This window comes from Xiphophorus hellerii, chromosome 16, assembly GCF_003331165.1.
Source record: "Xiphophorus hellerii strain 12219 chromosome 16, Xiphophorus_hellerii-4.1, whole genome shotgun sequence".
Taxonomy (NCBI): domain Eukaryota; kingdom Metazoa; phylum Chordata; class Actinopteri; order Cyprinodontiformes; family Poeciliidae; genus Xiphophorus; species Xiphophorus hellerii.
This window is the reverse complement of record NC_045687.1, coordinates 9004151-9131289: the sequence shown is the minus strand read 5'-3', so window position 1 is coordinate 9131289 and position 127139 is coordinate 9004151. Positions and strand designations below refer to the sequence as shown.

Here is a 127139-nt window from a genome sequence, read left to right as displayed (position 1 = left end):
TGCAATCAGAAGTTTTGCTTTTCTACTTGTATCCGCATTTTATTGTATAATTGAAGCCTCCCTGAGGCCGTTTGGTACTTTGGCGCTCTCCAAGGTGCTGCTCCTCCTGTCGTTTGTTTACTGAATTTCAGCCAGCAACCAGAAGAGCTCCAGAGCGCACGGTGTTAAATGACTACCAATGTAAAAGTCTTTCAACTGGCTCATGTGTGTCTCGTTTTTCTTTTCACAGCCATGAAAAAGATTAAATGTATCTTTAGATTTTTATCCTACTTATCATGAAAATGCTTGTTTGAAACAGAGGAAGTAAAGCCTGCAAAATCTCTTTATAATCCGTGTAAAATGTTTTGATTATTTCCGTCATGTTTATTACCACCGCATGTACTCAGCAGCAAGTTTTAGACGTGGAGCATTTCAACCAATTCATGTGTAGCATTAAGATCCAATCCAGCGTCGTTTTAATATTTCCAGCAGAGGGCGCCCTAGCATCATTCAACTTAACTAGTAGGATTCTGGTTTTAACCTCTGCGACGGGTTTCTAACCTGCTGGGTCCCGTCTCTCACCCAATGGCTCCTGGAAATAAGCACTAGGAAGGAAAAGTAGATTTAGATAACGAATGGAATGGATGTATTCTTATTTTTAATCAAAAAAAATCAGCTAAGAGTAAGAAAAGGGTTAAAAGAAAAGCCTCAATTAGACACAACTTTGTTGCTACTTGTTCACTATTCAATAGGTTCAAAATTTGAAAGACAGATTCTACTTGTTTCTTTCTTGTTTTTAAATGTAATCCCCTTTACCTTTGCTCCTTTACTTCTCTGTAAAGCACTTTCAATATCCCTTGCTCACAAATGGCCTGTATTGTGCTCAGGTCCCGTATTTGAGTGATTGCAAAATTATACAACTTAAATTATTGAGTCAAAAAAAAAAGGTAATCAACAAAGCAGAAAAGTTAAGCAGTTTTGAAGAATGAATAGGGGATTATATGATAATATTTTTGTCTAAAATACACACTTACTGGCACCATGAAGAAGATCCTCACTCAGTTTAATTCAAAAACTGAAAAAGTAATGGATGGCCTGAAATGCCACTACATTTTTGTCTGTATTTACTCTATATTTTTACACATAAACAAAGCAAAACCGTTATGTATTGACTTTTAAGCTGCAAAATGACAGAAAAACAACATTTATGTGTGTGTTTAGGACCTATCGTATAACTGGCAATGAAACTGACTGGAATAGCCTGTTTGCTTGTTTGTTTATTTAAGGATTCCCAATAGTCTCTACCTTAGTAAAGACTCTTCTAGCCTGTAGCCAAACTAAATTAACTGAACACAGTTAAGAGGACAGAGAAAACACCATCCACACAAATCTAAGAAGAATTTAACATTAAATAGCAGATTTTGACTTGTTTAGTAAGTTTGTCTGAAATACAGAGGCATCAAACAAAAATGGAAGTGTGCCACGTTATGTAAACCTATGTAGTAATCGCACATTAATTAAATAATAATAAACGGAGATGTTAGCATGAAGGTGGGGATGTTTTTCTCTGGCAGGAGCTTAGAAATGGAAATAGATAAACATAGATTGGTTCTTCTGTTTTTGTCCTGTACAGAAACAGTATATTTTTTTTCTATCATTTATTTACATTTTAGCAATTAAAGATCCAGGTTCACTTCTGAAACAGATTCTTCTTGCTAAGGAACTATTTGTTTGTGTCAGTGGTGTCCAGACATTTTACCATGGGGGTAGAAAATATCATGTTGAAAATATTCAGGAGCCACAAAATTGTAATTCTAATTTGCTTTTAATGAAAATTGAAGAAGATATTTAAATCTATGCTGAACATAATTAGAGTTAATAGGGGAAAAATATAAAAACAGGATATGGCTCATACAGACTTTATCTCACGAGCTTGGCAAATTGGCACATCCAGTTTGCTCTTTAGTAAAAGTCTGTGGGTGTTTGTAGTCATATTTAATAAAAATAAAAGCATTAGCATCACTGATAAAAGAGCAATGCTTTGTGTTGTGCCTTACATCTTCAAAATATTAAATTTTTTCTGTATTCTTTTTTTAAAGACCTCACATCGATTAAAATGGCACTCTAACATATTTCATTTAAATGTGTATCTGCATCTACCGCCTTTCTGGCAAACCAAGCAAAGGTTTTGAATTGTGATGGAGGCAGAAATTGTTTGGCAGACCCCCACACTGGACACCACTGGAAATAAATGTTTGTTCAAAGCTTAAATTATTCCCAACGTCTGAAAACTCCTCGTGCTGCTTGAGTATTTATTTATTTATTTATTTATTTTTAAATGAATAGAAAATGAAATTATTTAAAATGTCTGCCTTTATTTATTACTAAAGTCATTCGAACTATGATGCGCTTTTCCCCATGTGCATTTCAGTGCAGTTTGCACTTTGCCTTTTCCAACAAAGTTTGTGCAAATACCTTGAACTCTGCAGTTGCAGACCCAACCAATTTTACTATGACAAAAAAAAAAAATCACACAAATCGGAAAGAACAGCAGAAAACAAAAACTGAGAATTTGACATCCTCGGATGTATTTTTTTTATTGAACGTGTCTCCACATGTCTGAAAGAATGTTGAGGATGTGGGAGGGTAAAACTCCTTGTTCACACAATCAGTGCGTCTTTAGCGGTACTTCTCAGACAGAGCCAAGGCCACGTTCTGCAGGAACTTTTCCACGGAAAGGTGAACCTCAGGAGTGAAGTCACCAGGGAAGTACATGGCCAAGACCACAACGATGCTGTGGCCCAGGATCTGAAGATTACGCACACCCAAAAAAAATGATTTAATATAATTGAGCAGAAACTAAATGCACACATGATCATGATTATGTGAGTAAAATTCAGAAGAGATTTGAAGTATACCTTGAAATTGGCAGGATCCACCCGGAGTTTGAAGGCATGAAGCTCACTGAGGGCGGCCAGAGTGCCAGGGAGATCGTCGATGCCCTTCACAGCTTTTCCCAAGGCTCCCATGATGACGGCACCATGCTTCTTCACTTTGGGGGACTGGGGGCTCAGATCTCCCCAGTGAGAGAAGTAGGTCTTAGTTTGTGGGTAGGCAACAAGCATCCTATAAGTAACATAGAAATAGGATTAAAACAAACAGCAACGACACATTTTGAAAGGGTTTTGTATAACTTGATGTTTACCTGCCCAATGCTTCACCTCCCAATTCGCCGGCCTTCCCTTCGGCTTTGGCCCAGAGGGCCTTCACCCTGGACTTGTCTTTGTCGGAAAGACTCATTGCTGCCTTTAGTTTCTCAGCGAGAAAATATGAAGATCAAAAAAGCTGCTTTGATCAATTTGTCACTGCGTCTTTATATCAAGCCTAAATGCACCACGCCTCAGAATCAATCCATGCCAAAACCTTGATAACAAAACTGCCAAATAACCCCCTGCCAATGTGGCTCGATAAAAGCTACCACTCCTCAAATTTCACGTAATCCCTACGTAAATGCTGGCTGGTTACAGGAATTACACCAAGGCGCTGCTCTGGATAACGCTTCTGTTTTTTCTACTTATCTAACTGACTTCTTGAGTTAATGCACAAAATTCACTTAACAAAATGTTAAAATCTTTGTACTTGTTTTCTTTATTATTCACCAACGTGCATTTTTTTTTCCAAGTAGAGCTTTTTGCAAAAATAAAAAAATGAAAAAAAAATATTGAACCAATATTAAATATTACACACTCCCGATTTTAAGTATATTGAACTTGATTCTACAAACTGGTCATGAGTTTGTAGAACTCATGACTCAAGAAATCATGTTAACTCAAGAAACGGTAACGGTCTCTGGTAACGTTTCAGTGTTAAAACAATCTTAACAAAAGAAAGGATTGACGATAAAGTAAGAAAATGCATATCATTTTAGATAGATGACGCAGCATTTATTGACATTAATTGGTGCCAAACATGACGGACGTCATTTTATTGGCAAGTGCACCTCGTCCAATCACAGCCCGTCTTGTCTGGGGGACGGATCATTGGGCTGTGAATAAATGCAGGGCTCGTAAACATATTCACACAGTCTTACACCTTTGATCACCAAACTCGTTTTTTTTGCGAAAAGTCAGAGGAGGCTTTCACATCGTCATCATGGTCGAGTGGACAGACGCCGAGCGCACCGCCATCTCCACCCTGTGGTCAAACATTGATGTGGGTGAAATTGGTCCCCAGGCCCTGTCCAGGTAACCTTGAGAACAAATTTCATTCCGCGGAATGATGATCTCTTACATCCTGAGGATCGGGATTTCTCATTGTCACTTTTGTGTTTTCAGGCTTCTGGTCGTGTTCCCATGGACCCAGAGGTACTTCCCTACCTTCGGTGACCTTTCCACCCCCGCAGCCATCGCCGCAAATCCCAAAGTGGCTCAGCACGGAAAAACTGTGATGGGCGGCCTTGAAACTGCTGTGAAGAACATGGACAACATCAAGAACGCCTACGCCAAACTGAGCGTCATGCACTCCGAGAAGCTCCATGTGGATCCCGACAACTTCAGGGTATGTCATCCCTCACACCGAGACGCAATTACTTGTTTTTGATTCGTGTCAGTTTATTCATTCTTGTTGTATTCTGTCTTACGGTTGCAGGTGCTTGCTGAGTGCATCACTGTGGTCGTGGCCGCCAAGTTTGGACCCAGCGTCTTTACCGCTGGTTTCCAAGAGGCCTGGCAGAAGTTCCTGGCCGTGGTGGTCTCCGCCCTGGGCAGACAGTACCACTAAGCGTCTGAAGTGGCCGACCACTGAAGAGGTGCAGCGAAACATCAGTTTCTGAGCAATTAAATGCTGCCAAAAATACATCAATAAAAAAACTCAAATCATATGCAAGTGTCCTCTGTAATTATTCACCCTGTTTTTAAATAAGATATCAAATGGATATATATATATATATATCTTTGGTTTCCATTACAGTGAAATAAATAATGACCAGTGGGGGAAAAAAATGTTGAATAAAGTGAATTCCCATCCGAATGTTGCGTCTGTAAATTACCCGAAACAGAGAAACAGAATTAAAACAACAAAACAATAATAGTATTTTTATTTTAAAAAGTTCTCTGAAAAAGACTGCAAACTGCAACGCTAAAAAATATACAATTACACAACAATATTCATGTTCAGATTTTAACTTTACACCCGTCTTTCTTCTCTTTAACTTGATCAAAAATAATTTGCTCATCGTCATCTTTTTAAAATGTAATTTAAAAATTAGATCTGACCAGCTATGACTGAACATATTAACCAAGCATATAAACTCCTCTTCATAACACCGGCATCATTTTTATTTGGGCGTGGCTGGCCTGATTATAAAGATTATTAACGTATATGGTTTAATCTGCTGAGAGCAGCTTGTGAAAACTTGCTACGACCATCAGAGGCGGACAGAAGAGAGAATTTATGCTTGCAAACATTTTAGTGTTGGTGTCAGGTCATCCATCATGTCATGAAATCTTTTGCCAAACTGACAGTTTATTGATTGCATGGCGTCATGGTGAAATGGACGGAAGAGGAGCGCCGCATCGTCAGAGGAGTTTGGGAAAAAGTTGATATTGATGAGATCGGAGCAGAGCTTTGGGCAAGGTAGAGTTAGATTTTAGTTCAAACTGAGGCTTAGCAAGTCTTGTTTGGGTAAAGCTAAATATATACATATATGTATATATTCCCTGTAAGGTCCATATTTAGTGTGATGATGTAAAATCTCCCTCGAATAGAAAAGATTATTGTTTTGGTTGAGAGGCAATACAGAAATTGAGGTGACTTTTTTGCATGTTGGTTCATCTGCATGCTATATTTCAGCACCAGTCGCTGTCCGTCTATTGCTGTTGACTCTTGTTTTTGAAAATTACTTCCAGGTTGAGGATATTCTTAGAAATGACATGTCAAAAATTGTTTTCAGCTTTCCATGTGACGGTTCACCCATTTGTATAAAATCGAAAATAGTGTGCATAACCGGCATCATGTTTCTCACATCGACAGAGCTTTGATTGTTTACCCCTGGATCGAGCGGTATTTCGGCTCTTTTGGCGACATCTTCACCACCACAGCAATTTTAAACAACCCCAAATTGGCCGCCCTGGGAAAGGTCGTGCTATCGGCTCTGGACACAGCCGTGAAGAACATAGACAACTTCAAAGCGATGTACGCTTCCCTGAGCAGGCAGCACTACGAGAAAATCAAAGTGGATCCGGATAACTTCAGAGTAAGCTACTATCCTGACGTTTAAGCCACAAATAATTCATGCTGGGAAAGCGGTTTGAAAAGTTTATTAGATATAAAGAACGGTTCGCCGTTTTTGTGAAGTTTGAGATCAGCTCGTGATACTTCAGTGTCTTGAGGTTTGGTTCAGTGGTCCATTTGTAAATAAATAAATCAAATACAAAAATTCAGCCAATGACAAGTGACACCAAAGGTACAAGCAGGGGTGTTTGTTCTAGTGACTCGATACGTTTTACTAATGTAGAGAAATGCATCTCGGTTATTGTTCCCGAAATTTATGATTGCTTTTTCCCCTCCAGCTTTTGGCCGAATGCATCACAATTACCATCGCCTGCAAACTCAGAGCTGAGCTGAACCCTCAGGTCCAGGCCACCTGGCAGAAGTTTCTGTCTGCTGTGGTGGAGGCTATGAGCAGTCAGTACAAATAAAAAAAAAGCAGACCCAATCAAGCATGGAGAAACATTTTCCATTGAATAAAACTCGCTTTTTCAAAAGCTCTTATGTGCTTGTCAACACGTGGGAAAACAGAGCAAGTGCATGAAGATTTGCAGAAGCTGTGTACCATGGTAGTGTCGTGTGTGTAAGTTGAATTTTTACGACCCCTGGAGGCAATAAAGTATATAACATCACTATGAAATTAGTGTTGATTTTTTAAATGTTTACGGCTGGAGAAATCAACAAAGGTGGATAGAGTGCCCAAAATTTGCACTCAAGTAAGAGTAGCATTACTTCAACATATTTTTTTTATTTTTTTATTATTTATTTTGATCATAATGTATGATTTAATATTAAAAAACAATGTTATTCGGCAGGCAGAACAAAATAGTGATAAACAAATTCTCACATTTTGAATATACACACGCACACACACGCCCATATATATATATATATATATATATATATATATATATATATATATATATATATATATATATATATATATATATATATATATATATATATATATATACTAGTCTTGTTTTCCTTAGTCAGCGTGAACAAGAAAATAAAATAGGTTTTTTGTGTGAAAATGCAACAATCAGTTAGTGACAACAATAGGTTATATAGGAAAGGACAGTAGGAACAAACAAAAATAAATAACTAACATAAATGAACTAAGATGTTCGTAATTGCTCTTCATCTTTAAAATCTTTATTAATTTTTCCACTTTTTTGGTTGTTGAAAGTCTATTTAAGCTTCTAAGTGAAAAACTTCTCATGACAGGAGTCACCAAAAAAAATCAGCTATCAAATTTCTAAATTTTTTTATGTTCGCTGGTTTTTCCCACAAGAGGGCGCTAAAACGCCGTTGCAGAATTTTAAAAATGTCTCACAGACGGAGTTTTGAATATACATTTTTGCTCCAAAACTATCTGTATGCAAAATATCTGTTGCCATGGCGTTATTAAAAATGTCTTATATTAATATTTTAAAATAAATATATTTTGTACTTATTCACTGGCCACAAACTGCAATTCCTAAAAAAAATTTAAAAAATAGTACGGAAACAATAATCTAGTTAATTTAACTTTATTTAATTTAATTTAATTCAAATTTTAACATATATGGATGATAACTATTAAAGAAGTTGGTAAAATAACGTTTGACCTCCAAATATCATTATCTAATTGATATCAACCATTTTTCGTTGTTTTATTATAATACATAATTGTAATAATAGTAGTAATAATAATTACTACTATTACTAATACTACTAGTAATAAATATAATTATAATAATAACTTTTGTATTTACAATCACTACTACTGGTAGTAGTATTAGTAGTAGTATTTTTAAATGAAGTTCCAAATAAGACAAACTGGGGACTAAGCAGTTAGACATTGTGAAATACCATCAACAAGCAGCAGAAAATCTGCCTTCACCAAAAAGTCATTACAACTCTGCCTGTATGCATTAGACAGGCAGAGTTTGATAAAAAGCCTGAGATTGATAAAAAAAAAAGAAAAAAAAACCTTGATGTAATTAAATGAAACAGGCGGGAAGTGAAATGTTTAACTGAAGCTTGAGCAGCAGTCAGTGAGGCCTCTGCTTCCCTATCTGCCTCCTTTCTGCGGCTCCGCCCCTTTAAAGTTCAGATAAGCAAAGAAGCATATTTGGTGGTAGCAACTTATACCGCATCAGAAAATATATTGCAACCCACTGATAACCAGGAATGAATTAAAAAATGGTCAAGATTTTAAATCAGTACCACAGGACTGTCCTTGATAAGAGACTATAGATTTATCATCTATCATTTATGAACCAAATCCCATTAATATGTCCAGGCTCTGTGGTTTTGTGTGTTTGGGTTTTCTGTTGTCATTAGTTTATTTTGACCTTGTAAAAATGTATTTATGACCCTTCAAACTAGATTACATAACTTGTGATGTCTATGATTTTTTCTTTTTAGTTGTATGTATTTTCCAAAGTACTAAAAACCATGTGTATTTAAAGTCAACAACATGCATAAAAGACACACTTAACTAAATGATGATACCATTTTAAAACCATCATTTAACTTGTTTAAATTTTCAACTTGATCACAGTGAAGAAAAAAAAGAAGTACTCTTTCACATTTAATGAAAAGTTCAAAGTGAAGTCTCTGTATTTTCTAGAGGTTACAGTGAGCTGCTCCTCAGAGCCCCGTCTCTCGATCTTGTTTACAGCTTATCTCATCTAAGCTGCAACACTTTGCTTGGAAGGCGTCCAATCAGAGATAACTCGGAGGTGTCCCTGCCATGCCCAAGCCCCGTTTGTTTCCTATAAATACCCCCACCACTTGCCTCTGATCGCGGCATTCAACCCAAACAATCAACCAAGAAGATGAGTCTCACTGCCAAGGACAAGGACACAGTCAAAGCCTTCTGGGCTAAAGTGGCCCCCAAGGCTGAAGACATTGGCCAGGATGCTCTGTCCAGGTAACAAAGACCTCTATGTCACTGATGTTACCTGAACTGTATTTTTCTGGGTTTATTTATACACTCACATTCCTTTAGGATGCTGGTGGTTTACCCACAGACCAAGACCTACTTCTCCCACTGGAAGGACATGAGTGCTGGCTCTGCTCCAGTGAAGAAGCACGGAGCTACGGTGATGGGTGGAGTAGCTGATGCTGTGACCAAAATCGATGATCTGACCTCTGGTCTCCTGAGCCTGAGCGAGTTGCATGCTTTCACTCTTAGAGTGGACCCTGCCAACTTTAAGGTACAACTAGTGATCAACAGTTGGGACTGTAAAGACACCCTGCGAGCTATTTTGATGAATTTAACGCAGCGACTTTGGAATAAAATGATAAAGTTCCTGATATACTAAACTTTAGATTTAATTTTAAAAAAAGTGACCTCAGTGGTGTTTTAAGACTCCACTGATACTTACATTTGTGGGTCCAATAAAATATTAAAATAACTTACATGAACAGAAATCAATTGAATTTTAGCACGATCTATTAAATTTTCATGCGAAATTTCAATTAATTTGCAGTTTTCTCAAATTTTTCCTTTTCATGATTCTCTGTAATGATCATTACTTGAACATTTAGTTTATTTTGAAATGAATAAATATGTGCTAAATCTTTATGTGTTATTATTTGAATTTTATTTCACTTTTTTTAATTTTGATATTCGTTTATTTTAAAATGAAAACTAGAATAGTTACTATTTTTTATACTAAACTTATAGTACTGTATTTCAAGATAGACTCCATAGTTGTTTAATTTAATTTAATTTAATTTAATTTAATTTAATTTATGTTATGCTTTTTAAGATTTATTTTAAGTTTTTTTATTCCATTCATGCAATACGTATGTAGGAATGTAAAATATTCCTTCTCTACTCCTTTCTTTATTTGTGCTTTCTTTCCTTCTTTCTCTGTTTCTTTATTTTTTGCTTTCTTTGTTTCTTTTTTTTTGCAACACAAAATTGCAATTATTTTTAAATAATCAACTTTTCACAGATCCTGGCACACAACATCCTTGTGGTCTTCGCCATCAAGTTTCCCTCCGACTTCACCCCTGAGGTCCATGTGTCTGTGGACAAGTTCTTGGCTGCTCTGGCCCGAGCCCTCTCCGAGAAGTACAGATAAACTGCACACCTGGAGAAGATAAAAGACATGATACTACAGCTTCTAACAGTCTGAATATGAATAAAAGACCAAAAGCATTTAAAGTGTCATTTATTTCTGGGTTTTGTGTGAGTTTGTGTGTCTCAGTATATCTCTAGTTTTTTTTGCTGGAGCTTAAGTTCTTTTAGTACATCTACATTTTTTTTTTTTTTCAAATCAAACAGATGATACACATGGGATACTCTAAACCAGAGGTTCCCAAATCTTTCTGCTTCCAATCTAAACAAAAATAATTGTTGTGGTGTTTATGTTTTGATGTAGAGTGAAAAACTGATGGAGGAGCCTTAATCAGCCAGTACAACGCTAAAACTTTTGCTGCAGATCTGCATGAAGTTTATATGCGTTTCAGGAAAGATTTCTAGCTGTTGCTTCTTTATTGAAAGACTTGGTGTCTTTAAGTTTCTTTTTTTATACTTAAACCTATAAATGTGCTTTCTGTATAAAGGCCCCCATGCTCATTTGATATTTCTTCCATTTTCCAGTAATTGCTTACATGAACAGCAGGGAGATTTAAGGTGTATTAATGTAGTTCAATTATTAAAAGCTATCATAAGAAAATGCTCACTTGTATTGTTTGCAATTAAATTGAATACAAATTACTTCCAATTGCAATTTGAATCAAAACCAACAAAGACATTTACAAAACAGTGCTGATATTTTACTGGTGAGGGTCAACGGTTCAGAGAAAAAAAAAAAACTCTTCTTTGCTTCTCTCTGAGTTAATGTTGGGACTTTCAAATGAAAGAAGTTGAATATTATTTTCTTTGATGAAATACTGTATCTTACTCAGTGTGCCCATGGAATGAAACCACACTTTCTTGAAATCTAATTCTTTGAGTGACGTAAGTATTCAGATCTGACTCTCTATTAACAGACTGACCTAAATTCAGCAAAGGGCCTGATTATGATACTTTCCACTTTCATATTTTGCTGTCTGTCTTACCAAGTAGGTCACCTCCTCAGGCCACTAGTGACTTCTGAGCATAGCTTGTTCGGAGTTCTTCTGATAGCGAACTTACAAGTAATCCTGTTTGTCATTGTCATATTTAATCATAATGTGTCAAATTTTTTATTCAAGTTCAGTGATATTGTCTCAACTTTAGTGCCTCATGTCCTACTCTCTCTTTGGCAACCCCTTAATTTATTATTATTTTATTATTATGCATTATTAATATTTTTTACACCACTAAAAATATTCAGCTTTGTTTAGAACAAAGCAGACGGGACTTGACTGACAAGAACTCACATTTTTTCCGATACTGCAACGCAAGTCAACTGCCATTTTTTTTCCTTTTTTTATTTGTTTTTCAGTTCCTGAAAGAAACTAAGCATTTATGTTTCGGTTTATTGAGGAATTATTTCCAGCTTTTTCTTCTTTTTTTTGTTGTAATTTTACTAATCAACATAAATGTTTAATCTGTTTTCGTCAACTTAAATAAGTCTTACTGATTGGGATTTATCCATGTAGACAAAGTCAGACAAGTCTATATTTTAATGAGTGAAGATCATGGAGCAGTCTTTCTGTTTTGAGAACAATTAGCTTAATCAGATATAAATTACCCAATTATATATTTACCATTTAAATAAGGAAGCAATTTATTGAACGTCAAAATATTAGCGTAGGATTTTTCAGTATTCAGTATTACTGATTTAGATTTCATTTACGTACTACATAAGAAAGTTATAAACATGATAATGAGGAATAAAGACAGAGACAACAAAATCATTTGTTAAATGTGCTAATTTATTTATCTAATCATTCATAGCCTCCTTTTTCTAAAAATGAGGAGAAACAGATCTTGAGAGCATCCTGGCTGAGGCTCTCTAGTGGTACTGCTTCCTCAGAGAGGCCACCACCACGGCCAGGAACTTCTGGAAAGCTCCATGGACTTCAGGGGTGAAGGCTGCCCCCATCTGACCAGCTACAACAATGGTCATGCAGTCTGCCAGGAGCTGCAACAGAACACAACATGGGTCAGAAAGCAGCAACAGCATTAATACCCGTGGTGTAATGACAAAAAGAACACAGCTTTACGTTGAAGTTGTCGGGGTCCACTTGCAGTTTCTCAGAGTGCAGCACGCTCAGGTCTTTGTATGTGGTCTTAATGTCGTCCATGTTCTTCACAGCTTTCTCCAGACCTGCCATGATGACCTTTCCGTGAGCCGCCACTTTGGGGTTTGATGTTATGGCCGCAGCATTGTAGAGGTTTCCAAAGCCGCCAAAGTATCTCTGAGTCCAGGGGTAGACAATCAGACACCTGAAGAGACAAAAAGATCATTAAAGAGAATAAAACCTCAAATTAATACATTTTTGGGTAAAGAAAATAGATTTTTTTTTTACCTGGAGAGAGCTGCACAGCCAACAACATCATAATCGATCTTGGAGAAGATGTCCTGGATGGTGGCACGCTCGAAGTCTGACCATTTGACCATTTTGGAGTTTTGGTTTGGTTGTTTCCTTTGTCCGGTGTGAGTCTTCAGGCCCAAGAGATCCAACTTATAGACAGCCAAGTTCTGCTCCTCCCAGAATTATCAGATGGGTGGAGCTGAGCAGAGAGCTGATTTATTGATCTTCTAAAATTATAGAGATTAAATAAACTGTGGGGTAAATTCTGCTTGGTGCCTGAGAAAAGCTCACTGGATTGATGGAATGTTGTTGGCTGGTGTGCTTAAAAAGAAAAATCTGGGGAAATAACAACATACTGGTGTCATGAAATGTATATAATGTTTAAAATTACACATCAGTTTGTATTCAAAATAGCAATTTTGATAGATTTTATTTAACCAAATTCAATTCAGTTGAAACCTATTCTATTTTTAAGTAAATTAAAAATGAACTAAAAGAACCAAACTTAAATTGATATTTAACTTTAGCTTTATGTTGTTTGTAAAAGCCTTATTGTTTCTGAGAGTGAAGCTCTGCAACATGTTAACAATGTAATATAAACAAAATTAACTAAGCTGGTAATGAGCAGATTCAACCCTATAATTAACTGAGAGTGTTGCAAATTAAGTTCAGAGTAAAACTTTCTTGTTTCATGAACATGATAGATTAAGCTCCATTGTGGGTTACTTACTTTTAAAGAATAAATGTTTTCCAATTTCTTTAAGCTTGACTAGAATAATATGGCTTACTTTCATTCATATTTGTGAAGGATTACATTATTTGATTCTCTTAAATTAAAACCAGAGAGCTATATCTCTCTCTGGGCGTTTTCTGCATTGAGATTGAAACGTTTTTCCTGCCCTGCTGTTCGAATCTGATAAAGACATCAGGTGGGGGGAAAAGGTAACAGACAGTTTGGGTTTGTCTAACTTCTTCTGGATAGTAAAAAGGAGGAGGGGGAGACTGGACCAAATTCAAGAGAATGCAGGTTTCCTTCCACACACAGCAAAATAAACGCAAATAATTAAAGACCCGCAACTGCTTTTAATAAATGAAAATGCAAATTTTATGGAAATAATTATGGGAATTGCTTTTTTTCCCCCTGTGAAATAAATAATTTCCTGTAGAACAGTTAGAACATTGATGGTTTCTAAAGTTTTTGTCAACATCATCACCAAAATAAATCTATATGTGTTTACAAACTAAAATTACAAAATGTATATTGGGTATTTTATTTATTTGTTCAACAATAAATGAATCATACTATGTGTTACTTCAATAAAGTATACCAGCTTTTTATAAGAAGGAGGTGCGGAAATCCTGATAGTCAAAATATTAAAAGGGTTTTGCACATTTATCTTGGTAAAACAAAGGAGTCCCGTTTGCAAATTCTTTAAGGCTCAATTGGAAATAAATAAGCAAATTAATATAATGTATTCTTTACAAAAATAAAAGAAAAATCAGCAGCTGTTTCTTTAAAAACACTTGTTTAATTTGGCTGATTTAAACAAAGATTTGAGTGCCCAAAGATCTGCTGAAAGTCATTAGATAGATGTGGCCCTTTTTACTATGAAATTATAGAGATGGCAAGAAGAGTTGTTATTAAAAGACGAATTGTAAGAAGATTCAAATAAGCAGCAATTACCACTGATGGTGGGCAGAGTTTGTGTTAAATTTTGGAATCACAGTTGGGGACACACAAGGCAGCCTAAGGGCCACAAATGGCTCTGAGTTACACTTTGTTCCTCTACACATCATCCCCATACTTCTATTTTACAGTTTCTAATTCTTTTTCCCCAACTTGACATTCTAATAAATAAATTTAACCTTTCAATTTCATTTCCTTTAATCCAATAACAATAACAATGATGTTAACAACATATTTATAACATACATTTGACACGAATAGTACATTTTATTTTGGAGATTTATATTTACCGCCTTTCAAAACACAATGAGACATGTTCAATCAGGTGAACATCTCTACATAAGTAAGCTAAATAGCATATACTTTTATTTATTTCTATTCACAGATATTCTTATTAAAAATCTACAATAAAGGCCAACCGTTAAGATTCATTATCACTCCCTTGTCACTGTTACGTCAATGTGCTCTCCAGCGCCTGTGTGACAAAACTGATTTTTGTTTTATCTAGTTTGGGAGACGTCAAACACAGATATCTCCTAGGTGTGTCCATGTCCATGTGTCATAAAACCCTTCACGTTCCTGCAGAACGTTCAGACTAAAAAAAATTTAAAAAACAAGCAAAAAGTCATTCACTACAAAGATGAACCTCACAGCTAAGGACAAGGACACAGTCAGGACTTTCTGGGCCAAAATAGCAACCAATGCTGAAGACATCGACACAGATGCTCTTTCCAGGTAAATACCCTAAAAACATAGATTTTAAAGTTTTGTCTAAAGATTAAAAGTTTTTTTTTTCCCCTTTTTTTAGGATGCTGGTGTTTTACCCACAGACCAAGACCTACTTCTCCCACTGGAAGGACCTGAGCCCCGGCTCTGCTCTGGTGAAGAAACACGGGGCCACGGTGATGGCTGGAGTTGCTGACGCTGTGGCTAAAATTGATGATCTGAGAGCAGGTCTGCTTAGCCTCGGTGAGCTGCATGCCTTCACTCTGAGAGTGGATCCGGCAAACTTCAAGGTACGGCCTGGTCCGACTTCAACAGAGCTCTTGAAACGCATTTTTGATCGGCTATATTCACGTACGTTGCAGCCGGACTTATATTTATCTGCTCTGTCCAGGTCCTCTCCCACAACATCCTTGTGGTTTTGGCCATCATGTTCCCCAACGACTTCACCCCTGAGGTCCATGTGGCCATGGACAAGTTCCTGTCTGCTGTGGCTTTGGCTCTGTCCGAGAAGTACAGATGAACTTCACCCTGGAGCAAAATGGTTGAACAGAAGACATGTTTATGTTCTTTATGTTCTCTGGCCTTCAGTTTGAATAAAGTATTTAATACTATTTTAAGTGGTTGTTTTAATGAATCTGTCTTTCTCAAGTCACATATGAGTTTCACTTAAGCCTCATGTCAACTTAGAAGTTAACATATCTGTCTGCACCTTCAGTATGTGTATAAACCACTGAGAAACGCAACAAAAACTCAAAAAAATCTTTCCTTTATTACTTGAACAAAAGGATCTGTGTAATTACTCTTAGAAACCGTTTTCAGAGTATTGTAATTTCAAAGTAACTTATTCTATTGTTTTCTTTTTTTCAATGTCTAAAAGCTGAAATATGATTAAATGACCTGATAAGAGCTTTACTATGAAAATATTCTTTATTACCCCTAAAAGTATTTTTAGGAATTAAAAGTAAACTTCAAAACCCCGTGAGCACACGCTTAATGAAATATGACTTTAAGTTAACTTCATATTCTGGCTTTAAGATATTTTCCCCAGATTTTCTCATTTAAACTTGTCATCTTTGTGACCTTTTTGGTGGATTTTTAATGTTTTTACAATGTTTTATTCAGCTGAAATTTTACAATCATGAATGATTTCATTTGTCAAATTTATGTTTTTGTTTTAATGTTCGCATCTTCCTTTAACAAAGGAATCATTTATATCCAAATCAGCAGTTCATAGTCATATTTAATAAAAAATGTGTAATGCCTTACATGACTTCTTTTCACCACTTTTCTTTTTTTTTGCATTTTATAACTTGAGATTGTGCTTCTGCAAGTAGCATTTACCAACATTTTACTCTTCTCTATGAAATAAGTGATGGCTAAGTCATTTCATTTTATTTTATTTTATTTTTTGGATTATTACTTCTTTTTTAGAACATTTCAATTGCAAAAGGCAGCATTCTGTTTTCATCCAACATCCACTAGCTCAGCAAATTACAGCAAGGAGGCAATAACAACAGACTGAACTTTGCACAATAGAGTGCTTGACTTTCAGTGTTTTGTCTCTGCTAACGGTTTGAAGCTAGATGGAGCCTAAATGACTGATTTCTTTCATTGAACAGAAAAAAATGATTGAAAATCAACTCTAGGTGCGAACACAACACAATTAACAGAGATAATGAAAATAAATCCAATTTACTTTTGTTACAACCAAGTTCCATATTGAGTAAATATACATTTACTGTTGACTGGCATGTTTGAAAACAGTATTGGTATTTTTTTTTTCCAGGCAGGAGTGTTTCTTGTGACTGAGAAAATGCTGATCAACAACCTGATAAGTGATATTAATATTGCATATTTGACCTATGCAGAGTTCATGTTACTGACCACAAATTAATCCTTCTAATCTTTAGGAGCCAGAGTATTTTTTAATGTTATTATTTCACCTTATTACTCACATGAAGTTAATTACAATGTTAAAGGAAATAGTTATTCAGTTCAATTCAGTTCAGTACAAATAACTTTATTTATTCCCCGGGGGTAATTTCAAAGCAAATCATTAGTACAAGTAAACTCAAAGGTAATAGCTCAGATAATAGAATGAATAAAATTCGCACAATGTGTATACAAATTTTGATGTATGATTTTACTTAGTCACTGGCCAGCTAAGCCCATTTTTGATATTTTGTTCAGGATCCAGCAATTAGTTCAAATGAAGGTAATATTTTGAAAAACTAACTTATTCTGTAAATGAATAAATTCATGAAATCATCTTTGGTGACCATAACTGTTGTTTTTTTCCCACAACTTCAAAACTCCTGCATGCTAACTGTTTGTGCAGTGTCCAACTACTCATTTCCAAGATTTTACTACCTTGACCGGATTTGGAAAAGGGTTATTGGTACAAAAAGTAAAGCTTCCTAAATCCTCAACTCACAGTTTCATTTGCACACACAGTGCCATAGGTCGTGTGGAACGCCTAGGATAAAATCTCACTATTTTGTATTTTCTATATTGGTGAAGTAATCAGGATATGCGACGTTTCGACCACTTTGATTTTTTTCTCTCTCTGTGCCCAGAGTGCAGCTGTTAAAGTTTGCCTTCAAAGTCACCCTGATTTACTGATTAAATGAGAGGATAACTTGAAACTTGTCATTCTGAGCTCATATCAGCTTTTCTTTTGACAATAAGGGTTTTCTTGTTTATTCATTGGGCATTTTTGCCTTACTCTCACTGAGCCTGAAAACAGACATTCTGACTTTTTATGCCCCGACTTTCAAGTGCCAAAATTAACGAGCAGACTCATTAGTGTCAGTAAAGCTTGACTTGCCTATTCAGTCACGTAATTTCTCAAAACATGACCAAGGATTTTTCAAAAGCGTTTTATGACTTTAACACAGTTGACCACAGTGGATAGTACATTTGCCAAACTGTATCCACTGAAAGTTTTTGCAGGTGAACCTAAATAGCTGCTGAGCTTCTGTCCATTATGTCTTTAGACTTTTACCTTTTTTCACCATGGACTTGACATGTAATATCCAAGTATAACCCTATTATTTTACCAAATTTGACTGAAGATGAAGATCAGTGTGTATTAAAATATGTAAAGAAATATAAACAAATAAAAAAATATATAATAGGTTCATTAGAATACATTATTTTCTGAATCACTTTTTAGTTATTGTACAAAGATGCTGCACAGCACAGCGTGGAAACATATGGCTACATATGTTAGACTTTCTATCACATAAACCATATTTTGAAGTTTTTGTACATTTTTTCCCCTTTTGGAAATAACTGAATGTGCAAAACAAACATCACCACACAAACTACAACCGACAATTTAACTCAGATTTTTACTTATTTATTTATTTTATTAAGGTTGAAAACAGACAAAACAAGGGGTCCATGTTGTCCGTCGCTTCCTGCTTTATTTGCTGTTCATCTGTACTTCTCGGACAGTGCACGGGCCACAGCAGCCAGGAACTTGTCCATGGCCACATGGACCTCAGGAGTGAAGTCGGTGGGGAACATGATGGCCAAAACCACAAGGATGTTGTGGGAGAGAATCTAAGGAGAAAAACCAAATGTAAAAATCTTGCTGTTTGTGTAAAGTTTGAAGAGCAGTAAACAACCTTCTTCTTACTTTGAAGTTTGAGGGGTCCACTCTCAGAGTGAAGGCATGCAGCTCACTGAGGCTAAGGAGCCCTGATGTCAGGTCGTCGATTTTGGCCACAGCGTCACCAACTCCAGCCATCACTGTGGCCCCGTGCTTCACCACCGGGGCCGAGCCGGGGCTCAGGTCCTTCCAGTGGGAGAAGTAGGTCTTGGTCTGTGGGTAAACCACCAGCATCCTGTACAAAAACAAACACTTTGAACACATGCAATAGATATAGCTGCTGTTTCTTCCTTCAGAGCCATCTTTACCTGGACAGAGCATCGGTGCCGATTTCCTCGCCACTGGAAGAGATCTTGGCCCAGAAGGTCTTCACTGTTGCCTTGTCCTTTGCAGAGAGACTCATCTTGTCTGATGATTAAGTTTGAATGTGAAGTTTCAGCACGAGAATAGGAGGTTTTATAGATGGAAGAGGACAGGGACACACCCTGGTCACCTCTGAGGTTATCTGCACTCAGAGGTGTTCCAGCTGAGAAATGAGATAAGGATAAAACCGAACAGTAACGGTCACTCTGAGGACCCATGCAAGAATCAAACACCACAAGTTACAAATGGGTGACTATGCAAATAACAAGAAAAGTTACATTTATCAACATAAAGCAGTAATGTAGTTTTATATAACTTTTATTCTTATGAGTTGTTCACAAAGAGTTTCAGCAAAACAAAATACAAATAATTAAGATATTTAAGAATATGTCTACATATATACTTTATAAATTTGCTCTGGTAGATGTCAGCTAATTATTTATTTTATTCATTATTCCTCCATAAATGAAAAGAGTGTAATGTCTCTGAACAAGGCAATAAAATGTGGGCAATAAAGTCTGCAAATAATGAATATTTGCAGATTTTATATACATATTAATTACCCTGTCTGGGCATAGTTAGATCTGGGCTTCCAAAGCTTTAGGATCAGATTCTTTGCTACATTTTAAAAAAAGTACTCAAACTCAGTTGCATATCCCTTGGTCCGACATTCATATTTCTATTTTATTAAGTTAGACTCATACAATGAAACAATAACTGATCTGATGTCTTCAGTCCCAGACATTGTTTCATTGATAAAACAGTGTTGAATCAGTCATAAAATAATTATCATGCTCAAAGACCTTTTGCTGATCATCATGCACTATTGGCTTCATAGATATTCAGTGTTTTCCATCAGTTATTAAAATCGATGTATCAAGAAGGGAAGATGTGAGTTTCCCTCAACTCCACCCATCTGATAACTATGGGAGGAGCACAGCTGGATGTTTATAAAGTGGATCTCCTGGGCCTGCTGACCCACACCAGACAAAGGGAGCGAGCAAACAAAAACTCCAAAATGGTCAAATGGTCAGACTTCGAGTGTGCCGCCATCCAGGACATCTTCTCCAAGATTGATTATGATGTTGTTGGCTGTGCAGCTCTCTCCAGGTAAAAAAAAATTAAAAATCTATTTTCTTTACCCAAAAATTTATTCATTTGAGGTTTTATTCTCTTTAATGATCTTTTTGTCTCTTCAGGTGTCTGATTGTCTACCCCTGGACTCAGAGATACTTTGGCGGCTTTGGAAACCTCTACAACGCTGCAGCCATAACATCAAACCCCAAAGTGGCGGCTCACGGAAAGGTCATCATGGCAGGTCTGGAGAAAGCTGTGAAGAACATGGACGACATTAAGACCACATACAAAGACCTGAGCGTGCTGCACTCTGAGAAACTGCAAGTGGACCCCGACAACTTCAACGTAAAGCTGTGTTCTTTTTGTCATTACACCAAAGGTATTAATGCTGTTGCTGCTTTCTGACCCATGTTGTGTTCTGTTGCAGCTCCTGGCAGACTGCCTGACCATTGTTGTAGCTGGTCAGATGGGGGCAGCCTTCACCCCTGAAGTCCATGGAGCTTTCCAGAAGTTCCTGGCCGTGGTGGTGGCCTCTCTGAGGAAGCAGTACTACTAGAGAGCCTCAGCCAGGATGCTCTCAAGATCTGTTTCTCCTCATTTTTAGAAGGAGGAGGCTATGAATGATTAGATAAATAAATTAGCACATTTAACAAATGATTTTGTTGTCTCTGTCTTTATTCCTCATTATCATGTTTATAACTTTCTTATGTAGCATGTAAATGAAATCTAAATAAGATGTAGCTGGTCAGATGGGGGCAGCCTTCGCCCCTGAAGTCCATGGAGTTTTCCAGAAGTTCCTGGCCATGGTGGTGGCCTCTCTGAGGAAGCAGTACCACTAGAGACTTGTGTCTTACAAAACTGAATGAATAAATAAAAGAGTAATTTTTAAGAAAAAAAACATCTGTCTCTTAATTTTTTTCTCACTGACATTAGTAGTAAAATAAACTTTATCCTAATTTAAGGTATTCGAATACATTTATGAACTACCTAAATGTCTTAAAGAATTGCCACATACAAATGAAAGTATCTGAGAATCCATCAAAGAAAAGTAGTGCGATTTTTCTCTGTTCCCATGTGTGTTAGAAAGATTCAAATTGTCAACATCTCTTTCTGTAAATGTTTAAGTATTTGCACTGGTCTGCTAATGCAGGCTGTGCCTGTCTGCACACAATTCTTGTGAATATTAAGTAAAAGGCAAAGATTGTTTAAACTATAGGAACGTTGGTGATCATGATAAGTTTTCACACATTCAAATTTGTCTTTCCATCTTGAATAACAACTGCTTTTGACTACAATGTAAACTTAAAAAAAGCTCTGAATATATTTAAAAAGAAAAGTTGTGTATTTTACACTGAATTACTTTCACATGTAATGCCACACTTCTTAAAAATCTCATCATCCAATCTAACTGGATGACAAGTTCAACTCAAGTTTGGATATATAAAACAAAGTTTTTATTTGTTTATTTATTTTAAACATGATCGAGACTGTGTAATAAAAAAGATTTTATGTCCAGGTTTGCCTGTTCTCTAGACCAGACTCTTTTTTTTATCGCCTAGAAAAAGCTCCCCATAACATCCATAATTATCCTCAGTCTTCACATTGCATACTGCAAGAGCACAATTTAATTAACTTTTAGAAAGAGTTTAGTCACTTAGTTCTATTAAGCTGTTTTAAAGAATTAACTCTCTTTTTTTCCTTAACTTTATTTTTAAGTTATTCTTTAAGTTTTGATGAATTAAAAAAGTTATTCTGACTGATTTGCTTTGGATTGACAAGCGTACTTCTAAAGGCAAGTTCAGTTTTTTTAGTTAATGAGCTGTGGTAGATTCATAATCAGTCTTGGAGGAGAGGTCCTGGATGACATGCTCAAAGTCTGTACACTTAATCATTTTGTTGTGTTATTTATTTATTTTGTGGTATTTAGATTTGCTCCTTTTGTCCGGTGTGTCTCCACTCCTCCCATAGTTATCAGACAAGTGGAGTTTGACAGGGTGTCAAATAAAAGTTGATTTATGGATTTGCAAACCCTGAGATTGGGGCAAGAAGTGCACATTTTAAGTTATCTCTGCAGCTAGAATCTTGTCTATCTGTGCTGCTACTTGTAAAGCGCTGCCTATGGACACTTGATGCTTGTGGAAAATATAGTTCAAAGCTTTAGGTTAGGTTTTCTTTGTCCAACAGCACAGTTTCTGGATTTTCTATCTTGTTGCATATTTTAATTTTAAAGCTACGACCACATTGTATTTAATTAAACCAATGTATTATTTGTCTACTTATTAGAAGCATTTTTTTTCAGTGGCTTTGCATCAGAAATGGAATTCATAATCATTTTAGGAAATGTTAACATTTAAGTTAAAATATCTTTTATAGGTTGAGGACTGAATGCAAGAACATGTTTGTTCATTAGATATAGATATATGCATAATGTCCATACAAAACAAGTACATTCATAACACAAAGAGAAGAAGAAGAGAGTCAAAGAAAGCCGAGCGCTTAAAAGACAAAGTAACTTAAGCAACGTTAGTACAACATCTGGTAGTGTTTTTGTAATTCCTCAAAGAGTTTCCAGTTGTGAATGTTGATGCTGTCTTAAGTTTTTAGCAAAAAAATGCACCTTTGGATTCACAATATTTTAAAATTAGACATGCACAACTAGGTTTAAGCTGCATCACTTTGCATGATTTAGATTTTTTTTAATTCTTTGACATGCAGTTGTCACTAGACATGACATCCAAAGAATGTTTTTTTTTATATATATATATATATATATATATATATACTGTATATATACGTATGTAGTTAATTTTCAGGCTGAAAATGAGCTATCTAATGTTATTTGTTTTTGTCTACCACCAATTCTTCTGTCATGAAAATAAAACAATTTAAAATACTAAGTTAATATGACGTTGGATTGTGTCCATGTTTATTGTAAAATGATAATAAGCGCTGTAGCGGGTGCTTCTGCCAAGTCGATTACAGATAAGGATCACTAAACAACTTGCATTGCTGTTGGCAGCTGGCTGTCATTCAGCAAGCTGCATGGTAAAACCGTACAAAAACGTTTGTGTGGTTCAAGATTAAGACCTATAAGTACACACTACACAGTCTTTCTTTTCTTTTCTTTTTTCTTCTTGATATTGATGTTGACCATCTTTACAGTAATGTTAACACAAATCGGACGAGTTCTGGCTTCCACATGTAGTTGCTACTTCTCTAACACTTTCCTTTTCATGGCGCCTTGTGCTGCTTATCTGTTTATTACGCACCACAGAGTCAGTCAGTGAAACTCTGGGGCTGTCCAAGTTCTCCCAAACATCAAAAGTTCTAATTATATAATTAGAGCTTTATATATATATATACTGTATATATATTATTATTATTTTTGTTATATGTATGTATTCATATATATAAAAATATATATATAGTTTCACTAGCTCTTGACTTTATTCAATTTGCTGTGTTTAATTTCTAAGTTCTACAACCTGAAATAATTACTATTTTACTCTTTTGTGTGAAGATTAAGAAACCATTTGTTTTAGAAGTGAGGCGCAAAAGACAAAAAAATAAGACAGCTTTTATGGACAATTATTATATCTTTAATTTATTCAGCCAACCTTTTGATTTCAAAGGTGTTGTTGAATTTTTCTTTTGGATGACATGCAGTTTGTTTGTGCAGTCGTTCCCCCTGAGAGGCTGGATCTTAGCGGTACTTCTCAGACAGAGCCAAGGCCAGGTTCTGCAGGAACTTGTCAATGGAGACATGGACCTCAGGGGTGAAGTCAGCAGGGTAGTACAAGGCCAGCACCAGGATGATGTTGTGAGCGAGAATCTATTGCATGAGAAACAAACAATGAGTTAAAGTGAGCATGTTATGATTGTCCATGAAGCTTTTTAAATGTTGATGTTGCTTTAACTTTTAACTCAACAACTTCTACCCACCCTGAAGTTAGCGGGGTCCACTCGGAGCTTGAAGGCATGCAGCTCGCTGAGCTTGGACAAGGCACCAGGCATGTCATCAATCTTTGCGACGGCGTCTCCAATAGCTGACATGATGGTGGCACCGTGCTTCTTCACCTGTGCAGACTCTGGGCTCAGATCAGACCAGTGTGAGAAGTAGGTCTTGGTTTGCGGGTATGAAGTCAGCATCCTAGAAAATACACACAAGATTAAGTTAACCCGGATTAAAGAATAAAACATTTAACAATTCATGGTTGAAAACTAAAACAAAAACAACAATAAGAGAGAAAACCCACCTGCCGAGAGCCTCGCCCCCGATCTCAGCAGCTTTAGGGGCCACTTTGTCCCAGAAAGACTTCACCACAGTCTTGTCCTTTCCTGAGAGACTCATTTCTGCCTTTTTTTCTCCAAGTTGAAAGAAAAGAAACTCTGCTACGAAATTGCTGGTAGTGAAGACTTATAACTGTCTTTGTTTTATATCAAGCCAAAATGCACCACGCCCTCTATCAAACGTAGACCCCACCTCTTTGGCAGAAATTACTAGAAGTTTCTATAATTCTTGAGATAAAAGATAACCACTCCCTGTCTTTGACCAAATGTCTGTCAATATTTTATTTCAGTTAAAAAAGTGTATTTTTAATAAAAAAATTTCAAATTCATATCCAAGGAAAAATACAAGTCCACATAGGTGAAATGTTGCATAGTGTGAGGACTGTTCCAATAGACATTACTCATATAATTTGAAGGTATTCTAAAGATATTTAGAGAAGCAATTGAGGAAACGTAAGACAGGCGTAACTGCATTTAATTACATCTGCCATTCAACCATGTTAAATGTGTTTGATCAACACCAAGAAATGGTATTACTCACTCTAGATAAATCATATACTTTGTATATTACACAAACAGCAGATGAAGGTTTTACTTATCTTTATAGTGACTGGTGAAGTGTCCAACTTTTTTAACAACCAATATCAGTATGAAATAACAATTCTGTCATCTATTCTAGAAACTTTGCAATTTTCAATCTAGATTTCAGGTACCAGCATTCTTTTCTAGCTGCTCTTCTTTTATCTACGCAAAGTAAAAACATATATATACGTATATGGAGAGAAAGTGAATGTGACAGCTTCCAAGCCCTTTGTGGGAACAATTTCTGAGCTTTTGTCAACCACCTGTCTACTTGTCTTTTGTCAAGTTTAGTAGAAACGCAATTCAGTTAAATTCCAAAATCAGTGATGGATTGACAAAGAAATGCAAGGAAGAATATGGTCTATGTCAATCATTTCTGTCCAATAATAGAAATAACTTATATGTATGTGTATGAAAAGAAGGTTCATACAGCTGAAAGATATAACTTTACAGGTTACTTTTACCTTTCGACATTAAGGGCTCTACAGTTTACTGGGTAGTGATAAGTTATTTAGTCAGTGACATCCCTACAAGTGTCAGAAACGCTATTGCTGATTAATATGGCTTCTCTAAAAGTGCATGGTTTGATATAAATGGGTGCGGTCATCTGAATTTAATGATAACCAACCCATCAAAACTACTGAACCCTCAGAGCGGCGGTGTAGAGACCATCTTATCACATTCATTGGAGCAAGTTGTTTCATTGATAAACTTTTGATGTCTCATTCTTTCTGTTCTGCACATAAATGATGAAGAAAACATACTTTTTGTTATTGGCATTTCTTTTTCCATGTAACCACTGACATAATTCCCAAAATATTATAGTTAGAATAATATTTTGACCCTTTTCTCATATCGTTGCACTTAGGCTGTTGAAATAATCAGAACATACACACTGTCAAGCTTCTTAAGCTAAAATATTGCTCTGTACAGTTGCAGAACATACAGAAACCAAAAAACAGTAATGGAATCTATACTCTTCCACTAAATTTGGTTATTTTTCTTGCTTGGATGTCATTAAAAGAGCTGCAAAAAACAAAGTTGCATAAAATGTCACCCTTGATTATATAAAACATTTATAGTTATTTTCTTCTTATCAACCTTTTCCAGGAAGCCCCCCCAGTGATCATATCGACATTGTTAAGGGTATAACCCAACATGGCACTGACATTTGTCCAATCAGATGCCTCCTAAACAGAGAGGAGTGGCACTGGGAAATTAATAAAAAGCTCTAAGATTATCATCCTCAAAAGGGTTGTGTCCTGAGGCATTTAAATTATTTTCTGTGGCGTAAAGACAAATTTAGTTCATCACCATGGTCGAGTGGACAGATGAAGAGCGCAAGGCCATCACAACTCTGTGGGGACAAATTGATGTGGGTGAGATTGGACCCCAAGCTCTGACCAGGTGACTCTTCATAAAATTTTCATTCATTTATCCATTTCCTTCTTCAGGTTTAGCACATTCTTGGAATCAGCTGGTAGCATGCCCAGACCCCTGAATTCAGTTTCACATGTTTTAATTTAGTATTAACCTTTAACATGTGTCCCTTGAACCAGGCTTCTGATTGTGTATCCCTGGACTCAGAGACATTTTGGAGCCTTCGGAAACCTGTCCACCTATGCTGCAATTGTCGGAAATGCCAAAGTGGCTCAGCATGGAAAAACTGTGATGAGTGGACTGGAAACTGCAGTGAAGAACATGGACAACATCAAGAATGCCTATGCCAAGCTGAGCGTCATGCACTCTGACAAGCTGCATGTGGATCCCGATAACTTCAGGGTACGTTGTTATAAACTCACTCGTCATTGAGTTTTTCATCAAAGCTCCCTTGGTGAAAAACAACTTTTAAAGTTTTTATTTAATCAGTAATAACATGCTTGCTTTACTTTTTTCCATTTCAGACTCTTGCTGAATGCATCTCAGTGGTTGTGGCCGCCAAATTTGGCCCCACTGTCTTCACAGCTAGTTTCCAGGAGGCCTGGCAGAAGTTCCTGGCTGTGGTGGTCTCCGCCCTGGGAAGACAATACCACTAAGCAAAAATAAAGCACACAACAGTCTTTCACATGAAACAGTTTTTGTAAAGTTTCTAAAATGAGCCATTTGCTGGTTGGAAGCTGTTGCAAACCCCAAATAAAAACTGAAAATCATAGTCTATGGTTCTGTTCAATATTGCTTGTTAAAGTAGCTTTCAATTTTACTTAGTTGCTTTGCAGGCTGTTGATTTAATATTTTTTCAGTTAAAGTATATATGCAGATTCAATAGAAAATAATTATCTTCGGAAGTCCGCCCCAATTAATTGACCACACATTTTATGAAAGAAATATGAAGGAATATGCCTGTGCCACTTAAGTTACTTGCTAAAACACATATCAGTCTGAGAAAGTGTAATGGGTTAAATATATTTAGATAATTTCTTCACATGATCAAGGAAATATATTTTACTCAATGATAATTTAACATTTTTAGTAAACTGGGCTATGAAAACTACAGATCACAGACTCGGTATTTTGATGTAAAAGGGTGTGGCAAACTGAAATTAATGATAATTTTCCAAAAATACTGCAGGTCAACCTGAGTGCTAATTAACCACAAAACAAAGCCTTACACACGTCACATAAAAAATATCAAAATGTCAAAGTACATTTTCAAAATATTATATGGCTCTTGACCTATTTCGCAGATACAGTATAATTAATCTTTCCGTTGGAGTAATAATTTTCTATTTAGTCTTTCTTTACTCATAGACAATTTCTACAACAAGTTGGAGAAGTTAGAAATAAACGATATGGGGAAAGCGCCATCTAGAAGAAACACTGATCCCGCCATTACGTGTTAAAATCCAGATAAAATTGAATGAATTGGAATATTATTGAAAATGTTATTGTCTAAACTAATTAAATTGAGAAAGGTGAACAGCTAACCTTTATACCAATGAAGGTGACTTGCTCTTCATGTAAAAGGTTCCAACTGTCAAGTCAGCAGTATTTGCTATATTGTACCGGTAAAAACATAACACCTCTGTATTAAAATTCTTCTTCATTTATTTTTTGTATTGGGTATTATTCGCTGAGTAACTGAGTTGGGGATTTTGTCTCTCAAATAATGTTTTTTTTTTCATTTTCTTTTAAAGAATTTCGTCAGCAGACATAAGAAGTATGTATTTGCAATCTATTGCTGTATTCGTAGAAGCAGGTTGGTACGGAGCCCTCCAGGGGACATGGGATTTTTTTTCCTCTTCTTTAACTCGGTTTTAAGTTCCATAAACTATAGATATTTCACAAAGAGATATTAACATTCATGGGAAAAACCTCACATAACCTTATATTAAAGCAGAAAGTACGGTGGTCACCGTAAGAGAGGCTTACATTGTTCAATTATGCAACATGAACTGATCAGTACAATATTGCGAGGGAACGCAAAATCTTTTGCGAGGGAACGCAAAATATTTTCTTTCCCCATGTCCCCTCGATGGCTCCGTAGGTTGGAACTTAAAACCGAGTTAATGTTTCCAGCCGGGCATTTCTCAAGGCAACACACAACAATGTCAACAACAGCTTTCGAAGATACTTGCTCAATTTTATATAGGCTTCTAAGTTAATTGTAAAGTGTCCCCGTTATTGTTACCTTTATCTCTTTATTGAACGCATTAACGGTGATAGGAGCTGTAGCTAAATCAAGCTAGCGGACACTTTTAGAATGCTAACATGATGCTAAGCCCGTCGGCCGAGTCACCAGATGACAGAAACTCCCTATACAGTCAGTCACGGAACAACAGACATAAAAGCGGGGATAAAACTAGTCCTATAAGCGTCATCCTGGTTAGTTCTGGGAGTAGAGGGAACAAACTTCTATTTCGGTATCCTTTTCAAAGAACAGCTGATTGTCCGTCTTCTCTCTCAGGTAGGTTTCTGCATTGACATGAACTCAAACAATGACTGTCATGTTTATCGATTTACAGCTGTACACTACTGGTAGTGTATTTATGTTGTAGTTGAACCCACGACACTTCTGCTGTAAAGCAACAGTGCTTCAAACTGCACCACTGTGCAGTCTAGCTTGTCAAATGTTTAATTCAACTCAGATGTCTTTGATTCAACCATTACTCCTTTGCATGTGGTACAGTCAGATGTGAGTCAATCTGACAACTTCACTCACAGGACAATAATCTCAAATACAAAAGGAAACCTGAACCTGAATGTTGTGATTGTCCAGACCTGGAAGAGATTGAATTGTAGTGGTGTGTTAATAACATAAGACCGGTGCAGAATGAAACATCTCCACAAAATATAATAAATAAAGAATAGAACATCAAAATTCCCCCAGATAAAATCATACAGACATTGAAAAAAGATGATTATGCAAGTCATTGAATCGTGAGGTGTGTGTAGGTTTTTCTATGACAGGGCAGCATCCTGATACAATCACTCTGTGTTATTTTAATGAGCCATTTTAGTTGGAGATGTTGCTAAAAATCTTTATTTAAATTTTTGTATCACATTTATAGCAACAGTCTGGGATTTGGTCAAATATTCGTAAAGCTTATTTGACAGATTTCTAGGCTCTAAATTCTACATTAGTTAATTCACTGGTCTGCAATTATCTTTTAGCTTATAAAAAGGGAAAAATGTTTAGTTTTTTTTACCTTTATACTTTAATCTGTCTTCAGCAAAACAGCGTAATCCATATGCACTGAACACAACTGGGGATGTTCTGGAAGATCCGGATGGTGATTCAAGGTAAATAGTTTTTTTTTTTTTCATCTTCTTTCTTCTTCAAAAAAACTATTAAAAGACAAGTAAATGTACATTCTGTGCATGTTTATCTGAAAATGTACTGTTGAAAATGTAATTTCATCACTTCATGAGTCTAAATGTTACATTTTCAGCTGTTGTTTGACTGTGCCTGCTAATCACAGGACCCAACCCATGAATCTTCATAGTGTCTGTTTTATTCATTTTTATTGTGCTGTCACCTTACAGATGATGAAATCAACTTGTCATTTTTGTTGGTTTGAACACCTTAATAAATATCAAACAGCTCAGTCTGTGGAGATATAGTCATAGACTACTTATTTTTTAGTAGGTAACTAATATCTGTACTTGAGTCTTTCAACAGATAGTAGATGATTAGATAAGAGACTCTTTATTGACCAGGAAGATGAATATCTTCATTTTTGTCCTTCAGTTCAAAGCTGAACAATATATCTAATCATAGTTTATATTGAAGTGTCAGTGTGTGCAATTTCACAATTGCAAAGGTTTGGTTAGATGCAATATTTGATTTGCTGTTCTATTTCAAGTGCAAGACATTCAGACTTTGCATGTCGATAATGTATTTGGACATTGGGGGGATACTTCACTGCTATTGATGCCCTAAAACAATGGAGATTTTATGGATCCCAGATGGGCACAACATGATGATGGAAAAGATTGAAGATGAGTGAGAAACATATTGATATGGCAAAAAATTCAACAGTAATTGCAATAGCATAAACTTGATTATCATTTGATATTGTAAACTCACCATATCACGTGCAATGTCCACTACTGGTATACCTATATATGCAAGTGAGATGTACATGCAGAGCAGCATGTTTACATCACTGTGTCACATGTTTTTTGGGTTTGTTTTAATGTCCATTTTCTGCATTTAGCCCAACTGTGTGTTGCATCTTTCCTTTTGTTTGCTTTTTTTTGTTCTTCTTTTTTTGGTGCCCAAATCCCATTTCAGGGAGCAATGTCCGCTAACTGACGAACAGTTGGTAGCAGGGTAAGACCGAAACATTCTGAACCACCTCTCCTTCCCCTAGATCACTCCCCTGTCCTGTTATTTCACTCCATCTTTCCTGTTTTTGTGCCCTGTATCAATCTCCAATCCCAATCTCTGTGCCGTTCCTTTTTAATGATGTACAGAAGATGAATCATGCTTGCACTAAAATCATCGGTTTAAATGTACGCTCATAATTCAGAGCATGTAGACTTGGCAAATAAGAATGAAATTCAAATCAGTTACAGCAGTTTGAGTAATACTTTTCATTGCTTTTTAAAATGATGGTGGTGGAAAAGGTCCATATTATGTTTAATTTTTTTCTAGTAGATAACACCTTAATTTGTATCCCCTTTGACTGCAGCATGAGTTACATCAGTCAAACCAGCATGAGTTTGTCACATTTCTCATTCATGTATCATTCACTATTTTCTGCTGGGAAACCTCTTCTTTTCCTTACCTCACAGTTGCCAAATTAGATTTTCTTGTTATTATTGAATTATTTTAAGTCAAATCCATCCTATAAGCAGGAATAAGAGCATTATAGCCAGATAATCTGAACCTTTTTCACTCATCTCAGCTGCTCCCAGTTTGCAAGGTTTTTCATTGAGTTTGTGCTTCCTTCCTCGAGGTTTTCTGATAGCATCCTGGCCACCATCCTGGCCACCAAGAACGATATGTGTGGAAAGAAGTTTGAACTCAAGATAGACAATGTTCGATTTGTGGGTCACCCGACTCTTCTGCAGCATTCTCCCCTCATCCAGGTAGGAAAAAATAGTCAGTGAAGCAAAGAATTAAGGTTTTCTCACTTACATTGAGAAACTGAATTAGGGTTTTCTCAATTAAAGGAAATTTTAATTGAGAAATTTTACGTTTTCATAGTTTTACCCATCTTCATTACCACTATTAACATTTAATTTATGTGCTAATTTCAAGGTCCATGTTTCACAGAGCTTTTGTCTAAACATCTCCTTTCTTTCTTTAGCTGCATCTCTAATAAGCCATTCTTGTCTTGCCCTAAGTATGATTTTGACGTTTTCAGGACATGTTTGTGTTGATTATTTTTTCTGACACTGATTTACATTGATGATCTGGCACTGATAATGTTTCAGAAGTTACATTTTACATTTTTAGTTCCAAGTCTGTTTATAGCTATTCACATCTTAAAAATACAATAAATAAACACAACTCTATGCCACTGCAGTTTAAAACTGTTTATTTTTCAATTAAAATTTTACCAGAAAATTTATGTTTCTGTGATACATTGACATTAAAGTGAAGAAGGTTAGCTTTCAAGTATGTCAATATATGTACAAAATGCTGAATATAAATGGTCACGCAGGCCTACTAATGAAATCTTACTACATTTGAATAAATCCACAACTTCTGCTCTTGCTAATACATCCTTTGACCCATCAGTGCTTGTAATTGCTGTAATTATTGTTGTCTTAAGTATACTCTTCCTAAATTAAATCCATTGTGATTTTCACTTGTTACTTAGTAGCTCCATGCTTTCTAGGGTAAATTTAATGACCTCACATGGTGCAACATTTCCATATGAAATACTAATAAACAAAACAAAACTGAAGAAATACTAATTCAGTTTTTTTCATAGTTCTCTGTCATATCTGCAAAATTGCTTCCTTTGCTTTCTCCAGTACTTGACCATAAGACATTTGTTAATGTCTTGCTGAAGACATTTGTTAGTTGAAGCAGAGTTGAAAATTCTGCTTCAACTCTCATACCACCGAGTGGTTTTTTTTCTAATGCCCAGAGATCAGCTCCCCCTACTGTACTTTTTTGAACAGCCTGTGTTGTTGAGATCGTTACTGTTTTACTGGCAATGATGACGAGGCAAAAGCAAACTGAGCAGCACAAAGCTCTCCTATATGCAGAAATGATCATGATTTCTCTGTGTTTGATACATTTAGAACTCTTGATAGCGTTTTGTAGACTTTGGCATCTGGAAATAACTGGAAGAGCTTTCGATGCACTTTAATGTGATAAAATAATCCCTTGAATTGAACTAGGGTTTTAGTTCACATTTTTTTAAACATCTGATGCGGGCTTTTTTCAGTTATGTTTTGTTGACAGAAAGAAAATGTTTTCACTATTTAAAAAATCCGGCCATTTTTTTCACAAATGTTTCAGTTTTTTCACAAATGTTTCTGTTTGACTATACCCGTCTTTGTATATTTGAAAACTGGGTTTCTACTTATTCTTCTTTGTTTGAAAAAAAAAAAAAAAATTTGATATTATAGAGTTTTTATTGCATCTTTTTCTATTTTATTTAATTTTTTTTTCTTTTTTGAGACGAGTTATTCAATAAATGTAAACATAAATTTGTTTTAAAATTTTTTTATTTATTTGTAATGCAATATTTAAAAGTTGCTCTTATTTGCTTAGATAAAATTTTTAGTTAAATTTTAACTAAAAAATAGATGAATTTTTTTTGGAAAAGCTTAATTTTATGGACTTTATAGAGACGTGGCTTTTTGTCATTTCAGGTTTCCAAAACAGATCCTTCGCCTAAGAGAGAAATGCCTACGATGATCTTGTTTAATGTGGTTTTTGCACTAAGAGTAAGGAAATCTTTAATAAAATATTTCGATTTTAAATATATTGTGTTGAAAATTGAAAATAATAATATGGCTTTTCATGTTGTTCATTTTTATTTTTATTTTTTTTACCAAGTCTTTTTAAAATATTTTAGCTGACTGTGGGTGGGACGCTTAAAGTTAGTTTTCTGTTAATCTGTATTCCTTGGATGGGAGGGGTGTGTGTGTTTGATAACGCTCAGTTATCAGTGACAGCATGAGAACTCTGGGAGGAGAGGGCGGTTTATTCTGCTTAATCATGCTGCTCAGCAAGGCCCAGCCCGGTTCCAGCCCATGCTGAGTCATGGTTCTCTGCAAGTCCCAGGAAGGCTCAGAAGATGCGAAAAGTTGCTCTGTCATGCTTTGTCCATAATATCTGCTCTGCAGCTTCAATTACTGTGCTGTAAACACACTTAAAAAAGAAGCAGAAGTACTTTATAATTCTAGAAATGCTTTTTTAAAATTTTTTTTTTAATGTGCGTTGTTTTTCTATTTTTAGTGGCCTTTCAGTCTGAAAATGTTTTTTAGTCAGATAAGCAACACAAAAGAGAAATTGGATGTAATTAGTTAAAACTTCAAACATAAAAATTATATATTCTGCTTGTCCATTTGCATCTCCAGGCAAATGCCCACCCGTCAGTGATCAGCTGCATGCACAACCTGTCTCGGCGCATCGCCATAGCCCTTCAGCATGAGGAGCGCCGCTGCCAGTACCTGACCAGAGAAGCCAAGCTGATGCTTTCCATGCAAGACGAGATCACCACTACGACTGAGAGTGCGATATTCTCTCACTATTCACACCTTCTCTAAAGCTCTGTCTCAGTCAAACTTTCCAATTTTGAATTATAATCATGTCCTTTTTTTTATTCCATGTCTCATTGTTATAACTGTGCTTCCTCTCTGCCGATGTTAGCAGATGGAACCCCGCAATCTCCATTTAGACAAATTCTTCCAAAATGTAAACTAGCCAGAGACTTAAAGGCGGCCTACGACAGGTGGGAAGCTGAATAAATTCACCTGCTTTGTTACCTTTCTCAAAGCTTTGAACAAATCCACGCTTTCATTAAGTTAATTGTGATATTTGTGATTTTTCAGCCTCTGTACAACAGGTGTGGTACGATTACATATCAACAACTGGCTGGAGGTCAGCTTCTGCTTGCCTCATAAGATCCACAGGGTCGGTGGGAACTACATTCCCCCAGAGGCACTAGAGCGCAGTCTGAAGGCCATAAGGTAAATTCAATATGTTACACACTCTGTTCTGTATTAGAAACAATATTTAATGTTACTATCAGTGTACACGAACAAACTTAATTTGTTATAAATTACAGAGGAAAACTGCTCTGTCAAATAAAGCAAAAAATTATTTTGATGCTTTAATTACTACACATTTCAAAAATATTTTTAAAGTTATTATGAGAAGTTAATCTTTTTCAAGTATAGTCAACTTTTGTGACCTATCTATTAAGCTCCATCTATTCATTGAAATATTTCCTGTGGGCCACACTGCCACCTATAGGTAGCTTTGAAAATTGCTGTTTTTAATAACGTCTCATTTTAATGCCTTTTTAAAGCTAAAATAGAAGTAAGGTACAAAGTGAAGATTTTGTAAAGAGTTTTGAAAAGTAATTTGGTTTTGGCCCTGTAGGCCCTATCATGCCCTGCTGCTGCTAGAAAGTGAGAAGGCGCTGTTGGATCAACTTCCTCTGGACTGCTCACCTGCAATGGTGCGCCTGATAAAGACCTGCTCAGCAGTGAAAAACCTGCAGCAGCTCGCCCAGGACGCTGACCTGGCCTTACTTCAGGTGCACAGCATCGCTCTGATATCATGCTTTTTCAAGGCATGACTTTAATAGGGACTACAATTCTTTTGCATTTCTCATAATGTGCCTTCAGTTGCACACATAGCGTGCATACAATAGAATAAAATAAAAAATAAAAACAAGTCACAACTGAAACTTAAAGAAATACTTTGGGCTTAGAAGCTTCTTCGCGTGTTTAGTGTGAGTTGCCACTAAAATGCATTTCATGAAAAATCCACCCAGTGTGTCTTGTATATTTAGCTACTTACTGCCATCTAGTGGTGAATATACGGAATGCAAAAACATTCATGCAAACATTTTTTCTCTCTTTTCACACCACTTTTTCAGGGTTTCTAATCAGACCTTGTAGTTTATCATTATTTTTTTTCTCACTCAGATCTTCCAAATTGCTGCTCACTTGGTTTACTGGGGCAAGGCGATCATCATCTTTCCTCTTTGTGAGAATAACGTCTACATGCTGTCTCCTCATGCCAACATCTCTCTGTAAGTGTGTGAAATCTTCTCTTAAGATTTGATCAAACATATTAAAGCCAGACAGGGACTGTGTTAAGTTGCAGTGTTTGTTCTTCCTCCCTGACCAGATACTCCACTTTGGCTAAGCAATTTGCTCAGCAGTTCTCTGGCCACGATCTGCCCTCCATGTTGGCCAAGTTCTCTCTACCGGTCTCATTGGCCGAATTCAGAAACCCCCTGGAAGCCCCTGCACAGGAGGTAAAATAATCCCTGAAATTGCTAAAATATTGTTCATTTTATGTGGAAATTTAAATATATGACATAGATGCAAAAATTTGTTAGCAATATTTTTGATTATTTAGGGGGAAGAAAGGCCAGGCAAGATCTCTGAACTAAACTAAGCACCCATACCCTGAAGGCAGACTAATAAAACTAATAAATAGACATGACTTTAGTGACATGGACTACTTGTTTGTTGGCTCATGATGTTCGTGTTATTTTTGACACTCTTCTGCTTGTTTTAGACTTCCTTCCTGCTCCAACACACGAGATTGAGACTGATGAGTCATTTCACGATTTTTAAACCTGTACTGTAACGTTTTCCTCCACGAAGCGCGCCCCCTGCTGGCCATTATGTAGATTGCAGGTTCAAAACTCAGTATCGATCGTTTGAGATATGTGCAGATGGACAGCTGATACAAAACATATTTTACTGTTGGCATAATCAGTTTTCTACATAAAAATAAATAAACACTTGAGAAATACATATCAATATATTTGCAGAAATATTCTTCTAATGGAAGCAGTTTTATAGTTTTTATCCAAATTCGAAGGCAAATGGTAAGTTGAATCAGAGGTCTTTTGGATTTTACTGTAAGTTAAGACTGGATTGTAATCACTAGAATACTTTCTCATTGGCTGTTGAGGATGTGTTATCATTTTCTGAAGCACATTATCTGTGACCGACTGCACCATTTATTCAAATTTCCTCAATAACTTGGTGTCTTGTTTTTCCTCTATTGCGTCTCTACAGGCCCAGCTCATCCAGATGGTGGTGTGGATGCTCCAGCGCCGCCTGCTCATCCAGTTGCACACTTATGTTTGCCTTTTAATATCACCCAGTGAAGATGAGCCTACACCCAAGGATGAAGAACTTCCACTGGCTGCGCGGGTTGGAGGCCGCAGTCTCAGCACCCCGAGCGCTCTCAGTTTTGGTTCTCCAAGTAAGACCCAACCATCAACATCACTGCTCCCTTCTCTGCTCTCACGGCTAAATAAGAGGTCAAACAGATCATTGACCACTTCCTTCACATCCTTCATGCTTGCAGCCAGCAGTGACGACATGACCCTAACCAGTCCCAGTATGGAGAATTCCAGCGCTGAGCTGCTGCCTGGCGGAGACTCTCCTTTGAATAAAAGGATGACAGAAACACTCCTGGCAAGCCTGTCAGAGCATGAGAGGCAGGTTATACTGAACATCCCGGCTGCGCAAAATCCTGAGGATCTGCGGATGTTTGCCAGGTAATCAGGCTTTTAAAAAAGTTTTTTCTTTTTTAAATTTATAAGCATTTCCTTTTTTAGCTACACAGCAGAAACACAAGTTCTTACCAAGTATGTTTGGTCTAGGTTCTAGTGCAAATATCTTAGTATACTTGAAAAAAGAGAAAACTAACTTACATGTATTTTTTCTGTAAGAAATATGAGCTTATTTTAGGTCAATAACTCCTTAATATTGACTAGTTCTACCGGCAGACTATTTCACTTCACTTAAGTGAAGTGACTTTTTTAAATCAAGGTTCACAAATTATTTACTTAAAATAAGCTCTTGTATTTTGCTGTAAAGTTACTTGTCAGTTTTATCTTTGTAGCACCTTAAACCACTCTATGAGAAAAAACTAAAATGGTGGGTGCTTGGGTTCGACATCAATGAGGTACCCCATTATGTAAGTAATACCACGGACCTGGTTTGTAACAAATATGACCCAGAGAAATAGAAATTCAGGCCAAATTACTCAGCTTCACTTTATTAACTACGGTGACAGGGAACCCTCACTGTTAATCACCATTGAACTGTAAGCTGTGAATACTTTTAAGTTTTAGGAAAACAACACAAAAAAAAATGGAAAACAACATATACTTTTCACATAAGGCAACACATAAGGCGGGCCCACTAAACACTTAATGTTCACAAGCAATGTCCAAGCTAATATATCGTCCTGAACAGTCAGTTCTACTCACGACCTTCAAATGGTGGTGGAGAAATGGGAAAAACCCGAGAAAACCCAACGGTGCAGGCCTGTGACCAACGAGGAGTAGACGTTGAAATCCCAGAGGGAGGATGAATGAAAGAAACAATTTGAGAGCGGTGCAATTCGGGGAAAACATAGGAAACGCTGAGATGCCTCCCTCCTCTCAACTCCGCCGCGGCTCAACGGCTGCCGCAGGACCGTGGCGCTAAAGCGTTAGCCCACTTAGCTTAGCCCGAAGTCCGTCGCGACCACTTGCTCCGGCCCCCTCCTGGCTCGTCCCTCCAGCGTCAACTGAACTCCTTCAACTTCTCCCGACTTCCGTGCTCTTTCGTCCTGTTGTCCCTTTGTCTCTCCTTCTCGTCTCTCTTCTCTTTCTTATTTATTCCTCTTTTGTTATTGTTTTTTTTTTTTCTCGTCCGCCTCCGTTCTCCACCCTTACCCCTCTCTCCCTTGCTCCCGCCCTCTCCTCCTCTCCACCAATCCCCATCCCGCACCGGACAAACTGTCCCCACTGCCAATGAAAATGGTGAGATCAGAGAATGCGCAGTGCAGCTTACGTCACACTGCTTCTTTCAGTTACAATATTTACACAATAGCTCACTAACAAACAATAGTTTTCATCATCAAATAAGATAATTACTCAATAGTGACCTTTATATTATTCAACTATTAAGGTGAAGGAAAATACCAATGTATTTCTTTCAGAAAGAAGAATACTAAACACTTAGTTGTTCACCAATGCATGTTTGAGTAAACAGTAATTTACTTTTAATATACTTGTATCTTATTTTGAACTATGTAAAATTAACCTTAACAAATAGTAACTACCATAACCTCAGTTTATCACTGGGCTACATCTTGAAGTAGAAACTAGACCAAAAATACTTGATTAGATTTTGTGTTTTTGCAGTGAGGACCGTCTTTTACATTGCTTTGTTTGCATATTAGTATATTCACTGAAAACGCTTACTTTGCCTTAGTGCGTAATGTAAAGATTGTATCTATTCTGATCTTGCACATGAAATGTAGACATCAGAGTTGTTGTCATTTAGTTGTTAAAAATTCACCGTTGGGATAACTTCAGCTGTGGATTTAAACTCTCATGATCAAAGTTAATACTTTGTACCTTTTTGCAAGAGTCTACAAACTGCAGCTGACTGAGAAAAAGTTCCTGCTATTAAAATCATTTCATCGTATGTCAAACTGCTTTTTAGGCTGCTGCACTATTTTCGGGGACATCACCACCTGGAAGAAATCATGTACAACGAGAACATGAGGCGATCGCAGCTCAAGACGCTGTTCGACAAGTTCCGCAGCGTCCTCATTGTGACGAACCACGAAGATCCTATTATTTCTATCTTTCAGTCTCCCATGGAGTACACAGCATGACTGCCCACCCACTGGTTCATCTGCAACGTGCTCAGGACCAAGGAGGCTCTGCGACTGACATGACGGCATTAGTGTGTGAAGAGTTACAAAATATAGAGTATTTTTTATCTTTGAGCCAAACCTTTGTTTACAATAGTAAATTATTTTATATATGCCAGACATGCCTTATGGGTTCACTGTGAAAAGTGGAAGCACTGGCGCACTGGCAGACTGACACAATCGCCCGTGCCGGCTTTAGAAGTGCACATCAAGCACTGATCGTTCCAGGCCTCCAGCTACCTCTCTTTAGGCGTCCCAAAGGTGGAGATGGAAGCACTGCAGAGCAAAAAAAAAAGATGAAGAGTCTTAGCAGCAAACAGCTTGTTTTTGCACAGGCTCAGGTTGGATGGAAAGGGGCTTTCAAAACATCTGTAAAAATCACTGAGAAGAACATTTCCCCCGAGTGAATGCTTATTGGAAAACAGATGGAATTATATGAGACAGACTACTGTATGTAGAAAAATGATTTTCTTTTTCAAATAAACTCAGTCAGGTCTAATCTTTTACCTTACTGTACAACTTTGCTTCAATAAACTGCAGTTCAAAATAAACTTACAAAGTGGGAAATAAAGTTTTTTTAATTTAAAAATGAGCTTGGAATTGTTAAATTAGTTTTGATTGTCCCAGAACTGCTAATACTTTAAAGATGAGGTTCAGAAAAGTATTTTAATAAGTATGCGGGGAAAAAAGTATTTCCAGACTTTATTCCCTTTTCCTATTCTCTTAAAGTTTTTTTTTCTCCTAATGTATTATGTAGCTTACCTCCACAAGACAAAATGGACAAGACTTTATTTTATTTTCAAGTTTAAAAAAGGGAACACATAGAAAAGCAGCTTAAAACACTTCAGTCTTTTTTTTTCAAGTTGATTTTGTTCTTTTTTTGCACATTTCATGCATCTACATTGTCTGTTTCATTTCCAGACAGAGACCGTCTCTCTGCCTCTTTATTCACCACACTAACACAGGGATGCCCCCACAGATAAAAGCGCCACGGTTTCTTAGCCCACTCCCCGTGGGACTCGATACCGACACGTGGAGCTGAAACTATATCCTGGGGTTTTGGGGGACTTGTGTTTTGATCGTCCTCGAGCCACACCTCGGGGTCAGAAGCCAAGTCTCTTCGGTCAAAACAGCGAGGTATATTTAGAGCCTGGCACAGCTTCGAGGGCCCGTTGCAGAGCTCTTTGTCCTTCAGTTGCCGGGCTCCCTCTTTGCGTCGAGCCGCTCTCAGCTCCCTCATCGCAGGCTGGCCCAGCAGGGGCTCCAGAGAGCGTAGCAGCACGGCAGCACCCTCCCCTGAATAAACACAGCACACAATCTGCATCAGTCAGCAAGGCTCTGCTTTGTTTCCTTCCTTTGCTCTGTACTAACCAGTACCGAAGAGCAAAAACCGCTGACTTGCTTTAATGTTAGATAAATACTGAGTGGACCTAAACACAATGAAACGGAAAAAGGCTCTCTGAAATTTTTTTCACAGCATATTTGCATATGCAAACATTGTGAAATGCGGATAGGGCACATGGCGCCGTTGGTGGGTAGTGAATGTACCTTCACTGGACACATTCATGCAGAGGTAGATCCCGTAGATCGGATACACGTAGATTGTGCCGGGCTTCATGAACATGGCTGTGTTCCTCTCAGTGCGTTTGCCCCCTGCTGAGTGAGAGGCTTTGTCCTCCCCTCCAAGATATGCTTCAGTTTCCACTATTCTCCCTCGAAGCTCAGAGCCATCGGCACGCCTGCGGACCAGCACCTGCACGGAAAAGTCTAATTTTATAATAGCAACTGAAATTTTAGCTTTTAAAGCTAAAGAGTTAATAAAAAACACTGAACTGATCTGGTCGCACGACAAGATATATTCTAGCAAATGTCATAGATAACACTAGTTATGATAACAATGCAGGTGTAAAAGAAGTTTAGGAGGCTGTGTAAAAGTAAGTTGAAATATGTATTTTAAAATATTTCGGGATTGCTTTACACAACTTCCATTAAGTGGGGCTTTTTTCCAAGTAATTTTTCCCCTTGATGCACAAACTGCATAAAGTATTTCTTGCTCAACCCCTTATGTTTCAGCGTGTTCACTGTAAACCTTCTGGGTGCCACGCTTACATGCTTTCAGGTTCCACCTTGGGCCCACCTTACAATTAGGTTGTAAATTAGCACTAAGATAATGGAGTTTTGATTTTTCTCCATGCTTATCATTTTTGTGTATTTATAATAATCAGGTCTGTTATATTTGTTGCCTGAACCAGATTAGCTTTACTTTAATAAAATATTCTGTTCTCCCTCTTTTATAGAGCAAATCTGCCCCCACACTGTAAGGCAACCCAACCCACCATGCTGTTTAGCTGTCAGGACAGTTGAGCCTAGTGATGTTGTAGAATGAGGGTATTGCCAATAACAAATTAAAGAAGACTGGGACAGTTAACACGTTTATTAGAAAGTAATGAAATGTGGTTTTTACTTCCTATTTAGACCAATACTGCGGCCTCTAAAAATTGCTGAGCTACTCTAGAAAGGTTGATGTAACAACACCCCTTAAATAAATAAATCCATGTAAATTTAAAGACAGATTTCAAGGGTACCTTGCCGAGGAATGCTTTGGCCAAACTGATGCAGGGCTGATTGAAAAAGTCCTGCCCCAGTCTGCGCTGAGGCTCGTTGTAGTTGAAATAATGGCTTCGCTCCGGCTCAAGACTTTGAACAGATTCACACAGAACTGGTTGGCTCTTCAGCTTGGCAGGAGAAGCTCTACAGTTCAGTTCAGTCTGGTTTCTACGCAACAGCAAGCCCGACTCTGTATGTGTAGCAGCAGCAGCCACTGCCAAGTCTTGGACCTTTCTTTTTCTTCCTGCCATCATGTTACAGCGAGCTTTGAGTTTAAATATCTCTACGACACGTTTTTTATATACTCAATATCTTTCCGTATTTCAAAGCATTCATTTTTACCACCGGTTGTTATGAAGGCTACATTTGCTGTGGCGTTCAGGAAGTAAATATGCTTCTTAAAGGGACCGCTCACGAATTTAGGTCAACATCTGATGGGAATCGCAGCTCTTTTTTTGGGATCTGAATCATTTGGCTGGGTTTGGAAGCCAATAGGTTAAAAGCTATTGTACTAGCTTTTAAAAAATGGTTGGAAAAAATGTCAATAAGTATTTACATACAGTTTTACTATTAATCAATGCGTGTTTTTTCATACTTCACTGCATACCACAACACATATATTAAAAAAAGACAAAGTATAAAGCACAAAAAGGCTAAGTACATGTCTGTGCAGTCCTCTTTTAAATTTCTGTTCTTTGTTATGCTTTTCAACTGGTTGGTGTGAGCCTATTTTGACACTATTTACAAAACAAACCCATTTAGAGAAGAATTGACTCCTATCATATGTAATAATTCCAGCACAATTACTACCTAAAATAGAATTGTCTCCATTAGTTCGCATTTCTGACACACACACACACAAAAAAAATACATATATTTCGGAAAGCACTGCGATTTCTTCTTGCTGAGCAGTCCTTTTCTATCTTCATTTAACTAATGATGAGATAGATATCGTGTTCTCCGCTGCCTGTTCCTAGGAAATGGATGGTGCCTATTTGGCCCCAAGCAGTGTGGATCCATGTGATTTTCAGGAACACTAATTGTGTGTGACATGGCTGTGCCACAGAGTGCTGTTTCACTTGCAAAGTGGTGGCAGTAGAGAGCTCAAGAGCATTAATCAGCAAGAAATAAAAAAATATATTTTTAAAAGCTAATTTTAGATAGATACTGAATTCCACGCACCACTGAAATTTAATTGGGGTTAAATAAGGAAACAAATCTCATTACCCTATATACTATAAACACATCCATAACTCTTTGATTAAGTATTTTTTGAGCTGCCCAAGATTGGTGAAGCATTTCACAGCAGCAAAATTATTAATAGAAGCTCAAACTCTCATACCCTGTGTAGACTGCCAGTTTGAATGTGAGAAATATTTTTCATTTATACCACCTCTTTTGGAGTCTGTAGCAGAAGCTTTGCACCACAGATACATTCTTCCAGCCTCCCTGTGGTTCTGATATTCCTCTGCCTGCTGTGCTAAATGTTGGCAGCGCCCTGCTGCAGCTCCTTCTGCACATCATTTGTTCATATTCCCAAGTCTTTTCCTGATCTCTTGAGCTCAAAAATAGTTACACACATTCAGCTTTCATCTGTTTTCTAATATGCCATAACAGCTCAAAATATTTTGCTGGGAATTATTCTTATAAATTTTTACCAAGCACATACCTTTGCATAATGTTATATGTAATAATGTATATTGTAAGTTGAAAATAATTATATTTTTGAACTGATCACAAAATTCTATTCAAAAATGACAAATAATACTATTAAATGAATTACCAGACAAAGCACTTCAGATTAATGAAGCTTAATGACATGCACTGAGTTTTTAAGGATACATTCCAGAAAGAAAAACGCTGAGCGTGTCATGTCCAAGTCTTTTCACATGGATTGTTGACTTTGTTCAGGCTGGTAGACGAGGGAAGGCCGTCGTCTGGGAAGCTGCCGCTGATAATCTTAGCAGAAACATTTTGGCAATGCTTTAGGCATTCTGGTTTGCTTTCATCTCCTGCAGGCTCCTCATTGGCTGTGACGCCAAGCAGAAACTCCAGAAACACGTCTGATTGTGCAGACGGAAGAGCAGAATGCTGCCTGACTAAAATTATCTCACTAAAACATGAGTCAGAGACACGAATCACAAAAAAAGGTCGTATCTAGAAAGTTTTGGGGGTTTTCTTTCAAATATATTTTTTTATATTTTTCAGTCTTTCTTTAATTTTAAAGAAATTAAATATTTGATTTGCTTCAGCTAATATTATTAATAAAATTATGATATTAACTGTATCTTATACTATATAGATTATATATTTGATTATATAACATAAAATATCTTAAGTGACAGAATGTTAAAGAATGTTACTTGTAAAATTCAACATTTTGATATTGTTGAAGATATATGTATATATATAATGTTTTATAGCAATAATTTCTTGTAGTATGTATGGTTCTTATTGAGCCCTTACTGCAGACTTCTCTTAAATAAAGAACTAATAAAGAAGAAAGCTAACAAATAAAATAATAACCAATAATTTTCTATATACCTGTTATGTATTGGATGTTTTCATAAGTTGTCTTCAAGTGGCTGGCTGTATTGAATTCTTTGTTACTAAGAACATGTTAGAGCCTAGAGGCCAATTATATGCGATGAGATTAATAATTGATGATAATTAATGATTCAAGACTCCCCTTCGTTGTTTACTGCAGCCATTTGGTGTGTGGTGCACAACTGGTTGAAGTCTCTCTGGGAGATGGAAATATGACTTCATTTGTGATCCATTTCACAGACCTACTTAACAAAGACATGTCTATAAGGAAACAGACTTGTCTTTGCCCACATCTTGAATGTTGTCCCCACAACCTTTAACTATACCACATAATTTGGACCACATGTAGACTGTTAATCTGGAGTGCATAGATAAATTACATACAATTATAGATGTATTTATTTAGCTTGAGAGTCTGGAAGTTTGTTTTTTTCAGTTAGAGAGACATTTCTGCAGAATCATGTTTATTGTAAACTTACACAGTGCATTAATAAATATTTATTAATGCACTGTGTAAGTTTCTTTTCAAAGTGAAAGGCCTTTTAAGACTGCTTTAGTAGATCATTTAATAATAAAAAAAACGTTGAGCAGCTTGTTTTATTGTTTTAACCTGCTCCAGTCCAGTAACCCATCAACCATCGCTGATAACAGTTTCATGTCTCAAGTCACACCTGTGGTTTTCATAAATAACAACCGCTGAGCCAGGTTGAGGTTTCTCTGCTCTTATCAATGAAACAAGGGAGAATAAATCTGCACAACCATGAACTTTATTTAACCTCCTTATTTTTTTCCTATCAGAATAAATTTGCCACATTTTCCAAAATATATAATGTTTTGTTCTTCATGACACATGGATGTTATGATCTATGCTAACAACTTAGAGTTGTGTCTCTTTTTGGTGTTTCACGCTGATCAAAGGGGTAATCTATACATGTTGTCAACACAATTTAACCTCTATATACCATGTCACACTTAGATGAGCAGAAAAAAAAATCTCTGTTCTTATTCCAGAAAGGCTTGTGTTTCTTGTGTCTCTTTCTGCAAAAGGAAGCATTTTATGGACCGTCTGACATGGCTCTTTTGGTTAAACATTATCCTTTCACTCAGCTCTTTTATCTGCGACTGACTGATGGGCCTTCAGGGGGACGTGGGAGCTCTGACAGGTCCTTCATAGCTTCCGTAATGTTGCCTTTGACCCAGCTTTAACCCTCTGCAGTCTCATGGGAAACTTCACCATTAATTACTCGCGTCATGGTTTATCAATCAGGAACTCCCTGGCGGCCACTAAGTATTCCTTACACAGATGAGTGCATGTAGCACAGTTAAAAAATCTGACATATTCATTTAATTTATGATATTAGTTTTGCTTAGAATAATTTGAATAGCGAGTAAACTCGGGTTTCAAATAGTTAGCAGTAAAAAAAAAAAGCTTCTTGTACCAGATTGTTCTTCTGGGAAGAGAGCTGTGGAGCAAAAGTTACAAAATCTAAACCACACAGTTAATTCCTGTAAAAGGAATGTACTATACCAGAAAGAATGATAATGTCCTACATAATAGAGTTACATCATAGATTTAGCATAATTGAAAGCAAACAAATGCAATCTAGCATTGTTCCAGTGCAGTGAAGGAAATCCTTCTATGTTTTAACACATCTTTCACTCATAAGTGTCTTTCTGTTGACAGAATAAAATAATGTACATTAACATATAAACGTTAGAAACTTACAAAAGAAAGAAAGTCCTTCTATTTAAATCACTTCCATTCAAACTGTGCAAAAAAGTGTGGATCAATATCTACAATCTGTGGTTGAGCTGAGAAAAAAAATACTTAATCTCTTCTTCCTGGGTTGCTCCCCTGCTCCCTCCACTCCTTCTCTTGGTACTTAATTTAGATGGTTAAACTATCCCACATAAAAATTGCAATCTCCTTTAAAAAGCTAGTACATTATCAGTTCTTGCCAAATGCTACGATGTAAACACATGATGCCCGCATGCGTCACATAAACGGTTAACAATCATGCAGCAGATGTTACATTTTTTTATTAAGAAACAGCAAAAATGTAATCTTAAATGTACTAATGTAATAAAAAATATCTACTTCTAATGTGAAATGTATTCGATTTTTTTATGTATTGCCAAAATACCAACAATAATATATATTGTGTCTTACATACTTTCTGCAGATTATTCCAAATATATTAATTTATTAACTACTTGTCCAGATAGTACATCTAAATACAGTGAACTACATAACAGTGGTGGGTTTTTCTTTTTCAATTTAATGCTTGTGAAAACTTAACTAAAACAAATAGCAAGTAAAACTGAACCAATCAAACATCACATTATAATTGTTGCTGTGATGGTAATATATTTTGAATTAAGAAATATGTATCTTTATCTGTATCTTTGCAACTCCTATGGAGATTAATGATAATTTTCAGTCGTACTGAATGAAATGTATTGGAGAACTTGGTTAAGCTTACTTTAATGTGTTATATTTACATTTAAGAGTGTATTTCTAATTACTTGAAATCCATGTCTTTCTGCTCTCTCCTTGCGCTACAGAGTGATCTGGGGAAACACTTATCCCATAAAAACTTTGAATTAGGGGCTGATAATGAAGACCAAATGGAACAAACAGCATTTGTGAAACAGTTTGCTGATGAATAATTTGTCCTTGAAATTTCTCAACAATTGCCACGGTTATTTCATTCTTTATAAACAACAAAGAAAAGAATACGCTGAAGTGTCTAGCTTGACAGATTGAATTTGCATCAGTGTAACAAAAAACCTCCAGAATATTGTTACAATTTGTGTGAAATGAAGATAAAATGTATTCTTTATGCTGCTAAATAGGAATAACATACCAAATTAACTGTAATCTAAAGTTTTCTTTTATTCTATTATAATTTGTCTAATTATATGAGAAAGAGTTTAACTAATGTAACCAAATTCCATGTAAATTGTCACGTTTAGAGCCCCTTGTCAACACCTCAAGGCTCTCTGCTTCTTAGCATCCGCCTCCCGCCTGAAGACTATTCCCAGGTGAATCTGAGCTTTCACTAATGGAATGTACTGAAATGGGCTTTTTATTAAATGGAGCAGCAGGGTGTGTTACTGGTGCTGCAGAGGAATCTTGTTCTCCTAAGTCAAATATTTGCTTTCAAAGAGACTTAAATTCAGCACACGGCTACAACTGGCTTTTTGCTCCTACAACAGAGCATTGAAATCAAATTGCGCTAAAGTCCAGTTTTGCACTTAGCAACCACTGCATGAACAAATACTCAAGGGTCATGTGGTATTAGGGTAATAAGCAGAATGTGGATTCTCCGTTGTTGTTTTCCTTACTGGATTCTGTGTAATTCTGCTGTCTAATCTTTGCTAAAATGCAGCACTGAGCAAAATCCATGGGCATGTGATGTTATACTCATCATCATTGAGTCATGTGGACAGATTCCATTAAGAGGCCTGAACCATAAAAATGTTTTTAGTAATAAATCTCTCATAGTGTTTTAAGTTGTTTGAATTAGTAACAAATAATAATTCATATTAAACCCAGATACTCAATTGCATACCTGCCGAAATATAGTTTTTTTTTATTAGTTTTAAGAGGCATTTGAGAGCATATGTGATTTGTGCCCTTAAGCTATTTTGCATACATGGGAGAGTTTCCTCTAAATAATTAAAATGAAACTGAAACAATGAGGATTGTGAAGATCCAGCCAGGTCTAAGACAATACATAGAGCTATGCTCTAAACTTAATACTATATATTAAATAAGGAGATAAACAGTTTTATGTTTTTCCAGTTTGAAGTCAATATTAAGCAATTATGCATCTTCCATTCATGTCTTGAAGATATTAAGTTCCAAACATTAAAGTAATTTATTGCAGTCACATACAAATTGGTGGAAAACTTTTAAAGGTGACATAGTGTGGAAAAAAATAACAGTTTTAACTATGCTGCACTTATACTAGCTCAAAAAAATATGACATTTGAATCTACCTTTTAGCGTGAGTTAATTCAAAGAGCCATTAATGAGCAGATTTCTACATTGAAGTTACAAAAGTTATATAATTTGATGTGACATATGGAGGTTAAAGTAGAAAGAACTATCCATAGATTCACCCCCCCCCCCCCCCCCCCCTGATCTCAAGGGCGTGAAGCGTTTGCATGGGAAATGTTGCTGTAGTCAGCTGTACGGGGCAGCCTGTTTTCAAACATCAAACCCCACACTCAGAGGATATGACAGCCCTGCATACATGACTGCATATGAAGAAATTATTTCACCATCAAACAAAAGATTGTTTGGGTGTAGCAGGCCTGTGTGGAGTAGGACAGAGTGAGAGATGGAGTGAATATACTCCTCCCCCACCTTACATTGTTTGCTCTGCCGAATGTTGTTTAGATCATGAGGAAAAGGCAGCTGCTCTGTACAAGTCAAACTATGTCACTGATATTTACATCCTGCCTAGGAAACATGTCAAATTAAGATAATACATATTCTTTAAGATAATATTAACAGAACTTTTTTTTTTGTTCAAGCCAACAGCCTAAGCATAAATCATTTTCACAAATGATTTATGCATATTCTTTAAGCTTTAACTTTTCCAATTCTTGTCCCTGTAACCTGCAGGTGTTGCAAAAGTGTTTATTCTTTCACATAAACAAAATACTTTTAATGTTTCATTAGGATGTTATGGAGTTAAAGACTTGTGACCATTATGGTGTGGTATGTCTCAAACAGTTCTGCCCATTCTCTTTTTTCTAATAGTTCTGGCATTGTCACTGATTCAGGAATGGTTTACCTCAATAAGTACAACAGTATAGGTCATGTCCTGAATACAGTGGTGTGATCCTTGATTGACTCAAGCCACAATTCTCTAAATTCTGGAGCTTTTTGTTTCTGAAACACTTTTTCCTTCCACCAAACTTTCCCTAAATATGTTTGGATACAGCACTATGTTTTGGACCGTTTTTTTTTTAAAGCCAACAAAAGGTTTACTCTCCCAGTTGTCAGCTGGACAACTGCAGTTTTTTCCCATGATATTACCAAGCAATAACATCACATCACTCTCCCTTTTTGTTTTTCTCCAGCAATATTTAAATTAAATTTCAAGGTGATTTTAGGGCTTTCGTTGGCTGTAACGCTTGACACATATTTCTTTGTGTGCAATTAATTCCTTGCCTAAATTAACTTTGAGATGATATTCTAACTGACTGGGACGCATCTGTGTGGCTCACATAAATCGCTGCGGAGTTTTGTTGTTGTTGTTGTTGTTGTTGTTGTTGTTTCCCCAACAGAAGCAGTGGACCTGCATGGAAAGGGTTAAATGTTTTTCGCTCCCATGACCCAAACGGACCGAAGATAACGCTTAGTCACCCCGATAGTTAACCGGGAGAAGCAGCGCCTCCCCGTGTACTCACCGATTGGTTAACGCACTTCTCGGGCTCGCCTTTCCGTCAGACCGTCTTCAGCCCAGGGCGGGGCTGAGTCTCCACGAAACTGAATTAGGCTACAACCGGCGGCAGAGAGGGAACTTCGGTCGCTCGCTTCATGGAGCGGCGTGGAAATGCTCCGTACGTAGGAGAGAAGGGGAGCGGACAGCAGCCACATCCCTGTTACACCCTTCTATTTCCCCGGTTGTGCCGCAGCTGAGACCAACACTGAAGCGATTGGATTTTACGCACGGCACCAGGACTGGTATTTAAAAAAAAAAAAAAAAGAAGAAAATCACACATCTGTTTGGTGGGGGGGAAAACCCCGTTTGTTGCCGCGCCGCTCTTAGGATAATGTAACAACCGGAGATCTGCTGCCTGTGAAAGAATCTCAGAATAAGGATATCGTTTATACCGCTGGACATTTTAAGGGTGAGTTGTGTCATTTTTATCGTGACTGTCTGCTGCTGTGGTCGCCCCATACGGAAGGTAGGCAGGCAGCAGTCGGAAGAAGCGCTCAGCGTCGTGATTATTAAGAAGGAAACGAGCTCGTTCAAAGTCGATTGAATTTACCTGCCAATTAACTGGTCAGCGTGGGAACCCTTAAGATCCAGGTGGCAGGTCACACTTTGGGACACTGTGTTCTGTGCCATTTGCTGCTGTTTGTAGCGGAGTTGTCATTGTGAAAGTGGAGAATTTAAAGTGCTCCAGCTCTATAGCATATAACTGGGTTCGCTCCAATAGGCCCAACCGGCTTTCTGAAGATACGTACTGCTGTGTGTGTCCCAGTGGAATGAATGGGCTGACATGTGCAGGGTTAGTAAATAACGTTTTCTACTTGAGCTTATACTTGAACAGAAATGGTGAGATTATTTTAATAAAACCCTCATGATGTCTAATTCGACATTATTATGTTTGAGAAAAACTTAAGTTTGTGGTATGATTTTCGATTTTATTTGGAAAGATGGACTTGATTGTGAGTAATTGGTGAATGACCAAGCCACTGACACCATGCAGTTTCACCATGACCTCATTCATATTTGTCTTCCTCCCACTCTACCTCTTCTTCCTGGTCACCATCAGCATCCTTCTCCCCATGCAAACTGGCTCACACATTTCCTTTCACACCACTGCGGATGGCTTAATAAATAAATATTTGTGTAAGTTTACCAGAAAAGAGAATCAAGAGCCAGAGTTTTGCTGTGCTTTGTCCCAAGATTGTTGCCTTTGTGTTGCACTCAACTGTGTCCTAAAATGACTCACAGTTGAGAGCCATGATATTCAAATAGTTGCAGCACCCCCCCTCACCCCCCAAAAAAATTTTTTTAAAATGACTCTGTGTTCTAGGGCAGCATCACAAGCAGCCTACATATTAACAATCTGCGGTCTTGTTGACAAGTTACGCTCATCACTGTCCTACAATACCTGGCCAGGATGAAGTGAAACTGTAGCCACACTGTATTAGAAAGTGCTGACTTATTTTGGCAGCGAGGACGTAGAAGCACATGGCCAAGTTTGTGTGCCCAGTGTTCCTGAAACATTATCACATGGAGCAAGAGGGGTGGGTGATGTAATCCGACCAATAAAGCAGACCCCTGGTGTGTGATAGTGGCAGTCATGCTCATCCTCTGTCTCTGCTCCAACTGGATCCCAGAGAGAATATTCCCAAAGTGTCCTGTTGTTGTGTTGTGGTCCATTTATATTCCAGTGTTGCTTCTAAGCAGCTCTGCTGAAGCAGATCCATCATCCAGTGGGGCCTTTTATCGACAGGCCGGTATGAGAGTTTTTCAGGCGTCTATTGACGGGGCCACACCATAATTATGCCAGCATGACTCATGGCACAGTTTCTGTCTGTCATTCCGGCCAAGTGCACAGTCCTGAAGAAACTCTTCATGGTGTTGACTTCAAATACAGAGCAGGATTTCATGCTCGCTGCTCATGCTGTCAACTTTCATTCATTGCCATTCTTCCAAAGGTATTTTTTCCATGCATCTAAATACAGGGGTGCCCAAAGTCGGTCCTTGAGGGCCGGCATCCTGCATGTGTTAGTTCTCTCCCTGGTTTAATTCACCTGGATCAAATGATGGCTCGTTAGAAGTCCTAAGAAGAACACTGACATGCTGAAAAGGTTGTTGGTACTACCAGGGAGAGAACTAACACATGCAGGATGCCGGCCCTCGAGGACTGACTTTGGGCACCCGTGATCTAAAACTATTCAGCGCCAAGAAAACACTCCTCCTCGAGTTTATTTTCCATTACTGACCTACTATCAGTTAAAGATGATACATGTAAAAGGACAACACTGTTATTTTGTTGACATTTGTTTCTTAATTTTTCATTCTCAATGTTTAACTGGACTTCATGGAAACTTTCCTGTTCCCAAACCTGGGTGTACCCTCTGGGATTGCTGGTCATTTTCTTCATTTTGTCTGGCCGGAGCTCTCTCTGAGTTGAATGAAATGAGCGTCAATAGGCTGAACAGTTCCATGTGTGTGAAGCACATGATTCTCTAAGTGACCTTAGGCTGTTGAAACCCACAAAACGCATCTGAATCACATGCAAAAAGCATCCTGAGGCAATGTAGAGTCTACAGCAACAAAATGTTGACATTTTCATTATTTTGTGTGACATCTCTTTGATTTTAAAGTATCACGTGCTTTCTTGGTGTATACAGGATAATCCTGGAAGAAATCCTGGCAGAAGCAACAAACGATTTTAAACTGGGGTGTAAATTCACCTATCAGTGCGAAGTTCTTAAATATGCCACAAGATCTATAACTGAGAAGAATCTTCATGAGTTAAAATGGCCCAGCCAAAGTTTAGACCCTAATCTAGACATCCATCCAATATAACTGAGCATGAGCTGTTTTTCAGAGATTAGAGTTCATTATAGATGTGCAGAGCTGCAGAGACTTGCCACAGAACATTTCCAGCTTCAGTTACACGGTTCTACAAAAAGTATTGACTTAGGAGAGTTGAACCCAAATGCACACCATATTTCAACGTATTCATATTTCAACATTTTTGAAAACCGTGCATCATTTTCCTTCCACTGTACTGTTACACAGGGCTTTGTGTTGGCCACACTAAATATTAATGAGCTTCATGTTTATAGTTGTGATGTGGGAAAATATGAAAAGGTTCACAGGTCACTGTGTGCTTTGTGTTGAGTCTGCTACTGTTAATATTTGCATCCTGTTAACAGCAGACATGGAAACAATACTTGGACCTGTTAAACACGTAGACTAACTTGTTCTTCCGCTTGGGAAACAAGAAGCATGCATTCCTGCTAAGTAAAGTGTTACAACTGATCCCACAATTGAGCTCAAATGAAGCATAGTTTTAAAAACTTGTTTGCCATGTTCGATTACTAGGCATTTAGAAAAGCAGCATTTGAACAATTTCTCCATCACACTGGCTCAGTGCCTAGCTGCCTGACTTTGATGTGGTTGTGGTTTTGAGTAAATTGTCAAAAAAAAAAAAAAAAGACGTGTTTTCCTCTTTATTTTTGTTGCATGAGTTACACTGTGATGTCTGTGAAATGCATCTGAAATATAACATTCAAGCAGACACATTTTGTTGTCATATTAGCGGAGTAATAAAAAACAACATATTGCGTCGGATGTGGACAATTATTGCACAAGCGACAATTATTGACGCTTGTGCAGCTTATTGTTCTTTTTGGAAGTGAGGTATGCAGTCGATTTCTTGAGAGAGTTCAACCATTGCAGCAGCTGTACCTATCCTCGTGACACCTTTGGTGGTTGCATGATGCAGCGGCCGGCATGACGATGAAGTCAGTTGTGATGTAATGTAGCAGCAGGGCTATTTCAGGTTTACCTCTAAGCCTCCAAGGCTTCCATCTGCCAGCATACCACCCTGCCTTTCTCTCAGTCAGCACCTCATCTGTCATGAGCTGAACATGAACTGGCATTCGCAGAACATACTGGAAACCTTTGACACACAAGGAAAGCTGCAGATAATCTGACATGGAGCATCCAAGTCACAACGGATGGTTTTATTTAACTCAAGGTAACATTAGGCTGTTAAATGGCTGAACACATCTGATTTAGGATTGGCGTTTTTATCGTGATTGAGGGTCTTCACCCTGAGGGCAAAGCTCATTTTCCAGAGAGATGAGAGTACAGTGTGTGTGTTTTTTTGTGTTTTTTTTTTCCCCTCAAGGCTCAGTAAAACTGCAGCAGCACCTTTTTGAACTTCGGTCTTCCTCTTTGAGTGTGAAGAACTCTCAGAGGTCGGGTTGATCAAATAACTTAAGAAATTCTCACCTTTACATGATACTCTGACAATGAAATGGATACCCCAGGTGTGAATTGTTTACTTGGAAGATTTCACACCTTAAACACGTTGGTTTAGTTACTGAAACGCAACTAGTCTACCAACTAATTTAATTTAAGTGCATATATTCTGAATAGATTGATTTTCTTTTTAATTACATTTCATTTTTGTACATGACTGTAATAAAAGATCAAATTCTTGTGTTTAACAATTTGACATTCAAATTCTTTAATTTCCAAAAAGAGGCTGTTCTTTTTAACATACATCTGCGAGCAATTAGCTGACTAGAAGTAATGAAGTGCCTGCACTCCTCCAGACTGCGAATACTCACTTTGAGTAGAAAAAAAAAAGGGGGGGAAAGCCTTCCTCAAAGACACATTAGCCATTAATATAGTGTAAGGAATAATCCATTTGATCCAGGTGTGGCAGCTATAACTTGACAGTGACAAAATGCAGGTGAAATTATGAAGTGGTGGGTAAATGTGATCAAACAGTTTGGCCGGTTTGGGATTTGAACAGCTGACCTGCTGGGTCAGCAATGCTCCAGAGCTGGTGGTCTGTCAGACAGGGATGTAAGGACTGCAGACAGAATGCAATGTGGCGAAATGACAGAAGCATTGACAGTGTGTGAGTGTCCACAGAGCAGAGGCAGAGGTTGATAACCCAGAGCCCATCTGAACTGAAAAATACCCTGATCAGCAGAATCGAATGCAGACAATAACATGTTGAGGAGGATGGTATAAAAGGGTTTGTTGGAGGCCAAAAGCTGTTTTGCCTGTTTTTTTTTTTTTACATTCATTCATTTATTTATTTGGTCACAATCCCTGTTTATGCACATAAAAATGTTCAGCACACGTTTAACTTTATGCAACATCACCAAAATGCATGCAACTGTTAATTATATGAAAAGCACAACTGTAGATCCATAGAACAGCATTATAAAATTGTTTGTAGCAACATGATGTTAATTTATCACCTTCCTGCAGATTTAAAATGTTTACACAGAAAAAAAACCCAAATGGACAATCAATTACTCTAATCCCGCTTTGACTGCTACTATTAATCATGCCCGACTTTCCAAGTGCACTCGCAGCAAAGCATTACATATAGGGTGGATTTATGATTTATTCATTGTAAAATAAATGAATGAAAATTAAACAAGTCTTTAAACAGTTTCATCTTGTGGTCAACATCTATTCCTTACTTCCAAACCTCCAGGGGCTTCTGACAAACTTTTTTTCTTCTTCTTCCCAGATAGGAGAAATATTTTCATGGATATGGATCTCCTCCAATTCCAAATACAGAGCCTGATGTTGTCCTGCTGTTTTTACATGACTGCGTCTTTCATTTTCAATGACTTCAGGTGTGGCAAAAAATAACAGGGGAACTGAGAGTGTGAGAGCAGATGCTGTTCACTTGAGATATCTGATGCTTTATTATGTGGAAATAAATAAAAATGTCAGGAAAAGGGACACCTCACATGTGACTGAGTGAATTGAATGAATCTCCTTAAAGCCCTAATGCCTAATTCATTACATCTTAATCATACAGATTTTATAGGACTCTAAAGTACAGAAAGTTCTTTCAAGATGTTTGTTTTTGCAAAATTTCAAATGCTTAAATAAACACATTTAACTTGATTGTATTTTTCTATAACAAACATATTACAAATGTGTCTTTGAAACAAATAGTGGCTTTTCTGACCTTAAGATGGGGAAACGCAACACATGATTAAAATAAAAACCTTACTGAATTGTTGCTACTACTATTAGTTCTGAGGAACCCTCATTTTAAATACTGGTAAATTTAGAACATGTTCTGCTTTTATAGTTGCTGTTTGGTAGCTGGAGTGTGCTTACTTTCCCTTAGCTCATTGTTGGTTCAGACTTCAAACTTCAAGGAACACCCAAACCGATAGAGTATCCCAACCCTGACACAACGGCGACGAGAGAGTGAGGTTTTAAATAGGGTACCTCCCGCCCAGGCCCACTCCTGCTTTGCTCCCAGCTCCTCTATCTTTGGAACGGTCAGTTTTCATGCCCAGCGGCTGTGAATCCTCATTGTGTACCAGTCTGCTAAACTTAAACTGACTGTTCCTTGAATGGAAGCTCACACACAGATTTGTATCTGGAGAGTTTCAGCAGTCTCAACAGCATCACATCCACCAAACTCACTCCAGCTGCTTTCCCAGAAATGAAAAGGGCGTGTTTTGGACCACTGTCACATTTCTTATTTTGACTTTTTTTTTTCTTTTCCTGCTGATGTTTAACTTGGTTTGAGTTTGATTTTTTTTTTTTTTTTTACTAAAATTGAACCTTTTTAAAAATGAACATTTCAAATGATTAATGTGTTCTTTAAACCTCTGGATACTAGCTTTTTTGACATAAGTAGATTGGAATTTATTTTTAGCTGTGGTAGAAAGCCAGGCGCATTTTACGTCTTGGAGCATACCTCATAATGCAACTCTCAACTTGCTCGGTCTACATTCACATACCGCTTATCCAATATGCCAACGTTCCTGCAAGTTTCCCTAGCTGGCCCAGCTTGTAATGTTGTGCATGGAAAAATTTTTTAAAAAATAACCTATGTAAAACCCCTCATTTCTGTTGTGCAAATGAACATGCCCAGGGTTTTTTTTGGAGAAGGCTTCTTTATAGAAGCCCAATGTGCTGTTTATGTGTCCTCTTAAAATGACGAGGAAAAAAACTGGTGTAAAAGTGATAAATTCTTTAAACCTTCCAGAGTTAAAACAAGACATTATGTCTAACCACCCACACATTTAGCGATGATTTCATTATTTGAATTTGGAAACATTGCTAATTGAGTATGCTCTGACTTGAGGGGGAAAAACTGACTTTAGTTCCTTTCTAAAAGACTCTGTGTGTGTTTTCCCTTGTTCCATCAGTTGTAAAAGGGCCTTCCTCTTTCTGGGCTTTGGGACCGTCCCAAAGGACCTGCCCCTGTCTTCCCTGTTTTCCTGTGCTTTTGTCAGAGGTTTTCCGCATATCTTTCATCCCTGGTGTATGGCTTCGGTCTCCCCACTTCCTTAACATTCATCCTTAGTTTTTACAAGTCTCTCAACCCTTCCCCCCCTCTAAGATTTAGCTTTGCTTTCTTTGACAATCGGGGTGTTCTTTAAACGAATTAATTTTAGTGAGCTGCAGCAATCCGTTAGTCTCTGTTAAATGTCTTTCCTATCCATAACTCTCTCACCTTCCATTACTTATCAATAAAATTTTATCCGAAACAATCTCACATTTTCTATGAACGTTTTAACATTTACACTGAGGAATAAGATGGGTTAAAAGATACTACTGAGAATTTTACGTTTATCTAAAAATTACACACAGTCTACTAAAATTGTTGTGGATTGTAGTGTAGTGAACTAATGCTGCAAAAAATTTATGAGCAAGTCTAATCAACTAAAATCCAAGAAACTGATATTGAAGCCTATTAAAACCTTTATGCCTAGCTCGCCCCTCCTAGTTTGCTCCAATGTCCATTCTACAGCAAAGCTGTCTCGATGCAACCTTCGTCATAGCCTACTAGAGTCTGCTATGGGTCTCTGCAGATGTACATTTGCTTCACAAGGTTTTGTGATCATGTTGACTTTGTGCACTGGCAGATGGAGAATTTGGTCAGAGGGTGGCACTAAACAGAAAGCCAATAAAGAAAACAACAGGTCAGATTGTGAGCAAAAGAAAAACAACAAAGTTTATTTTAAAGAAATAAACTTTCTTTAAAGTGAGAAGTCTGCTCGTTTCCAAGGGTGTATAATTTAGTTGGCTAAAAAAAATATTCTGTCTTGGCGCTTCTTTTCTTCTCCTCTACTGAGTGATGGTGCACAAACTAACACATTATTGCCCCTTACATGCTACAGTAAAAAACGGTAGCTCTCCAATTGGAATGTGGTTATTCAGCTGAACTATAAATAGTATGAATAGGAGCATGTGCTCGTCCACGAGGTCCAAGCAGCTTGTGTACACAGACATGCAGAGTTATGTCCAGCCCTTATGAGTTCGCAAAAGTCTATTTGCGTCCAAGCTGCAGATCGAAAGATTCATGTTGATGATCTAAGTACAGATTTTCTGACCCCATGGTCATTTTGCAGATGGTTTGGGGAGAGGCAGAAGTTTATATCGAACAAAAGAAACCCCAAGAAAACTCAACTTGCATCTATCTACATCATCACCCACTCAGGACATTTATTGAAGGCACCAGTTGGGCTGTAGCATCAACTGGTCATGAGACCGCAGAAGTATTAATGGATTTCTCAACCATTTCTTTGGTTAAGAGAGACATCTGGACACAAAACATGCGTCTTTTAGTCACCACGGAGGTCAAGAAAGTGATGATGGTCCCTTGTTTTTCTCTGGGTTTTGATTTCTGGAGAATCTTCACCTTGGATTCAACACTATGCTGAGATAAGTAAATAGAAGCAGAGCATCCTTCAAACATTGACCCTACATTGATGTAAAACAAACTGAAGCAATCTGCTAAGGGTAACTTTGCACAAGCAATTTTATACAAACGCACGATGTCACAAGAAGGAAAAACGTGCAATACTTTTTTTTTTTTTTTTTTCCATAACAAACTTTTAGGTATTATTCTAATAAAATGGTCAACCCATGTGAGTTTTTGTTTTGTCTTGTAGAAGGCTGCAATGCAGCTGTAGGTTCTATATAAACGAAACAGTACAAAACAGTTTGGAGCAGGGGTCAGCAACATTTTTGAAACTGGGAGCTACTTCATGGGTACAGAGCAACATGAAGGCCTACTTGTTCGATACAGACATAAATTTTCTTGGCTCAGCCTTTATAACAATAATACATATATGTATATATTATTACATGCGATCTAATCATATTTATGTTAGGGGCTACTGACAACAGTTAGTAATAATTTACCAGCTATGGTTAATTGCTATTATGTGGTCAGAAGTTCTTAGTTCAGATTTTGAAGTTTGATTCCCTTTTGGAGCTTTTTTGTGTGATTCTAAATTGCCCCCAAGTGACTGACAGTATGGATTATTGCAGTAACACCTGCAGCTGTACGCAATGAGATTTTCCTTTAGATAAAAAAAAGAAAAGTTATTGTATTTTTTTATTATCCAACCCTCTTTACTATTAACAAAATTGTAGAGAGAAGAAAAATATCTTTTGTGCCAAAACATCTCGTATGTAGCGCATATCAGTGCGAGTCTGTGGGGGTCAAAGGGCACGCCAAAGCCTAAATCGTATTGGTCAGTTCGCTTTTTCTATGAGCTAAAAATGAATGAGTGGAGTTTGAACCTCCCGTTGTTCTAAGATCCCGCCTGAGCTTTTTACAGTGTGTGCGGTTCTGGAGGGTCGCCGGTTTATTAGCTTTTTTTGTGGTTTTGCGAACTTAAAAGCTGACGGGTCACCTATTGGCTGACACCAGCAGATGTCGGGAAAAAAAAAATTCGACATATCGGAAGGTACGCACAAAACTATCACTGCACCTGACCTGCAGGAGCACACCTCTCCAATGCGCATCATGTGCGCGTCTCACAAAACCAGCACAAACCTAAACCACTAAAGCAGCGCACCGTTTTCTTTTTCTTTTACACAAACGACGCTAAATAATAAAAGACATGGAAGCAAAGTCTACTCGTCCACGGAAAGAGGAGGACGTTGATTCCCAGGTTCAGGTGGTATCAGACGTTCAAAGGAGGAGAAGGTGAAGCAACAATGTTTGCTTAATTTTTACTCTTTTGGGGAACGTTAAGACTAGATTAAATTGTTTAACCTGCAGTCTGAGACGGCAGATGTCAGCTAGCGGGTGACCCATCAGCTCTCCAGATCGGGAAACATCAAACAAGTTAATAAACCCGCGACCCGCCAGAACCGAACACGGTAAAAAGCTCCGCCGGGATCCAAACCTCTCTTAGAACTACGGGAGGTTCAAACTCTGCTCATTCAGTTTTAGCTTACAGAAAAAGCGCCAAGCCGCCAAATAAACGAAAGCAAACTGACCAATAAGATTTAAGTCTTGGCGTGCCCTTTGACCTCCACAGACTCAGATGTGTGCTAAGTACAAGATGTTTTGATACATAAGGTCTTTTTTTTCTCTCCACAATTTTGTTAATTGTAAAGAGGGTTCGGTAATAAAAATTTCAGAAATTATTATTCTTTTTTACTTTAAAGAAAATCTTAAGGTAGGCAGAGTGGGTGCAGCCGTACAGCTGCAGGCGCTGCTGCCCTCCGATAATATCCTGCAGGCGTCTGCGCATAGTTCTGAACTTTAACCATAGAAAAGAGTTTTATTTTAAACAATTTTTATAATTTACTTTTTTTTTTAATTCTAAATATAAACAAATGTTATTACCTCAATGTAAAAACATTAAATTAAATCATTTCTTTGGCAGTGCTCCCTAATGACAATGGCTATTTTTAAAACTTGCTCCAGGGGCACCTCGTTGGTGACCCCTGGTTTGGAGTGATACAAAGGAAGAAATTAATTTGTGTGTGACAAAAGCTGCTGTGGGTTGGGTTTCCTGAGATGATTTTATCAATATGATCAAATCTAGCTGATTAGGTAAGTGTGCAGAGCAAAAAGTCTTTGGAAATGAAAATTCACTGTAAATATTTTATATTTGTTTTTGAGATTATCAGAAATAATACCGTAACAAGATTTTCCCCTGTTTTGTCACCCAAATCTCCTCTCACATTTATCACTTCTCCCAGTCAACACTGTTCATGTAATCCACCAAAATGTCTGGTTGGACTTGTTCTCCTGTGAGGCCCAAAGACAATTTTTTTTTCTGTGGATTGAAAATGTTGGCATCTGAAGCTCTCTACATTATCAGGTTTATTCTCATTTCACGGTTAAAGCAGAGGACAGAGGATTCATTTACATGTAACTGATTTGTGAGATTTCATTGTGTGCAGCCGTCGGAAAATTCTCACACATGCTTTGAATGTAGCCACATAATGCTCCACCATACTAACATCGCTTGGCTTTTTATAATGATGCCTCCCAGCTTTTCTTCCTTCCCGGCCATATTTGTCTGTTGAGCACATGAAAGAGATTCAAATTTGGGAGCTTATTAGAATTACCTAGCTGCTGTGGGGGGAAGTAGAATGATTTTCCCTCCCTCTAATCCAAAGAGAGGTCTAAAGATTAAACAGGTCTCTGCTCCTGTTATCACTACAAAAATAAAAATATATATAATCCTCCCGCCTATAGAGAACCAGGTTTAAACATTTAGCACTGTATTGAAGTCTCCATATTTCAGTGTGAGAAGAAATGTCTGACTCAGTATTCTCCGTGAGCTTTGCATACATCTAAAATACAAGTCGATACAAAAGTGTCCATTTGCATGTGTTGGGCAAAACAAGTCATGTAATGTTTTGTTTTTTTGTTTTGTTTTTTACAGTAAAATCCTTAGTTTATCATGACTGAATGATAGAGTGATTCAGTATCTTCTTTAACTCTCATATGACTCAGTGGCTCCCAGACGACATTTCTAAGTCAAGTTCAAAGTCTTTGTTTTGCAACTTAAAAAATATTCTGTGTTCATATTTGACTTTGAAGTTTGATTGAGATTAAACATCTGCTCTCAGCTTTGATCCTTGCTAATGTGGATAGTGACCATTCATACAGTACAAGCCACACTGAAATCTCTTTCTGATTTCTGTCCAGCAGGCTTTCTTCTCGCAGAAGACCCGTTTTTTTAAAATTTATTTATTTATTTATTTTTATTACATTACAGTCACGTACGCCTTGTCAGGGCCAGGGATGGGATGTGTAAGTTTACACGTGCCGTGTGGATCTGTTCCTGTACTTGTGAGCAATCGTATGTTGTTTCCTTGGTTGTGTTGACCGGACACTAAGAATGCACCCGGTCTGCAGCTTGTTTCCTGCCTTCATTTATACATTGCCCCTCCCCTGTTCTGCATTTCCTTCCTTCCAGGGCTCCCCAGTAAAACAAGCAGTAACCATAGCTCCTCAAGCTGGTGGTCAACCACAGAGGATGTGACATCACCTCTACGCTCCATCCTTTGTCAAGTATTTTTATTCCTGCTGATTGATTACTTTGCTCTGGGGGCTTTAAAAAAAGGATCTCCACATTAGTAAGTCTTGAACTGAGCGCTGTGCACTACACACACCTACATGATGACACTGCTGAACCTTGATTAACTTAGCTTGCTGTGTGCCTCATGTCGATAAATTCTTCTCAGCTGGGAATTTGCTTAGTCTGCCATTTCCAGTGATGCGAGAATGAAAACTTGAGCCGGCTCTTGCTTTTTTTTTTTTTTTTTTTTGACTATCAGCCTGCACAATGACCCTTGTTCAGCCCAGTCCACACCAGTCCATACAATGAAGCCTTTTGTGGTCTTAAATCAGGCTGATATCATGCTGGAAACTATGTAGATGAGGATCACATGTTGTCAAGACATGCTTTTCAGAGATTCTCCTCTTACTCACCTAAACAGACTTTTAGACTTTTTGTAGACAATAATTTGCTTGTATGAAGTCCCTGGACACATTTTGGAGAACCAAAAAGACTTGACCTTAATCTCTTGCTCAAAACAGCAGCTCTTTTGAGCTTTGCATGATGGTGCATCAGACATGATCTTGTAATCATGATGTGAAGTGCAAATTAGATCGCTGACATTCTTTTCCATGAATTTGATCTGGTTGACAGCTGAAGTTTTCCCATGAGGCATTTTTGAAATGTGATGACAATATCTTATCGATGGATACCATGGATAAGAGAATGTCGCATAGCGTTATGTGAATTTACAAAACTACTTTTATTTTTTTGAGAATATTAAAAAGCGTATGCATACATTTACAAGATACATATCTTTAGGTCTTCATCAGCATTGGACACATATTAAATTTCTTTGGTGACTCCAGTACATAATTGATCTGTACTTTATAGCATAGATTAAGAAGGTACTGAATTTTTCCTTTTCTTAAAAGTTACAGTTGGAGATTAATTTAGCTAAATGAGAACCTTTTTGTGGGAGACAGTATGAGCTGCGTAGACACCGCACAATTCAAAGATTGTAGTTTTTCTATGCATGGGTATAACAGGAATGGGCAGGATGGTGTAAGTGGGTTTAAATGTTGTGTTGTTTTAAAACCCCCATATCTTGTTATCTAGACCTGTGAAGTATATATAGCTCCTGGTGAGGGAGTCTTTTCTGTCAGCTGCTTCCTGAAGATTAGAGGCACAAGCAGAGCCCTGCACTGAGACATTTCACAACTTTCCTTGGTGAGCCTCATTTTTCCACTGAAAGCTTTTGTTGTCTCCTGAAGGGACCTAAAATGGCTTGTGAGGAAAGTGCAAGTACCATGTACTGTTACCTGCATGTGCACAGGCACTCCACTGAGATCCGAGCTGTAAATAATTAATTGTGCACAATGATTAAAAATTCATGTGCTGTATTAGCTGCACGTGTAAGATTTTATTATTATTTTTTTTATCCAATAAGGACCGAATCTTACAGGGGACAGCTTAGAGATATCTACTGGTAAACACACTGAAATCTGTGTGATTACATGTGTGTATATGTTTCTGTGTGGCGTAACATTCCTCCTTCAAACTGATTTCCTGCATAGGATATTACTGCACTATGAAAAGTCAGGTCTTTTGCTGATAATATAGTAGAGCACAATTTTCTAGGCTCTGTATTTGCCTGGGAGTGTCTCAAGGCTTTGTAGAGGAAGCGAAGGGGTGGGATGCGATGGCAAATACAGATGGTGTTTATTTCTTTCACAGAGATCAGTGAAAGCATCCAGGTTTATAACGGTGGCTTCACAAGCACAGTATTCAAGAGCTGTAGTCTTATTTTTGTCAGAAAACAGTTCCCCACACAAAGACGCGCATGTGGATTCTTTATTTAAGTCGGGTTCACTTTTATCTAATTGCACATGAGCAGCCCAGTTTTATAAATAGACCACTTGCACACAGGCTGCTGTTAAGAGGCCATTTATAATTTTACAAGCTATTTATATTTCTGGCTTGCAGTTATGATTGTGAGGGAGTGTGGTACTTAACTGGATACAAATCTGTCACTTCACACGTAACTGATATAGTTAAGTTTGCGTTGTTAAAATGATCAGACTGAAAGCTCAGTGGCTGAATTTAAGATCTTTAAAATCCTGACATGGGAAAATGCATTAGCAGCTCCACCATTCGTCGGTGTGCACGTCGTCTATGCCCACCATCTAACTCCCCAGCCACAGCAGGTTTACCCCCACCAAACCACTATGCGTCCTCCTCAACTAGCTGTGACACTTGATCTTCGGGTCAGCTGCGGTGGATATTTCTGCTGTCTCGGTGTGTATTTTTTTTAATGTCGTAAGGGCCGGTTTGGTGTGACAGACTGTCACATGTCACTAGGGTCAATTCAGATGACTGCTGCTCTTGCTGGTGCTCAGTTGCACTGTAGCTTATGGCTTGTGGCTGTGTTTTGTCATTGTATTTGTAATAAACGGAATGGGAGAGGGTGATGTAGAAGTAAACCACTTGATTTTTTTTTCAATGTGGAAGAGCTAGAGATGCACCAAAAAGACTTTTGTGGCTAGTTTTCCATTATTGGTTTTTGTAACATGTTGACCTACCAATATTTCTACTGATTTTGGTCTATTCTTGTTTCTCTTTTAGAAGAACATATTAAAGCAGCACACAAAACATATATTTTTAGACTTCCTTCGTGTGAACTACAGTATATTAGGAGCAGAGACATCACCTATTTCTTAAAGACAACATGATTGATGTATTAAACATGAAATATTAGTGATTGACAAAGGTAGCATTTCTAGAAAAGCAGCCTCTGTGTGTACTTCTTGAGGATGTAGACTCTTACAAAAAGGCATCCGGCATTTCAAGATCCAAAAGTTTCCATAACACATTGTTAGATAAAAACGATGAAACGGAGCAGCTTTGCTGTGCTCTGTTCAGCCTTACCACTATCAACTGAAGGTATTGCTCTGTCTCACACTCTTGCAGCCTTAATGAACTTTTCTCAATAAGCAATTGGCAGTGCAATTTTGAAAATGGGCCGATTCTGGTAACGAGGTGATTTCTTCCTGCATCTCTATGAAGTGTCTTGCAAATTTCTGTTTATGTATCTAGAAATGAAATGGCAACAAGTTTTATTTATTTATTTTTATATCATCGTTGTTATTCTGCTTTCAAATCAGCGGTTTTTCAGCTGGTTCTGGTGTTTGCAACATTCCATAGTAATATTACTTCTTGTTGCAGTCCTATTATCCTCATTCGAATAAGACATTTTCCTTGATGTTCCCAAACTGGAGAGTAACAACATGATGTGCTCTCTGAAACTAAAGATTTCTGCAATACTGTGCAGGTGAGCCTCAGATGGAAGTAAAAACGACACATGTAGCAATGCCTTTGTAATTAAAAATGTAAAATTTTCGTTCACCATGTGAAAGTAAAACTTTTAGCAGAAATGTTTTCTTATGTAAAACAGAATGGATGGTATGTGCTAGAAAAACGTGGAGTGACCCTGTCTGTGCCACTTAGTTTCATGTCTAAATCAATCATTAGTCTTGCCCTTGTGTGTCCTTTTGCACTGAACTGGTGTCCCGTACACCGAGAGCGTGATTTTTAACAGGTCACAGAAGGGCACAAATGAAAAAGTTGCTGTGAAGTGGACAAGGAAACGGAAAAAGTAGCAGCAGAAACAGGAAAAAAAAGAAATGAAAGAAGGAACTAAAGGTCAGAAAGCTGGGCAGCTGTCAAAAATGAGGTATTATCATTAGCAAGATTGTCCATACTGTATTGTTACACTAGATTGGCCCTCCTTTCTTACTGATATTTTTTTAATGACTGCTGGCTCTGTCAGCGGCAGAGATGCAGCTCTCTGAGCCACCCAAAGTGTGACTGCCTCCTGTGGTGAAACACACAGCACACAGTGGCTGGAAACCAGTCAGCTCCTGTCCGTAGTGGTTAGGCTGCATGTGGTTTCAAGGCAACTACTGCTGCCATTTTAGCTTAGAATTGCCAGAGATTTTATGGAATGTGGGTATGGCACGCACAAAGCCTGAGATCATTATGTCCTTGGGTGGAGAAGATGTAAAGAATGTAAAAATATTTTTCACGACTTACTCAGATAAGAATTCATGAAAAATGTTTGCTGCCTTAAATGTCTTATATGGACGAGGCTCGATCCTCTATTGTTTTCCCATGTATTTCAGAACTAGAAAGCATTTACAGGGCATTCATGTGAAGTAAAGTCATGGAAAACTATACTGGCATGTTGTGTAATAAACGGAGAGCGCTGGTTATGCCTGTCAGCTCTGTTCATTACGGCCTGCTGGGTGTCCCCACATCTGCAAAGATGTCAGCATGTCCTCTGTGTTTAGTTTGCTTGCTTGTCCTCTGCTGGTTAATGTGGGTTCTGGAGAAGCACTGAATCACCCCAGAATGAAAAGTCTTGCACACTGAGCAGTCCATGGTCTTGTGATTGAGTGGGAGGTCCTGGTTTTTTACAAAGTGCAGGAAGTTGGTCTTTCCAAGCTCTGTGCTAAGTTGTGGATGTGGGTGTTTTCCTTCTGTTAGATGTGAATCTTGAAGTCAAAACAATTCTTTTTGATTAAGTCATGGTGGTCACAAGAATGTGAGTCTCCAATCAGCTCTGGGAATGTAAACAATGTGGGGCACTATGAGGCATCTGAAATTAAGAAATGAACAAATTAAACAGATTAAATATTATGCGCTCCTCATTTTTCAAACTTACAGCTAGATAACATTCTCCATCCGGGAAGAGCTAATCCTTCAGCCTGGATATTTGCCAACAATTGAGTTGTGCCTTTCCCCCCCCAAGGATATATGCTGCTGAAGGACTTCCTGACTGTAATATCAGATTTTTCTCAGACGGAGAGCAGCCTTGAATTCATCCTTCTCCCGGCTTCCATTTTTAATTTTTAACAGGACAAAAAAAAAAAAAAGCAAGGACAGCTCTCTTAGCCACGCTCACATTTAAGCAATGTCTACGCCAACTGTTCCAGCTAAACTCCTCCTCAGACACGAGCTGCAGGCCAATGCCAGTTTTACGGCCATGTTGACTTTGGAAGATGACGAGAGAAAAAGACAGAGACAGACTTCCAAGGCTTTTGGCTTTACTACTTGGAGAATGTTGGAGGGTTTACCTTGGGCTGTGACCAAATGTTCCTAGTGGTCAGCAGACTTCTGGAAGAACAAAACAATAGCTGCTTGTTTATAGTAATGTTTCAGCAACTAGGTTTTCTGGCATGTTTCATAATATCTTTTTCCAGTTATTTTATTTTATTTTTTTGCTTCTGTATGAAAACAGTGCTGCAACTTATATGGTGGATGTTGAGCAACTTAGAGGCTTTTTGTGCTGTCAAGATTTTTCAGCTGGCTTCTTACTTTTTGTATTTAGTGTCGGATATGTAGCGTGTAAGATTGCAGAAAAAGCCAAGTAACCTTCATAGTGTCATTACCTCTAAATGTTTAAGTATGCACAATATAGGAGATGCAAGAGTTGGATGAAAAAGGGTTAAAGCAGTTCTTTTAGGTTCCTTCATTCTCTGGATGGGAAAAAAAATGTCATGAACACACCATCATCTGCAAACGGATGGAGACCAAGACAACTGGCTTGCTTGTAAATTAATTCCCAGCCTGTTTATTTCTCTAACCTTCAAGTAGAGATGCTCCCTCTGACCTGCTTCACATCAGGGGTCCTGTTGTTTATACCAATGGCATAAGTAATTAAATTCCAGTTAAATTTGCCTGGAGCAAGATGGGGGCTGTTGTCCTAACAGCAAGTCTGTTGAGGCTCAGATAATGGTATCATATTTGCATTTCCCTAATGTTGGTACCCTGATGGATTTTAAAGATAAAGTGTTTGATGCATCTTTACTGGATTCACACATTTACTGGATTTTTTTTTTTCTACATTCTTCATCTTGTGGCATTTAGCGATAGACTCTGCTGGTATGAGATTTTCACGGTATGATAACCTTTAGTTAAATAAGTTCACAGAAAAAAAATGTGTGACATGATGTAATTGCTTTGATTGACTGCTGCAAACAATGTTGACTAATACAGGTCTAATACTGGTACATCTATAATACTTATTTATGTTATTTTTGATTTATGTACTTGTTCTTAATAAAAAATGGAGAATAAATCCCCACTAAATCTATCACTTTTTAAATGCCAATTTTTCTTTTGTGTTTTGCTTTTTGCATATTTATAACAAACTAATACTAGCTGATTAAGTAGTCGGGTCTCTGCAAACCCTTGCAAAAAATTTAACTGCTAATTGCAGCGTGTGTGCCCAAAGTATGAGCGTTCATTCTTCAGATGCATCTACTTGCCCCTGAGCCACATGTGAGAACACTGTATGGGTTTCTGGATAATTTGCTAAAGAGGGGAAAAAATGCATGTAAGCGGTACCAAATGTGTATCCTGTAGGAAGGTGCATTGCCGCCACATCATCCACTGCTATTGCCAAAAATAATTACCACAATGATAGAATATTTTCAGTCAAACCAGAGGAAACATAATCTAAAGTACAACAATAATTAAAGCACAAAAAGCCAGGCTTGTTTCGTGAGGTCATGGCCGAACATTTGGAACACAGTGCCCAATTCACTTGCGTCACAAAATTGAGTCCTTCGTTTTATTTATGCACTTTGTGAAGTCTTTCATGCCGAGAACAGTGGATTAGTGTGACTGCTGGTCTGGTATGTGCCATAACTAAGTGAGATTATACTACTGGAAGACGAAATTAGTGCCCATTTCTGCTCCCGGATCAACAATCAAATTCTGTCTTAAACATAGCAGGTTGAGCCTCTTCTTCTGTCAGATCTTCATTGTATTTAATTAAATAATCCTTAAATTAAACTGCTTGATGGTTGTTTTCCCTATTCACCAGACCGCTTTCCTAACCCTGGTGGTAGTTTTCCACTTTTCTTCAGTCAGCTTTTGGAGAAAGATACCAGATTAGCAGAACAGAGCGCAAAGCCACTGAGGGTCATTCATCATTTAGGATAAAATTCTAATACCTGCGCGAGGTTAAGCATTCCAGTGACACCAGAAAAAGATTAATTTGCAGAATAGCTTAATCTTTGCTTTGTTCTTTTAATGACTTTGTTGCATTTAGAACTTTTTGTCTGCCGGAATATTGTAATAATAGACTTTGTACAGTTATTTTTGTTCTATAAGCTTGAAATTGAATTTTGGTTGCAATTACTCGGACCGCGGTTTACTTTCACATGCTGGTTTTGACCCCTGCTGACCTGTGTGAGGTTTTCCTTCCGCCGCTGCTGAGAGTCACAGACAACATTTCCCATCATGACATGGACTAAAACAGAAGCCTGTGGTGCAGTAAAATGCCAATCTGAAACAGATGTTGTTTCAAAATGCCATGGAAGTGGGGGTTTTTTTCTTCTTCTTTTTCCAAAGAGTAACAATGCAAGTAAGAGGGTGATCTGGTGTAGGGAGTGAAAAACACTGTTACCATGGCTCTGTCAGTGTCCCAGTAATTAATAATCATTTAGGATTTTCACATTCATTTGGTTTCAGCTACGTAACTGCGATTTTAGGCATTTGCAACAAATAGAAAAAAAGGATGTTTTAGCAGGAATGCAAACCAGATCAGAATGAGAAAAATGCGAATGCAGGAAATGACAGGGAGAGGTGAGGCTAGATGGTGGGGTGGTAAAATTACAAAGCTGCAGCCGCTAGCAGACGGCCTGATGCTGACGTTTGTTGCGCGCCTTCTGGTCTTTGGGCCTCATCATGAGAATGCGTACACAGTCATTAGGCTCTGATAGATGTGTGCTGATATGCTTTAAACCACTAAAAGGGATTAAGATTGATGTGAAGTGAGAATTAAAGGATTATATTTAAGGCTGCAAGTTTCCTTCTCCTTCAACAACAACAAAAACATAATAATAATATTATTTTTGTACTTCTCTATTAGGTTTTGAGGAAGCAGCAATCAACTATAGGATATCAGTTTGCTCACCGGTCAGAGGAAAAATGTGATTATTAAAATAGAGCATTCTGCTAGGATCCTATATTTTAATGGTAACATTTCACTGTGAATTTAGTGTTTTTACTCACCTTTCCATCTGTCTTTTTTTCTTTTTTTTAAATCCCAATAGCTGGCAGGTCTGGAGCGGGATAGCAAGCATGGCTGAACCACGGCGGGAAAGCACCAGCAGTCTGCAAAGGAAGAAACCTCCCTGGCTCCGACTGGACATTCCCACGGCTCAGATGTCACTAGACGAGCCTCCGACTTTTGTTCAGGTTCTCCCTCTCTCTCTCTGTCTCTCTCTTTTCCAGTCGCTAAATGCCTCTCTCAGTATTTATCACACTTGTCATTTGCTGTACGGCATGATTTGTGTTTGCGCTTCTATGATGTATCTTTTCCTTGTGTAGCCGGTGAGGCGGCAGGGGTTCCTTCGCAGTATCAGCATGCCGGTGGAGACTTCTCACCTCCAGTCTCCGCCGCGCGACATCTTTGACACCCGGCGGCCAGTATTACAACGCCAGTCATCCATTACTCAGACCATAAAGAGGTAGGAGAAGGCGATAAGATGGATCTAGATATATTTTATCATACCTCATTGGTATGAATACAAAAAACAATATCTTTGCCTTAATATTACAAAATTTTGCATGGATGTCGTGCAGAGTATTAGACTCCAGAGTATGTTTTTGCTTTATATCATTATCAAATGCAATATTTATGAGCAAATATTTATTATAAGATACAGTAGAGGTATTATTTCCCTTTTGCCCTGTAGACTTGTAATACAGCAAATTTTCATAACTTTTGCAGTGTTTCTACTTTCTCTTTTTTCTAATTTTCCAAACACTTGGTGATTAACATCTTAATGCAATCTGACTTATAATATCTCACTAATACTGCAAACCTAAGCAATAAACATCTTGACCGCACTTCTTGCTTTGCTCTCTTTGCATGAAGATGGGCTATAGCACTCCCAAGGTGCATTTGTTTGTTTGTTTGTTTTTTTCCTTTGTCACTTTTATCTTCTCTCCACCTTTCCTCTGTCCCCTCCTGCCATCTTGCCGTCACCTTCCCGCCCTGTCCTGGCTGGTCACAGCAGCAGGAGAGTGCACTTTGAGCGGATTAACACTGTCCCCGTTAAGGGGCAGCGGGCTGCACGCCACAGCGTCAGGAAACACCACTCTCTCTCCAGAACTCTGCTCAGGTACGACGAGAACGGCCTCACGCAGGCTTCACTAGGATGAATCTGTGTGCTGACGATGGGTAAATGAGAAGGCGGACTATTTCTTTTGTTTTTTTTAAGTCATGAGATGTTGCATGCCCTCTTTGTAGAAAATCTACATCACAAGATGGAATTGTTTTTCTTTCAGTCAGTCAGAGCTCCCTCTTAGTCAGGTTTTTTTTGTTTTTTGAATGAGTCACATAGTGAAACCAAAAGCTGTTCCTCTTCCTCTTCCAGGAGCCACAGTAATGACTCGTGCCGGTAGTTGGAATGGTCCCTGATTTCCCTACAGATATGCTTCAGAAGAATCCACTCTGTTTTAGCTTTGTAATGATGGTTGTTGATGAACCAGAGCTTGATAATTGGGGTGCCAACTCATAATGGGCCCTTCAGAGTTTCTCTGTTAGATAAGACGTTTTCGTTGCCAAGCCTTATCATTCGCAAAGAAAAGACGCTTTTCGACTGTTGTTCTCCTAGAACTGAGGGTTAAACAATAGATAAAAGCTTGAGTGACGTAACATTTACTGTGCAGCTTGTAATCATTGAAGAGGGATGGCTAGCTCTGCCCTGCTTTCCTTTGAAGAATGTTTTAACTTCCACTTCCTGGCCTCGGGGAGCAGTAACTTTGTTTGTTCTGGTGCTTATTAGGCCTCTGCAGCAACAGACTGAATGTGTGTGTCTAATTTTAATGTGTGAATGTCCATAATGGAAAAATGCACTCCGATATTAGGTTTAAACTCTAATTGGATTGGTGGCATTTAAGCATAGGTGTGTCGGTATTTAATCACTTTTTTTGTTATCCATATGCGCGGGGGTGAGAGAGTGTGTGTAACTGTACAAGCAACATGCCTAGACTTGTTCCCTCTACTCTGCCCACTACTTGTACTATCCAGTGCACCTTTTCTACACTCTGGGAAGTGTTATTTTCCTAGGGTGTTGCATGCTCTCCTGACTCACTTCCACATGTGCAAGCCTCCTACGAGGATCATCAGCAATTTGCTCTGAATGTCTCTGACGTGAGTTTGAAGATCTCACCTGAAAAGCTTCTGCTTTCTGGGGTTAGGGGAACAGCAGACTGGTTTGGAGTTAGTAAAGACGGCGACGCCACACAGAAATGGCAGAGGAAAAGTCTTCGGCACTGCAGCCTCCGCTATGGGAAGCTAAAACCGCAGGTGATCCGGGAGATGGACCTGCCGAGCCAGGACAACATCTCCTTGACCAGCACTGAGACCCCACCTCCCCTCTACGTGCCGTCCTCGCAGCATGGAATGCAAAAGGTGTTTTTTGGCTTTTTCTAAAATCTGCTTCATTAATTAAATGAAAAGTGGAGGACAGCTTTAGCAATTCTGTATTTCAACATGACAATTTTCTGTTTTATTTTTAATCTGTCAAAATTGCTCATATGTACAACACATTGCAACAGAAAGTTCTCATTTTCAATTCTTACCTTTTTTACAATTTATAACTCGAAGGTTTTTGTTAGTTCATGTTTTTTGATATTTGACAGCTGCAATTTATTGAACGTAATCACCACTCTTAGATGATTTTCAACCAGCTAAGAGTGGTAAAAATTCACAAAACTATTTTATTCACATGAACATTCTGACTTTGTAAAACATATCTCAATAAAAACCATCTATTTTAGAGAAGAATATTCTGGAACCACTCAATCATTAGCATTTTTAAAACTAATACGTGCACAACTCTGTTCATTTAAATGAGTCTGATTTTTTTTAAAAACTGCACTTTCCAAGCTGTTTAAAATATGGACCCAACAAGAGAGCTGCCATTTGAAATAATGTAACAATTTAAAACAAAAATGTGGATAATAACACATTCCTGACTGGATCAGCGGAGTATTAAATCCTAATCATGTATTGACAAAAAACTCATGGTGGTAAAAAACAATGCAGGAAACAAAATTACATTCGTACCAGGTTGAAGAATATGTTGCTTTTTTATTAATAAAGTCCTCAACGAATTCAAGCTGCTGTCTTCAAAGAATGCAGCTTGAAAAGTAATTAAATAATTTCTATTTTTTGGTCATTCCTGCACATTTTGTTTGAAGTATTTGTTTGTCTCCATTTCTTTTTTTCCTTTGTCTCATCTGGAAAAAGAACCCACGTTTTTTTTTAACTGATAAATTTAAGATTTTGAATCATACCTCTTTCTTTTTACGATTGTTTTCTACAAAAACAAACAAACAAAAAAAAACATGTGACTAAGTAGACTCCTTTTTTTAATATTCCATAACCAAACCTTTGGTTGGTTTTGCAGATCGTGGACCCATTGGCACGTGGAAGAGCCTTTCGAATGGTGGAGGAGGTTGATGGCTACAGCGTGCCTCCAACCCCAATCACGCCCGGAGCCGCTTCACTTTGCTCTTTCACCAGCTCCCGCTCGGGTCTCAACCGGCTACCTCGGCGGCGCAAGAGGGAATCGGTGGCCAAGATGAGCTTCAGGGCTGCAGCTGCACTGGTCAAGGTGAAAGAGCAAACAGAGCAGGATGAAATTAAACCACTAAATTCAGCTTTTTTTTTATTGTATTGATTTTGTTGCAAATACATAGGGGTGCACCCATTGCAGTTTTCTGGCCGATCACCGATTACCGATTCTTTAAAAGACCTAACTTACCGATTTTGATTTAGGCCTATACAATTTTTTTGCCTGAAATGTTGCTAAATATAGCAAGAAAGTTGCTGAATTGGCAACAATGGGGTGACTATTATTAACTGTAAATGTGCAGACATGACCTGGTCGGCCGGTTTGTCAGTCACACCTCTCTCACGGGAGAAAAGAAAAGCACAATGGTTGATTTTTATACCTTTGCCGAGGTTGATAACATCGGTGGATAAGATCGGCTTCACATGTAAAACTTGGCCAATCACTTATCTCCCAAAATTAAGGAAATCGGCACCGATAAATCAGTGCACCCCTAAATATGCATGTTGAACTTTGTGTCTTAATCTTTGTAGGGGCGTTCGTTAAGAGAGAGCACTCTAAAACGGGCGCAAAGGCGAAGCTTCACTCCCGCCAGTTTCATGGAGGAAGACGTGGTCGACTTTCCTGATGAACTGGACACCTCCTTCTTTGCTAGAGTGAGCATAATTTGAATTAATTTCTTTCCAGCACTGAATATAGACCTAATTCTAAAAATATAATTTCTTCTAAAATTCTATGCCGCTTTTCACCTCAACGTTTGTTTTTAGGACATCCTGATGCACGAAGAGTTGTCCACATATGCAGATGAGGTCTTTGAGTCTCCATCTGAGATGGCCATCAAAGAGGCAGAGCCCGGCACCAAGAAGGATGAAATGGAGCTGACAGGCAGTGCCTTGGATAAGACTGAGCTTGAGAGAAGTCACCTCATGCTGTGAGTGAAGATGTCATTAGTATAGTCAGTTTTAGCGATTAATTTTGTGTAAAAATGATCTGACTCCAAGGGGTTTTCAGTAAGAACTAGTTGGAACCGCAATTTTAACAAAAATACATATAACATGAAATACAGCTGTGTTCAAAATAACTTCTTAAAGACATCACTTGCTATGTGCTGACACGCATGCTGCTCATTTTGAGTAATTGAAACATTCAAAATAATAGCAGTTCTGATTAAAATGCGTCACCGTGAAAATCTGAACAAAATAGGTCACTGGAGAAGTGAAAACACTGAAGAACTGACTGATGTTGAGTTATGCCTAATATTGTTTATTACTTTCTGGAAAGTAATAACACATTAGATAAATATTTATTCATGGTTTGTCTTTATAACAGAATGTGCTCCCAGTGCATTCAAGTATATGGATGTAAAAAATGTTATAAAGATTTTCAACTTCATTCCTTTTTTTTAGACAAACTGCTATTTTAAACTGTATATAGATTGTGTTTTAATAAGGTAGTTTAATAGGTTATTTTAATTAACTGCCAATGAATAGGAAGCAGATAAAGGCTTTAATTGTATTAATCCCTAATCCCATACCACTTGCTGTTTTTTAATAATCTCATTTCTTCTCCTCCAGGCCTCTGGAAAGAGGATGGCGTAAAGCCAAAGAAGGAACCCCAGGACCACCAAAGGTGCCCTTGCGTCAGGAGGTGGTGAGCGTTCACGGACAGCGGCGTGGACAGCGCATCGTCGTGCCGGTCAAGAAGCTTTTTGCTCGTGAAAAGAGGCCATATGGGCTGGGCATGGTGGGAAAGCTGACAAACCGCACTTACCGCAAACGCATTGACAGCTACGTGAAGAGACAGATCGAGGATATGGACGACCACAGGTGCAGCGCCTCCGTCCCACCTTTTTGCTGCTTCCCTCAGTGGGTGACGGTTTTGGATAAACTCCACCCTGTCTTTACACATGCTTTGTGTCTCTTTCAGGCCTTTTTTCACATACTGGATCACCTTTGTTCATTTACTCATCACTATATTGGCTGTATGTATATATGGTATTGCACCAGTGGGCTTCTCTCAGCATGAAACTGTTGATTCTGTGAGTCCTGCTCATGACCTCAATAAGCATTTTTACTCACACAGTTTCACCCCAATGCTGATCCTGTTCTGTTTAATTTTGATTTAGGTTTTAAGAAACAAAGGAGTCTATGAAAATGTCAAGTTTGTACAGCAGGAGAACTTCTGGATCGGGCCTGGTTCTGTAAGTAACCCTTCCTTCTTCCTAATGTTTTTGTTAAACTGACACATTTCTGCATGCAGGTGTTGGATGTTTTATTTTTTATCTTCATGTGATCCACGTTTAGGAATCCCTGATCCATTTAGGGGCCAAATATTCTCCATGCATGCGACAAGATGAGCAGGTGCACAATCTTATCAGGGAAAAGAAAGCTGTTGAACGCAACTCCGCGTGCTGCGTTCGGAACGATCGCTCTGGCTGTGTTCAGACTTCAGAGGAGGAATGCTCGGTCCGTTTAAAAACATTAAACCTACCCATCTGCTAAGAAACGCTGTGGACGGTTCTGATCCTGTGTTTGCGTCTGTGCAGAGTACTCTAGCTGAGTGGGTGAAGTGGCCGAATCCAATATTCAGCACTCCACAGTTCAATGGTAAAGACAGGCAGTATGGCTCAGTGTGTCATCAGGATCCCGGGTAGGAAACTCGATGAGCCCTTGTTTCATAGCGACATCGTGTGCTTATAGTAGATGAAGCATTTTATGCATCTGTTGTATACGATTTCTCTTTGACTGCAGGATATGTCTGGAGCCGGCCTCGGTGTCTCCACATGAATGGCCCGATGACATAACAAAGTGGCCTGTGAGTAATTTGAAGCCTCCATCCCAATGTGATTTTGATCCTTATTACAATAAACCTTCACTTTTTAAAGTGGCACTTAATTCACAGTAAAAACAAATCATTAATCAAGGCCGGACTTAGGAGGGCGTGGGCCCCTGGGCTTGAGCCAAGGTGCGGGCCCTACTTAATCATCATTATACAGTTATATATATATATATATATATATATATATATATATATATATATATATATATATATATATATATATATATATATATATCCAGTTTTGCCAGAACAAATCAGACATTTTTTCAACAATACCGCCAAAATCCTCTTAGCCAGTGATAAAATTAAGGCATTCTAACCTTATTCATTCACAAAAATACAACGCATCTTTTGGGGCCCCTGAAGTGCCGAGGCCCCGGGCTGCAGCCCCGGTAAGCCCATGATAAAATCCAGGCTTGTCATTAATTAAATATTAATTATTTGCATATATTGTCTTTATTCATTTGAGGCTACATTACTGATGGGGGAAAAAATCAAGTATTTGAAATCCTGCAAAAAATAAATAAATAAATTGTCCAAATTAATTGGAGACATTATTTCTCACCATCCAATTAAACAGCTTTTTTTTAAAAATTTATTTCTCTTATTACCCTCAAGGTAATAAGTATATTTTGATGAAATGTGCTGCAGTCTCATAGATTCAAATCCAAAAGAAAATGAAATTATTGCAAGAATTTGCTTCAATAAATCTCCCTAACCTTTTTCTCCTTTTTGTTCAACTCAAAACAAAGTTCATTAAAGGACACACTGTTTGAGATGTATACAAACCAAAATAAAAGTAACAATTTTTCATTTTGATGCATTCAGTGGAGAGGGAAAAACCATTAAATCTTTGACCAGATCTAATCAAACAAATATTTTAACTAGAGGTCCAGTTTGGAATAACCCAACTCATTTCTCAGTGGTTGTTCTGTTCTGTTTTTGTTAGATTTGTACCAGGTACAACACAGGGAACCATACCAACCTGCCTCACATAGACTGCACCATCACAGGCCGACCCTGCTGCATCGGAACCAAAGGGAGGTGAGAAACATTCGGACCAATAACACAAACCAGAGGAACTTTTTCACTTACTGACCGCTGCGGTTTTGCTTCAAGGTGTGAAATCACATCCAGGGAATATTGTGACTTCATGAAGGGCTACTTCCACGAGGAGGCTACTCTTTGCTCGCAAGTAAGCAGCTGTGCACATCACATGTTTCAAATCCATGTTTTTTATTAATCACTGGGGGATTCTATTGAACATGCTATCCTTTTTTCAGGTGCATTGCATGGATGATGTCTGTGGATTGTTGCCTTTCCTCAACCCAGAGATTCCAGATCAGTTTTATAGGCTCTGGCTTTCTCTTTTCCTGCATGCTGGGTGAGTCACACATGTTGGCGCAATCTTTCAAAAATATTCCGGGATTTTCCTGGCGTGAAACATTACCTGGGAATGGATTTAACTGGACTGTGTAAAGGCACATTTCAAGCTTTTATGTTGTTTTTCTTAATGTTTGATCGTAGCAGTGGGGTATCAAAGATTAAAATAATTGTAAAATGTGCAGAATATAATAGAATGTCTTTCCTATCTTTGTTAAAGTGAAAGTGTTGCTCTGGCAGTGTATTAAAGACAAAAACAAATTAAAATAGTTTGCACCCACATGAAGGATATTAATGCACGTAATGTGTTCAAGGAGCTCAACTCAGGCGTAAGCCGTCGCAGTTTAGTTAAATTAAAATCACAACAGAATATCTGCTTCTACCTGTTGTATAACATTTGTTCACACATGTGGTGAGGAGGAATTTTATTAAAAGATGATAATCTGATTTCATATTCTGCACGAGGAAATTGACTCTGTCTCTTTCCTTAGGTGGAGCATAAACAAGGCATAGCCATATCAAAAGGCAGGAGAGATTATTAGTGGATGTACTAGTTTCTTCCATACCGTTGCTTGTATAATCACCCATACTCCATGAATTTTTTTTTACATGTTATAACTGTAAACTATTTAAATGTATTAACTGAATTTTTCTGGTTGATCCACACAAAGCATGACGTAATTGTGATGGTTTTCAAAATGTTTTACGAAAAACAAAAGCTCTAACTGATTTTCTTCCAGGATTTTTCTGCATTTAGCTTAATCAAGTATCATGTGTCCCTGCTGAGTAAAAGCATTCCCGCAGCATAATACTGCCGCCATCATTCCAGGTTTGATGCTAGGTTTCCTTTTTGCATAAAGTTAGATTTTGGTCTTATTTGAACCAAACAATTTCTTCCCAACATGATTTCTTATTGTGTTTTTTACTAAAACAATAGCTTACTTTTTGCCACTCTGCCATATTTTTTTAATGTACAGCTGATGACTGGCATGTTTCCCCTGAGCTTTTTTCCTCAGTCTTCATGATGCCGTTTATTCACTGTTGTTATCTAACGAACCTCTGAGGCCTTCCCAGAACAGCTTTCGACTAAGTGACAGACCAGTACCAAGTAGTGCTCGTCTGTGAATTGGAAAGAAAATCAGTTGACAATAAAATTTCCAATAAAAGTCATTACAGTTTGTGGTTGAAATGTGACATTTGGCGAAGTTCGAACCATATGAATACTTGTGCTAGAAGAACTGATACCCTAAATAAATAATCTTTCAGTATAATAGATCTGGTTTCTGAACTGAAGGGAACAACATAAGGGAAGGAAACTTGTTGTAAACTAAAACGGCTGTTGTTGAGATTCCTCTGTTTATATGTTACACTCCATCTGTTTGCCATATGCCAAAAATATGTGGTTTGATCCAACTGCTCGCTCGCAATAGTATTCTGTTTTGGCATTATCGTGCTAGCTGCAGTCTAAAGCTGTCAGTCAGGCAGAGCAAAGACCTCCCACTTACAGACACCCCACAGTTAAGAAGCTTAGCATCTTCTGTTATTTCTCTCCTGGATAATTAACAAAGTGGCCTCGCTGCGTGAACTCATTAAGCTTCCCTGAGATGGAGAGTGATTTTTGCAGCAGCACTTCTTCTAGCGCTAAAGGATTATCTTCTCAACACGTGCGGCTTTGTGGAATTTCCATCCCTCACGCGCTTTACTTTTGTCTGCGTCTGTCCTCCCAGAATCCTCCATTGCATGGTGTCGGTGGCTTTCCAGATGACCATCCTGAGAGACCTGGAGAAACTGGCTGGCTGGCTGCGCATCTCAATCATTTACATCCTCAGTGGGATCACCGGGAACCTGGCCTCGGCTATCTTCTTACCCTATAGAGCAGAGGTAGCAAAGCTTCTAGTTTGTAGTTTGTTGTTCATCTTGTGTTTTCTAATTCTTCTCTCGCCTTGTCTCAGGTGGGTCCCGCTGGCTCTCAGTTTGGGATCCTGGCCTGCCTGTTTGTGGAGCTCTTCCAGAGCTGGCAGATCCTGGCCCAGCCGTGGAGGGCCTTCATCAAGCTGCTGTGCGTGGTGCTCTTCCTCTTTGCCTTCGGGCTACTGCCCTGGATCGACAACTTCGCCCACATCTGTGGCTTCATCTCCGGCTTCTTCCTGTCCTTCGCCTTCCTGCCCTACATCAGCTTTGGCCGCATGGACCTGTACCGCAAACGCTGCCAGATCATCGTCTTCCTGCTGGTGTTTGTCGGTCTGTTTTCTGGCCTCGTGGTGCTCTTCTACGTCTACCCCATCAAGTGCGACTGGTGCGAACTGATCACCTGCATCCCCTTCACGGACAAATTCTGCGAGAAGTACGACCTCAACGCCCACCTTCATTGAAGTGCGAGCAACGAAGCATGAAGGCATCAGGTCAATCGTTGTGGACTGATCGAGAGGGAGGGGAACATTTCCTCTTTCTCTGTGAACTAAAAGATTATTGTTGTGTTCTTTTACTCTGTCATTATGAATACCTATACTCTTCATCATATGGATTTCCTTTACGTTCCCATTCACAATCATTGTCAGTGCTTTTATTGTCCAGTGAAACAAAGCTAAGGCACTTCAAAAACCCATCAAAGCACCTGGTTTCCCTTTACTTGAGAGGAAGTAATTGGAGAAGCCAAGGCGCTGGTACAGGCTGAAGGATCATATTCAACATTCGCCACAATTATTCAGGCAACCTCAGAACCAGAAGCAGGGACAAAAAATATATATACCTTTGGTGCCTTGTTGATAAATGTACCAACTACTGCCATATTTTTTGTTACATTATGCTGAGCACTCGAATGTTTCCTTTTGTTTATTGCTTCTCGAGAAGTGATTATTGTTTTGAACATGGCGGCGTTTTAGCCGCCCATCTATCCTCATGTAACTGAAATGGTAAAAAGAAAAAAGACAAAAAATGACTCTTAATTAATAAAAAATGTGTGCTACTTTTTCTTAACGCCTGCTGGATGTTGTGTAGTTTATTAAAATCAAACAATGAAACACAACGTTTCTAAAGATTGTGTTGTAATTTAATCAGTTTTTAGGTGTGTTTCTAACAAAGGCCTCCTCACTCGCCACAAACTACAGTGTGATAAATTGAGATAAAAGCTGATGTGCTACTCATGACGAAGAATATGATGTTTATCGGTAAAAAGCAACAATTTGCCATCTGAATCCACTGTCAGTCCACTCTGTCCACGCAAACCTCAATTCTTTCTCGTTGGGTTAGGTGTGGAGTCCAGTCCAATAGTGCACGGGGTTTGTTACATTGAGTCCAGTGAACGCAGCCAACTAGCAGCCGCTGTTCCGTCGTGCGTACACCTGCCCGTTCAGCATGTACTCCATCTCCTGGAACTGCATGTTGGACACGGAGATTTCTGAGGGCCCTTTCTCCTTGAAGCCGGCCTTTAGGTAGAAGGGCACCAGGAAGTCCTCGCAGATGAGCAACGCTCTGCGGAGGCCCGGCATGCACCGCAGGTACTGCAGGTAGCGCCACAGCAGGATGGATCCCTTGCCTTGCTGTCGACAGTGACGGTGCACCGACAGCACGTGGATGTGCACTGTAGGCGTGTCTGGAACGTGTTGGGTCATGGCCTCCTGGATTAGAAAGATTAGATTTCCATCATTGATGAGTTGCAAAAATAAATATTTTTTGTATAGAAATGTTTTTTTTTTTGTTATTTTTTTAATACCTGTGAAAGCCTTTCCTTGTGCCAGCCGGAGCCAATGATGAAGGCTACCAACTGTCCCTCCTCAAACCAACCCAGAGACAGCTCAGGGCACTGACCCAGAAAATTAAGCACCTCGTCCAGCGTGAGTGGGCACTCGCCAGAGACGGACACAAATGCTGCGAGGCATTTCAGACACTGATTATTATCATCAAGGAGGCAATTAAGATGAAAGGATAGAAAATATGACGTTCTCTCATGTTTAATCTGCTGACACACATCTAGTTTTTCCCCACAGTGTTGAAATTAGACAATTCCAGCATGTTTTACAAATACATAATCTAAAAAAATGACCTTTTTTGGCCATATTTGCAAGCATTCTGTTTACGAATATTAAAAGCACAGACTTACCTTCTTTTTCTATTTCGAACACGCTGATTGCATCCTGTGGAGTGAGATTTCTGAACTCGCTGGCGGGGAGCGTGTGTCGTCTCTGCTGCCGAGGGGTGACCACTCTGACCGGTGTCTTCAGGAAGAAGGGCTTCAGGAAAGGCGAACCGCTCACCTGCTTTGTCATGTTACCCTCGTGAAGAGCAGCTTCACAATTATGTACTATCATTAATTTACTAATATAGTTTAAACGATGGCCAAATGTCTGATCTTGGTCTGTCCCACACCTTCGTCTGTAATCGCCTAACTTCTCTGAGCAAGATGCTGACCTTTGTGCCTCCTCTGCCGTCCGCTCCTCCTCTTCCTCTTCTTCTTTGAGTCTGATCTGATAATGCAAAGTAGTCGTCTCAAAGAAGGGGAGCTGCCTCTGCACGTGCCTCCAGTCTCTAATAAATCCCCGGATTCTAAATCAGACATATGCTTGATACCTTGGATCTGGATTAAAAAGCTAAAACTAGATACTGGAATAGTTAAAGCAATAAACTGTTAATCTTCTACATGTGTTTAAAAGGAACTGCTTTATCTGGAGTGTTTCTAGAATTTATTGTAAGTGGATAATAATTTTTAAACATTTACAACTGGGAAACCCTGATTGGGATTATTACATTATATTAAATGAACAGTATGTTGACATTTTTAATATGCAGTAGTGATAAGCAGTGATTGAATCTTGAAAATCTCGAAATTGCTTTTTCTCCTTAACATGCCACTGAACAGGGGAGATGCATCAAAAATGTTTATCAAATTTTTTAGCACAGGAAAACAGGAACGCCTATATTTTCTTAAACTTAGTTGTATAAACTGGAAAATGTTGCAGAAGTCGTCTAACTTCTGGCAGCTATGAACAGGTGTTTCAGCCCAGGTTGTTTGTGTTGAAACAGGCTTTTTTGTGTCAACGCTCGCTTCTCTTTGGGATTAAGGTCCAGGGATTGGGCTAGTTGCTCCACAACGCTAATCTTGTTGAAGCTAAACCAAGATGTCGCTCGCTTTTTGGAGGGTTTGTGGTCATTTTTTTGGTAAAACACCTATTTCATGGGCATTTCCTTTTTGTTTGAGGATGATTTCCTGAAGTATTCTGAGGTGTATTGTGGCTTGAATCAGGTGTTTGGGGATCCTTGGTCCAACTTACTTGACCCAGAAAGATCAATTTTGCTTTCATCAGTCCCTAAAGTGTTGCACCACTTCCATTTAGGAAATGTTCTTTGGAACATTGTAACCTCCTCACCACATACGTTTTTCAGCAGTGGGACTTTGTTGTGACTGTCTGCTGAAAGTTTGGCTTCACATTGGTGCCTTTCAACTGCCAAATTTGCTCTGTGACTGTCGGTGTTTCCAGGTAACTGGGCCTTCGTTGATCACCCAGGAACTGATCATTGGCTGTATTTTTTACCATTTTGACTGTTCTCTGATCTAATTGAACAGTTTCCATTTGAAGGCATTTTAACTGATTTCAAATGGACTGACTTTCTGCATTTCTTTGTTTTTGTTGTCTAATCAGCTTGTTATTCTACGAATGCTGATTTCCTGACCTATAACATTTATTTTTTCATAGAAAAAAATCATTATAACTACGATGAACATTTCTCGCCTTCACCTTTAAAATATTGATGCTTATTTAATGTCTGTTTTCTTACAGAACTGGTGAAATCACCGATTATATTGCTTGTTTTGAACATGTGTTTATCAATTAATGAGTCAATTATGTAGATCCTCGAAATATGTGTCATGCAGGGTCACAAGGTTTTCTATTTATTTACTACATTCATTTGAAATTAATAATATTATTTCTGCTAAAAACAGTGACAAATTTGGTCAGGTGATGTTGGACTATAATTATTTGAACACATCAGAATATGCTACATCAGTTGTGTATTTCAGAGTGGGCATGAGGGGAACATGACGCTGCTGAATGTTTGGATACACACGTTTCTAGAGATTAAGGGCATGTGGGCTAATTTGCTGGTACACAAAGAGGTGGGAGATTTGTGTGGATTGCTGTCGGATTGATTTCATGCTTTGAAGAGATTTACCAAGGGCTAATTAAATGGGAAGACACTTGTTTTTACCAGCCTGAGGTGCACCTCAGACCCGTACATACGATTGACAGCCTAAAATTGTAAAGCAGCTCCTGAACTCACTCTAAGTTCAAAACAATAATGTTGATGTTTCAGGATAACCTCTGTTCTTTTGTCTTGCGGAAACTAAGCTATAGCCTTTTAACTTGCTGAGTTTAGGGTGCTGAAGTATGTTTGAATCTTTTGTGAAGGCAAAATAAAAAAAAACTTCTTTGGATTTCAGCACTATAAACTCATCATGACTGGTTAACCTCAGATTTTGTATATACAGTTTAACATCCAAGTCTCCATAGCTCAGAGTGTAACAGAAACTAATTTCCTTCTGTACATATGATCATACAAACACAATGCTCTTTTTAGGTTCATGATGATTTGAAACACTTTAAAGCACAAAGTGACTGAACAATCTGAACTTTACACTTATTTGCAAATAAAATATCTTATTGAAAGGATAAAAACAATTGTTAGACTACATATTTTTTATTTCAAAATATTATAAAGCTTTTTTTAGGTAGTTTGTATACCTTTTAAAGTATAATACAAAAGTTTCATATGATTTCATGGAAGATGTTTCAAAAGTGTTTAAACTTAGAAAACGGAGTCAGGAAAAAGCTGGAAGGATGGATGAATAAACGTGTGATCAAAAAAGGATGGTTTGAAGGATGAGTAATGAACAGATGGATGGACAGACACACAGAGTATACTTTAACCCAATGAATCAGGGGACAGATGTCTGTTAATTAAAACAGGATTATCTGTATGTTCTTTTTCCATACTTATTAATACATGTGAAGCACTTCATACCAGCATATTATGGCTATAGCATTGCATATGTTCAGTACATACATTGTAATATCAGCATTGAGGCCAGCCTGTTTTAGTAACCACATATAAAGATATGCACCTCTTCTTATGATGCCTGAATCTTGTGAAGTGAGATTTTATCATTCATAAAATCTCACTTCATAGAACTGATCCAAAAAAAATTTTTACAGCTTATTAAAGCAATTTTCATAAGTCATTTTACATCATCTATTGTTTGTGCTTTTGATACCTTAGCTTGTACACAGAATTTTTGATTTGATATACTGTACTTCTGTTTAGTTTTATTTGTACCCCAACATTACCTTCCCCCTTTAATTAAAATAAAAATATTTTTTTAACATAAGACTTGCATACCTTTATCTTGCTGCATTTACACAGCTTCTTTGACAATAGCAAAGAGCCTTTATAAAAGTCCATAATTCACATGAAAGCAGTTTAATTGCACTGAATAAAATTCAGAGGAAGCTGTGCCTGTATGAATGTTTGGTACTCCCTTTTTTATAGGCTTAAAGCGACCAACTTGAGTAATCTTAAATAGAAATGATGTGGAGACACAGAAAACATCTGCCTTGTTTTGGTATTGAATCTTTTATTTATTGTTATACACATGCCGCTATACACACAAAGAGAGAAGGGTACAGGATTTTACATAGAGCCAAACACCACCTACTGTGGGGTTATCCTGGATACCAGGGCAACAGTGGTCAGAACAGGAAGGCACAGTGTCAAGTTGAAATGGCACAGAAGAGGATAAAAGACAAAAGAAACGGTTAAAAGCAGCACGAGGTGAGAGCGTCTACTAATTCACATGCAAATGCAAGCCCAATTAATAAAATGCAAACATTTCAGATGTGCTCCTTCTGGTAACACATACACAAAAGTACTCAGAAGTACTTATAATAAATGCATAATTAATACTTGGATTTCACAAAGAAAAGCAACAATTCAACTTAGGATTACTTAATGACAATAACTTTTTTTTTCCTGTTGCATGAAGTTTGAAAGAGAAATTAAAGGTTCTGTACATTAGCGCCCTAAAACCTCTGTGCAGTGGAGCAGTTGTATATTGTAGCATTTGTAAGAATGTTGCAAGAAGCAGGCAGCCATATAAATTCAAGGCACATAGATCTAAAACGCATGATGCTACACGTACTGGACCAAGGAAACTAAAGCTGCTGCTGCCACACCAACACGTGACTCCTTGTTTTGCAGCGACATCATAAGCTAACACTTGGGTTGCCACAAAAAGACTCTACCGCTATCAGCCATATCAATGACGGGTAAGCTTGCCTTACTATTGGCTGTTTGTTCGAGGCTTTAACTACGTCTGAATTAGCCTGTAGCTATTTAAAAAAATGTGCATTTTACCAGAATCTATTTTTGTACTTTAAACATTATATTTTATACATATATAATAAGCAAGAATAGATTTTGAAGTACACATAATTCTTAATTGTATCACATTATCTGAAAAGTAAACCAACATGCTTAGGATGAAATACAACAAAAAAAACTTCATCATATTCTTTCTCTAAAAGTACTGGATGAACTATTTTGTTGGAGTGCAAAAAAATCAATCAGAAACGGAGACAAAAACAAAAAGTAAAGCTTTCCCGACAAATTAAATCATCTTGGATCAATAATGTTCTGTGTTTCTGATCATTCCAAAACGATTAATACAAACTGCACTTAGAGCTTCTTCTCAAATTAGTGTTAGGATGGTTAGCTTGTAGTTAACTGTGCTTGAAAGCACCACCAAGACAGGTAGTGGAAATCTCTGGAATCTACATTACAAAAATCACTAATCTGTCCAAGACACACAACTGAACACTATGGATGTTAATGAAATGTTTTTTTCAAAGATGAAAACTGAAATATACCAGTCATTGAAAATGAGAGCAAAAACAACTTCGCCTCAGGTCGGTGTTCTCCTTCGAGCCGATGGAATGAACAGTCCTTCGTAATCCTCTCATTTTCTTTAAAGCCTCATATCAACAATCATTAAAACAGAAGCTCAGAGGTGGGCGGGGGGGCTTTTTGGAGGCCTTGTGTGAAAGTGACGAAGGGACAGGATTGTTGTAGTGAGGCAGAGCCGAGTCAGAGTCAGTTGAAATGTTCATCTTCCATATGAAGGCTGCTTGTGGGACACAGGAGAGGCTGGCTGGAGCAGTTTGTGCTCTGACTTTTTAGACTTTCCGTCGAGTCTGACGAACCTGCGACGGAAGACGTGGAAACGTTAAAAGCAAAATCTCCTGTTATACTTTCATAAGGTGCAGCAAAGCACAACACACCGCATTTAAAACATGCTTACAGCAGCAAATCCGACATATTTTTCTAGCTATAATAGACTTCAGTGAATGTAATCACAGAGAACCACATTTGGTGGGAATAGGTGGAGTCCCCTCTCCCAGTACAACCAGAAGCATAGCAGACAGGAAAGCCTACATACCGAAGTTATTCCTCCATACCAATGGAGCAGGAATCAGGACCTAGAGCTGCAAAGGGGGTGAGGAGGAACACAGAGGTAGGATGGTAGGAAATAGAAGAGGAGTGTTAGGAAACATGCAGAGGTGAGAGCACACAGGTTAGATGCAAAGCACATAGAGAACACAGCCTCAAAGTGTTTAGTTTAAGATCCTGATCTGGGGAGCCAGAATAAAAAAGGTAAAGCCTTATAGAGTAAAAAGTGAGCAAGATGCAGGAGATTGTGTTTTAATGATGGCACTCTGATTTTCTCAGAAGTCCCATCAGAGTAAGCTTTTGTCAAGCATATTTTAAAAAAATTTTAAAAAATGAAATCACTTTCATTTCTGTGCGTCTTTCCGACAAAACATTCTCAACCAATTAATTAAACAAAATATGAAAAATCTTCCTGCTCCACAGAAGGTTTCTCACCAGGCAAAGACAGATCCCCCGCTGGGTCGCTTTCTGCTTTGGTCAAGCTGCAGTGCTCACTGCTGCAGTCCTGCAGGATGTCTCCTCCAGGCGGCATTCTGTCCTCTGGATCACACACAATGTCAAACATGCTACAGTGTCTCTTTTCGCTGACGGCCAAATGCAAAAACAAGAAGAAGAAAAAACTAACCGTCGTCTGGAGAAAGGGATTCCGCCACATCCTCGGTGGCTGTAGCCTGGAAGAAAAGGAGACAAGAGTGGGTGTAAAGCACAGATAAAATTTAAAATAATAATAAAAAAGAGGCATATTACATCTGTGGGAGCGGGGCTGCTGGAGAGTAGTGTGTGTGGCTGCGCGTCAGACATCTCAGACAGCTTCTCTTCATCCTCCTCCTGGATGGGAGAGGATGGCGATCTCAGGGTGCTGGAAGAAAGATGATAATAATTAGACCAAGGCCTAATGAAATAAAATTAAAAAAACACTTTAGTTGCGTGACTACACTTTCCTTTGAGGAGTGAAAGCATAAAACCATTTTCTGTCTTGATCACTGGCCAAGTTCTGTCCCTGAGGACATTCGCGCAGCAATATTACCTGTCAGGTGACTTGCTGACTTTTCCTTTCTGAAGATTTCCGTCACTTAAATGCTCCGGAGAGCTCAGCTGCCGGCTGTCCCCTCCCAGACTCCCGGAGAAGTTGATTTCGTCATACAGCGGCGCAGAAGGGATGGGGGGAGACACCGACCGCAGACCGTTCAGCGCCTCCAGCAGGGAGATGGGTTCGAAACCAGGCGGGACCGAGTCGGAGCTCTGCAACACAGTTACAGATGGTAAAAGAGGGAGATCCTTGTCAAAGAATAAAAATAAAAAAAACAATAAATAACACCTACTGAGTGCTCATCATGGTCCATAGTTTGAGCCAGAACAGGACTGAAGGACACAGGAGAGAGAGCTCCAGGTTTCTTCCTCACGGCTCTTATCTGCAGCAAGGCTCTAAAGGCTGAGTAAATGTAAAAACACTTATTATAAATTATTGGGCATTATTAAACACAAACTGATCTGGTTTAGAAAGCAACGCCTCCTACGCAGCCTGCAGATGGGACAGTTGTTGGCCTGATAGCGCAGAGTGTCTGCGCAGGAGTTGCAGAGACACAGGTGTCTGCAAGGCAGGATGAGTGTGTCTCTCAGGTCAGACAGACAGACGACACACTCATTGCTGTTGTCGCTGTTCTCATCGTCAGATGGCTGAGAGGAAAGAAAGAAGAAAGTAATCAAACAAAGCAGAGGTTTTTCAGCACCATGACTGCCGCACACAAAATGTTTCCACGGATACCTTGGTCTCTTGGTTGTTTTTGTTCTCAATCCCGTAGATTTCCTGGAGGAGGTAGCTGACACGGTCCACCTAGGCAACACAAGCAGAAGAAATCTGATGGTTCTGGCTACGGAGACGTGCCACAAAGGATTCGCTGCCTTAAACATCTCAAAAATTGAGTTTCTGAGAAACAGAGCTTTGGGTTTTTAATAATTTAAACTAGCTTTCCACTCATATTCTGACTTATTAATGTAAAATAATAATGTTAAACGTACGATTTGCTTCTGCTTCAGAGGCTTGACGGAGAAACTGCCATCAACATGCTGTAAGACAAAAAAAACCTTTTAGCTCACATGAAAGCTCCACTCACTTTTCTCATATGTATGTTTTTTGGTTTTACACCTACTCTTTCAAATGCTGCCAAAAGCACATGAGCATGTCCAAGACAATCTAGAAAAATAACCAAATAAGGCGTAATTAGCAACTAAAACATTTGGTGTTGATAGACCAGAACAGATCAGCTTTACAAAGCCTTGATGACCCACCATCTCCTTCATCGACCACAGCTTGGATTACCATAGGAAACACTCCTCGGTCCAAATCAAAGTTTAGCTGCAAAACAACATTTTGCACACGTTAACTGAAGCAGTTGGCACATTAAAGAAAAAGCATCTTTATGTGAAGTGGGATCGTGTCGCAAACTCCAAACCTACATCTTCCTCTTTCCACTCGCTGAAATCTATTTTGAAGGACGGCATGGAGAACTGCTGGCTCACCCCACGCTTGTAGTGCACTGTCTCAGAGACCATGGTTGGATCTTTTGGGCTGTACCTGCACACACAACATCATCTCATAAAATGTCTTTCCAGAGTAAACACCCCCCGCCCATTATAGTGGGTGGGGGGTGTTTAAAAATCCACCTATGAATAAATGTATAAATGATGTTAGGTAGAATTTGACATCATCATAAATAAATAGTCAAAACATTTTTTTTCAGGTTCTTGCTGTTAGTTTTAGACAATGTTATGTGAATTAAAAGTTATACGATGTAATTCCTACATAGCCATCCCATTGGAGAACTCCTCAAACGCCTGGCAGTAGAGCGTTATGGCGACCCTGGCATCAGCATCAAAGGTAAACTCCACGCCGTACTGGACCTTGGGTTTCCCCCCATCCTCCACCGAAGTGTCCGAGTCGTCTTTGTACCTAGACACGAGTGGTTTGACGGTCATTAACAGAAAATCTGTTCTCATGTTGGGATTCTTATAATCCTTACCTCACTAAACGGAGAGAGTCCTTCCGTATGTTAACCAGACTCCTCAAGGTTTTCACTGGTTCATGGGGTGCAGGTGTCACATATGGAAACTAGAAAAATAACCGCAAAATGAACGTTTAAATCGAATTACTGACAACTACTAAAGTCTTATAAAGACACAATCCTGAAATCAGATTTAAACAAATGTGAGATCTTACCTGCACTGGCCTATTTCCAAGAAAATTCAGGTCCATGTTTTCCCCAAAGAGGTAGCCCTCTGGATGTGGAGTATCAAATTTCTCTCCTCCCATGAAGAAATGACTGGCAAAGTAATTCCCTGGAGAAGAAAAAGAAAAACTAATAACTAAATTACTGCCAATATGACAAGAAAGCATTGTTCTTAACAGGATAAAAAGGCTAATAAATTCTGATACTGCACAGGTGGAGGTACAGTAAAGAGAACAATATTTAACTTTTTCGCACCTGTACACAAAACAGCTACTTAAAACAGCACCTTATGATTTAACAGAGAAAATAAAAATGTTATACAATTTTAAAAAGTTTGTTAAATTTAACATCAAAATACTGAGTCCCCTTAGTTTTAACATGATCATTTTCATTTGCTTAATTATTTTAGGTCAAGTAATGGCACATATAACAATAAATGTAATCATTACAACGTGACCTGACGGCTTCACTGTAGGCTAGGTGGTTTTACCGTAACACACCTCGGTCATTTACTTTCAACACGTGATATCGTGTCAGAAAACATTAACTTGTTTCCAGGATGGCACGTCCAATATAAAAAAAACTGTCGTTATGTATGTATATAGCTGAGAATCAACCGTGTAAAAGACGCTACGAAACCGAAGGATCAGAAAACGTATCCATTTTCCCAGAGTTTCTTTACCAAAAAGAAAAAAAGTCGTGTTTACTAATGAGAAACTGCAAATCAATTACCAGATTTCGGGGGAAATCGATAGGCCGAATTTGCCTGGATATCGATGTCTTCAACACCAGCAATCCTACGACTCAGGATGGACCCCATCTTCCTCTTAGCTACAGTTAGCTGCTAGCTAACGGTACGACGGAAGCTCGGATTAGCTGTGACTCGAGCCAAGACAGGTGTCCAGACGAATAAAACATCCACCAAAATGAAAAGCTGTCGTCAATTCGGCATTTCTCACGATATGTTTTGTTGGTGACGGAGTTGAGAAAATGAAAAAAAGCTAAGGGCGAGCTATTGTTGTTGCCACCGACGTAACGACGTAGTAGGCACTCGATCTGATTGGCTGTCTGGCAGCTAGTTCAGGAAGAGAGAGCGTTCGCTTTGTTACAAGGAACCAGCCGGTGTTCTGACTGTTTATGCTACCTCTTCCGATTTTCCTACCGTAGCACGGATAGATGTCCATCGGTTGGCGCTACGCGTCTAAAAGTTCTACCTTCATGTTTACGAACCGAAAACTATAGCGGACTGTGTTAATGTTAAATATTATCATTGTATAGCAATCTTTGAGTGACGAGACTGAAGTGGAAGTTTAGGAGTTCCGCTTAGCACAGCGCTGGAACAGTTTATATACACGACAAAACCACAAAAATATCACTTCCTTCATAAGAATATCCTATCCATTAGTGTGACTTTATATTTTCAAAGCTTAACATGGAATGACATGGAATGAACAATAAAGTTTAGTAAAATAACATTTTCTTTATCTTTGATTAATTTTTGGTAATATAAGTCAACAGATCTTAATTAAATGTTCAGCTTGGATTTAATTTAAATGCAAACCATGAGCTTCTTGTCATTTTGATGTTTATGAACTAAATAAAATGTATTTACTGGTCAGAATCCAGAACTGTTCAGATCATTACCAACTTCAACTGTGATGATCTCTGCAGAAACAGAGACGCTTCAGTGGAACCACCAGTCAGATTTACTTTTCTGTCAAAAAAATCATCCAGTTTCAACCATATTTATTATCTTTCAAGTCCCTTACGTAACTGTGAACCATTTACTTAAAGAAAGTTGTAAAATTGCAAAATAAAAACAGAATTTTCCTCCACTTTTCAATTTTCTCTAATGTGTTTTGAAGAAAAAAAAATCAACTTAAAATAACACTAAAGCTGAAATGATAATGTGCAGTGGTTGCATAAAACAACAGGTGTTGCTGGTGTGTTTTCAGAGAAGAAAAGCAACACATGGAAAACATTTAAAACCCATTACCTTAGAGTCGTAAACTGTCATGTAACAGAAGCATTCTGATTGCTGGTTCAATACAAACACAAGTTTCAGACAAAATAGGACGATTTCTGAATTAAAAGCTCCCTTTCCATCAATTTCCCGCAGGTAAATCTGTAAATGTAACCATGAAAAGCCAAATAACAAACACATATGATATTTTAAAACTCAAAATGCACATTTCACTTAACGACGACCCAGAAGAAGAGCTGTTGAATATAGTCATTTTCAACGATGAGATTATCTTATTCATTTTTGCAACATTTTTCTGTTGGATAATAAATTAAGGGACAAAAAAAATAAATAAAAAATCTGAAGCGCATGGGAATCGGTCTTAAAATATACGTTTAAATGTAGTTAAACATAAAGGTGAAAGTAAAACATTTTATATTTAAAATGACTCTACAAATACCTGACATAATATTGTAGTTCCCCAGTTAGAAGATAAAAATAAGTAAACAGCACATGATTCAGACAAACCCTTTTACAGATATCAAAATAACTTAAACACAACTTGTTTTGCTCAAAATAGCTAAAAAGTAAAATTTTCTATGTTTAATTAATTAATATGACTATAATAAATATCTGACACTAAACACACTAAACACACATTTTTCCAATTTAGTTTTAAAGCAGGTGGATCTTATTTACACAATGGTTCTGTTTCAAGATTATTTATTTATTTAGATTTGCAATAGCTGATTTGATATTGCGCTTCTCATGGAATACCACTAGAGGGCTCTAACGCTGGTCTCACTGCCTAGAATCTTCTGGCAAACACCGTTAATGTCGCTTCTTGCCTTTTTAATGATTTGTATTAAAGCTTATGTTTTACGTATTCGATTTACAATAGAAAGGAAACTATAATAATAAATGTCAGATAATAAATGTCAAAGTTTTGACGTTAAAAATTGGAAATCTATACAGCATATATTTTTTTTAGACAATTCTTAGAAATTTTACATTTCTCAATTTCATAACGTTTAGCAGTCCATTATAAAATGTACAAATATAAAAGGGACATCTGCACCAAATATTACATACAAAACATTTATCTAATTGGATTTTATAGATACAATTATATATATATTTCTTCATATTTCAGGCAGAGCAGATTTTTTCTTGATTCTTTTCAGTAAATTGTTAATGTCAAGAATTTCGTGATATAACCCAACTTTTTAAACTGGGATGCTTTGGATTAAATTCACCATTTTAAACACTGTTTAATTGCTTCATTTTAGGCTAGAGAACAAATAATAAACTTTTTTCACTACTGTGTTTTCTTTTTTCTAGACCACAGTAAAAACAAATCCTCATATTTTGCAATGGTTTTGAAGAGTGCATGGAAAATACCTTATTTGCCTTTTTTGACAGGGTATCAAAATACGCCAAAACACTGATGTACATCATGATTAATGACGTCAGTGTAAATCCGTCTCAACGGATGTCGAAGCAGCTAACGTGAAACAACTTCAGCTACAACACGGTTCGGTGCTGTTCTTCCTAGAATAAGGTAATGACCCTTCCAACTTGTTCCTATCTCCTTGTATGCAGCGAACGAAGAAAACAATTATCTCTACTTGTTTTCCAAGTCGGTTTTTATTCTCACATCTTTGGCGTTTAGTTTCTATATCCAGAATGGCGACGCTAGCTAGCCTAGTAGCTAACGACAGCTAGCTTTCAACGATTGGGTTCACAGTTAAAACGCAGCGACGTCTTGAAGTTGCCTTAGCGGCTGACCACTAACACGCCCCGTCAGTCCTTCCCCAGTCCTATGAAGGAACCTGAAATAAACATGTTTTTAACCAGACGTTTAGCCTCTGAAAGCGACGTTCCTGTTAGCTAGCACGTATGTTAACTGACAAAGATGTAGCCAGTTTGTTTTGACTAAATTATCCACCTTAATGTTAAATCAATGCGGACTTCCGCTTACATATATTATGTAACTAAGTTATTCATGGTGTTGCAAGTAGCTTTGACACGGATTATCTCCGAGCAGCCTAGATTTTGATTTTACGATACTATTTAGTTTTTTTGTTGTTGTTGAAACTAATAAAAGTCTTGCTAAGTAAAGTATTTCAATTATACAAACATTTATTTTTAATAATATACGCATAGCATTTAGTTACAAAGTTAAAGATAATGGTGTAAACATACTGAAATAGACATAAACAACTTTGTCAAATTGGATTATTTTTATATAGAGTCTGACGTTTGAGGGCAGTTCAACAGCTGTGTTGTTCTCTAACCTTAAGTGTATGAACAGTAGCATATAATCCCTCTGTAATTGTTACTTTATAGCGTGAAATTTGCACTCATGTTAAATATTTAGTTTAACAGTTTTCAATTTGCATGAATTTATCCACAATATTTGTTTTATTTTACATGTAAAAGGCACACAGAACTAGCCAATGACTTGTGACGGAGTTTCTTGCACACATGTACTGCTGCTAACCCCAGACATCACAAACATCAATTTGGAGAAAATGTAGTTTAAGAAATAAATAAAATAAAAGATAAAACCATGAAAATTCTGAATTTACTGAGAGAGATTATTATTTGTGACTACTTCAATTAGATCAACAAATTGTGACAGGCCTACACTTAACCCCTGCATATATTATTTAGCTTGAGAGAGACGAGTACTTTCTGGTGAAACTTGAGATAAAAGATTTCATGTTTTATTCCTCAGCGGTAAACCCGACCCACACAGCTTTGATTGCCGTCAAAGTATCCGAGCCATCTGTGAGCCTAGATCTCCGGCCAGTATGTCCAGTGACCCTCCCCCTCCGTACCCCGGAGGTCCCAGTGCCCCCCTCATTGAGGAAAAGAATGGGCAACCTGGTAATGAATGGAAACTTGCAAGGGTGTGCTGAATGTTGATGAGTATTTTAGTTTAGTTCTATGTGTGAAATAATAAGTTCTAGCGAGTGATCCTTTATTTTGCTCTGTTTTGAATATACACAAAGAATGTTTAAACATTGGTTGTCATATGGTTTTGGTATTAATTTTCAATTCTTTGTAATATGAAATATCTTTCAGTATTTCTCTGATCTGTGTGAAGTATTCACTTGACTTTTGTTGATCAGATCATTATATTTTGTGTATATTTTAGAAACAGTAAGAACTACTCAGCCACAAGGACAGCCCCTACTTCCAGATTATGGCCCTCCCCCTTATGAAGGTCCACAGCCAGGCTTCCTACCGCCACATGTTCCAGGAGAAGGACCCATGCCCATGCCCATGCCAATGCCTCCACCAATGCAAGGTGCCATATTTTGTCCTGAAATATCAATAACTTCTTGTTTCTGTGTTTCTGCTTCTTTTAATCGTTCAGTCTAGCACCAGACTCCCCTGGAAATTCTGTGACTACAGATATTTAGTGTCTCTGAAGTATGTCGGAATCCATTCACGTTTAGCTGTGACTTCAGTTTTATTTTACTGGCACAATCAGTTGTGTAACCACAGCATTTCACACAACTCACAAATTCATCATATTCCTACTTTAAGTTAATTTTTTTGTTTGTTTGTTTGCTTGTTTTTTTTTTTGTGTGTTCTCCATGATCCTTCCAATTTGTTTTTTTATGTTAATACTTTTATTCCTGAATGCAATCTTTGCAGGTATGGCCTACCCACCACCTCCAGGTCACTTTGCTCATCCAATGCCTCCACCAATGCAAGGTGCAGCAGCCTTTCCGCTAATATCAGTAAATACTGATCATCATACCGTCTTTGTGTGTATTTGGGTGAAAAACTGTCAGTGGAGGTGTTTACTTTTATTTGACTCAGCCTTTAAAAAACATCATTGGTTATCCATTTTCCGTTTTTATTTTGACACTCTGTAAAGTTTCTTTGTGTATCCATATTTTTCTGTGTTGGTGTTGTCACTAGCCTCAGTTTTATTTTATTCACACATTAATGTGTAACCACATCATCCAAAAGCATCATCAAATTCTTTCCCTGAATATAATTTCCGTTTCCTCTACAAGGTTAGACCATTCTGTACTTAAAGTTTTTTTTTAACGCTTTAATTGATTCTTTTTCTGCAGGTGGGCCATACCCACTGCCACCAGGTCACTTCGGTCAGCCAGTTCCTGGACAGATGGGTCCGGGTCCCAGTCACTTTGTCCATGTGGGAAGTCACACGGCGACCGTCCTGGCTCCTCCGGGTGCAGCCACCACTGTGACGGTACTGCAGGGCGAAATGTTCCAGACGTCGCCGGTGCAGACCGTGTGTCCGCACTGTCAGCAGGCCATCATCACCCGCATCTCTCATGATGTCGGGCTCATGAACACACTCTTCTGCCTCTTCTGTTTCTTTGTAGGGTAAGTTCAAAGTGTTAACTATTGGATGAAAGAGTTACTACATTGATAACCAGTCTCAGTCATAATTTAAAAGTAAAGTTTAATCTTAAGTAGTAATTTTTGGTCAGTAGAAGATGCACTTTAGACATATTAACAGATCCGACCCTCTAAAATTGCTTAAACTGTTATGGGAAATGTGATCATATTGACAGTGGGGGAAAAAGAGTATCACACAAAATATCACACAAAAACTGAAATCTGTGGGTTTAAAGAGTATCACACAAAATATTTAGTTTGCAAACTTCTCATCTGTTGTGCAGATGTGGAGCATGTTTCCACAATCTTCCATTTGGCTCCTTAAATTTACATCAGAAGCTCTCTTGCTATTTTCTTGGAATCTCTAAAAATGTGGAGACAATTGCTGATTCTTTAATTTTTTTACTGAACTGAAATATCCTCGTCATCATTTCAGTCATGATTAAATTCATCTGCAGGTGTTTGATTTTGTTGTATTTTTTTCTTCTTCTTTGCTCCCAGGTGTGACCTCGGCTGCTGCTTGATTCCCTGTCTGATTGATGACCTCAAGGATGTGACACACACCTGTCCTAACTGTAAGGGCTACATCTACACATACAAGCGCATCTGCTAACCACCGACAGTGTTTCGCCACAGAGCCATGTATGTGCACACACTTAAAACTCTCAGCTCCCCCTGCTGGTAGAGACAGCAGCTTCCACCCCTTGCCCCATTTTTGCATAGTGTTGTCCCCTTCTTATCGTAAATAAAGTTGTCTCATCAACCCACAGGATAATTGCTGTATAGATCTTCCACATTCTTCTAAAATATTTAAACAAGGATTTAAAATGTACAAAACCTCTGAACTTATGAAGGACATTAAAAGAACCAGGAACTAAAAAGCTGCAGTTACACACAGACTGCTGTAAGCCTACAGACATTTTTTATCTTATGCATGTGAAATAAAAGAAAAAAATCAAGTTAGCCTCATTTAGAAAAAACTGTGAAATTGCTTATTTTATTTGAATTCTTATGTTAATGTTACTCAGACTGTGAGTTAGTGCTTCTTTTTTGTCTCATCTTAAAATAACATTTCCCAGCATTTATGTTAACTAACCCAATTTTGTCTGTATATCATATTTTCCTCATGTATATTTTTCTTGTTTCCACTGGTTTAATGATACCCAATTACAAATTTAAACTGCTATTTATATTACATGCTGTATTTATTTTTGTTCAGTCACTAAATGTTCAGTGACTTGCTGCTTTTCTGTTGGCCCTCTGTCCATTTTGTGTCTCGTTTTAATAAACTTAACATTTGCACTTTATTTTAAAATCCACTGCTAACCCTTTTGTTGTGAGAATATAAAGAAAAACATTATTGGGCTTTTAACTGAATGAATCTGACTGTATGTGCACTAATTGAAAACATGTTGAAGGTGGCAGATGTGTTTTTGTCACTGATTTTAAAAAACTGCATGACATCTTAGTAAATGACTTCACGTTGGCAGGATGCACTTCTACAGGTTGCAGATTCAAAATAATCTAAAATAGGACATGTTAAGAAAAATGTTGAGCAAATTCAACAATGGCTCATATTCTTTAAGACTAGGTGCATTGCTCAGATGCATGTTAGATGACATACTTTTAAGCTTTAAGCTTCAATTAAGATTAAAAATATTATTGCAATTCAACTTCCACTGAATTGTCTGCCGCCAGTAAATGATCAGCATACCTTCACTGCATGCCCAATCCTTTGTTCACTAATGCCTAGCAAGAGTTAATTTGCTTGATTTTTACTTTAAAAAAAGTAATTCTGCTGATTAGCTCCCTGACTAAATGTGCAACTGACTTTTTTGTTTTGATTGACAAATCAGTGTAAAACTTTTGAGCTGAAGGATTGAAGCAAAATGTTCTTATTGTGAAAACTGCATTGCTATAATGTCTGTGATAATGTACAACAATGTAAGACAGTTTATTTAACTGTTGTACACAGGTAATATTTTATCAATAAAAGTCATGAAGAAATCTCTTATCTTGAAGATGCATGATGTCTGACAAGTGACTGTTGCATAAATGACATTTATTTTTGGGGAAAGGTAATTTTTCAAAAGACAAAGCGGAATCTGAAAATAAGTTGAACTTTTTGCATTACACAGCCGTCAATCTCTCCATCTATGTCCACACTGTGCGTTGCAGCATTTGTAGAAAGTTGTCATCGGCTCGTCTGCTGATCTGGTCTGGATCTGCATGAAATAAGCCCGGGGATGCTCACACTTTGGACACTTTTCTGTACAGAAACACGGATGAAAATTATCAGCCTAGAATAAGATTTTTAGTCATAAACATCACATTTTCCCTAATTTCCACACGTTAGTCGGCATGACTGATACCCTAAAATACACAACATAAGAGAAAAGAATATAATGTTTTGATTATAGAACCATGTAAATGAAATTTAAACATTCCCCCCAAAAATGCTCCATACTGTATCTTTAATGTAAAGCACCACTTTCATATTCATAGAAAAGATAACTAATCTTTGTTGTGAAAATTTAAGCCCTGCATTTGGATACTCAACTGAGAATCCAGGAGACACGTCGTTGTTGAGTGTCACAAATAAAAGCATAAAACTAAAGATGCTCACTCAATCCTCCTCTCATTCACCCAACTACTGACAGAGCTGGAGGATGATCACCAGGGCAACAGGCTGCTTACTTAATGCAGCTTGTAATTGGGGAAAATATATCAGATAAAATATTTTGTATAGTGACCTCAGTATGAACTGTCATGTTGTATTTCACCTGATTTTATCATCAAACTGTGAAAGACATTGCAGTTTGGTGTCATAGTAGTTAAATGTGTACAGCCATTGTAAACAATGTACAGAAACAAGCAGACACTGTTATCAGTCATAACTTTGCATAAACTTTAGTTCTGAGCACAACAACGCAAGAGTAGAACCTGTATTTACTTAGTGTGGAGACATCAGCACGTACAGGTCATTCCACGGTTGTTGACCAAGTGGTGTTCAAAGTCAATCCTCAAGCAGTGGTATTATACAGTTTTTAGATTGTTTTCCTGGTCCGAAACACTTTAACTAAATGCTTCATTATTATTACCAGACCCATGCATTACTTGACATATAAAAGTTGTGATTCGAGCATTAAAGTAAGAATTTAATGGTTGATTTTCACTGGGTGTAAAAGTAAACCAGCACAGCAATATCTCTTCAGTGAACAAGTGTGAGTCAAAGCAGGTCTGTAAACATGATGGGTGTGAAACACCCATAAGTGTCTAAACGCCACCTTGTCTACTAGTTACAGTGTTTCCCCAACCCTGCTCCTCAAGGTCCACTGCTCTGCATGTTTCAGGTGTTTTTCGCCTGAAACATGCATCTGATTCCACTTGATGGCTGACTAACAGGCTTTTCCTGTACTGCAATCATGTACATCAGGTGTGTTAAAGCAGAGAACCATCTAAAACATGCAGGCAATGTACCTTAAGGATCTGAGTACTTGTTGTTTTGGTAAAATGGCTTTCATCGATTCTGATCATTTCACATGAAACAAGCAGCTGACCGAATGTAAAAAGATAAAACTAATTTCACACAATACAATACAACGATCTAACACTGATTTAACATGGTTGTTTATAGTAATCAAAGAGTAAATTTTAGCTAAAAAAAACCCAACCTTAAGTTGCGTTGTTTTCACCTTGTATTTCAAGTATGAAATATAAGCTTTACATTACTAAAAATAATGATAAAATAATGCACTATAGTCCGTGGTGTTTTTATATATTTGAACGTAATTTTAGTTTCAACATGCAGAACAGACTTGTTTGAGACGATGAGAGACAATAAGTCACCTGCAGTTGAATCCACGTTCTCCCACGCTGCAGCGCCACCAAGGACATCATCCACCTCTTTTAGCTTGGGATACTTTCTGTTATTTACCTGCGAAGGTACAAAGGGGGGGCATTTAACTCGAAGAATGTCGTAACACGAGAAGAAACAGCAACGCCAATTCCCACATAGCGCGGGTTAAAACGTTTTGTGTTACCTTTCTGGTGATGTTGTGTACATATGGACAAGTGTTACAAGCGAATCTCATACATCTTTGTCCTTCTTCGACGATTAAAACATTCCCACATGTGGGGCAAAACAGTAGCATGCTGACAAGACACAAAAGGAGTCAATTTAAAGAGAAATCAAGTCGTTTAGACCATTTGGTGCAACCGGTCTGCTGCTTTTCATAGCGGAAGTGCAACAAATAAAACTAGTCGATAGGAAACACTGAGAAGAAAGTTAAAAACAAACTACACTGAAACTGTATAATCTTTTATGACCTACAGTAACTTTTAGGAAGTTGAATAAAGCAAAATGTAATTTTATTTTGTTTATATACTTTATTTTTATTGAGTGGAACTTTGTGTGACGAGCCTCATTATCCCACCGGATATATATTTTGCGCGTTCCACATCTAGAGAAGACAACTCGCTCTTGTGAGATAATATTTAATTTATTGTTTTCGTTTATGTTCAGATAAAATTAGGCTTGCGCATGTTTGCTGTCTTGATTTAGTAGCTTTTCATGGAGGTGGAACAGAATCTAAGCACTGGAGGTGAGAGGGGGATTGTTCTTCAGGATGAGGAGGTGAAAAAGGAGGAACCAACTGCTGAATCAGAGGAGGAAGATGAAGATGCTCTCCCGCATTCAGAGATCCTGGATATCTTCGAGGAGGGACTGGCTCGACTTGTGCAGGACCCTTTACTCTGTGATTTGCCAATACAGGTTGGCAGTAACTTATTTATTTTTTTATTTGTTGTAGTTGTTTGTTTGAGATTCAACTTCTGTAACTTAAGCCGTTCCGATATATTCTTTTCAGAGAAAGGATGGCTTCTTATGTAAGCCCTTCCAAATCAGTCATACCTCTCATGTGTTTTTCTAATTGTACTGTCTCAAACATGGACAATTCACATGCAAAACGAGCCAGCTGTTTCTTTTCTTTTCTTTTTAATACAAGTTTTTAGTACAATTCAGAACCTTCTTATTTTTTGACTGCAAGATTTTAAATTAGTTAGAACACATTTGGACTCCCCATGTTATTCAAATTTGCATCTAATATAGACTACATTTATTCCTTAAAATTATGATTATGTGAGAGTCAGATTGCTTTCTAATTGCCTTTCAAAGGATTCGAGAAGCTCTTGTATTTCATTAACACTTCAAGACTTGTCCAACCTTTTAGCTGAACAGCGCTGTGTAAAAACACGCCCTCTAACTTCTTCAGTAATAGAAATATAAACTCAAATATTCTTAAAGATTTATTCTTTGACAGTGTGTTTTGCATGAATATTCAACCCAGAGATGAATTTCTGGGTTGAAAAATTATAGATCCTCAATATTTGAAAATCATACAATAGTGATGTAATTGGTAAATATTGTGATGATTATATCAATTGTGATAGATTCACATGTTATATGTTTTCAGCTAATATCTCTTTGGGAAACATTAAATGGTGTTAAATCTGATTCAACTATAGATTCAGCTAAAGAAATGCAACCATACTGTGTTTTTTTGACAGGCTGTGTTTAAAATTTCTTAAAATGAAATTTAGGATGAATTTGTTGCTAAATATATCAGTACTCTCAAAATCAACTCATCTTCATACATATCTATAACAAAAAAACCAAATACTCTGCAGGTGTAAGAAATCATCAAATGACTCATTTTTGCATTTTATTTTTCTTGCAACACCCAAGAAAACAGAACTCACTTTGCGAGCTTGAACGTATTGACAGTCTCATTTTACATATTATTTTTATATAATTTCCTACTTTTAGTTTAGTTATTGCTGACATGGAGCTGCTTGACAACAGTACCCCAGTGGTGTTGTTTTCCTAATTTTGTCCAAAAATGAAGAAGTCAAGTTGATTCTCACTGTTGAAGAACAACCAATTGAAGATTTTCTTAGACCTTAAAAGCATGTCTTTAAACCCTTAGGTCAGAAACGCCTCCATAATTTTTGGTTTTAAATGCTCATTGAAGAAACTGTCTTTATTTTTTTTAGGTGACCCTGGAAGAGGTGAATTCCCAGATTGCCTTGGAATATGGCCAGGCGATGACTGTGAAGGTTTTAAAAGCAGATGGTGAAATAATGCGTCAGTGTTTGTTTAATTTTTGGTGATCTGCGTTTTGCTTTTCACTTCACTTCTTCTGATCTTGTTGTTACTGCAGACAAGTGATAATAATTTGTCTGTCTGGTTGAAAACAGCCATTGTGGTTGTCCAGAATGCTACAGTCCTCGATCTTAAGAAGGCCATTTGCAGATTTATGGAGTTGAAACAGCAGCGAGAAGGCGGCGTGAAACATGTTAGCTGGTAGGAGCATTCACGAACACAAGAAAATAAATTAAGATCTGTTCGTAGCTCTACAACTGTTCCTCTTTTATTTCTCAGGAGATATGTTTGGAGAACCTACCATCTTGTATTTCAAGGCGAGAAACTTGAAGATGACACAATGAGGCTCAAAGAGTGAGTGCTTATCCTTTCACCTTAGTGCTTAGTGCACCTAAATCTTAACATCAAAACTGTCTGAATATTTTTTTTTTTCTGTTTTGGAAATGTTTATCTTTAGTTATGGGATCAGGAACAGAGATGAAGTGACATTTATGAAGAGACTCAGGAAGAAGTGATGCAGCATGTTTGGAGAATAAACACAATTTCCTGCAGTGTCCCAGTTTCTTCTTTAAAATAATTAAAATCTTGTTTTAATCTTTTTTTTGTATAAATGTTTCTTTGTCTTGTATCTGTTAGTTTTAAAATGTGCCTCTGTTGTAACGTACATGTGATTACAATGAATAAGATTTTTGTAGACGTGCTTTGTGAAAATGAAAATGTTTCAGTATTTTTACTTTGTCTGTGCCTACATAAATGTGTCCCGTGCTTCCATCTGAGCCAGACTGCAGCAGTTTGCAAAAATGGGAGTAATAAACACCGCCCAAATGATTTGAATATTTCCTGACAGATGGGAACAATATCCTCTTGTTCAGCTTATATGGATTTTACCTGTGAATGACATAGCAGAAGCAGCAAAAGCAAGGTAATATCAGAGTTTTTCACAGTTGTATTTATTAATTTGTAATACTATGTGACATTTAAAGTGGTGGAATGGGTTTTGTCACGATTTGCTTTTTATGTACTGTGACAAAACTAAGCAGATATCATTAATAGACGTTTTCAGTTTTGAGGATACTGTTTATTTTTATGTACCCATTCAGCTAATTTAAGTGTAATCTTTTTGGTATAATTTTACTGTTGGTGTATTTTGCTGATTTGGTGAAAAACTTTGTTGATCATTGTTGGAGACAACAAAACAGACTTTGGGCAGCTGTAGGTTTTTCATGTGAAAACTTGTTCTAGCATAATTCAGATGGAATAACAGTGAAACAATTTATTCTCTGCATTACGTTACAGCAAGTCTGTCTAAACTTTGAGGGATGAAAAAAGAAACCATAACAGAGTTATCTATTCATTATACACATTTTATGACATCAGTAGTATTTTTGGAAAATTGAGACCTAATGATGAAGCTTTAAAATGGTTTTGCGCCTTTACAGATTTCTTGTTGTTGGTCTTCTGTCACAATTGACTGTTTATGACAATTAAATTTTACTATCGTGCTAATTTGAATAAGTACAAAAAAGTTTAAAATGGTGGTTGCACTAATTAAGGGGAACAAAGCTATCTGAATCAACCAGGACCTATGAGGAAAATGTAACCATCCACCTTTAGACTGTGACTCAACTGTGAGTAATCACAATTAATTTAAAAGCTGAGTTTCATAATGAGCCTCTTCCAGTCCTGATTACTACCAAGCTTGTAATTGAAGTAGGATAAAAGATCTCAAAGTCAACGCATCCCGTCCCAAGCCAGTCTATCAACTAGTAAATGTTACAAAGCTATTTCTACGAATAGAAAAAAACATGTAGCTCTGATGAATCTTCCCAGGAGTGGCTTGACTATTAATATTACTCCAAAACCACACCACCCTTGAATTTGAATGATATGCAATAACCAAATAAGCCAGAAAGTCTACATCTAAATGGCAGAATGCAAGAAAGACTTTTAAGTGGCCCAATGTAAGCCTACAACCACATCTGATTAAGGTCCTGTGGCCTATTTCACCTGAAGACCTTCCAGCTTGGCTCAATTAAAACAAATCTACAAATAAGGGTGGGACAAAAGTCCTCCACGGTGTTGCAAAACAGTCTTATTGCAAATGTTTGATAGCAGTTGTTGCTGCCAAAAGTGGCACTATCAGATACGGCTGAGGGATAATACTGATTTTATTGATAAATCAAATTTTAAGATTTAATTAGAATTTTTCTTTTGAAAAAGTTGGCTTGTTTTTTTTTTCACCTATATGCACTCTTTGGATTTCTGTAGTTCAGAATGGTGTCCGTCTTCCCACAGCCTACTACCGGTATATTGTTTCACAGCTCATGTTTAGTTGAATTCAGATAAACTCCCAGAAGGGATGATCGAAATTAAGTGTTTGGAATTTTAATTAATTATTATGATTTCTTTTTGCAAAAATAAAGTGAGAAAAAAAATCAACTAAAATTGAAAATTAGATTGCTTTAAAAAAAAAACAAAGTAAGATTCTATTGTAATCCATATTATCCAGCCCTACCAGTTATTGGTGTTAGGAAGCTATTATTCATGTAGGGACAGGTTGGTTTGGACAGCTTTATTTCATTTGGATAGATTTACTCATATTTTATATGCAAAACAAAGAAAGCCAAAATGATAGCAAAATCATTGTGTAAACCTATGGCATTGCTCAGCTTGTCTGCAAACTTTTCAGCTGCCGCCATGACCTCTTCACAAAATGAGGTGGAGACAATATCAGAAAAACTGAAAGACATTTCACTGAAAGAGGGACAGCTTGAAGACAGAAAGAAAATCTTGATGGTATTCCAGGAGCTAAGGAATCGGGCTGAATTTGGAGAAACAGGTGACATTAATGGATTCCCAGCAAATAAATCATAAAACGTCATTGACATTATGCAATCTGTGTATATTTATTTGTTTTTTTCCCTATCAGAAGAGTCAGCTGCTACCCAACAAGAGATCAATTCTATTGACAATAAATTGAAAGAACTCAGGATAAAGAAGGCTGAACTGCAAAAGAACTGTAACAATATCGTTGATGCAAAAAATGAGAAAATCAAGAACGGTGAGCACAAATTACTTTTTCGTTTGACCAACAGTGAATTCTTCATGCTAGACGCTTGTCACTGAAGTTCTCTCTTTCAGATATTAAGCACGAGTCCAACCAGCAGCTTGACGCTAGTGCTTCTAAAGTCTTCTTTGTCGAACCTCCTCCTTCTTTTCCCGGTGAGCCACCAAACCACACAAACCTGTATTGTAAGAGGCTGCAAAACGAGGCACTGTGCACAACTGTCGCACCTCAAATTATCTATGTGCAGATTGGAATTTTAGATGACAGAGACTACAATTTTATTCTGAATTTAGTTCTTGTAAAGAGTAAAGGAAAGAGATTTGATTGTGTACACATTCTTCTTTCAGCCCCTGCCGTGATTCTGGATATTGGAAAACTTCCTACACAACCAACGAGGACACAGTGCCCAGAGTGCATGGAGTTTGTCACCACGGAGACTTTCACTTCTGTCAGCAGCGTCACCTGGCTTGTTTGCTTTATGTCAGCTATGATAGGGTATGAACTCTCCCTCCCATTTGGTTTGGCGGTAAAATATTTGCCTAACGACACAGTTACACCTTGTTGTACCTGTTTCTGTTTGCTCAGCCGCTTCCAGGTTTGTTGTTATCAGCTGGTTTTGTTTCTGCTCTCCCATTTTGCAGCTGCGTGGCTGGCTGCTGCCTCCTTCCTTTCTGCATGGACAGGTTCAAGACCACCACGCACAGATGTCCAAAGTGTCGGTCGAAAATCACAATCATCAAAAAGCTCTGAGAGGAGAAGCTGAAGCTGAGAAAAAGCGCTGGACCAGCAACTGCTGGTGTTTTAGTAACTGCTGAGAGGATCTGCTGAAGAGTTTGTTTAGCAACATCATCCTCTATTATGCTGAAAATCCACGCCTAAGGATTTATGCTTGTGAACTTAAAAATTAAATCTTGGCTGAATGGATTTAATGAAGCACATCTCAATAGGTATAGCTGTGACTTGCATGTAAATATGTATTATAATAGATCTATAAAATGTATGAAATCTACCTTTTCAATTTTAAACTACCTGTGAAATTCTACTAATCCTAAAGTAGTTCTTTAGGAGGATTGTGATGCTGTGAGCCTTTTATCACCTCTTCAAAAGGATCGAATCTTGTCTTTGAAAGATCAAAATATTTTAAATAGAAATCTGGTGGACTCTGGCAGGAAACTGAAAATGCACCAAAAAATGAAAGAACCTAGGACTCTGAATGACAAGAGAGATTTTGCAGCGGAAAATGATCTGGAGTCTTTTTTTTTCTGTATTCCCTAACCTTGTGAAACGCTATAGGAGAAGATGCAATGGTGGGTTGTACAAAGTCCTGACAGCAGTACAAAACAAGTGGGGATATGGGAATGTTTCATTCGCTGAACAAATGTGCTCAAATTAAAGTACCGGTAGTTTTTTTTTCTAGAATTAAAAACTATAAATTCTCATGTAAAAAGAAATGAAAATATTTTAAAGCTTTTCATACATCTTTGCCAGGTGCGACATTAAATGTGTCTGGCAATGAATATGCATGTAGGGAGCTGTTCAATAAAGAAGCATAAGAACCGATTTTCCTTAAGCAGACTATTTAATTACTGAAACCTTTAAAGTTTGTGGGGTTTTTTGTTTTGTTTTTTTGCACAAAGGCTGAAAATCCCAAGACATTTTTGTATTTGCCAAAAAAAGGAACTGTAATATTTTTTTTTTTATAAAAAAAAAAAACAACATAAATACATCATACAACATAAACAGAATGATTGTAATGTTTTTGGTATTGAGTTACATCGGTCTTGTGAAATCTTATTCCTCCTTCCAGCATGTAACCCCCTCTTTCTTCTGAAGGTGACAGATTTGGGATTAAGTAGCTGACTTAAAACAAAGAAATATTGTGAGATTTTCTTTAGCATCAAAGGGTTCTTTGTCAAAGACATTCCAGATATCTTCCAGAGAAGTCTGAGAGTCGATACATAGCAAATTAAAATACCACAGAAACGAATGTCTAACATTTCCTCGTCCAACACATCCACACATACCAAATGCTGCCTATAATAGCACACACTGTTGCCAGCAGATGTTACGGGAATCCACTCCTACTTTAATGGAAGAAGCCTATCTCATTATTCTGACAATGACACACCACTGAATGTTTAATAATAAAACTAAATAAAATAAAGCTAGCTAGCTGATAAAAAGTCAGTCTGACCAATTTTAAACCAGCAAATTATGTTAAATGCTGCCCAACAGATGATTCATGTAAGACTCCTTCTTTGAATTGCAGAGTGTATTAATGTGTGCTGACTTACAGGATTGGTGAAGAGATGTTTGCAGAGTATTTTGTAATAAACACTTGAGTTGATGTTGTTCTGGGTTTCTGGCTCTCTGCAAGCCAATCAAACTTTCACTACTTTGGTTAAATATCAGATTTATGCCTCTTGACTTGCATGGAAACCATGATCATGCGGCTTATGTGTTTACAATCTGTTTTGATAGTGATAATCATTCCTAGACAGGGTGGAGTAAACAACACAGCAGCTAAAAGCAATGCGTGTCCATCTGTAACCAGGATTTGTGTAGTTTTCTTTACTCCTAATGTGCGCGGAGACAATTCTTACTGCAATATTCTTTACTGAGGCTTCAGAACACAGAGAAGTTGTGAAAAATATAGAAAAATCAGCTGGATGACTTGAGATGGAAATCTTTTACGTGTCAGTACCATTTTCATTTTTTCCCCACAAAAAAGTTATAGCTTTTAAAGTTCATTAACTTTTGTATTAAAAAAAAAAGGATGAAGTCCACATATTGCCTTTAAAATCATTCAATCCCAGTTCAAGTTCAGTTCATGAGAGTCCAGGAAGTCAGGCACTGATATGTCCAAAGGGTTAATCCCCTCCGAAGGCACAGAAAGGGTGAGATCGAGCCAATCCATGCTGTCCACAGAAGTGCTTTGCAGGTTCACACCAGAAGGTGGCAGGTTTTCACTGAAGTTCATCTCCATCTCAACCAAAGGTGAGCTTAACTCCTCCATCAGCTTCAGTCTTTGAGCCTCTGTGTCCCCCAGAAGGGTTTCCAGGTTGTTTCCTGTCGAGCCGAGCGGCGCTCCAGGCAGCTGGGCCACCTGCACCAAAGGTGGAGGACGGGTCAGAGCCGTGTTGATGGGAAGGGTGGTAACACTAGCTGTCACAGGGAGAGGCTTTTCCATGCTGGGAGGATCCTGTCTGATGAGAGGGGAGATCTCTGAAAAAACAAGAGAACGACACAGTGAGAGGAAATCCTCACTTATCTTCCCAGTTAAACTAGTCCAAAAATGTGGCTAAAGCATCACTCACCTCCACTTTCAATCAACACATCAAACAGGTCATCCATCTCCTGGCTCGCTGCAGTGGGACACTTTAAAGAAATAGAGTTATTTAATATAGGAATGATTTTTAATAACAGTTTTAAGCGATGAACTTGCATTTGATTTGCACCTGAGCAGCTGTTAACATGCTGCGTGTCTGTTTTACTGCATCCTCATAGCGAGGTGGGTCTTTAGTCTTTGATGCCTGGTTTGTGAAGGTTGTTTGCTGCAAAATAACAGCAGATAAGAAAACAGCTATTTAACAGGAACAGTAGATAAAAAAAGCAACAAAACAACTATTGAACAGGATTGTGGTGCAAAAGGAAACCTGCCGTCTTTCTACATGTTGAATATCAAAACCCCACATTAAGTGCTAGTAAAGCTATACAAATAAATCCATAAACACCTGTAAAACAATAACTTGCATTAGGAAACACCACAAAAACTCAGGGAATATATTTCACCTTTCCTATGAGTACTTCTGGGGGAGCTTGCTGAGAGGTAGGACTATTGCATCCAGACACCAGGAATGCATCAAGTACATTTTGCCCCTCGACATCCATTCCCCACGTCTGTAGAAAACATTAAATAGCCTAGCATTAATGTACAGATATAAATAGTGTCTGAAAAGTGAATTATAAACAAGTTACTATTGTCTATGTGGCAGAAACAGACATTAGTAACCTTTAGCTTAGGTGAAAAAAAATTTAAAAAAAGATTTGGACTACCTTTGTAGAACTTTTTTCACCTAAAAAAATTGTCACTTTACTTGTGAAACTGCTGAGTTCAATCCACACCGACATGCTGGTCTCATATTTTCCAACTCATTTGATTTTTGTAGCCAAAATGATTACAGTGGTCTATTAAAGCTGATTGCAGCTGTAAGCACAAGGAAGCTGCATTTTCCACTGCAGCACACAAATGACTGGTAACTTAACCTGTGGTTTAACTGGCAGCACAGACTAAAAACATGCCTCTATATTTATGCAGCCTGACGTGTGAATTGTTGGCACTAGCTGGAACATGTTTCAAACCCACAAAGCACTGCAAAGTGTGATGACAAAGACTAAGAAGACCAAGGAAGACAGAACAAGACAGACTGAACCCAGCAGAGTGTACGTACTTTCACCTTTGCCAGATGCGGGGTTTGAGTGAGGCATTGCTGTAGTTCTCCTGGTTTCTGTGGCTCAAGTCCAGAGGCCGGGATGCGGCCTGGAGCTGTGCTCTTAACAGTAGTGTGTAATTTAACGCCTTTGGCAGGGAGCTCGACGGTGACTGCTGAGCCAGGAGAGGATGTGGGCAGGAGGACCTGGGCAGGCTGCGGGTTTTCACTGTTTGTGTTGGTCCGCTGACCGATGGCAAACTGATCTGGGCTGGTTACGTGGCTGTGATCTGAAGATTCCTCCTGCTTGATCTGCACATGCAGACCAGGTGAGCTGCAGGACACCGAGCAGTTTGACAGATTCCTGTTTTCCTCTTTTATCTGGATCGGCAACGACGAGTTAGGATGAGGTGGAGAGTCACTCTGCTGGCTTCTTTTCTCCACCTCCAGTTGCATCTTTAGCTCCTCAACTAGCTTCTGCTCCTGCTCCAGCTTCCTCATTAGCTCCTCTATCTGACGCTCCTTCTCATGCAGCCGTTTGTCTTTTTCAGAGTCCTTCTCAGTGAACGTTGCATCTGTGGGGCCCTCTTCATATGGCGGTCCTTTTAAGGGGCTTGTGCAAAGCGCAGCATTAGACAAACTCTCTGAAACTGACTTTGCATGAATGTCTTTCATATTACTATCTTCAATTCCCAATTTGGAAACTTTGGAAGCAATGAGGGAAACAGGCGGTGTCAAATGAATGTTTTCAGCCTGTGAGTTTGCTGCAGAGGCCCCTGACTCCATGGCAGCAATACGCTGGCTCTTAGTGCTCTCGTGATGCAGCTTGAGTCTCTCTATTAGATCTGTCTTAGTCCCAGAAACAGGCAGTGATCTGAGTTTCAGCTCCATTTTCAGCTCGGCAACCTGTAAATTAAGAATACGGTTCATCTTTTAGATGCTGAATGCTTTCTCTGGCGTGTATGGGACTGACAGAGCCAGGCGGTGTCACCTTCATCTCATCGATATTAGCTGGTAACTGATCCGATTTCGTGCTGGCATGGTGGAACTGCACAGGAGTCGATGGCGAGCTTCCTCTGAGCACAAGAGCCGAGCAGCTGGTCTGCATCTCAGCCGTGGATATGCTGCACCAAAATGGGAAATAAAGGGAGTGGGAAAGAAAGAGAGACACCATTTTTCAGTTGTCTCTCTGTGGAAAACTGCATGCAGAATGTGATGAGACAAAGATCGGCTGTGGTCAAGTGTGACAGATGACTCTGTAAAGAATGAACTGCTGAGTGGCGCCATACTTCAGCGTGACAGGTACAATGGTCTGGCAGTTGTACTTCTGCTGCTGCTGGGTTAGGATCTGGAGCTGGAGGAACTGCTGCTGCTGCTGCAGGAGACGGGCGTAAGAGGAGTCCATTGGCACGTCACTGACCTCCTGCTTCTGGTCAGGGGGGATGTACTGATGATATTTGAGTTTTTTCACCCGTGGCTTGGGCTCTTTGTTCTTTTTGCTGCGGCTTTTGTCCGTGGCTAGCTTCGCCAAAGTTTGCTGCAGAATGTAACGCACAAAAACAGGTCAAACAAAGCTGCAGAACACCATGCGGATGGATATTTAATCTCTGTGAGTGATCTTAGTCCAATTCAGGAGGAATGGAGTTTGTTGTGGCCATAGCAAAGTTAGACTGAATACTGTTTCTTTTATAGCTTTTAGTGTTAAGATAGAGGAATGCTCTGACGTCTCAAGACAGGATGAGAAAACAGGTAGTAAAAAGATGACATATTGTTTTAACACTGTCTCTGAAATTATATGAAAATGTCCTGGCTTGCCTGCAAGTTTTGTTGAAGACAAGAAACCAGATACTTTGCGTGAACTAAGCCAGCATGCAGCCTTCAATTTATCAAATTTACTCCCCTTTCATTTCCTAAGGAAGTCAGTTCTTCTTGGAGATCACAGTATAACAGAATTTAGATAAGTGCACGCTTTTCGCATCGCTCCTTTTGAGTTTTAGCTTTGATTTTACAATTTCATTGAGAAAGACCAGCCTGTAGTTGTCAGATTTAGACAACAATAGAACTAAAACATGTTAAATGTGTTGCTCTCTGACCTGCGTTTGACTTGACGGCTGATTTTTTATCCGCCCCTAAACTGCTGTGATTCTCAGTAAGATAAAAATCCAAGCTCTAACATTATCCGTCATTACATTTCCAAAGGAAACAAGGAAAAAAAACAACAACAGACACAGGCAGTTAATCAAAGAAACACATGACTCTATACCAGAGGTCAGTGACATAACAGCTATTTTTGAACTAGATAAAAACCAATTTCAAAACATAATTGTTTTTACAGGAAACATGAGAAAGTTGGCTTACTTTCACAAGAACGTGACCTGGCGAAATGCCTTGAACGACAGCGGTGTTAGGCTGGTGAGCTTCCAGGCTGCTCAGTTTCTCTGACGTGGAGACATCCGATGCTGACTGAGAGCAGCCTGGTGGAGAGAGCTGAGGAAAACCAGAGGCAGAGATCAGGAATTAGATGAGCTGCAACATCTGCTAACTATCCAGAATAACCAAACCAAGCTTGATGAACACTCCAAAAGCAAAAACATGCGCCACTTGTCCAAATAGTAGTTAAAGTCTGATTAAAGTTGCATTTTCTTTTTCTCATCTGCAGGGTTTTTTTTTGTTTTCTTTTTGAAAGTATTTATATCCCTTTAACATTTTCACATTTTGGCATGTTACGCAGCACAAACAAAATCTTACCAAGTTCTTTTGGTCTAGATAGAAAAAGGGGCTTGTTTTAAATAAATAATTCCTTAATATTTATGAAAAAGTATTACTATTACTAAACACCCCAGATTACTAAAAGTAGTACTATTTGTAAGTTAAATAATCTGCCAGTAGAACTATACATTTTTTCCATATAATGTTATGTTAAAATGTATTGTTCCACTGGCACATTGTCACTCGTAACTAGTATTTTTTTCTTCATTATTAAGGAATTATTGACTTCAAGCAATTAGTCTTGTTTTATTTCAGATGTACTAAAACATTTTTCTTTGATTTTGTGCTTTTGCAGAGTACTTTATCTTTTGTGAAATTTATGTGATAGACCTTTACAAAGTAGCACATCATTGTGAAGTGGAAGGTTAAAAATGTATTAAAAATCTGAAAATGTGACATGTATTTGGATTCAGTCCCCTAGTCATCACTTTTTTTAAAACTGCGTTTTATTGGAGCTTCAGCTGCAGTTGTCACCTTGGACTGCTTCCTGTTCCTGTTGAAGAAAAGCATTCCTACGTCATGATGCCTGACACCTTCTATTGTTGAGCCACACAATGTTAGTTTTACATCACAAATTGTGCATGCAGGTCAAAGTTAAAATTTTTCTCCTCTGATCAGATTCTTACATGTTATGTTGGGGCAAATATGAAATCCTAAAAGAATACACTGGTGTTTGTTGAGAAAATGTAAAAAAAATAATAAAAATCCAGAGTCTGCTTGGAAACACTTTTGCCACTGCTTTGTTGAAAGAATTGTAAATTATGCTGATTTGTCCACTAGTTGTGACATGGCAACAATTTGTTTGATCACAGAGTTGAGGATATTTTTGTACCTGTGGAGGAGGGCTGAAGTCAGAGGAAGCATAAGAGACCTCAGTTTCCCTCGACTCCCGTGGGGAGGGTAAAGTTTGGGAAGGAGATAGCTGACTGTTGGCCTGCTGTGGTGATAAAGCATCACTGCTGTCCTCATCAAAGCTGTAAACATCTGGAACATGTGGTGTGTCTGAGTAATCCGCCTCACAATCTGTATGATCAGCACAGAGGTTTAAGAAATAAAGCCACTTAAAGACACAGTTGTAGAGTTGCAGCATTTATATAGACAGTTAGATAAATATGGAGCTTTTTAAGCTTGGACCACAGAGGTGGATGAAAGTCTGTCTGATAACACAATCCTGACTTAAGTTTATGTTTCGGTTGTCACTGTGTGAGTAATGCTAATGATCACTTACTGTTTATGACTTCTTCGACTCCAGAGTCGACAGGCAGGATCTTTTTCTCCACCAGCTCCATGGGTCCAGGTCGCTGGGCGATTTTCTCGTTGAGGTCATTGGCCAGTCTGGCCCTCTTCAGTCTCAGCTGCGTCGCCTGCAGGGAGGGCTCTGCCTGCGTTTCTGATGAACAAAAAGAGGATGTTCACCTACGATCCGGCCTACGATCAGTCGGTCTGATTTGTCACTGTGACTCAGAAGAGGCTCAGCTGGATCTCTCACACGCTCAGTTTACAGCAAAAACATTCGGATGGTCGCAGGATTGTTGAACAAGCAGTAATAAATGCAGACAGATGAATAAGAGCCCTACTCATTCTGCTTATCCAAACACCATCACCCAGAAACAACACGGAAAGGGATTACCTTCTAGGATGTGCATACGGACCAATTCGGAGCGATCCGGTCTGCTGCTCAGTTTATGCTTTAGAAAAGTCCCAGTCTGGTTGAAAAAAAAGAAAAAATGTGTCTACTTAAATATTTTTTAAACATCGTTAAAGTCACAGATGAACAAATTTAAACGGTGGAGTTAAATACACATTAGAGACCTACCCTGGCTCGCTGTAGGCTGTGAATCTGTTTGTGGAAGGCAGCTGGGCTTTTCAGAGCTGGAAAAATAATAAGAATACATAAAACTATTTACGTCCTTTTGATTGTAACTGAAAAGGCATTTGCTTTGTTAGCTAGCAAGCCCCAAAGGGCTGCATATGTTCCTTTTGGGAGAAAACAGACTTCTTGTTTTTAGGGTTTAAACTTGCTCCGACTGAGAGTAGAAACTCAGTATTTTTTAATGCGGATGATAAAGTTTATGATAAAGTTTGCTGATTTTAAAGAGCTCTTTCATAATCCCTTTCCTGGCATCTTTACAGTTATGTTTTTGTCTTTTCTGCTCTTTGCGAATGTGGCCTCAGTAAGGAAGAGCTCATGGGAGTAAAACAGGAAGCACCAGCTTTACTGACTCAAACAAAGAGATTACTCTGAGCAGGGAGTTTTACTCTTTGATCACTCTGAATAAACTCATCCTCCTTCAGAGAAGGACTGTGTCACTGACCAGTCACCTCTGATATGACCGCCATTGTTTGCTTTAATGGCAAAACATTAAAGCAAACAAGGGATGCTCCAAGGAGTGTGTCATACACACACAGTAAAACATTCCTGCTTATTGCTCTGATTTCCATTCTTCATAAGAGGTTATGAAGAACCTTTTTAAATGTAGAGCCAGAGGAGATTGCATTTGATTGCATTTCATTAAAGTATATTAAAATGCAAAAACATAAAAATAAAAATCAGTCTTAATTAAATCAATCAGCCCTACTCGGAGTTGAAACTAGATATTTACATAAACTGTAAATAAATTCTTCCACCATATTTTTTGTGTCTTTGTATTGTCTGAGTTCCCATGGTGAAGACATTTTGAGAGGCCTTGACATACAGTAGCTATCCATCCATCCATTATCATACACGCTTATCCATAGTGGGGTCATAAGGGGTTACTGGTGCCAGCGGTCCAGAAGTAACTAAATGTGTAAAAAGGTTGGATGTGGGGTGTTTGTATCCACTACACGTAGTTATGTCTAAGAAGAGGGAAATAACCCCTGCAGGAGGTCCATTTTCTAATTGATGTGGGTTTGTGGTGTCAGAGAGGAGGAGGCAAAGGTCCTCCAAACAGAGCAGGACACCAAGACAATGAAACGTCCATAATTCTGCCTTAAAGCTCCAAATATCAGGTGCTTCACTGTCTCAGCATCTGAGATAGATGAACAGATTCTGTTAAAGAATAATCTGTCCTTTCAGGGTCAGATATCAGTAAGTCTTATGAGTACAGTGATAACTTGTCACATTTCATATGGGATATGCAGATATGTGCTGTTCAGTCACTCAGTTGTATTTTTCTATTGCAAGTTTTTGGTTATAAAAGAGTATAATGTGCAAATGACTTTACTGGTTGCCTCATTTAATAAATTCCTGTTCTGTAGGCAAGATAAGATCATTTTTGGGATTTCTTGGAAATAAATAGCAAACATTGTCATGTCAGAATCTGGAATAGCTCTTTAAATTTTGGATACATTTTGTTCTTCTGTCAATGCCGGGCAATAAAACTAACTCACCAGGAGCAGATAAGGGGTAGCATTATGAAAACTACTCACGCGGCATGATGCCTTGCTCCACTAGCTGCTCCCGAGTTCTCCTCTGCTGCAGACAGTGCTGAAGGACTGCAGAAGAATGCAGAGGTTAAACATTTACCATTTAGAAACAACTCATCTGACTCATCTCACAACCATCTGTGAAACCTGGAGGACTTTAAATAAAGCAGAAATGGTTATTATTTCTCCATCACTTTGCTTCCCTAAAAGCCAAACACCAAACTAAGCTCATAACCACAGATATTCTGTTCAGTTCCTGTATGGTCTGAGTTACGGGGGGTATCACGGTTAGCTTCACATTTGCTTGGAGCTCTCTTAAATAAAGCCAATGTTTGAGTGAGTTCTGCAAATGTGATAAAGACTCAATTAAAATAATTAAAACGGGGAATAACATTCTGTTCTCCCTGTTTCCCTGATTCAAGATTTGAGAAGAAGTCTGGTTTGTTGAGCAATTTTCTTGACTCTTAGATTGAAGCTCTACATGAAGTTTCTGGATGCATCTTCTGGGTTGTACAAAAATGTAAACAGTAGTAGTTTAAACATTTACAAACAAGAAAGCGTGGACTTGTTTTTCCAGCGGAGCAACACACAAGAAGGAAAAAAAAAAGTTTGCTGAGAAGGTTAGGGGGTGACGGTGACGCATGAGGCCATGGCCCTTATCGTCATCGCTGTAGTGAAGCGAACCCAGCTTAGCCGGATTTGCTCAGTGGCCTGGGAGAAACAGTTCCCCCTCACACACAAATACACACAACACGGACCTACTCAACTCCCCTGGGAAAGACGCCGGGTCCGAACAGGACTCTGTGACTCACTCAAGCAAAAATAAACGGGGCAGCTGTGAGAACAAGGCCTGGGAACCATGACATTTTTTGGGGTAGTTAAGGGGGTGGGATCGCTGGTTTACTGTAGAGTCAAGGGGGATGTTCGCCGACTTCGACTTTTGGGCAAGGGAACACAAAGTGACAAGAACTGAGGCAAAGGATGGAAGGCCGTGCGCACTCTTCCAGCAGGACATCATCTCCAGAAGAGAGAACAAACTGTGCCTTCTCTGACTGTTGTGTTTTCTATTACCAACCCAGGCCAATGGGGGTTTGAATCCAGGAGATTCAAACAGAAACAACAACAGTTTCTCTCAATATTTGTGACTCAAAAGGAACGCCACAGGCAGTCAATTTTATTACTGTACACAATTGCATATCAATAGCATGAAAAGCTGCCTGCAAGCACCATGGGAGAGCACTGGCTTTAATTTGAGCATCACCATGAGGGTACGACTCCTGCCCGGGGTCCTCCTCATTGTGTCATCTTGTGTTGAGCATGAACCCTGGCTAACCTTTCCATGATGCAAACTGGCTCCTGCTCACCAGTAAAGCAAAAACAGAGGTTATAAAGAAACACAGAGAGGGGGCTCTGCTGAAATCCCTGTCTGATGATGTAATCTCTAATCTCAGACTTGTGTTGTTCTCAGCAAATCACTCCTGGAGTTCTCCCATCAGTCTCTTTTTAAATTGACCCCACCTCCACATCCGCTTTTTCTGAAACTGCACAAACAAAAATAAAAACTCATTGTCTGAAATGGTGGATTTCAGTTTAAGAACAAGTTGACACTAATTTATGACAACTTTGCTGTTGTAAATACAAAGGAATTACATTATTTTAGCAAAGATTCTGGGATTTATAATCACAAATCCTTAATCAACAGCTACAAAAATTATATTAAGGATTTTATTCCACTTCAGAGGTTATTGTGTTTAATAACCTGTGAAGAGATTAGTACTGAGAGATTAGTATTTTTTTTGAACATATACTGTCCATTATGCGGGACAAAATATGCTTAGAACTTGAAATATGTATGTAAAAAATTAATAATACTTTGTATTAAGTAAAAAAAGCACAAAAGTCATCTTGTTACAACAACAAGGCGACTTTTAAAAGTACCAGTGACACATGATAAAGGAAAGTAATGAAAAGTTGGAATACAAACAACAATTAATAATGTTCCAGTTATTATTAATTAAAGGGGACTCAAAACAAATGGGGTTAGCCCTGATTTAAAGGAACTCAGTGGTTCAGCATTTTTCTCCAGTCATAAATTCAACACTTCATCATTTATATGTATATTTTTTCCTTAGTTGTTAATTCATTGTTAAAAATATTTAGCTGTGAGATTATTGTTTATTGACCTGGTTAGATATGATCTAAGGCTCATTAGCCCTTCCTCTGTGATTTATACTAAATATGAACAAAAAATACAAAAGAGCAATGTGTTACTTATAATAGGAAAGGTTAATTTTAGCTAATTACTTTTGTACATTTTATTCAATGTCAGCATAGAAAAGTTTTTTTAGTCACTTTAGAGGAAGGGGTAGGCAGAGAAATGACACAAAGTGCCTCATTGTACCAAAATAGCTACACACTTTTACTCTGTAAAAGTTGTATATTTTTGCACAAATATGTAAATATATGAATTATATTAATTTTGATTATTTAATTTTCACAAACAAACCAAAAATCTTGAAAGTTTACATTTATAATATACCTTTTTTATGTGGTAGAACATTTTCCATTATAAAATGTTTTTTAGGATGGAAGGAGTGACAGAGCTCTGCATTAAAGTTCCATGAAGTTCCTTATTTGCAAGTACACCACAAAATCTCACACAAACAAAAACTGCGTTTGCATGGCTGTCCATTGTAACCATGATGCAATGCAGAGTTGAAATACATAGTAACATTTATTTTACGGTACTCTCCATAAATTATCATAACTAGTCTTACCCTGCATTTTAGGTTTTAACATCAGCTAAATGAAATGAGGATGTAGCTGTTTAGTTCTTGTTTTTATCCTTCTAACTTAATAATACATCATTTAGTTCAGTTCAATGTAATTTCAATGGAAACTAAGGAAACGTTCATGGCTGTGATAAAACACAATAGGTTAGCTTTAGGTTAGCTTTAGTTTGTGATAATGCAGTCTGCAAAAAAAGCTTCATGTTGACATGATATGAAGACAAGGCTGCTCTCACAGAAATAGAAAATATTGTATGATAACTAAATTAGAAAGTACAAATCTTCCTCCTGTCTTTTTAGGGAAAGAAATGTTGCTATTCAGCGTGTCACAATAGTGAAATTCATCTCAGTATGGGGTTGAAAAGCTACTGATAGTACGTTTACTTTACAAGTGTTTAAATGGGATAAAAATGTTGAATAGATCACATCGGCAACACGTCTGCTCTGTTTTGTTCTGTTGCTCCAGGCTGAATTTTAAGCATGGTCAACAGCCAACAAGGAAGATTAGAAATATGCAAATAATGAGCAGAATCTTGATCTTCTACATATCTGCGCTTCCTTTGTAAGTAGAACACAGTGTGCATGTACTTGTGACATTTGTCTTTTCTGTGTTGGCACAACAACTTTAACACAAGGAATACCTGAAAATAACATCCCGCCTAACAACAATAACAACAACAACAATGACAAAATAAATAAAGAAATAAAATATAAGCACATGACATAAGGAAGAAAACACACCTGATTTGAATTTCCCCCGGCAAATGGAGGGGCTCTCCACATCCAGGCAAGCCATGGAGGACAGTTCTGGTTTGATTGGTGGCCAGCTCTGGAGTCCCATGGAGCGATGAGACCAGAGCAGATCCAGCAGTAGTTACGGCGAAGGAGAGAAGACAACGCTCCGAGAGAACAACATGTGGTTCGTTGACTCTCCTGTCTCTCTGCTGGCCTCAGCGGGGAAAGTTTGTGTCTGTGTGTGTAAACGTGCATGAGCGAAGAGTCAACGTCAGGAGGAGGGAACACAGGACTGCATGAATTAACCCTTACTTGGTCAGGTTGGTTTATCCTCACTGAGCTTCTACAGGGAAAGCAAAGCAACTTTTAATCATTTATGGGATGAGGTAATGATTGCTGTTTCAGGAAGTTCTCTTTGCAGGGGACAAAAACAGTTTATGGATGACTAACAGAAACTGGAATATTTCTTGAAACTTGTTTAACTTGAAAAACCACATGGCCCTTAGGGAGAGAAGAACATTCAAGTTTATTCCTCATTTGTTTTTATTTTGTGTCTGGGGAGCCAGACTTGTTCTAATCTTTGAGACTGGACTTGAAATATTATCTTTGGGATTTTTTTAACCATTACCTTATTTTCAGTTCATTAAATTACAATTTCTATATGAAGGTATTTTATTCTAATGCACCTGCAGTGCCAATTAGAGTATGTTGGTTGGCTCCCTCAGGAAAGATGTTTAAAAAGCCCTAATCTCTTTTAGGGCTTTTTAAATATCTTTACTAAGGGATGTCTCTCTCTTCTCGCTTGAAGAGAGAGACATCCAACCCTTGAAAATGTTTAGTGCAAGAAAACAAACCAAATGCATTTTTAAAACAGAATCATACCAGTCTGTAGTTATCGTTACTATAACAACTGCTAAAAATAAATACCTAAATTTCTAATTCAGTTTTGAATTGATTAGTTTGTACAAATGTTTTAGGTTTTTAAATCCATGCAATTCTTTTTCACTGTGGTATAAATAACGACATTGCGGAAAGGTGAATGTTTTTGAAGGAAACATAATATTACACTACTCCTGTTTACATTTTTGTACAACACAGAAGATGAATCCAGAAACTTCATGTAGAAGTTTATCTTGCCACTACACATGGTAAGGACAGTAATATACAGCAATATGTTTACTCAAATATATCCAGTCATACACAAATTTCAAATTTAATTACTTTGTGTATATATGAATTTGATTGTAGTTATAAACAAATGTTGTCAAATTCAGTTTATTAAGTCAACTAGTTAAATGTGGGAACCTTTTCTGACAACCAGGTGCCGTCCTATTAGTAAATGGGGTTTCTACAGTACTACAGTTTCTACAGTAAGTACTGAAAGAAGGTGTACCATACCAGTTTAATAAAAAAAATAATAAATTTCTTAAAGTGGGATTATTTTTCCTAAAACATTGGAACAAAAATGTTCAGTGCTGGATCATGTGTTGATTGGAAGAGGAATTCATTTGAAGAGCAATGCTTTTCTCTAGACAAAAACATTTACAGTTTTGTATTTAGGTTGTTGTTGAATAAAAAAGTTAGAAGTCTGTTCATCTGGAAATTTAATAATAGAACATAAAAGATTTCTAAAGAAAGACAACAGATGAGTAAAAGAAAGTACAAATCAACTAATTTCATATTTCAACCTTGATAGTTGCAATCCAAATCACTTTATACTAATATTATATTATAAGATAAAATACTCTTAAGGTGTTTTGAGACAAACTCACTGGGTGACATATATATATAAATATATAAAAAGTAAATCTGGAGACACATATGATGCTCATAGTCCTCCATACTCCAGCTGCTTCAAGAGAAGTGCCTGAAGAAGTGCATGCTGGGAAGACCAGGCTGCTGTGTTTGGCATTAGTAATTTTCTTTTGTAAATTGAGAAGTATGCATGTCAAACTGTGTGGGAAGTGGGGGAATATTGGAGTTGATGGAGGAAAAGCAGATTGGGACAGGCAAGATGTTGTGACAGCCCACCACTGAGACTTAATAATGGTGAACAGCGAGTCTGAAAAATATGGGAGAGCGGAGGGAGGGGGTTTGAACTGTGGAAAAACATCTCCAGTATTTCACTTATTACGAACAGGTCTCCTGAACTTCACATTCATAAGTGGAAAAGCCAAAGAAACAAAACAAGACATCGGAACACTTCGTCACAAAGTTGCAGTTCCTATCTTCTTTCCGGATTGCTGTGCTCCATAAATCTTTACAATATTCTGGAACAGCAGAAAACATCTATCATCCAAAGAAATAATATTCTACTCAGGCCATAATTTTGATTGGATATATTGACTGAGGTGTTGATAATCAGTCAAAACAATGATCTAAACTTGATTTTATGAGCAGGTGATGATCGGTCAAGTTCATCTTTTTGATAAATTACCCACAGCTCAAAATCTTTCAAACACACAATTTCATGACTGGCAGGTAATATAATCTTAACTTAATGACTACGATACTTATCTTACGCGTTTCCTATCAGCTACATATTTTCACTGACATATGGTTTCATAAATACTCATTTAAAGAAGATTGAGTTTCAGGGTTTCTGGCTGCCATCTTGAATTTGATTTACGATGCAGAGTTGTGCTGCGAAACTCTGCAACAAACTGTTTATCCACTGGAATGTTTGGATTTCCCGAGTGCCAAGTTCAGCATCATATATTTTAAGACTTTGTTTATGCACCAGCTTAGTTCATGAATAAACTCTTAGAACGATGCACCTTTACCCAAACAGGAATGTTTGGCTGATTTCACTTTCATCATCAAAATTTGATGCTGATTGTTTTCTGTCCATCAACGTTCAATGTATAACATGCAATTATTGCAACAGATGGAACCAATAAGCAAAGAATTCAAAACAACTGTATTTTTAACTTACCAAACAGGTTGAAGGTACAACTGGGAAAACATTTTGACCATTCAAAATTTGCAATGTGGTTATGTGAGAATATGAACTTTCCTTTGTGGTGAAGCTCGTAGGGAGAGAGGCTAAGGTTGTCCTGAGCTATCTCTACAGTTACTCATGTAAAGGTTTACACTGTTAAAGGATATACTGACTGGTTCTCTGCTACTTTCTCCTACTACTCTCAAATTATGCATTATGCTGAAGTACTGCTGCCACTGACTTTACATTTTCTTCACAGGAGTTACAGCTATGGCACAATAAGGCAGAAGTTTTACCGCTAGCTTGGCCTTTGTTAAGCGAGAACATTAATCTGATGTTCTTCCTGACATTATTTAGCCTCATCATATTGGGTTAAACTTTCTCTATAGCTAAATCAATTTAAGGAGGTACATATGTCCTCAGAACTGTAAGCTTATATGTTTATATATCCTTTTATTTGATGATTAAATTTTTTTATCAATCATATTTTCAAAGAACAATAATAGATTTTGGTTTTCTCCCAAAATTTAACATGAAATAAATGTCTTTTTCTTGTGTGATGTTACACCAGATTATTGGATTTCAAACCTTTTTCAACAGAGACACAAAACTACTTTGATTGATTTTGTATTTGCTGACTGGATCTGATCATCCAGTCAACTTCATTTTGTGTTCCCTGCAACTTTAGCTTGATGAGCTTCAGTGTCCTCTGTTTCCTTTATTTGTTGAGCATTTGAAGCATCACTTAGCTCTGTGCTATCCACATGTTAAACATTGCTCACTTAAGAACGGTTTCGACTTGTCAGGATACAGCTGAGTGAACTTTAAGAAGCCAAACTTGCTTAAAAAACTTTTATATAGTCGCCCCTGTTTCATGACCTAATGCATGTATCTCTTAGTATTTTTATTAATCCCGGCTAATAACATTGTACACAGTGAAATCCCTAAAATTTAGCAAAACTTGTTTATTACACTCTTCAAATGATATATATAGCAAATTTCCATGGCATACTGGCGCATAAAAAATATGCATGAGAAAACTTTCTATTGAGGTTATCTTTAGCGCTGATGTCAGAGCGCAGCCATGTAGTTATGCTGCTGTAACTGTTGTAGCACAAAAATCAACTGCAGCACAATCACCATTGGATCAGATCTCAACAACCTGATCTAGACTGCTTGAAAATAAACACTTTCTTAAAGAGAAGAAATATTTCTTGCTTTGAATACAGCCTCAGTGAAGTTGACCTTGATGTGACAAAAAAGTTAAATGGAGTAAAAATCTTCTAGAGTACTTTGAAGGCTTTAGAAGTAGATTTTCGTCTTGTCATGGTCTACAGACAGGCTCATGGTCAGATCAGGTGGAAGTTAACAACAGACTCATCCATCTGGCCCAATTTTCAGTCCACATATCTTTTCCTACAAAACACAGCATCTTAGATTCTTTGCTGACTCTTTTACTGGCAGAGCTTTCAGGAGGAATCTCTTGAAGGCCAGGAAAAGACACACATTACAGGTAGCCAAGATCCCGCTATGCACAATTTCTTGCATAACGCATAAACACACACATTAAAGTAGATGACTCTATCTTCTCAAAGAGGCAGATCATATTATACCTGGATCCAAGTTGATCATTACAAACACAAGTTGAAACATTGCTGACTGAAACTCTGAGCAGCAGTCTTTATATATACACATAATGAAAGATGTTTGAGGTTCCAAGGCACCCACTTGCATCAAATTCCATGCAGGCCGGTGCAGATGGTGGGAAAGCCAGAGGGAAATCCCTGCAGGCTTCCAGTTTTCCTTTGAAGCTGTGCTACAAGCAGCAGCCACACGGGGCTAAAAACGGCTGAGCTTTGGCCACATCAAGTCGATACAAAAAACAAAAAACAGAGCATGTTGTACAGTATTCCCAAGGAGTTCAGACAGCTGCCGAAGAGAGACTCTGCATTTGATTAAAGATCGCACTTTCCTCTCAAAGATTACAACAGTGACAGGATTGTCACTTTGATTCCATCCAAAGTTTTAGCAGAGGCAAGTATGGATGCTGTCGGCAAATTAGAGCAGGAAGGTTCTTGTCTACTGGGGCTTTTTGCTTGTTTTGCATGTTCTCTCTCTCTCCCTTTCTTTCTCAGTAATGATATTCATTTTGGTGCTGGTTTATTCTTTTGTTTATCTGCCTGTATTTTGTAAAGAAGCAAAGAGATCAGTGTTTCACTGGACTTCCAACTGGTCCGGTGTAGGACATTGGTGACACACAGCATGATTAAGCAGCTACAACAGTTATGATCAAATCTGCCATTGGTGTAAATAAAGTGAAGTAGAACAGGGAAGCATTAGCTTCCATGTATATTTTCAGGATTTACATACTAACACAAAGTATATCTTATGAAATGGAAGAAAATAATACTGAATAGATGTCATTGAGTGACATGAAAGTTAACTTAAGAAGACAAATAAGTTTCTCCTCTGATTTAACAAAAAGAAAAGTACAGATTTTTTCAAACTTAATTTTTAACAATAATGTCCCAGGCCTACATAGAACAATTTTATTCATGCTGAGATTAAATTACACTGAGATGGAGATTACTTGTAGAAATATGTCACTTTCAAAGGATGGACTGGATTTTATTTAGAGAAATAAGAATAAAAGAGGTTTAAAACATATGCTATGCACCCTTTTCAGACTGTCTTTATTGAAAAAATAAACTATCTTTCATTTTTCATCTAGTTCACATTTATGTGTTACTTTGTGTTATATGGTTACATAAAAATCCCAATAAAACACATTGAAGTTTGTGGTTGGATCCAAATATAAAAAAGTTAAAGTGGTTTGAACACTCTGTATTGCACTGGAAAACAGGTTAATATTAGTTGACTGGACTGGAACAGAACAATTTAAATGTGTTGAAAGAATTATGTGCAACACTGCAAATAATCAGGCTAACAATATTTAAGTGCCAGATATAAATAGTTCCTCCTTTATAAGAAAAGAGAAGCACACCACATTAACTCCACTCTTTATAGCAGGCATATATTCAGAGGCTAAAAATAGCTGAATGTACAACCATTAGCTAAAGTGGACTTTTAGATGAGGGTAAAAAAAATAGTCTGGGTCTTGGGTTTGAACAGTATCTCCATAATCTTAACATCATGAAAAACAAAAAGTTAACACAGCACAGAAGGGTTTGCAGCTCCGTCACACTTCCCCTCCAACATTCCCTGATTTCAACAACCGTGACTTTCCCATTAGTGCAATTATCCTTCTAGTGACTACAACTCAGAGTTGCTTCACATTACATAAACTCTCCTCTTGTTCCCTTCATTCAACCCAGTCAGAAGTGTGCTTGGCAGGGGGTAAGTTGGAGGCCAAGCATAGATAAAAATAACCCATTGTTTGCTCATCAGTATGCTGCAACTCGTGGTGTTGTTGTGGGGGCCAGACCGGGTCTCTGTGGTCTCTGTTGTCTCTGTGATTCCTTGAAATATGAGAGCAACATGATGTGAAGACAAAAGCTTCCCCAAAAGCTGCCAGGACTGCATTATGATTTATTCATAGGACTATGACGAAGTCATAAACCACAGATAATTTAATCAT

The 127139-nt window shown here is 38.0% G+C and overlaps 19 protein-coding genes across 33 annotated transcripts; 10 read left to right on the top strand and 9 right to left on the bottom strand.

Annotated features, from left to right (window-relative positions):
• Window positions 1-2544: 2544 nt before the first annotated feature.
• On the bottom strand, window positions 2545-3443 carry LOC116735544 (hemoglobin subunit alpha-B-like). Its single transcript, XM_032587500.1, has 3 exons — window positions 3185-3443; window positions 2898-3105; window positions 2545-2787 (listed from the first exon to the last, which is right to left on the bottom strand). Exons 1-3 carry the CDS (start codon window positions 3277-3279, stop codon window positions 2659-2661), a joined length of 432 nt encoding a protein of 143 aa, XP_032443391.1. The 5' UTR covers window positions 3280-3443; the 3' UTR covers window positions 2545-2658.
• Window positions 3444-4037: 594 nt separating this feature from the next.
• On the top strand, window positions 4038-4858 carry LOC116735537 (hemoglobin subunit beta-A-like). Its single transcript, XM_032587493.1, has 3 exons — window positions 4038-4223; window positions 4314-4536; window positions 4627-4858. Exons 1-3 carry the CDS (start codon window positions 4132-4134, stop codon window positions 4756-4758), a joined length of 447 nt encoding a protein of 148 aa, XP_032443384.1. The 5' UTR covers window positions 4038-4131; the 3' UTR covers window positions 4759-4858.
• A 520-nt stretch (window positions 4859-5378) lies between these two features.
• On the top strand, window positions 5379-6886 carry LOC116735538 (hemoglobin subunit beta-1-like). The gene is made up of 3 exons (XM_032587494.1): window positions 5379-5613; window positions 6010-6232; window positions 6549-6886. Exons 1-3 carry the CDS (start codon window positions 5522-5524, stop codon window positions 6675-6677), a joined length of 444 nt encoding a protein of 147 aa, XP_032443385.1. The 5' UTR covers window positions 5379-5521; the 3' UTR covers window positions 6678-6886.
• Window positions 6887-8942: 2056 nt separating this feature from the next.
• Window positions 8943-10407, top strand: LOC116735545 (hemoglobin subunit alpha-1-like). The gene is made up of 3 exons (XM_032587501.1): window positions 8943-9166; window positions 9245-9452; window positions 10200-10407. The coding sequence occupies exons 1-3, from the start codon at window positions 9072-9074 to the stop codon at window positions 10326-10328; spliced, it is 432 nt and encodes a 143-aa protein (XP_032443392.1). The 5' UTR covers window positions 8943-9071; the 3' UTR covers window positions 10329-10407.
• A 1719-nt stretch (window positions 10408-12126) lies between these two features.
• On the bottom strand, window positions 12127-12848 carry LOC116735540 (hemoglobin subunit beta-like). Its single transcript, XM_032587495.1, has 3 exons — window positions 12709-12848; window positions 12403-12625; window positions 12127-12320 (listed from the first exon to the last, which is right to left on the bottom strand). Exons 1-3 carry the CDS (start codon window positions 12798-12800, stop codon window positions 12192-12194), a joined length of 444 nt encoding a protein of 147 aa, XP_032443386.1. The 5' UTR covers window positions 12801-12848; the 3' UTR covers window positions 12127-12191.
• A 2156-nt stretch (window positions 12849-15004) lies between these two features.
• On the top strand, window positions 15005-15647 carry LOC116735547 (hemoglobin embryonic subunit alpha-like). The gene is made up of 3 exons (XM_032587503.1): window positions 15005-15136; window positions 15210-15417; window positions 15519-15647. Exons 1-3 carry the CDS (start codon window positions 15042-15044, stop codon window positions 15645-15647), a joined length of 432 nt encoding a protein of 143 aa, XP_032443394.1. The 5' UTR covers window positions 15005-15041.
• Window positions 15648-18472: 2825 nt separating this feature from the next.
• LOC116735546 (hemoglobin subunit alpha-2-like) lies at window positions 18473-20309 on the bottom strand. The gene is made up of 3 exons (XM_032587502.1): window positions 19052-20309; window positions 18771-18978; window positions 18473-18694 (listed from the first exon to the last, which is right to left on the bottom strand). Exons 1-3 carry the CDS (start codon window positions 19144-19146, stop codon window positions 18566-18568), a joined length of 432 nt encoding a protein of 143 aa, XP_032443393.1. The 5' UTR covers window positions 19147-20309; the 3' UTR covers window positions 18473-18565.
• On the top strand, window positions 20107-20838 carry LOC116735541 (hemoglobin subunit beta-like). The gene is made up of 3 exons (XM_032587496.1): window positions 20107-20216; window positions 20306-20528; window positions 20611-20838. Exons 1-3 carry the CDS (start codon window positions 20125-20127, stop codon window positions 20737-20739), a joined length of 444 nt encoding a protein of 147 aa, XP_032443387.1. The 5' UTR covers window positions 20107-20124; the 3' UTR covers window positions 20740-20838.
• A 2921-nt stretch (window positions 20839-23759) lies between these two features.
• LOC116735877 (hemoglobin subunit alpha-A) lies at window positions 23760-24608 on the bottom strand. Its single transcript, XM_032588023.1, has 3 exons — window positions 24440-24608; window positions 24126-24333; window positions 23760-24015 (listed from the first exon to the last, which is right to left on the bottom strand). Exons 1-3 carry the CDS (start codon window positions 24532-24534, stop codon window positions 23887-23889), a joined length of 432 nt encoding a protein of 143 aa, XP_032443914.1. The 5' UTR covers window positions 24535-24608; the 3' UTR covers window positions 23760-23886.
• A 1608-nt stretch (window positions 24609-26216) lies between these two features.
• Window positions 26217-27207, top strand: LOC116735876 (hemoglobin subunit beta-A-like). The gene is made up of 3 exons (XM_032588022.1): window positions 26217-26462; window positions 26615-26837; window positions 26960-27207. The coding sequence occupies exons 1-3, from the start codon at window positions 26371-26373 to the stop codon at window positions 27089-27091; spliced, it is 447 nt and encodes a 148-aa protein (XP_032443913.1). The 5' UTR covers window positions 26217-26370; the 3' UTR covers window positions 27092-27207.
• Window positions 27208-28554: 1347 nt separating this feature from the next.
• Window positions 28555-39926, top strand: nprl3 (NPR3-like, GATOR1 complex subunit). Of its 4 annotated transcripts, none has more exons than XM_032586849.1 (14): window positions 28555-28959; window positions 29726-29795; window positions 30790-30828; window positions 31457-31589; window positions 33333-33407; window positions 34044-34197; window positions 34339-34417; window positions 34518-34655; window positions 35071-35227; window positions 35622-35728; window positions 35827-35956; window positions 36732-36921; window positions 37027-37219; window positions 39162-39926. In XM_032586849.1, the coding sequence occupies exons 1-14, from the start codon at window positions 28764-28766 to the stop codon at window positions 39334-39336; spliced, it is 1836 nt and encodes a 611-aa protein (XP_032442740.1). In that variant the 5' UTR covers window positions 28555-28763; the 3' UTR covers window positions 39337-39926. The 4 variants fall into 4 exon arrangements, with proteins under 4 accessions (XP_032442740.1, XP_032442739.1, XP_032442741.1 ...); XM_032586848.1 differs by having other exon boundaries at window positions 34336-34417; XM_032586850.1 differs by lacking the exon at window positions 30790-30828 and having other exon boundaries at window positions 34336-34417.
• A 221-nt stretch (window positions 39927-40147) lies between these two features.
• Window positions 40148-43980, bottom strand: mpg (N-methylpurine DNA glycosylase). The gene is made up of 3 exons (XM_032586852.1): window positions 41961-43980; window positions 40924-41128; window positions 40148-40671 (listed from the first exon to the last, which is right to left on the bottom strand). The coding sequence occupies exons 1-3, from the start codon at window positions 42234-42236 to the stop codon at window positions 40265-40267; spliced, it is 888 nt and encodes a 295-aa protein (XP_032442743.1). The 5' UTR covers window positions 42237-43980; the 3' UTR covers window positions 40148-40264.
• Window positions 43981-49983: 6003 nt separating this feature from the next.
• Window positions 49984-81138, top strand: rhbdf1a (rhomboid 5 homolog 1a (Drosophila)). 3 transcript variants are annotated; one of them, XM_032586846.1, is made up of 19 exons: window positions 49984-50400; window positions 70408-70552; window positions 70685-70824; window positions 71377-71481; window positions 72563-72776; window positions 73777-73983; window positions 74475-74597; window positions 74709-74872; window positions 75516-75767; window positions 75868-75979; window positions 76067-76141; window positions 76245-76406; window positions 76487-76590; window positions 76692-76755; window positions 77729-77823; window positions 77899-77974; window positions 78063-78163; window positions 79890-80043; window positions 80115-81138. In XM_032586846.1, exons 2-19 carry the CDS (start codon window positions 70436-70438, stop codon window positions 80532-80534), a joined length of 2685 nt encoding a protein of 894 aa, XP_032442737.1. In that variant the 5' UTR covers window positions 49984-50400; window positions 70408-70435; the 3' UTR covers window positions 80535-81138. The 3 variants fall into 3 exon arrangements, with proteins under 3 accessions (XP_032442737.1, XP_032442736.1, XP_032442738.1); XM_032586845.1 differs by having other exon boundaries at window positions 71374-71481; XM_032586847.1 differs by lacking the exon at window positions 71377-71481 and having other exon boundaries at window positions 49986-50400.
• aanat2 (arylalkylamine N-acetyltransferase 2) lies at window positions 81005-82723 on the bottom strand. Its single transcript, XM_032586854.1, has 3 exons — window positions 82262-82723; window positions 81875-82029; window positions 81005-81779 (listed from the first exon to the last, which is right to left on the bottom strand). Exons 1-3 carry the CDS (start codon window positions 82467-82469, stop codon window positions 81474-81476), a joined length of 669 nt encoding a protein of 222 aa, XP_032442745.1. The 5' UTR covers window positions 82470-82723; the 3' UTR covers window positions 81005-81473.
• Window positions 82724-85768: 3045 nt separating this feature from the next.
• mgrn1b (mahogunin, ring finger 1b) lies at window positions 85769-91957 on the bottom strand. 2 transcript variants are annotated; one of them, XM_032587709.1, is made up of 17 exons: window positions 91620-91957; window positions 90878-90996; window positions 90681-90769; window positions 90464-90610; window positions 90118-90235; window positions 89950-90016; window positions 89811-89854; window positions 89680-89727; window positions 89426-89494; window positions 89178-89337; window positions 88983-89092; window positions 88688-88902; window positions 88408-88519; window positions 88286-88331; window positions 88096-88200; window positions 87650-87695; window positions 85769-87413 (listed from the first exon to the last, which is right to left on the bottom strand). In XM_032587709.1, exons 1-16 carry the CDS (start codon window positions 91705-91707, stop codon window positions 87655-87657), a joined length of 1578 nt encoding a protein of 525 aa, XP_032443600.1. In that variant the 5' UTR covers window positions 91708-91957; the 3' UTR covers window positions 85769-87413; window positions 87650-87654. The 2 variants fall into 2 exon arrangements, with proteins under 2 accessions (XP_032443600.1, XP_032443599.1); XM_032587708.1 differs by lacking the exon at window positions 87650-87695 and having other exon boundaries at window positions 91620-91956.
• A 2337-nt stretch (window positions 91958-94294) lies between these two features.
• Window positions 94295-99246, top strand: cdip1 (cell death-inducing p53 target 1). Of its 3 annotated transcripts, XM_032586875.1 has the most exons (6): window positions 94295-94411; window positions 95591-95742; window positions 96014-96166; window positions 96520-96579; window positions 96948-97224; window positions 97741-99246. In XM_032586875.1, exons 2-6 carry the CDS (start codon window positions 95667-95669, stop codon window positions 97850-97852), a joined length of 678 nt encoding a protein of 225 aa, XP_032442766.1. In that variant the 5' UTR covers window positions 94295-94411; window positions 95591-95666; the 3' UTR covers window positions 97853-99246. The 3 variants fall into 3 exon arrangements, with proteins under 3 accessions (XP_032442766.1, XP_032442767.1, XP_032442768.1); XM_032586876.1 differs by lacking the exon at window positions 96520-96579; XM_032586877.1 differs by lacking the exon at window positions 94295-94411 and having other exon boundaries at window positions 95649-95765.
• A 38-nt stretch (window positions 99247-99284) lies between these two features.
• On the bottom strand, window positions 99285-101493 carry polr3k (polymerase (RNA) III (DNA directed) polypeptide K). The gene is made up of 3 exons (XM_032586882.1): window positions 101283-101493; window positions 101089-101176; window positions 99285-99508 (listed from the first exon to the last, which is right to left on the bottom strand). The coding sequence occupies exons 1-3, from the start codon at window positions 101391-101393 to the stop codon at window positions 99381-99383; spliced, it is 327 nt and encodes a 108-aa protein (XP_032442773.1). The 5' UTR covers window positions 101394-101493; the 3' UTR covers window positions 99285-99380.
• On the top strand, window positions 100529-108026 carry snrnp25 (small nuclear ribonucleoprotein 25). 6 transcript variants are annotated; one of them, XR_004342344.1, is made up of 11 exons: window positions 100529-100675; window positions 101804-102013; window positions 103294-103384; window positions 103498-103603; window positions 103682-103756; window positions 103860-104324; window positions 106092-106241; window positions 106332-106463; window positions 106544-106624; window positions 106817-106964; window positions 107111-108026. XR_004342344.1 is itself a non-coding variant. In XM_032586880.1 (6 exons), exons 2-6 carry the CDS (start codon window positions 106100-106102, stop codon window positions 107217-107219), a joined length of 609 nt encoding a protein of 202 aa, XP_032442771.1. In that variant the 5' UTR covers window positions 103936-104324; window positions 106092-106099; the 3' UTR covers window positions 107220-108026. The 6 variants fall into 6 exon arrangements, 3 of the variants coding, with proteins under 3 accessions (XP_032442772.1, XP_032442771.1, XP_032442770.1); XR_004342343.1 differs by lacking the exon at window positions 100529-100675 and adding an exon at window positions 101470-101724 and having other exon boundaries at window positions 101807-102013; XR_004342342.1 differs by lacking the exon at window positions 100529-100675 and adding an exon at window positions 101470-101724.
• On the bottom strand, window positions 108026-120864 carry mrtfbb (myocardin related transcription factor Bb). 2 transcript variants are annotated; one of them, XM_032586874.1, is made up of 14 exons: window positions 120607-120864; window positions 117080-117145; window positions 115485-115540; window positions 115299-115374; window positions 114897-115058; window positions 114501-114691; window positions 113258-113386; window positions 112189-112436; window positions 111891-112023; window positions 110927-111805; window positions 110262-110369; window positions 109928-110023; window positions 109787-109847; window positions 108026-109694 (listed from the first exon to the last, which is right to left on the bottom strand). In XM_032586874.1, exons 1-14 carry the CDS (start codon window positions 120704-120706, stop codon window positions 109276-109278), a joined length of 2724 nt encoding a protein of 907 aa, XP_032442765.1. In that variant the 5' UTR covers window positions 120707-120864; the 3' UTR covers window positions 108026-109275. The 2 variants fall into 2 exon arrangements, with proteins under 2 accessions (XP_032442765.1, XP_032442764.1); XM_032586873.1 differs by having other exon boundaries at window positions 108030-109694; window positions 110921-111805; window positions 120607-120863.
• Window positions 120865-127139: the final 6275 nt, after the last annotated feature.

What these genes read in the sequence shown, in the direction of transcription:
- LOC116735544 (XM_032587500.1), bottom strand. Translation starts at nt 3,279, where the DNA reads ATGAGTCTTTCCGACAAAGACAAGTCCAGGGTGAAGGCCCTCTGGGCC. An exon ending in GGAGGTGAAGCATTGGGCAG is followed by an intron (nt 3,106 to 3,184) that starts GTAAACATCAAG and finishes TGTTACTTATAG; the next exon opens with GATGCTTGTTGCCTACCCAC. An exon ending in TGGATCCTGCCAATTTCAAG is followed by an intron (nt 2,788 to 2,897) that starts GTATACTTCAAA and finishes CGTAATCTTCAG; the next exon opens with ATCCTGGGCCACAGCATCGT.
- LOC116735537 (XM_032587493.1), top strand. Translation starts at nt 4,132, where the DNA reads ATGGTCGAGTGGACAGACGCCGAGCGCACCGCCATCTCCACCCTGTGG. An exon ending in GGTCCCCAGGCCCTGTCCAG is followed by an intron (nt 4,224 to 4,313) that starts GTAACCTTGAGA and finishes TTGTGTTTTCAG; the next exon opens with GCTTCTGGTCGTGTTCCCAT. An exon ending in TGGATCCCGACAACTTCAGG is followed by an intron (nt 4,537 to 4,626) that starts GTATGTCATCCC and finishes TTACGGTTGCAG; the next exon opens with GTGCTTGCTGAGTGCATCAC.
- LOC116735538 (XM_032587494.1), top strand. Translation starts at nt 5,522, where the DNA reads ATGGTGAAATGGACGGAAGAGGAGCGCCGCATCGTCAGAGGAGTTTGG. An exon ending in GGAGCAGAGCTTTGGGCAAG is followed by an intron (nt 5,614 to 6,009) that starts GTAGAGTTAGAT and finishes TCACATCGACAG; the next exon opens with AGCTTTGATTGTTTACCCCT. An exon ending in TGGATCCGGATAACTTCAGA is followed by an intron (nt 6,233 to 6,548) that starts GTAAGCTACTAT and finishes TTTCCCCTCCAG; the next exon opens with CTTTTGGCCGAATGCATCAC.
- LOC116735545 (XM_032587501.1), top strand. Translation starts at nt 9,072, where the DNA reads ATGAGTCTCACTGCCAAGGACAAGGACACAGTCAAAGCCTTCTGGGCT. An exon ending in GGCCAGGATGCTCTGTCCAG is followed by an intron (nt 9,167 to 9,244) that starts GTAACAAAGACC and finishes ACATTCCTTTAG; the next exon opens with GATGCTGGTGGTTTACCCAC. An exon ending in TGGACCCTGCCAACTTTAAG is followed by an intron (nt 9,453 to 10,199) that starts GTACAACTAGTG and finishes AACTTTTCACAG; the next exon opens with ATCCTGGCACACAACATCCT.
- LOC116735540 (XM_032587495.1), bottom strand. Translation starts at nt 12,800, where the DNA reads ATGGTCAAATGGTCAGACTTCGAGCGTGCCACCATCCAGGACATCTTC. An exon ending in GGCTGTGCAGCTCTCTCCAG is followed by an intron (nt 12,626 to 12,708) that starts GTAAAAAAAAAA and finishes TTGTCTCTTCAG; the next exon opens with GTGTCTGATTGTCTACCCCT. An exon ending in TGGACCCCGACAACTTCAAC is followed by an intron (nt 12,321 to 12,402) that starts GTAAAGCTGTGT and finishes GTTCTGTTGCAG; the next exon opens with CTCCTGGCAGACTGCATGAC.
- LOC116735547 (XM_032587503.1), top strand. Translation starts at nt 15,042, where the DNA reads ATGAACCTCACAGCTAAGGACAAGGACACAGTCAGGACTTTCTGGGCC. An exon ending in GACACAGATGCTCTTTCCAG is followed by an intron (nt 15,137 to 15,209) that starts GTAAATACCCTA and finishes CCCTTTTTTTAG; the next exon opens with GATGCTGGTGTTTTACCCAC. An exon ending in TGGATCCGGCAAACTTCAAG is followed by an intron (nt 15,418 to 15,518) that starts GTACGGCCTGGT and finishes TGCTCTGTCCAG; the next exon opens with GTCCTCTCCCACAACATCCT.
- LOC116735546 (XM_032587502.1), bottom strand. Translation starts at nt 19,146, where the DNA reads ATGAGTCTCTCTGCAAAGGACAAGGCAACAGTGAAGACCTTCTGGGCC. An exon ending in GGCACCGATGCTCTGTCCAG is followed by an intron (nt 18,979 to 19,051) that starts GTAAAGATGGCT and finishes GTTTTTGTACAG; the next exon opens with GATGCTGGTGGTTTACCCAC. An exon ending in TGGACCCCTCAAACTTCAAA is followed by an intron (nt 18,695 to 18,770) that starts GTAAGAAGAAGG and finishes TTTTCTCCTTAG; the next exon opens with ATTCTCTCCCACAACATCCT.
- LOC116735541 (XM_032587496.1), top strand. Translation starts at nt 20,125, where the DNA reads ATGGTCAAATGGTCAGACTTCGAGTGTGCCGCCATCCAGGACATCTTC. An exon ending in GGCTGTGCAGCTCTCTCCAG is followed by an intron (nt 20,217 to 20,305) that starts GTAAAAAAAAAT and finishes TTGTCTCTTCAG; the next exon opens with GTGTCTGATTGTCTACCCCT. An exon ending in TGGACCCCGACAACTTCAAC is followed by an intron (nt 20,529 to 20,610) that starts GTAAAGCTGTGT and finishes GTTCTGTTGCAG; the next exon opens with CTCCTGGCAGACTGCCTGAC.
- LOC116735877 (XM_032588023.1), bottom strand. Translation starts at nt 24,534, where the DNA reads ATGAGTCTCTCAGGAAAGGACAAGACTGTGGTGAAGTCTTTCTGGGAC. An exon ending in GGGGGCGAGGCTCTCGGCAG is followed by an intron (nt 24,334 to 24,439) that starts GTGGGTTTTCTC and finishes TGTATTTTCTAG; the next exon opens with GATGCTGACTTCATACCCGC. An exon ending in TGGACCCCGCTAACTTCAGG is followed by an intron (nt 24,016 to 24,125) that starts GTGGGTAGAAGT and finishes CTCATGCAATAG; the next exon opens with ATTCTCGCTCACAACATCAT.
- LOC116735876 (XM_032588022.1), top strand. Translation starts at nt 26,371, where the DNA reads ATGGTCGAGTGGACAGATGAAGAGCGCAAGGCCATCACAACTCTGTGG. An exon ending in GGACCCCAAGCTCTGACCAG is followed by an intron (nt 26,463 to 26,614) that starts GTGACTCTTCAT and finishes CCCTTGAACCAG; the next exon opens with GCTTCTGATTGTGTATCCCT. An exon ending in TGGATCCCGATAACTTCAGG is followed by an intron (nt 26,838 to 26,959) that starts GTACGTTGTTAT and finishes TTTCCATTTCAG; the next exon opens with ACTCTTGCTGAATGCATCTC.
- nprl3 (XM_032586848.1), top strand. Translation starts at nt 28,764, where the DNA reads ATGATGCTAAGCCCGTCGGCCGAGTCACCAGATGACAGAAACTCCCTA. An exon ending in AGCATTCTCCCCTCATCCAG is followed by an intron (nt 31,590 to 33,332) that starts GTAGGAAAAAAT and finishes TTGTCATTTCAG; the next exon opens with GTTTCCAAAACAGATCCTTC. An exon ending in CTGACCTGGCCTTACTTCAG is followed by an intron (nt 35,228 to 35,621) that starts GTGCACAGCATC and finishes TTTCTCACTCAG; the next exon opens with ATCTTCCAAATTGCTGCTCA.
- mpg (XM_032586852.1), bottom strand. Translation starts at nt 42,236, where the DNA reads ATGATGGCAGGAAGAAAAAGAAAGGTCCAAGACTTGGCAGTGGCTGCT. An exon ending in CCAAAGCATTCCTCGGCAAG is followed by an intron (nt 41,129 to 41,960) that starts GTACCCTTGAAA and finishes TTTTCCGTGCAG; the next exon opens with GTGCTGGTCCGCAGGCGTGC. An exon ending in CATGAATGTGTCCAGTGAAG is followed by an intron (nt 40,672 to 40,923) that starts GTACATTCACTA and finishes GTGTTTATTCAG; the next exon opens with GGGAGGGTGCTGCCGTGCTG.
- rhbdf1a (XM_032586845.1), top strand. Translation starts at nt 70,436, where the DNA reads ATGGCTGAACCACGGCGGGAAAGCACCAGCAGTCTGCAAAGGAAGAAA. An exon ending in CTTCAGAGGAGGAATGCTCG is followed by an intron (nt 76,407 to 76,486) that starts GTCCGTTTAAAA and finishes GCGTCTGTGCAG; the next exon opens with AGTACTCTAGCTGAGTGGGT. An exon ending in TCTTACCCTATAGAGCAGAG is followed by an intron (nt 80,044 to 80,114) that starts GTAGCAAAGCTT and finishes GCCTTGTCTCAG; the next exon opens with GTGGGTCCCGCTGGCTCTCA.
- aanat2 (XM_032586854.1), bottom strand. Translation starts at nt 82,469, where the DNA reads ATGATAGTACATAATTGTGAAGCTGCTCTTCACGAGGGTAACATGACA. An exon ending in GTTCGAAATAGAAAAAGAAG is followed by an intron (nt 82,030 to 82,261) that starts GTAAGTCTGTGC and finishes AATGCCTCGCAG; the next exon opens with CATTTGTGTCCGTCTCTGGC. An exon ending in ACAAGGAAAGGCTTTCACAG is followed by an intron (nt 81,780 to 81,874) that starts GTATTAAAAAAA and finishes TTTCTAATCCAG; the next exon opens with GAGGCCATGACCCAACACGT.
- mgrn1b (XM_032587708.1), bottom strand. Translation starts at nt 91,707, where the DNA reads ATGGGGTCCATCCTGAGTCGTAGGATTGCTGGTGTTGAAGACATCGAT. An exon ending in TTGGAAATAGGCCAGTGCAG is followed by an intron (nt 90,770 to 90,877) that starts GTAAGATCTCAC and finishes TTATTTTTCTAG; the next exon opens with TTTCCATATGTGACACCTGC. An exon ending in GCAGCCCCGCTCCCACAGAT is followed by an intron (nt 88,332 to 88,407) that starts GTAATATGCCTC and finishes CTTTTCTTCCAG; the next exon opens with GCTACAGCCACCGAGGATGT.
- cdip1 (XM_032586875.1), top strand. Translation starts at nt 95,667, where the DNA reads ATGTCCAGTGACCCTCCCCCTCCGTACCCCGGAGGTCCCAGTGCCCCC. An exon ending in GGAAAAGAATGGGCAACCTG is followed by an intron (nt 95,743 to 96,013) that starts GTAATGAATGGA and finishes TGTATATTTTAG; the next exon opens with AAACAGTAAGAACTACTCAG. An exon ending in AATGCCTCCACCAATGCAAG is followed by an intron (nt 96,167 to 96,519) that starts GTGCCATATTTT and finishes CAATCTTTGCAG; the next exon opens with GTATGGCCTACCCACCACCT.
- polr3k (XM_032586882.1), bottom strand. Translation starts at nt 101,393, where the DNA reads ATGCTACTGTTTTGCCCCACATGTGGGAATGTTTTAATCGTCGAAGAA. An exon ending in TACACAACATCACCAGAAAG is followed by an intron (nt 101,177 to 101,282) that starts GTAACACAAAAC and finishes GTACCTTCGCAG; the next exon opens with GTAAATAACAGAAAGTATCC. An exon ending in GAACGTGGATTCAACTGCAG is followed by an intron (nt 99,509 to 101,088) that starts GTGACTTATTGT and finishes GTTTCTGTACAG; the next exon opens with AAAAGTGTCCAAAGTGTGAG.
- snrnp25 (XM_032586879.1), top strand. Translation starts at nt 106,100, where the DNA reads ATGACCTCTTCACAAAATGAGGTGGAGACAATATCAGAAAAACTGAAA. An exon ending in GGCTGAATTTGGAGAAACAG is followed by an intron (nt 106,242 to 106,331) that starts GTGACATTAATG and finishes TTTCCCTATCAG; the next exon opens with AAGAGTCAGCTGCTACCCAA. An exon ending in TTTATGTCAGCTATGATAGG is followed by an intron (nt 106,965 to 107,110) that starts GTATGAACTCTC and finishes CCCATTTTGCAG; the next exon opens with CTGCGTGGCTGGCTGCTGCC.
- mrtfbb (XM_032586873.1), bottom strand. Translation starts at nt 120,706, where the DNA reads ATGGGACTCCAGAGCTGGCCACCAATCAAACCAGAACTGTCCTCCATG. An exon ending in GGAGCAAGGCATCATGCCGC is followed by an intron (nt 115,541 to 117,079) that starts GTGAGTAGTTTT and finishes TTATTTTTCCAG; the next exon opens with CTCTGAAAAGCCCAGCTGCC. An exon ending in CTAATATCGATGAGATGAAG is followed by an intron (nt 111,806 to 111,890) that starts GTGACACCGCCT and finishes CTTAATTTACAG; the next exon opens with GTTGCCGAGCTGAAAATGGA.